This window comes from Varanus komodoensis, unplaced genomic scaffold (assembly GCF_004798865.1).
Source record: "Varanus komodoensis strain SLA01 unplaced genomic scaffold, ASM479886v1 scaffold63, whole genome shotgun sequence".
In the NCBI taxonomy this organism is placed as follows: domain Eukaryota; kingdom Metazoa; phylum Chordata; class Lepidosauria; order Squamata; family Varanidae; genus Varanus; species Varanus komodoensis.
This window is the reverse complement of record NW_025336259.1, coordinates 298,784-441,210: the sequence shown is the minus strand read 5'-3', so window position 1 is coordinate 441,210 and position 142,427 is coordinate 298,784. Positions and strand designations below refer to the sequence as shown.

Below are 142,427 nucleotides of genomic sequence, written 5' to 3'. Positions count from 1 at the left end.
ACATTTAAGTCGCCCACCCAGAGGTCAGCCAGGCCTGATCCTTCCAGGGTCGCTGCTCGGCTTCCAAGACTAGGCAGGATCCGGCACTTCAGGCTCCATGGAAGCTGGAGGGGATGCATTTATTTAACGCTCTCCTACACCGCCCTTCCCTAAACAGTCCCAGCAGGCAGGGCGCTGGCTTGGGCACCGCTGCGCCACGATCACCCCCCCGGGGACTTTCTGGCAAGGCGGGCGTCCGTCCAAAGGCTGCCCAAAGGCTGCCGGCCGCAGCGAAATGGCTCGGCGGGGGCAGCCGGAGCAGGCGGAGGAAGCCACCGAGGCAGGGCCGCACGAGGGGCCCCGGGCAAAGCAGTGTCGGGGCCCCGACGGCAACCACCACTGCGGTTCATTTGGGAAGTGTTCCCATGGGCCAAGGGCTGACGTGCACAGGGCAGCACGGGGCCCGCGGGCAAGTGCGCATCGGGCCCGCGCGTGAAGACGGCCCTGCACCGGCGCGCTCCTTCCAAGCGGGCGGGCGGCCCCCCTCGGGGCCGGCTGCGCCCGTCGCGGGCACCCCCGCGCCCTGAAGCCTCTCGCGGGCCGCGCAGGGCCCGCCCCGCGCCCTTCGCCTGCCGCCTCTCCGAGCAGCCCCCGGGCGCCGCCGACGCGCCGGGCAGCCCAGAAGGGCCGGGCAGCGCGTGCGAGCACCGCCCCGCCCCGCCCCGCCCCGCCCCTGCATGCTGGGAGCTGCAGTCCGCGCCGGGCGGCCCTGCGTCGGCGGACTACAGGGGCCGACTACAGCTCCCAGAGTGCTGCGCGCCGGAGGGCCGGCGGGGGAGGAGGGCGCCTCCTCGCCGGGCTCCAGCCGCCCGGGGTTTGCGCGGGCGGAGGCGGCGGGGCGCCGCAGGTACCGTCTGGCTGGGGGCGGCTCGGCTCGGCTCGGCTCGGCTCCGGGCGCGGTGATCGGGGCGGCTCCGGGCGGACGGGCAGCCGCGCAGCAGCCTTTGCCTGCCGAGGCCGGAGGCAGGTAAGCGGCGGGAGGCGAGGCGAGGCGAGGCGCGACGCCGGAGGCGCGGAGCCCTCGCTGCTGCCCGGAGGCGCCGAGGCGTCCGTGGCGCGGCGCATCCTCGGGAGCGCTGCCCGGGCCCCGCATTCGCAGGCGCCGCGTGGCCTCGGGCTCAAGGAAGGGATGGGGTGGCGGCGACCCGCCCGGGCGCAGCTGCCCCTTCCAGGCGAGTCCAGACCCTTCGTTCCGGGGGAAGGAAGCGCGGGGGGGGGGGGGGCCTCCCGTCCACGGCAGCCCAGATCCTGAAACGTGCGGGGAAAGGATTGGTCCCCGTGGCGCGAGAGCTTCAGGGCGCCGAGGACGAGCGGGCCGGAGGGCTGCCTGGCGCCTGCTTGGTTACCTGGCTGCTGAGCCGAAGGAGACCCACCTGAAACGCTTCCACCCCGCGGTGTCCTGCGCGCATGCAGAATCCAGGGAGAAACTTTGGTGGAACGTTTGCAGGGGCTTTCCCGTAAGTCCATCCCCGAGTTGTTGGTTTCCCCTTCTCCAAATTTCTCGCTCCCTTGCGAGCATCCCTGGCCAGGAGACCTGCTCCTTTTCCTCCTGGAAATAAGCTCCGCCGAGGGTCGTGGGACTGCTTTGTCCGAGAAGGGAGCGAGCCCGAGTGTTACTTTTCTCCAGCTCCTCTTGCATTTTGCCTTTGGGATGGTTCCCTTTGGTGTTAAGATGCCGGCTCTAAAATGAGCCGAAACGTGAAGCAGGCGGTTGTTGAGTCAGGCTTCCCTGAGCCTCGGACCCGTGCAGGGCCTGATCCGGCCCCCCACTCAGCCCTGCAGGGTGACCCACTTCCCTTGGTGACACCTGGCCGTGCCGCATCTTGTGCTCCCTGCCCGGGACCGCGCCTGCTGCCTGCCTGCCTGCGAAGAGGACTCATGCTGAGTCGGTGCCTGTGCAAATTAGCAAAATGATATGTTTCCAAACACTTCGGTTTATTTACGCAGCAGAGCTGTTCCTGAATGGGAAGTGGTGGGTGGGTGTTGATTCCCCTTGCCGAGCTTCTCTTGTGGAATCTGACTGTCTGTGCAGGGAGGGCCTGGGCTTGTGGCACATGGGTATCTGCAGTCATTTGCTACAGGAGATGAGCGGGGAAGCTTTGAAAGTAGCCTTTGCTTCAGGTATGTTCCAGAGAGCCCCAGTTAAACATAGTATCCGAATGCTAATCTTTAAATCCCGCCGAAGAAAGCCACCCCTCCCTCCCCGTCACCATGTAATTTACATAACAGAGATAATTCGAGAGGAGCATTTAAAAAAATCTTGTTAGTGTAGACTTGCGTCTATATTTAGAAGTCCAATGACCCGAATTTCCACTCTTGCTTTCTGATGGAGGGCTGCATGTGCCTGGAAAATTCCCAGTAGCCAAAACAAGTTGTTTGGGGAGAGAGCGGATGAGTGGCGGTGTGGAGACGGGAACCCCATGAGGATGGCTTAGTATTTTGAACTCCTGGTTTTTTATTTCTTAAATTCTTCTGCCCAGATAAGGAAGACTTGGTGGAGATCCTCTGCAGACATGGCCATATTGAAGTGCGGCTGGCTCTGGAGACAAAGTAAGCTGGCTTGGGGATGGCTGCGGGGGTGGTACGGGGACCCCTTTCTTTGGGGGCTGCTAGGCGGCCGGCTGGCTCTTTTCCCGTGTTTGCTTTGCTCGCGATGGCATTTGGAGACAGCTGCATCTTCTGTCTCCGTGTATTTGGGGCAGCTGGGGGGGGGGAGTTCTCGTCACAGTCTGGATTTGGGGGCTTAGCAGTCTGTACTTGCTTGGACACAAGTCCCTGAATGTGGCCAGAACTGTGAACTCAAGAGATGTTTGGCCAGATCCTCTGAGAAGGAGGCCAGAGATGGGCTGGAATGTCTTTGCGTCTCCGAGGCATCCGTTTCACCTCACCGAGAAGCAGGATGTAGGACTGGGCCAGGGGGACCCATCTGGTGTCTGATGACCTTCCAATACCTGAGGTAGAAAATGCACATGGATACCGCCCCCCCGCCCCGCCATTGCCAAAGTGTTAAAATGCAGTAGGTTTCTTAGCTGCCACTTTGCTTCCCTCTAAAGATGCCCCCAAACCCGTTACTTCCATTGCCCTCTGGATGTTTCAGACTGTGCTTTCCATCATCCCCAGCCTGCAGGGCTGTGACAGCTGGGGATGATGGGGGTTCTGGTTCTGGTTGCCAAGTTGAGGAAGGCTACTCCAAGGAATCATCTGTGTTGGTTGACGGGCATGGATGCTTTGGAATGGGCCGACTGACTCGATAGCAGAAATATTTTATTCATCCTCTGAGCAGATAAAAATGTGTCCTGCATATTAAAGAAGCTTTTTGAGTGCATCTTCCTCCGGGCTGAAGGTGTTCCTTTTTTGCTTCTGTGTGTATTTGTCATGTCTGCAGATAAGGGTAGGGCAGGGCCGAGTGGCGCCAGCAGCCGCTCGCTCGCTCGCTCGCTCCTGGGCTCTGTAGCTGTAGGGCCGGCCCTGAAGACGGGGGAAGCACTCCCTTTCCTCCTCGCTCTTGGGAAATGGTGAGCAGGCAGCCCAGGGGGAAAGGGCACTCCGGAAGCTTCGGTGTGTGCGCAGGATCCTGTCCCCACCCCTTGCACTTTTCACGGGCCAGGCTTTGTCGTGAGGGCATTTCAGGAGGGGAGGGGAGGAAACCACTTCTGGGTTTCTTTCATCTCCACCTCTTCTTGCTCCCGTCCCTCAGTTTCCTGATCTTGGAGGCCAGCTGTTGTGGCAGAACACTGGATGTCCAGTGTCCCACTCAGAGGTCAGAGCATTTTTCGCATTAGGGAATCAAATCTTTCCTATAGTTCGGGTTGCTCTCTCAGTCCCATGGGATTGCTTCCTTAGATGGTTATGAAATAAACAAGCTTTCTGTAATGGCCTGTCTAAAGGCAGGAAGAGAAGGGGCTGAGCAGATCTCACTCGGGAAGGCTTTCTGGTACTGCAGTGCTACCAGCGAGAAGGCTCTGTTCCTGGTACCCATCAAAGGTACTTCCACCAGGGATGGGCCACAGAACAGAGCCTTGAAATAGGATCCCAGGGCTTGGGCAGGAGCACGTAGGCAAAAGCACTCCTTCCAAGCCCTTAATGGCTTGGAAAGTCGATGCCAGCATCTTTAATTGGGCCTGGAAACGGACCAGCATTCTGTGGCTGTAAAATCAATGTAAAGCACTCGGATTGCAGAGCATCAGCTGACACGCAGCCGGTCGCATTCTGCTTCCATGGCAGTTTCTTAGCCACCCTTAAAGGTAGCCCAACACAGAGAATCGCAATTGTGCCTTTCCTTATTTGCCGCAGTAACCTCGCGGCCTTTCGGCCGAGGCCTGCCAGGGCTTTCTAAAATACCAGAATGGGAAAAGAGAAAGAAAAGTTACACGAGGCAAAGCCAGGATGCTTCCAACTCGCCTTGGGCCATCAGAGGTCGCTGCAGAAGGCAAGCCCTTCTGTGCCCTGACCGGGCAGCGTATCTCCCTCTATTTGCATGGGAGGAAACCCACCGATTCCGGGAGCATTTGGCAAGGGGCGCAGCTGGAAGCACAGGCAACCAGGCACCAGCCTGTGACGGGGGCTGTTGACCAAAAGTGCCCAGATCTGGCTGAATATCAGAAAGGGGGAGCCAAACCAGGAAGGAAAAAAAGTAGGTGGTTCCTGTAGGAATGGACTGGACAATACGGGCGGAATTGGGGCCCCCGGTTAGGCAGGCCCTCCTAGCTCTGCAAAAAGCCAACAGCTGCAGGGAATGACTGCTTTGGCCGGCAGCAGGATCCACGGCCCTCGGCGCTCGCCCCAGGCCAGCTCCAAAATGGCGGCTGCGTCGTTGGCAGCGCCAGGTAGGGCTGGGGCGGGTTGGCACTGCGAGCAAAGCTTTTGCGGCATTTGAACACCTGGGGGATTTTCAGGGTCCCAAGGGAAGGCTCGGGGGGGGGGTGGCAGACCACTGAGGGGCCACCCGAGCTGGGCCTACTGAGGCAGTGGCCCCTTCTCCCCACGCCGCTCCTGCAGGACACCTTCTCCTGGAAGCCGCACAGGCGAGAAGAGCAAGCTGCTGCCCGTCCACACGGTGCCTCCCGCTTAGTGCTTTTGCCTCTCCTCGGGTGTCAAGGACACGATCCTGCGCAAGGTGGAAAACAGGGACCTTGAATATATGTCCCTGCTCTTTGCACGAAGTGGTGCCAAGGGGGCTGACCTCCTTCTGCAGAGAACGGTCCGTTTCTGGTCCAAGGACAGAGATGCGAAGCCGCACACACCTGCATTCAGCTGAAATGCACTGTACTTGCACCCAAATTCTAATAAGTATTTTGAACTGTAAATATAAATGAACATATGCAAAGTTCACGTGAATGTTTTCCTTTCTTTTCATCCTTTTTTGAGATGCCTTGCCCCCCCTTTTTTTGCAATTAAAGCGCGCGCGCGCGCGCGCTCACACACACACACACACAGGAGACCCAGTGTGGTACAGCATTTAGCACGTGGGACTGGGATTCAGGCGATCTGGGTTCTAGTCCCCACTCGGTCATGAAGCCCCTGGTGACTTGAGAGGTCACAGGCTCTCAGCCTAAGCTGCCTCCCAGGGCTGTGCCGAGGATAAAAAGAGGAGGGGGCCCTTCTAAATTGCCCAGGGTTCCTTGCAAGAGGAAGACAGGTGGGGTATAAATGCGAGGAAAGTGGAAGCCCAAATAAGCAGCACCCGACCAGTTAAAACCCAGTTCTTCAACAAGCCAGCCAACATGCGGAAGCCTTTCTGGGAATACTTGAGTGAAAACTTTTGAGACTTGTACGCGTGGCGTGCCTGGTCCCTGCCCACCAGAGTTTCCCGGTTAATTTTTATTTATTTTTCAATTTATATCCTGCCTTTTTCCTACAAAGGACTCAAGGCAGCTTACATCATTCTCCTCCTCCATCTTATCCCCACAACAACCCTGTGAGGTAGGTTGGGCTCAGAGTCTGTGACTGGCCCAAAGTCACCCGGTTTCTTTCACACCTCGGGTGGCTGTGGCACAGAAGCACAGCCTTCCCAACTTGGTGCCCTCAAGATATGCCAAATGACACCTCCCAGCATTCCCCCACCAACGTAGTGGGGAATGCTGGGAGGCATACTCCAACACATCCGGAAGGTGCCAGTTTGGAGAAGACAGAATAGGACAGACGGTTTCCATTCCATCCGTCTCAGCCAGGCTTCTTTGACCTGATGCCCTGCAGTTGTGCTGGGCCTTCTCGGATGGTGGCTGGGGCTGATGGGAGCTGAAGCCAACAGTGTTGAGATGGCACCAGTCTGGGGCGGCTGGCCTAGCTCGTGAGAAGATGAGAGCTGTCATGGCCGTTCTAGACCAGCGTTCTAGAGCGGCTGAGGCTGCAGCATCACACCCCCACTCATGTTTCCATGCCACCGCCCCCCAGGTGCATGCTGGGCCCTGGTACTGGGCAGCGTGGCAGAACCTGTTGCTCCGTCGACAGCAACTGATAGCTCCGTAGTGACTATCTAGGCCTCTGCCTGGAGTTCGCGAGAGCTGAGCAGGGCTGTGAAGGACAGGTCCTTGCGGAGGCGTCCATTCATAGGGTTGCCCTTTTCCAGAGTCACACAGCATTGCTGGGTGCTTGCTCTCCAGGGCTTCAGACTAGGGTTTTTCTCAGCCCCGTCTGAGGATGCCAGGGACCGAATCGGGGCCCTTTTCGTGCAAAGCAGCTGCCCAGGCACTGAGCTGCTTCCCTCCACGGCCGGCAAAAATCTTCCTTTGCCTGGTGTTCCCAACACGCCGTTGATGCATGTGTTACCTAGGGTCCAGCCCCTGATTAAATAACACATTAAGCAATTCTTGTAGCCTTGTGTGGTTGTCATACACCACAGGGCATCTCCGTGGAAAAACTGGAGCACATTCCAAGTACCATATGGAGCACAATCAAAAAAAAAAGTGAATAGTTCATCCAAATCCAACCGATAAGGGCCACATGGTCTGGGGTGCGTATTTAGGCAGCAAAACCCCCAGAAGTCCCAGCGTATTCCAGGCAGCATCCTGGCGCTTTCGCTCCGTGCTTGCAGCGCCTCCCTCTGCTGTGAGCTGAGCCGCTCACGGGCCTCTTTTTTAGCCGCTCATGAAATTTGCGCAAATGAGCCCCTGCAGAACTCCAGGCTGTGCCACGATGGGTGCAGATTTGCGCAAATTGCACTTTGAGCAGATTGCACTAGAAAAAAGCACCCTCTGTGGGCCCTCTTAGAGCTGGAAATTCATACAAACGCCAAGTTGGAGCCGGAGGTCTGTTGAGTCCAAAGGAGCCGGATTTCCTCGTTTGGGCTGATCTCTTGTCCAGCATTCTTACCAAACAGTGGCCAACTGGCTCCCCACAGAAAACCACAAGCAGGACAGGGCAGGAGAGCGACTACACCTCCCACCCATGTTCCCCAGCAACCCGTCTACATGGACACATGTCTCTGATCCCGGAGGCAGCATAAAGCCTTCAGGTCCAGTGGCGTGGAGTGGCTGATCCTGCCTCATCTTGGAAGCTAAGCAGGGTCAGGCCTGGTTCGAATCCAGATGGGCAACTTGAGTGTAGGGTCCTGTTATTGCTGTGAGGGCTTTGACTTCAGGTAGTCTAGAGGAGATGGTGATGATGATGATGGTATAATAACATCGCTTGCTTCATCTAACCCGCTTGGGCTTCTCAGCATGTGTTCCTGTGTATTTTAACTAGTGATGCTGAGATTAAGCTGGGAGGCTTCGTCATGTGAAGCAGTGGCTCTTTCCCACTGATGTTCAGAAGAGCGCGTGAGCTGCCTCCCTCCACCCTCGAGGCCCCAGAGGTGGCTGCCCCCCCTCCCTCTGCAGCTCCCGAGAGCAGGGGAGCAGTCCTCGTTTGAAGGCCACACGTGCACGTCTTCCTTTCACAGGACAGCAGAGTTGGAAAGAGGCCGGAGGGCCCTCGGGCACGACCCCCTGCCCAGTGCAGGACTCCCAGTTAAACCATTCCTCCCAGTTGGCTGCCTGGGTGCCTCCAGTGTGGGAGAGCCCCACACCTCCCGAGGTTCCTGGTTCCATTCTCACACCCTCTAACAGGACATTTTTCCTGGGGTCTGCCTTGAACTGGGCTTCCTGCAATCTGAGCCCGTGATTCCGTGTCCTGCGCTCTGGGATGAGGGAGAAGAGCTCCTGGCCTTCCTCTGTGTGAGAGCCCTCCAAGCGCTAGTCGACGGCTTTCCTATCCCCCCACAGACTTCTCTCCTCGAGGCTAAGCTTGCCCAGTTCTCTCCATCTCTCCTCTCCTCCAGATCCTTCCTCTGAACCCTTTCCAGCTTGTCTGCCCCTTTCTTCGACGGTGGGGCCCCGTGTCCTTTTCCCGCCCCTTCCTTGTGATTCAGCAAACTGCTCTGGCATCAGGCATGCCGTCATGTCAAAGGAGCGGTTGGCTGGGGATACTTGATACTGGAGTCCGTCTCCTTAAGAAGTGCATCTGGCAGACAAGGCAGAATGAGAGAGCGGACCATGGAGCCGTGGAAGCAGCAAGGCCGAGACCCACGGGTGGCGTTGGTGCTCCAGTCCCGCTGAAATGAATGGCCGCGCAGGCCAGGCCCGTCCCCATTCACTGCAGCGGGGCTTGTGCAGCTGAGGGATCGTGCCCCCGCTTTGAATGCAAGAACCTTCCTGCTGCAGGCTTGGGTCAGCATTATCGAGCAGGGCGAGGAACGTGCAAATAAGCGTTCCCAGCCCAGCCAGGAATAAGCCGATGCGGCGACCGCCAAGGTCTGCAGAAGGGCTGGCAAAGCGTCTGGCGTCAGCACGCCGCGTCCCCGACTAATCCACCCCCTCTTTTCACCCCCGTGCCTTCCTGGCCCGCCCAGGCTCCATTCTGCGACGCTGGAAGAGGAGTTGGTTCGTTCTGTGGGTGGACGGCAGCCTCGTGTACTACCACGACGACTCCGGCCGCGACGTGGACGGCCGGATCAACGTCAAATTCAACTGCAGGGATGTCCGGACCGGGCGGGAGTGTCGCGGTGAGTGCGCGCACATGGCTCGGGCAGCTTGGAGCGCTGGGACATGCTGTGAGCTCGTCATGGCGGTCCCCGTAGACGTGCCTAGGAGGAGTGCAGAGCCGGGCAGCAAGGCTGTTCACACATGCCGCTGGGGGTTAATACGCCTGCCAAATTGCACAACTTTTGCAAGACGAGTCACGCAAGCCAAACCTGCAGCCTTCAGACAGGCCACGGTTTGTGGAAGGGTTGTTCGCCACACCAATAACCCACCCTGGCTGGGTTCAGATGACACCACAAACAGTCGCGCAGCTTGCATGTGCAGGCTGGCACCATGGGTGACCGGATCCTGGGGGCTGCCTGTTCCCATGTGAACCAGGCGAGCGGGTTGGCCCACGCAGGAAAAACGATTCCCTCTTTTTCCGAAGCAGATCTCTTCTAAAGGAAGTGGGCCTTGTATTGGCCAGGCAAGCCCCAGAAGACTTTTGCTGAAACTGGAAACAGGAAACTGTGGGTGGGAGAATTAATTGCCCCAGGTTGCAGCTTCCGTGAGGGGGAAAGCAAAGTTCAGAGGGAATGGGGACGTCTCAGTGGGCTGGCAGGTGATGATCAAGACCCTGCTGATCAAGAAATGCTTATGCAGTAGCCGTGTGTGTGTGTGTGTGTGAGAGAGAGAGAGAGAGCGAGCGAGCGAGCGAACGAGCAATCTTGAACAGCCTTGTTCAAACATATCTTTTGACATGGGGTTAAATCATGATGTCGGGGCAATCCACGGTTTCTTTTGGGAAATCTCAGCTTTTTCTTAAAGTAAATTCTTAAGCTGCATCTTACGTAAGGCTGTGAAGATCGGTTGCAGGACGGGGCTGAATGGAACCTGGCCAATCCAGTTCTTGCTAGTCCTCCGGCCCAGAGGACCGGAAGCTGAGCAAGGCACCTCCTCAACTAGGAAAGCTCCCTGCTGCAGATGTTCCAGCTCCTGACTCTTCAGGAATTTCGACGGGATTATGGAAGTGGGGATGGGGACGGGGACGGGGTCCACCCTCTCTCTTTGCCTGATCTTCCTTTTGTGCAATGAATTGTGTGGGTGGGAGAACGCCTGATTAGGGCTTGTATTCCAGAGCCCTCCAGCTTTGCTCACCTGGCATGAGGACTAGGAGATTGGTGTGGCTCTCCCAGGTACCCAGCGGGCACTCTTGTCATCTGGGATGCTGCCACCTCTTGGTTAGAAGACTGGACCAATCGGAGTTTGCAAGGAGAGGTTTCTCACTCTGCCCCATCTGCCCTCTGTCCCGGACTGGCCCGTCGTATCAGTTGCTGGCCAGCTAGTTGCCGCCGTGTTTTTCCTGAGGATGCCGGATTGGGAAGAGGGGGTTTTGTGGCTGGTAGGGTTGGGAATGAAAGAGGCTGCTGTCCTTGGCGCATGTTTCAAGGCTGGGGAGGCGCCGACTCCTCAGAGGGGGAGGCCCCCGGGAAGCAGGGCCTCCAGAAGTTGAGATGGAAGAGGCAGGAGGGGAGGGCTCACCTCAAAGCGTCCCTCCCCAGGTATTCAGGACGCCCCTGAGAATAGCCCCAGGCAGCTATTCCCCTGCCGGAGGCGTCCCAGGACCCAGACGACCCTTGACCTCATGACGCGGCATCGGGGCAGAAGGGCCAGCCCACCAGAGGTAGTTTCTAGCGGGGGTTCAGCAAACTGCTCTGTGCATGCTCAGAGGCTCTTTCTTTGCTGATGATGCTTTACTGGATGCGCACTGGAGAATAAGGGGCGTTTACCGAAAAATAGTCTGTGGATTTGATAGTCCGAAGGGGGGAACTTGGCTCCCGACAGGTGGAGATTCCCTGTCCCTTGCAGAGTCCCTTCCCTTCCCTTCCCTTCCCTTCCCTTCCCTTCCCTTCCCTTCCCTTCCCTTCCCTTGCAGGAAAAACCCATCAGAGAGATCGCAGAGGTCATCTAACCCAACCCCCAGCTGATGCAGGGAATAATCCATCACTCCAGGACTCGCACAAGCGCCCTGCACGAGGGCAAAGGTCAAAAATGTTCTGGTTGAGAGACAGAGAAAACTTGGTACAAAGCCTCACACCCATTGTGGCCGAGAGCAGTTTTAGGGTTCAGGGGAGCCGCTGAACTCAAGTTCTCCCCACTCCTTGTTTTCCCGTCCGCCAGTAGCAACGTCCTCCTGCTCCCTCCGTCACCCGTGCGGCTCCGATTGTCCTTCTGGTGCCCTGGTCCCTCCTGGTACCGCCAGCTGAGTCAGCCGGAGGCGTCCTCTGGCCAACAATCGATGGAAAGCAACAGTCCAAACAGAGGCCGGTTCATAAAGCACAGGGCTCGTTTCTGAGCCTTCCGGCGGCGTCCGTGCGACTCCGGGCTGTTGCGCGGCCGCCTGCCAGGCTCCGGCCGAGTCGCTGCGGGGCGAGACGCAGGGATGCCGATGCACACGGCCGGGCGCACCTGCACGCCACGGCCCGTCTCATTCTGTGCGCCTTGGCGGCATCGAGGAGGGGTGTGAAGGTGTGGAAAATGTGCGGGAGATCATGATCTGAGGCTGAATTTTGATGCAGAAATCTAGTTTATGTTTGCTAGCACTACTGCTTTAAATGTTTGAGCAGGTGCTAATGAGGGAGGGAGAGGGGGGATTCCTGAAAATCTGGCAGAAGCAGAAAGTGGTGGAGCCTCTGAACCCCTGTCTCCGACCCGGGCAGCCCCTGCATCTGCCAGAGCATCGGCCGCCCCTCCACCTCGCCACCCCACAGCCCAGCCTGGGCGAGAGGAAGGGGAACTCGGGCTGCGGCGATGACGAGCGGCTTGCTGTGCTTTCCGCTGCAGAACATGCTCGGTGGGAGCGGGCCGGGGGGCGGGGGCTTCTCAGTGGCTGCCCCAGGCCTCTGGAATATGCTTCCTGGGGAACTAGGTGGCCACCTTTCCCGTCAGGCTTCTGCAAGCGGGCCAAACCTTATTTTTCCAGCAGGCGTTTGGGAATGAGGTCGGCGAGGCTGGGAGTCCATGACTGGCCCAAAGTCGCCCCGCGAGCTTCATGGCCGGGGGGGGGGGGCTGAGCCTGGATCTGCCACGTCCGAGTTCAGCGCTCCACCTGCTGCACCTCACCGGGTTGCCCACAGTTAAGCCGCGTACTTTCGTGGCGTTGGCCTCACTTGTAGCTAATGCTTATTTCAAAGCAGGGAGTGAAATGATGCTTTTTAATTAGGGTTCTTTTCTTCCCCCCTCACTCCCACCCCCAACTTCGCTTTATAGCATCTTGCCTGAAGAAGAGGTTTGTGTGTGTGTGTGTGTGTGCGCGCGCGCGTGCATTAAATTTATATGCTGCCAAGCAGCCCAAAGAGCTCTCTAGGTTGCATACATCAGTCAGCAAAGCCAAAATACAAAACTTTAACCATTTAGAGTACTAAAATTTATTCTGTCCTTATTTATTTATTATTGTGAGCCGCCCCGAGGCTTCAGAGAATGGGGCAGCATAGAAGCCTTCTAAATAAATAAATAAATAAATAAAATCAATAGAAGTGCTAAAAGCCATCAATAAAAATATAAACAAATACTAATACTAATAATGGTACTATAATAATAATATAATAATAATATAATAATAGTACTATAATACTAATACTAATAGTATTATTAATACTAATAGTATTACTAATATTTTCACAGTGACCATTCTAAATCATGTCCAAGTGAGACAGACAACCCTTAACGATCTACTAAATCTTTTAAAAACTGATACAATCATCTCGGAAATTAGTTGCTAAAACGGGTGGAGAAAAGTTTTTGCCTGGTGCCGAAACGAGAGCAGAGTAGGTTCCAGGCGAGTTTCTCTGGGGAGCCTATTCCCAAAATAGGGGGCAACCACCGAGAAGGCCCTCCTTTTTTTTCCATCCGTCTTACCTCCTTGAGGGGCAGCTCTGTCAGAAGAGCCTCTTGCCCAGATCTTGATGGGTGGGTAGGTCTATATGGGAGAAGGTGCTTCTTAGAAGTGCACACACTTTTTGTATAAATCTTTATTTATAAATCGGACCAACCCAAATAAATCTTTGGGTTGGTCCGAACAGGAGGCAGATGGCATCCTCAAACGAGGCTACAGACTTGGGCTTACAAGAGCTGGGCAGCACAGGGCTGAACAGTCTGGAGGACTTTCAGGCACACGGTGGCCAAAACTCAGAGGTGCCTTGATGGCCGTGTCCCAGCTGTGCAACGGAGCATCATGGGCTTCGGAAATGCTCCATAGAATGGTCCCAGTTCCAGGTCAGGGAGAAATGGAGATAGTTCTAGCTTTTGGTTCCCCTTTGCGAAGTGAAAATCCACACTTATTGGTAAGTAGCCTTTGCAGTTGTAACGGTGCGGACGTGGAGTCCCGACCGATGAGTGTCCCAGCTCATTCGGAATGAAACGACCCCACTTCTTCCTCTCTCCTCCGTTCTGAGCACGCGGAACTTTAAAATGGAGCCTTCCGCTGTGGCCGCAGGATGGAGGCTCAGCACGGATCCGTGGCAGCCCCGCCAAACCAGCGCGGTCTGAGCACAAAGGGCGCCTGTCCCAAACCCGGCTAAGGTCAAGGGAGCACTGGATGAATTTATTTTCTGCATTCCAGCATTCATGTGGGTAACCGAGAATTCCTCTTGGCCACAAAATGTGCTTTTACAAATGGGCAGCAGCAAAGCGGAGAACCTACGCCTCTCACTGTATTCATTTCAAAAGCACAGGAGACTTAAGTGGGTAGTCCATAAGAATTTATGAAAAATGCAGCAAAGAAATGCCTTGTTTTGTTTTAAATTTTGGGGGTTTTTTTTCTTGTAAGTCATCCCGAGATGCTTGTAGTGGATGGCCTATAAAAGCTTTTGATTAATAAATAACTATATAATATAGAAAGAGATTGGCTCCTTGAGGCTGCTGAGAGCAACTCGGGTATCTGTTCTTGGAGGTTAGTGTCCAGCAGGGCCAAAAATGGTGAACAGAGACAACTTCTTTATGCAGCCTAGTCTGAAGAGACTGAGAGTTTGCAAGCCCCTGACGTATTTCAGTTCATTGCACGAATATCCCATCTTTTCCTTTTTTGCGAGGAATCCAAGGTGGCTTACGTTGTCCTCCTTTTATCCTCACAACAACCCTGTGAGGTAGGTTAGGCTGAGAGTCAGTGATGGACCATTGCCACCCAGGGAGCGTCAAGGCTGAGGCAAGACTAGAACCCGGATCTCCACCACCTCTGCTTTGCTCTAGTCCCCCAGCACACGTGCGTGCGCGCGTGCGTGTGTGCGCGCACACACACACACACACAATCACACACAATGTTTGCCTTGGCCGCTTCCCTTTCTGGCCCTGTTCTGGCATTCCAAGGGTTGACCTGTAGACTGCGGATGAGTCTGGGGGCAGGTGAGGCTGGCGCTCCTCACGAGGAGTCGTGTTGTTGATGGCTTTCTATGGCAAAGCAACTGCAGACCCCATGAGGAATGCTTCTGAGCGATCGATCGATCGATCGATCGATCATTTTTGCATGCCCCTCGTAAGACATGGCTCGCTGGACGGGTTTGCCTCAAGCCACCCTCCAGACAGGTTTGGCTACAACCCCCATAATCCCCAGCCAGCCGTGGGCAGCAGCCATGCGGCTGTCCTCCTCGTGGATCTTATATTCCTAAATTCTCTAAATCATGCGAGGCACGTGATTATGTGGTGTGGGCGGAGTGCTGCGGCGACTGAGAGCCAGCCTGGGCGTGGGAGTCCAGCTGGAACTGGGAAGGCCTCGGTCGGTCGGTCGGTCGGTCTGTCTGTCTGTCTGTCTTTCACTCATTTCCGTACCGCCCGCTAGCCAAAGCTTCTGAGTGGCTCTCAACTATTAATCAAATGTAAAAGACGCAGTAGGAATGCAAGCCGAGGAAAGCAGCCGTGGTGCTCCTGGGCCGCCCGGGGCAGCGCCTGCCCTCACACGTCGTCAGGTGGAGGGCGAGCGCTGCAGAGGGGCCGCCGGGCTGCCTTCAGCTCCTCGGGAGGAAACGCATGTTGCACAGTGTGATTTTGAAGATGTCCTCCCAGGCTTTTTATCTGCCAGTCAATCGCATTGTATTATACCTTTCTCTTGCAAGGAACCCGAGGCAGCTCATAATCCTCCTCCCCTTACCTTTATCCTCACAACAACCCTGTGAGGTTGGCCCAGCTGAGCCTGGCTCGGAGTCACTGGGACTGCACAAGGGGCTTCCCAGACTGGTTAGTGGCTAGGCTGGGATAGCCTTTCCCAACCTGGCGCCCTCCAGAGGCTTTGGACTGCCACTCCCATCAGCCCTGGCCAGGATGGGCAGTGGTCAGGCAGTGCAGGCTGCAGTGCAGAGCAGCTGGAGGGCGCCAGGTTGGGGAAGACCGGGCGAGGAAGGGGGGGTCTCCCAGCCCTGGGCCTCTGGTGACGGGCCTGTCGCATGTCAGTCTCTGGGAATCGGCACTCTCCGCTCGCTTGCGCTTGTTCGCCAGAGTCCGGATCCACGAGTCTTTAACTTTGGGTGGCACAGAAGATTCGTGGGGCAGCCCAGCTCTGCCCCGTGGCGAATTCGAAGTGCAGGTGCAGTCGAACTGCGCAGGTACGGGCAAAGCCGCCAGGACGAGGCTGGCGCAGCAGATCCGCCTGGCCGTTCACCACGTGGTCAGTGCGGGGAAGGGCTGCCCCTGGGACCCCCCCCCCCCCCCCCGGATGTGGAAGATTCCCCAAGCGCTCCCGCTCACCTGCAGGGCTCCCGTTTCAGCAGCAGCACAGCTAGGCTGACTTTTGACATGCAGCTGTGATGTGCCCCAAATTTCTTTTCCCCACTGCTTGGTGCTGCTTGCCTCGGTCTTTCCAAGCGTGGCCCTTCGGCCCTTCAGCCTTTGGGGACCGCTTCTGCCCCTGGTAGCTTGAGCCTCAAAATGGCCGTTTCCTGGATTACAGTTTTCCATTTTAGAGTCTAACCTTGAGGACTAGAGGCAGAATTTCTGAGTGAGTTTGAAGAGAATTCGGATCTGCTGGGGCCCAGCTGTGCCTGGCAGCATCTCCACTGCTCTACCTATCTGAACCCTTCCCCGAATCCAAGCAGATGTGTTGGAGAGCAACTGCACCCACCGTGCTGGCTAGGGATGATGGGAAGTGCAGTCCAGCACATCTGGGGGCCACCAGGCAGGTGAACGCTAATCTCTGCCTGTCTGTTTCAAAAGCGGATGTCCGAGCAGTGCTCACGTGTTGGTCCCTTCTCTGCCCTGCTGGTCGTTTCTAAAATTCACCCCCTCCGTGGTTCCTCCGGGATCCGTGCCAGGTCACATGCTGTTGTTCTGTTGTGGCTGACGCAGGTGCCGCTGCGTCAGCAACTTCTTCCCGGGGGTCCAATTAGTTCAGTGCTCGCTTGGTTCGCAGCAGCGGCTGCAGCTGGCCTGAAATGCGGCGGCATTTCGCTACCTTTCCAGCTCTGGGTCGGTTCTTGCATCGCCCCAGGCTTTTTCCGGCCGGGGCCCGTGTGGCGGCCAAACCTTTTGCGTCTTGAGCATGGAAGTGTCCCTGTTGCCCCATGGGAGATGAAGTGTGAAAGTACTTTTGTGCCAAGAATTTGGGCATTCCTGTTTTCATTGGTCAGAACCAAGTTTCTAGACCTCAGCATTCTGAAAGCATTGCGGGGTGCATGCTCTCTGCAGCCGTGAACCTTGCCTGCAGCTCTCACATTTCCAAATTCCATGTAGTGAGTGTCTTCGGCGAATGGGGCGGCATAGAAGTTCAATCAATCAATCAATAAAATAAAATAAAATAAAATAAAATAAAATAAAATAAAATAAAATAAAAGGGACAGGCAGGGTAACAAGCCCTTGATGGATCCAGCACTGACAGCATCCCAGGCAAACCCTGCCTGACCAAAAGTCCTCCCAACCAGATGTCTCCATCCAGATTTTCAGCACCCTCCGATTGATCCCGTCCCATTTATTTTTGGTCCCAGGGAGACATTTCGCTGGCCACTGGTCCCTTGCGGCTCTTTCCAGAGGTGGGAACGTGAAGCCAGCTTGCCAAAGGAGCTTTGTCCCCTTCGCTATTTCACAGAATCAGAGAAGAGTCGAGTCGGAAGGGGCCAAGGAGTCCCTGGGGTCCAACCCCCGGCTGCTGCGGGGCACCAGTTTAAAGCGTGTGGGGCTCCCAGCCTCCAGCTGGAATAAGCGCTTTCGGCATCTCTCCTCCACGCGTCGGGTGTTCCCCGGGCATGGTGCTTCACAGGGCGCCGAACGCCTGGCTCGCCGCTCGCTTCTGAAAGGAGCTGCGGAGCCGTTTGCACAAATCCCTTCTTAGAGGTTTATACCTTGGACTCGGGTCTGTGTGCCACTCATCCTCTCTGGCCGGGAAATCCAAGCTGTGCTGTGAGAAAGCGGCCTTTGCAGTCCGTGCGGTTATGGGAAGCGACGCGAGCGGTGCCTATTATTTATTTATTTATTTATTTAGAATATTTAGAATTTATTTAGACTATTTCTATGCCATCCGGTCACGAAGGCCTCGGCGAAGGCCACGGGCTGTTGCCCGTGTCCCTCCGCCTGTTCTTGTCTTGTCTTTTTCTGCCCAATCCTGTGGCGCTTTCTGGGTTAGACGGAGGGGGGTCCTCCCAGCCCCATAGGTGGCATGTGTCCCTGGGAGGGGGCCTGCTGCAGAAGGCTGCCGCCGCTCCCCTGTTTCCCAGTTTGGGGGTTCTCAGGAACCCCACTCGGCAGGAAAGCAGTTCCCTTTTTTGCTAACCACAACAGGCCTCGGCAACTTCTTCCTTCTCTTTTCTCCTCCTATATTCTTTATTTACTTATTTTATACTGTTAATTTTAATTTTATATTATTGTATCTCAGTGTATTTTTTGTATTTTTGTATTTAGTGGTAATTTATTATGTTCTATTGTATTTCAATGTATCTTAGTGTGTTGTAAGCCGCCCTGAGGCTTCGGCAAGGGGCGGCATAGAAATGTTATAATAATAACAACAACAACAACAACAACAACAACCGCCAGACTGGAATCTGAGACACCAGCAGGCATTACTGGCACACTTCCAGGTTCAGCTTCTCGGCCATGAGTGCTAGAAACTTGCTTATTCGAAACACTGCAGCAGGGAGCGTCCTTAGACCAGGCCAGCTTATCAGCCTGCCTAGAGCATCACGGTCTGCTCTGACTGGCAGGGCCCCCCGGAGCAACAGGGGCTGCCGCGCCGCTCGGGCGCCTTCCAACGGGGTGCCAAAGGCTGCAAGGGCAACCCAGCCGCTCTCTGACCCTCTGCGCGCGCCTCTGTTTCCCCTTCTCTTCCAGACATTCAGCCTCCGGAAGGGAAAACCCGCGAGTGCCTGATGTGCATCGTGCAGCGGGACGGGGGCAAAACCACGCTGTGTGCGGAGAGCGAAGACGACGCTGTGTAAGTTGCTGCGAGGTCCCGCTCGCGCTCGGCAGGTCCCCGCCGTGCCCCGAAGCTCCGGGTAACGCGTCACGCCTTTCAGGGCATAGCACGAAGCCCATTTTGCAGAAGGACGACTGAGGCTAAAGCCACGGGCGAAGCGGAGCCCTTTCCCCTTCTCCTCTCTGCCCTTGGCTTCCTTGGTTGTCCTCGGGGCCTTGCTGGCTCTCGAAGCGTCGCCCGGGCCCTGGGAGGGCTTCCCCACGGACCAGGGGTCCTCCAGGTGTCTTGGGCTGCAGCCGCTGGCTTCCGGGTGCTTCTGCCCCCGTCCTCAGGCCACCATCTTAAAACGGGGGCTGCCCGGGCCCTGACCCTTGACCTTCTCCCCTCCTCCCCATGGCACAAAGGAGGGGCAGCTTTGGGGCCCACCAAAGGAGACAGAAGAGCCGGTGGGTAGTGGGGGAACGGGACTGGAAAGGAGGCTGCATCAGCCTTACAGCTTGGCACCCTTCCGTTGTGTTGGAGGTGCTGGCTGGGGATGATGGGAGGCGTAGTCCAAGCCATCTAGAGGGTGCCTGGCTGGGGTGCGGCCATTTTCAGAGTGTCTCCCCTCACATCTTTTAGTCTGCCTCTAATCCACTTGGCCAAAGGTTTTGTTGGCTCTTGTGCGGCTTTCCCTCGCTGCCGGTGCTCTGAGTCGGGTGCCCCGGGGAGCTGCCGTTGGGCCCCAAGCTCCGTCCTTCAGGGACGTGGTAACTCCTGGAAAATTTCCACCTACCTGTGTTGGGGCTTTGTGTTCGCAAGCTGGTGTTTTGGGACATTTTCCCACCCTTGGCAACGGCCCGATCTGAAATAGTCCGCCTGGAAGATTATTTACTGGTTCCCTTTCTGTACGCCGTTCTTCCACCGTGGAAGTCAAGGTGGTGACGTGGCATGCCTTTCCCAGGTGGTCTCCCCGCCGAGCCTTGACCAGGGCTGGACCTGCTTAGCTTCCCCAGCTGGGCCACCTCCGCCTTCAAACTGGTGCATCAGGTGCAGGGGCAGGCAGTGCTCTCCAGACGCAGATAACCCTGGATGGCGGCGTGAGCGCAGCTGCTAACAGTGGCTGGGGTACCGGGTGGGGGCGTGGCGGCAAGAAACGGGCCAGGCACGGTGGTGCCGTGACAAATGTCGCCATGCAGACCCTCATCCCTGCAGCGACACCCCCAAGGAACACCCCCAAATCCAAGCAGGTGTGCCAGGCCCGGTCAGCAATCCCATTCTGGCAGCTTTCCGCTCCACCCAGAGCAGACCTTTGGTCAAGCTGCCGCATCTTGGTTGTCCAACCCGGACCCCGAGGCTTGGCGTTGCGTCAAAAGCGTCACAATATCTGGTTGATTTCCTACACACACACACACACACACACACACACACACTTATTTATTTATTATTTATAAATGAATATAAATAAAATTTATTCATTTATATAAATAATTTATATATTTTATTTATTTATATATTTTATTCATTTATATAAATAATTTATATATTTTATTTATTTTATGTATAGTTTTATATATATATATATATATATATATATATATAACTATTTATTTATTTATTTATTTATTTATTTATTTATTTATTTATTTATTTATTTATTTATTTATTTATTTATTTATGGGACTTCTATGCTGCCCCATTTGCCGAAGCCTTGGGGCAGCTCACAAACCATAAATAAATAGAATTCAATTAAACAATATAAATTAGCAATATAAATTAAGTCACCCTGGCCAAAGAATAAAATGAATAAATAGTATTAACAATTACGTTTGAATAAAAAGGTCTTCGCCTGGCGCTGAAAAACAAATAACGACGGCACCAGGCGGGCCTCTCTGGGGAGCGCATTCCATAGATGGGGCGCCACCACAGAGAAGGCCCTCCTCCGAGTACCTATCCTCCTAATTTCCTTCACGGAGGGTTCCCGGAGAAGGGCCTCTCCCGCAGATCTCAAGGGGCGGGTGGGCGTATATGGACGCAAGCGCTCCTTCAGGTAACCAGCCGGAAGTCTTGCAGCCACGCTCAGAGGGAAAAGAGCAACCGGAGGGGGTGGCAGATCCAGTCCTCATCCCCGCTAAGCGGGAAGTCTTGTGGCTTCCACCCCGCAAGCCCCGGTTCCACTACACCACGCCAGCCCTGTGCATGGACTGCCCTTCCGGTCTAAGCAGTGGGCAACTGAAGAAGGTTCTCTGGCCAGGCGTGTCCTGGGAATGCCCAGCCTGCTCCGCTGCTGGAATTCGGAGCTCAGGAGGAACCTGAGCTTTTTCTGCCCAAAGTGGCTGATCCGCTGCGTGGGGCAGAGCCCACAGGCGTCGTGGCACCCCAGCACCCGCGCCCCCCAGCAGCCGGGCCTGCACGGCGAGCACAAACCCAAGTCTCCATCACCCAGCCCTTCCCGCCCTGAGTCCCCAGTGTGGACAGAGCCGGAGCAGATCCGTGGATGACCGGGGGATTCCCAGGATCCCTTGAGCAGGGCTGCCTGCAGCGAGCGGCTTTGGAGGAATTTGTGGTGTGGGGCTGCCCGGCCCTCCCTCCCGGTCCCAGCGCTAGGCCAAGCCGCAGGTCCAAGCCTCTTTCCGTCCCAAGTGTGGAATTCTGTGCTGGAGACGCTTCCGGGGCCACGATCCCATGGTGGGCACGAGGAGCAGGAGGAGCGGAAGGGGCAGCCCCCAAATACCGGCGCCACTAGCCTCTCTCAAGCCTCTTCTTGGAGAGCATTTCAGCCTTTTGGAATGGGAGAAAGACTCCGCTCAAGAGCTGCAAAGCCACCCAGGAATCAGCAGATGGAGGAAAGGTTGGGGTGGCGAGGGGGCTTGGCCACCTGGGGACCCCCGGAGGCCTGGATCCAGTGCCTGGGTCTGAGCTTCACCCAGCCCAGTGCTTGCAAGGCGGGGCCAGTGGGACTGGGAACGAAGATGGGCCAGTCCCCCTCAGCCCACGCCAGACCGGACTGGTCTGGTCTCCAAGCGCTTGAGGTCTCTAGCTCTAGTTAGGAGGAGGCACCTGTTCGAGAGAAACTCACGGTCTGCAAGCAGCCAGGTGAGCTGACTGAATGGTGTGCAGCAGCCGTGAAGGCTGGGGGTGATGGGAGTTGAAGTCCAGCACATCGGGAGGGTTGCTGCACCACAGGACCAGATGTGGCAGAGCTTGGGAGGGTTTCTGACGTCGTCTCTAAGCCGCGACCGAAGGCGGCAGGTCTGTTCTCGGCTGCGCCAGCCAAGCAGCTCAGACAGATAATCAAAGCTCACTCGATCGCGTCAAGCGGCACAGAGGTCGCCGTGGGAACGGCACACTTGGCTAAGCCGGTTGCCGTGACACCTGTTGGTGCCTCGGCGATCCCCCCCCCCGCCCCCCGGAATCCTATTAGGGAAATCCGTGATCGGGCACTGCATCTTCCGGGACGCTTCGTTCACGCCTGCTGGGCAGGCCGTCCGGGTGTGGAGAAGCTTCGGTGGCGCACGCCGGAAGGGCGCGCTTGTCATCCGCGGTGTCGCAAAACTCTGCCCGCCCCCCACCCCCGGCGTTCCCATACTGGCCCCGTTTGCCACGTCCTCCAGACGTTCCCCCGGGCTTGAGCCGAGCAGCGCCTTCCCTTCCTTCTCCTGCACGCAGCTTTGGAGGGGCACCGGCGGCCCCCGGGCGGCTGCGGGGCCACGTGGCAATGCCCGTCCTTGGGCAGGGGGGGCATCGGGAAGTTTGCCACTCGCCTCCTGCCCCCGGCCGCCTGCATGGCCCAGAAGGGGGGGACGGGGGGAGGGAGGGCTGGAGATGCCCCGGCTGGCTGGCTTCCGGCTCGGCGTCTCTCCAGCTCACCCGTGGGAGGCAGGAGGAGTGGCAGCAGTCGGTGGCCGTGGCGGGGAGAGGGTCCACTTGCCAACGAGGGCCTCCCGGGTGGTGCCCTGCCCAAAGAGACCACGCAGCCAGGAGCCAGGGCCGGACACGGGGAGGTTTGCACACCCCAGAGGCTTAAATTCCAGCTTGGCATCTTTCATCTCTCCTCCTGAGCTTCCTCTGGTCCTCGGTCCCAGAGGCTTTATGCTGCGTGGAAGTGTCGCTTCCGGAAGCCGTGTGTCAAGACTCATCCGTCGCTCCCAAGAAACCTCCCTGCCTGCCTCTCCCTTCCATCTGGATGGAAGGGCACAGCATGCCCTTTACTCCTCCCAACCCAGACTGGACTTCATCTCCTATCATCCCCAAACAGCACGGTCTCTGTGAGCTCAGTTCCCTCCTGCTCAGCTCCTGCTCCGCCACCCGGGCTTCTGCCAGCCATTGCCCATGGCCGCTTGGGCCTTTCCTTGCTTTCCCCAAAAGAAACTTCCAGAAACGTGTTTGCAGAGCAAACAGATATTCCCAGAGTTCCCGAATCGGATCTCAGTACCAAAATTCCCAGGTTGCTTCTCGCGACAGTGAAATATAAGTAGCTTGTCTTAGAGGCACTTCTGCAGGCTGCGGAGGAAAACGAGCCCAAATGGAGAGCCGCCGCTGGCCCAGCACCCCCTTGGCCACGTCCCTGCGAATTTGCCCGCTCAGCACCCTCCTCGTCAGCCCCGTGGGCCACGCTGCTGCCGCTGCAGTTCTGGAGCGGAGACTTCGCTTTGTCCTGCCACTGGGCCCGGGACCAAACGGACGGCCGCCCCACACTCGCTGGGGCGGGACTCACAAAGGGACCTTGTTCCTTCCACCCGCGCTGATGAAAAGGCCAAGCTGCCCGCCAGAGAAGAGCCGTTCTGTTCAGGAGCATCCGCACACCCAAGCCAGGACCCTCCAGCTGGGCCGGACTACACCTCCCATCATTCGCAGCCAGCATGGCCTCTGGCTGTGATAGTCTGGCACGAGTTTGGCAAAGGCTGGACGAGGGGGCCTCTGAGGTGCCTTGTGATGCTCTCACCCAGTACGGCCTGATGAACCCTGCCCTGCCTGGCCTTCGCTGTCCAAGGGCCACACAGTGAAATTGAGCTCTTTCCTTTTCTGCTTCTTGAATATCTCCAGGGAAGCACCACGGATATCTCTGGGGAACTGCGCACTCTGGGGACGCGGATGCTGGGGAATCTGGTTTCAGGCATTCACTGTGGGGCTAGGAACCTACCCCTGCGGAAATTGGATCCTGCCATGCAGAGATGTCAGGGCTACCTTCGTTGACCTCCACACATAACACTCCCCAGGAACTGCAATATATTTTGCGATGTATAGAATATATAGGAATGCAGGGTATATATTTATGCATTGCAACAGACTCACTCAAATTTCATGTAAGGAAACTAGCCTTATGCTTTTTATTTTGGCTTATGGCTTTGTTTTGATTTTTGAAACTCATGCTAGAATATCAAATAGAAAAATCCAGATTCAAACCCAGGAGTAGAACTGCAGGGGAAGCACATTTTTTCCTCCATTTGCTGATGGGAGAGGATTTTGGGGTGGGAGGGTTTGGAAAGGTCTCTCTCTGTTGGCTCCATTTGCTCAACTGCCGCCGCCTCTGTTTTGTTCCCAGTGCTTGGAAGATGGCGATCCTGGAGGCAAAGGCAACCCAGGTGAGTCCTGCTGGCTTCCGTGGTGCTGATCTCAGTGTGGACTCCTCCAACCCCTGGACATGGTCCTTATGACCTAAGCTTCTAGTCCTCTCTGTGGTCAAGGCAATAGGCGAACCAGAGAGCGGTGCAAAACTTCCCACGCTTCAGGGAGAGTTCAGTGAGCTGCAAAGGAGATGCAAAGCAAACGCCTTGGACAAGGACAGCTTCAGAGCCACAGGTTAAGAGTGCAGGACGGAGACTCAGGAGATCTGGGTTCTAGTCTCTGCTCAGCTAGGGAGCAAGCTGGTGACAGACTCTCTGCCCAGCCTAGCGCACCAGCTGCCTTGAGTTCCTGGGAAGGAAAAAGGAAGAATACGAATATAATGAATGACCGAATGACTCACACACTCACTCAGTCATACTAGATCCAGGGTTTACCATTCCTTATTCAGGGGTTTGGTAGGGAAATGGCAGGCCTGGTCGAAATTGCAGGCAGAAATAACAGGAAGGATCCTCTTTGGCTGTCCAGAAGGAAAGGTAAGAGGAAGGGAGAGGGCCGTGCACAGCACCAAGCCTTTCCCACTGGGTTCAGCATCAGGTGTGCACAGAAGGGAGGCGGACAGGCCGCCGACCCAGGCGGTAGGCAGGAGGGAGATCTGCAGGGGCTTCAGAGTTCAGTGCCTGGACGCCTCTGCCAGCGGCTCCGGCTCGCTGGGCAGTGGATGCCCCAAGCACCTGGAAAGAGACATCCTGCCTCCCGTGAGGAAGGTTTTCTGTCTCCATCGTTCACCTGCAAAGGGTAATGCTGAATCCAGCGGGAAGGGGCACTGCTGTGGCAGTTCGCAGACCCCGATGGCATTCAGGGTGGCACTTCGCGGAGGCGGAGGGCCAGCCCCGTTTGTCTGCCCTTGCCTTCTGCCCATGCAAAGAGGGTGCTTGGTGCCGTGTTGTTTCCGCCTGCAGAGCTGGACCGGGCCGCTCCTCGCCTGTCTGCCTGGTGTGCGCAGAGGTGTCCCGCACGGGCGAGGCCGCCCATGGCTCTAAAATGTGCTCTAAGCAGATGCAAGCCGCCCCACCCCGCCTCCACTGATGCAAAAGATGGAGTTGCTCTCCCGGCTCCCGGGAATCCTTGTTATTCCTGCTCTGTCCTCCAAAAGCCCCACCTCCTGATGGAACATTAAAATCTACCGGTGAGGAAGCAGGGTTGCGGCTCGCGGACGGGGCCATGTGCGCCGTTCAGGGCACCCCGGCTTGAGTAGCCAAGCCGTGGGGCGCAGAGGCAGGGCCTGCGGGGGCTCACCCCACTTCTTCATGAGCCGGGCCAGCGGCTTTCCCTGCCAGTCCCCTCCAAACCACCCCCCTGCTCTTAGCTGGAAGCCTCACGGTCCTGGGCCGAATGAGCTTTCCCAGCTACAATATTCTTGTTTCTTGTTTCATTTTGTTGTCGTTCTCTGCTGCTTTTTCCCGCAAGGGAACTAAGTCGACATGCACACGCTGGCTGGGAAATAAGGGGGTCCTGAGAAGTGTGGGCCTTTTCTGGCTAAACACGCATAGGATCCCACTCTTGAAGGCAAGCACATTCAGGATGAGATAAGCCAGTCCTGCCTCAGTCCTTCCGAAGTGAGATTTTCAGTGGAGCAAATTTGCCCCAGGCGTGAGAGTGAGTTAATTAGGGCTGAGTGTGTGGGAGGGGAGGGGCCCTGCCTAAAGAGCCCCTTTCTGGGAACCCAGGGCTCCAGGACCTCGGCTGCAAGGGGCGCATTCGGGCGAAGTCTCCTGCATCCTCCATGCAGCCGGCAATGGGGTGGGGGGGGGTCACACTTGCTGTGCACGCCGGGTTTCGTCAGGAACCAGTTGGCGCCTCTCCCCATCGCTGCTCTCGACACCGACTCTACTCTGTTTTGAACGGAGCCCCTTTCCATTTCCTGGCCTGCCTAGTTACAGATCTATAAATGCAATCAGGCCAGCGATCGATGGATTGCTTCCACGTCTCCGGCGTGCTGCTTCAGGCCCTTGAGACTGACAAAAAGCCAGTGTGTTTCGGGGCCAAAGCCCGGCTGTCTCGCACCAGAACGGGAAATTCGGCGGCCCTCTATTTTCGGCTCCGCTTCCCATCAAAAGCACGTGCTTTTCTTGTCTTCCGGCTCTGCAAGGTCCTTCCCTCTCTCTCTGACTTACCTTCTGGGCAGCCGTGCTTGTATCTTGTACGCGGTTCCCCCATCCCTGCAACTCACTTGGGTTCTCGATTACTAGCCATTGATTTGTCAAAAGGCGGCAATGTCAGGGTGTCGGGCTGCTGGTGGGGATGGTGGAAATCCACTCCCTTCTTTCTGTGCTGTGAAGGCAGCATGGCATAGTGGTTAGAGTGCTGGACAGGACACCTCATCATTTCTGCCCATTCTAAGCACATTGCAACTATCAGAATATACCAGGACCCCTCATTTTTGGAACCCTAACCCTACCCTGCTGCACAGCCCTAATTGTAATATAGGGCTAAACAAGCTGCTACGATGGTGGCCCGATTGCAGGGGATGATGGGGTATGAGGCGAGTCTGAGGGAGCTGGGTCTCTTCAGCCGGGAGTGGAGGGGACTCAGAGGGGACCCGTTAGTGATGTGCAGGTATGTGAGGGGGCGTCACACAGAGGTGGGGAGAGACCTGTTCTCCCCTGCAGAGGAAGACAGAATGCGCTCCAACAGAGCAAAGCTCAGGGAGCCAAGGTCCAATTTGGATGCCAGGAAGCACTTCCTGACAGTCAGGACCCCGAGGGGGTGGAATGGGCTTCCACGGGAGGTGGTTGAAGCCCCATCGGTGTGGGTGTTCAAGGACAGGCTGGACGTCCACATGGTGGGCATGTCGTGAGCGGAGCTGGGGGTCAGACTAGATGGCCCGGGAGACCCCTTCTGACTTGCTCTGTTCCTGTGGCGAAACCTATGAAAGGAGAAGCATTGGCCACGTGGCACTGCCACGGGGGAAGTGAATCGCGCCACCTGTGCGTGAGCAGGTGGATGTGGGGATTGGCCCTGATCCCCCCAGCCTAGGACTGTAAGCGCTTGCCGCTGGCGCACGGTCACAGCCTGTCTTGCCCTTCCAGGTTCACCTGTACGACCCTTACGATGACTATTACCAGGCGGTGCCCCTGGACTCGCACCAGGCGATGTACGTCAGCTCTGAGTACTATGGCAACCTGTATGGAGGTAAATGCCCTTTGCCGCGATGGGGGGGGGGGGGCCCGCGCGAGGGGGTGGGGGGATGCATGCACCCTTGGGGTGCAGTCCTGCAACTCCCACGCTGGCTGGGGGACGATGGGCATTGTGGGACACTCTCCTGTCCGCCCAGGCCTTGAGGGGCACCCTCGCACGGCGAGCTTTCCCTGTGGAACCGTCCACAGCCCCCGGGATACATTACCCGCCCGAAAGGACTTGCTGCCTCCATGCAAGATCCAAGTCGAGGTCACCTCACCCTGCCCGGCATTTTCCAGAGCCATTAACCAGGCGCACCTAAGCATAATAGCACTGGGTCAGAAAATGCAAAAGGAGCGAGAAGTCGGGCTCCTGGGAAGAACGGTTGCGGCGGCGGGGACTGTTTCGCTTAGGAAAAGGGCGAGGAAGGGAAGCCGGGTGGAGGGCTCAGAATTCCCCCTGTTGTGATGACGGAGCAGTTTCCCCCTTTCCCCTAATACGAGACCCCAAAGGGGTCGCCTGTGGAGCGGGTGGGTGGGAGACTCAGGGCAGATCAGAGGAAGACCTTCTTCACAGAGCGGCTCATTTACTTCCACAAGACGCCATGATGTCCCCTAAACTGGATGGCATTAACATTCGTGGATCAGGAGGAGGCGGAGGCCATCGATGGTTGCTAGTCCTCATGGCTTCGTGCGAGGTCCAGTATCAGAGAGAGTGTGCCACGCACACGGCGGCCGGGGAGCATGGGCGGGAGAGTGGCTCCTGCCCGTGGGTTTCCTGTAAGTGGCTGAACAGGTTGCTGGACTAGTGAACGCACTGATGTGATCTGTCCTGGCCCTGTATCTTCGCGGGCTGGACTGGAAGATCTCCAGGTAGCCCTTCAGCTCTGCAGGTCTCAGCCCACGGACGGGTCATGGAAGCGCTGGGTTTCCTCTTTTGCTTCGCCTCAGCATCATGATGGCTGCCAGAGGTTTCCCGTGGCTATCATGGCCACTGGATCTCTCCGTGATAACCTCTCCTTAACTCGCTTAATCCCCTCTTTGAAGCCGTCCGTGCCAATGGGCATCACCCAACAAGCCCTTCTGCATTCTGCAAAGAGCTACCGCAACGTCCTGGAGCCGGCTGGAGCTGGGGGTCAGACTAGATGGCCCGAGAGAGCCCTCTGACTCGCTCTGTTTCTATGTCCTTTTGGTAGAAGTTGCAATTTTCCCAGATGTTGCGTGAAGCTGACCTTTCCGTGTAAGCCATATGGGAAAGTTCTGCCTGCCTGGAGGGGCCAGAGGGTCGTGCCCTGTCCTGAGCAGTGGGAACCCAGTAAACCTCTGATCATCCTCCACAAACTTCCAGACAAAAGGATGTCTCGCAATTGTGGCTTTACTGCCACTGGAAAGGACTCCTCTCCGCCCCGTGGCATTTGAACGTGGCACTCTGGTGAAGGAGGCAGGCCTCTGTGCCTGCCCAGCAGGCCCAGAGGCGAGGAGGCCCTGAACACCCTTCCATAAACAGATGAGCTGGAAGGCAGGACCCAAAACCGACGATTCGGGATTCGAGGAGCAACCTGAGTCTAGGGCGACACCTGCTGGTGAATTTCAGCAGAAGCACGGAGGAGAGGCAAGAGCCATGCAGGTGCAGAGCGGCCCAGCCGTCAGACGACGGCGTTGCGCTCGTCTCCCTTGAGCTGCTTGAGTTCTGCAGAACTTTTCTGACTGCTTCCCCTGGGAAGGGTTCTGGTAAACACCACATTTGCTCGCTAATCGCTGCTCTCACTGGGGAGTTCTGGATTGTGCTGCTGGCTCCAGCGGGGAGGAAACACCACGGCTTTCTCATGCTGGCCCGTGGCTCTGTGGCTCAGCCGCAGCTTGGCTGCCTGGTTGCCTGCGTCTCCGGCCTTCTGCCCTCACGGAGAGGCAGGCCTGCTTGCGGACCCAGTTGTGCTCCGATTCCGTTTCGGGGCTTCCCTGCAAGCCCTCCGTTGCAGCACTTGAAACAAGGATCTGGCCTAAACGAGCTCCAGGCTCCAAGGAATCAGGGTCCATCTAGTGCAGTTTCACGGCCACCGAGCAGCCAGCCAGCTGCCCACATGCGCCGGAGACATGAGAGCAACAGCCCCTCCCATGGGGCTATTTGGCTGTTCTACCTCTGATTCCGACGGCAGCACGGAACCATCCAGGCGCCTGTCCGTCGTTGTCGTGCAACCTGTCGAATCCGTCCGAGGTGGTGCCACCTCATCTTGTGGAACGGAACGCCATGGCTCAGTGAGGGGAGCCCCTCCTCGCACCTGTCCTGAATTTCCCACCACCCATTTCATGGGATGCTTCCTTTCGGTTCTAGCATTATGTGAGGGGGAATAAAACTGCCCCCTCCCCATCAAAATAAGCACACCGGGGTGGGGGAGGGCTGTTGCTTTCCCTGTGAGACAGGGCAGCACGCGCTCCTTTGCACCAGAGAGTCAATGAGGCGTCAGGGCTTTGCTGCATTTTTTGCAAACTGCCCGGGGATCTTTGGCTACGGGGCAGCATAGCCACATGCTAATATTTAAATAAATAAACGATACCTATGAGGTGTAAGAAGAACTCCGCTCCCGCACCACGTCACCCTGCAAAGCAGCCTTCGCCTCTCTCGGCACGGGGTGGCTGGGGGACGTGGCGGGGACGGTTTCGCCGGCCAGCGGGGCTGCTGCCTGTGTCACTCGCCGCGTTTTTCTGCCTCTCTCCCACAGCCCCCGGCATGACCCACGTCGTCATCCGCGAGGACCCGTACCGCGTGTCTGGGGACCAGATGGCGCTGGGCCTGCTGGCGGGGGCGGCCAGCGGGGCGGCCCTGGGATCGCTCATGTGGATGCCCTGCTGGTTCTAAGCCCTGCTCTCCTGCGACGTCCAGCCAAGCCCGGTTGCCCGGCCGAGGAGACGCGTCGCTTCCTGGTGGGCAGCGGGGGAGGCCCCGCCGGCCCCGTTGACCAGGCTGGGCGGGAGGGAGGGGGGCTGCCGGGAGGGCTCTGAGCGACTCGCTGTCGATCGGGGACGGTTGCTGACTCCTCGCTGCTTAACCGTATCCACACCAATGCCATGTTCCCCCCACCCCACTGAGTCAGGCCAGCAGCATTTCCGAGCCGTAGCAGCTGGGGCCCTGGCCGGCCGGGCTGCGGCTGATCGGACGCGACAGGCCGCACGCTCCGCCCGAGCCGCCGCTTGGCATCTGCCCCCGCCTCCTGCCAACCCCAGTGTGGGGTGGAAGCAGAGCAGGAGGAAGCCCACCCGCCTCAGGTCCACCCACCCCCCTTGTAGATTCTTGTAAGGGTCCCTTTGGGGCCCCCACACAGTCTGGCGGGGTCAGCCTGTGGATTCACAGTGCAACGGGGTGAGTGGCCGGTGTAATTTGGTTTGCGTGGGTCCCGAGAACAGCTTCGTCGTCTGCCCCCGGGGAACACGGCCTGAGCATCCGCGATCAGCCTTGCTTGAGGGAGACCCCGGCTGGCCCAAGCGTCTCCCCTTCAGCCCTGTCCTTGCCCCCCTGTCCGCCCTCCAGAAGCAGCTCTGAGGGGCGGAAGGCGGGGGAAGGATCAGGCCAGTCCACGGTTGCCGGCTCCTGGCTTCTGGTTTGGTCTGGCCAAGCCCATTCACCTCCTGCAGAACTTCCGGTTGCGCGCTCGTAGCCATCGGTGGCACTAACAAGTTACACTCTGCTGTAATGTTGCTGTAACATAACTTTGGCGTTCTATAGCGCGGTGCAGAACCTCAGACGGGAGCTTGGGGGGCTTTTCTGCCCCATCCTAAACGCATCTCCTCAGGCTTAGCAGTAGGAAGAGCTTGCAGCTGGTACTTTTCGACTCTCTTGACGCCACCCCGTTGGCCTTGGGCCCTGCCCAGCCATGGAGTGGCGTCCCTGGCTCCTCTGGGGTGGAGTGGCACCGAGCCTTCGGGGTGTGAGGGGCTACATGTGCCAACGACACCCTGCATGGGTTTTCTCTGTACGGCCCGTCCACATGGGTAACCTGTGCCCCTCCAAATATCTGGAGCCACAGTTCCCATCATGTGTCCCCGCTGACTAGGTTGGCTGGGGCTGATGGGAACTGGAGCTCAAAACACCTGGACGGCAGCCATTCGCTACCCTGATACACATTTACTTATTTATTTATTTATTTCCGGATAGCTGAAGCTTTCTGGACAGTTTAGAACAGCTCATAAAGTAGAATAAAATGCCATTTAAAACGCAAATTTAAACCACTTGAATAGAGAAGATGGTTAAAAGAATAAGACTGTCAGAACTGGCTGCTGCTCCCAGCATGAACTGCTCGGTGTTGTTAAATGTCCTGGCGCAGTGGGCAGCTTTAACTTGGCCCCAAGAGGATGGCAGAGCTGGTGCCTGGTGTGCCCCAGGGGGGAGCTTGTTCCATAACTGGGGCTGCCACCGAGAAGGACCCTCTTCTTGTGCACCTGGTTTGATCCCCCTCCAGAGGGGGCCATCAGGGGCAGGCCCAGATCCTGATCACCGTGCCTGGGTAGATGGCCCTGGGAAGAGGCGCTCCATCAAGACTGAGGTTGCTGGCCGTGACTGCAGAGGGTGAGGAAGAGCCGGCAGACCCTTTCCCTGGCCCCCTCGCTGTGGGTAAAACTGCAAATCCGTAAAAAAACCCAAAACCAGAGCTCCTCTCCTACAGCTCTTGCGAAGCAGCTTGACCAGCAGAGCTAGACTTGGGCTGAGCTCATGACCTAACCAGCTCAGCGGGGCCTCTCCGAGTGTTGCGGCTTGGCATGCCTGGTTTTTAAAACCACGGTCAGGAACAACGGTCTCTCCCATGGCTTCCACACCGCACCGTGGTTTCTGTGGTTGTCCAACCCGGCAGCGGGCTTTCCACAAGCCGGGGGTGCAGCTACCGGAGTCCCCCGGAAAGGAACGGCACCGGAGGGCCCTGCTCCTGCCACGCATTTCCTGAATTTCGAGTGGGGTGGCCGATGGCTATCTGAGCAGGGAGGGTGGAATCCATGCTAGCATGGAAACCACGGGATCGTCTGTCTGGCGCATCTGGGCCAAAACTGTGCGCCGTGGAACTGCTTGTTGTGACAAGTGAGCTCGGCCGTAGCTTTTCCAGGTCCGTGGTTGTCATTCATATTCCACGCAGGATTGTCTGGAATGGTTTAGTGGCCATTCTGTTACCCGGGCTGTGGTCCAGAGCTTGGCCGCTGATCGATCGATCGATCGATCGCATTTGTATGCCGTCCCATCGCCAAAGACTCTCTGCCAGGGAAACACTCCTGAGCATTCAAGCTCCACAGTAGAATAGGGTCATCTTACCACTGAGAGAGGTTTGCCATTCGGAGGTGATGCAAAGGCATACTTAAGTTTGCGGGGCGGGGGGGACCTTGAGAGTTTGCAAACCAGCCCAGCTAATGTGCCCCAGTACATAAAATCGTGCCCCCCGCCCCCCCGGTGGGCTGAAGGGAAGATATTTTTTTCTTTTTTTTGGAGGCAGGAGCGGGGAGCCTCCAAAGCAGGGAGTGTGGAAGGTGACCCCTGACGGGAGGGAATGTTCAGGAGAATCGCAACGCATCAGCTTCACACGGGCTCTGGCTTCCCTTGTCCGTGGTGCGTGTCCACCTGGGGAGGAATCTACCCTTGTAAGGCTGCCGTCGCGGTGGGAGAATGCAGTGGAGCACAGACTGGTCCGCCTGGCATTTCTGCCACTTACCCAGGGCCCCCGCTCTGCACCGAACAGAACCGGGAAGTGAGGCGGTGCGAGAGAAACACCCTCCCGGCACGGGCGCTTAGTCTGCCTGCCCCTCGCTTCCTCAGTTTGCATTGCATGGCTGGGAGGGAACTGTCGGGCTTAAAGTGCGGTGCCCCCCTGTTCCCCCCAAAGGGCAGGACCCTTGGCACCAAAAGGCTCTTCTCCCATATCTCACCATGAAGGTAGAGCTAATTTTCCAAGTTCTGCTGTTCCGAAGTGAATGCCGAGCAGGATGGGCGTCAGGGCACCCCAAGCACTGGATGCGAAAGGTTAGCTGTGGTTCCGTTAGGCTCCCCCGAAGGCCCCCCACATTAGGGGAGGACAGCTGCAGAAAGCGGCGGTGGTATTTGCCTGTGCATCACGTGTGTTCGCCCGACATCCAACGCAGGGATCTGAGACGCCAGTTTTCTGGAGGTGAGGGCTAAAAGGCAGGAGCCTCTCAGCTGTGGGGGAGAAGCCAGTAAACAGGAACTTCTTTAAAAGTCGTTGAAATAGCTTAAGACCTGTAACCGAATTGGGTGCACAAGCGTTACGGAAAGGTGCAAGGGGTCATGAGTGTCTGCTAGAAGAAAGAGCGGGAGTCGGGAAGCCCTGTGCCCACCCACGCCGAGGCAATAGATGGGAAGGAACAAGATGCCTTGGAGAGACCGGCTCGCTTGCTCGCTCACTTCTGGAGACGCTGAAGGCGTGCTGGCTGGCCAGTCCGGTCCTAAACGCGGCTCAACTAGGAGTCTGCCTTGCTAGGTGGGTTTAAGTGTGCGCTGTTGCAGCCTTTACGCAAGCAGTTCCTGACACCGGAGTCACTGCGGGCCTCTTGATGCAAGGCAAGATGATAAAAACGCTTTAAAGTTTAGCAAGAGGCGCTTTTCGGTGTAGGTTTGCGGGTTTGCCAGCAACAGGGCTGGCCCCGAGCAAATGCGACAGCGGGGAAGGGGGCCGTGGCACATGCAGGGAGCAGGTGATCCGGGACCAAATCTCCATGTAGCTTTGAACTATACTAACAAATATCTCTGCTTTATTTTTGTGCGTGGCTGGGGAGCAGTGAGAGTTTTAAGTCCCTGAGCCTGCCCACAGTCCCTGCCCAAAGCAGGGAAGAAAGAAAAGGCGGCCCCTCTTGTCTTTCGGCGTGGCTGCAGTTGGAGCAGGCCAGGAAAGAGCGCGAGCAGACGGGGCCAGGCCTCCGCTTGGGGGCAGCCCTCCCATCACGCAGGGTGGTGCGCCTGCCTCAGGCAGCAGCGTGGCAGGCGTGGAAAATGGTGCCACGTTCCCCCGAGCAGCTGCACCCACAGCTGGCTCCCTGTCACTGCCTGTGGACGCTCAGAGAGCCCTCCCAGCTGCCCTTCCGGGTGGCATTTGCCACAGCACCAGAGCAACCGGTGGGGCTCTCTGGAGTGACTGCTTGGGGCACCTCCAGGCATCGGACGTTGCCACCTGTTCCCCCAGGCCCCCTCTCTGCCCACCTGGCCCCCCCTCACTTGTTCGGCTGTCCTCTTGCTTGCTGCTTTTGCTTCTGCCTCCCCACCTGCTCCTGGCCGGAGCCCCAGGGAAAGGCTGGCCGGACTTTCGTGAGCGGGCAGTGCAGTCCTTCAGCTCTGGCAGGAGGCAGGCGCGGCCCAGCGGGCAGGGCTGAGCAGGCCATCGAGCGGTGGCCATCGGCTGGCCAGCCAGATGGGTCCGCCGGCCAAGGGAGTGGCCGAGCGAGTGGTGGAAGCGCCGTTGCGCTGCGTCTGCAAGCAGCCCTCCAGGTTCAGCACGGCTGCAGGTGGGAGCGGGAGTCGGATGCGTGGAGAAGGGCTGGCGTCCCCCTGCTCGCCTCCATACGCACAGGCGCCCAATCCTCTTCTCAGCCTTCCCCAGCAGGCTCCCTCCGGATGCACGGGCATTGCAACACCTATCATCCCCAGCCAGCATGGGAATGATGGGAGCTGTAGTCCCCACCCATCTGGAAGTGTTGGGGAGGCTGCGCTCACAGTGCACTTGCAGTTCCGGGCTCAAGGACAACTTTTAATTTCGCAGCATCTTGGCTCCAGACTGAGTTGGGCCGCTGTTCCATCTCGTTCTGAATTGTGAACAGAGATGGCGGCAGCAACACGGCTCCGTTTCAGGCGGGCATTTTTCCAGCCCTGCATGAAGATGCTCCTGGGATCGAGCCTGCGATCTTTTGCATGCCCAGCAAGAGCGCCGCTTCTGCCCTGCGGTCCCTCTGTGTGTGCTTGTGAATCTTGTAAGATCGCAGGGTACGGACTAGCTGTTTCCGTGTGCACGCTGCTTCAGTCCAAGGCTTTGTACTATCCGTCTGGGCCTTGTCTTGTAAGCTAACCGTCGCAAGATTAAAATATTTGCTGCTCTGGAGTGACCACCAAATACAAGCTGTTAATGTTTAAAAGAGAAATTCTCCAGAAGGTGTGCACTCTTTACCTGTAACACATCGTGGATGGATGTGGGAGCATATTACACCTGGGCTTGGAAGGTATCACTGCCATTAAGACGGTGCCTGCCCATGCAGGCGATCAGTTGACGAAGGTCAGAAGGGTGGCAGCCTTCTAAATATGATGGGCCATCATCAGTCCTTGTGGGGGGAAATAACACCGCCAGTACCTGGTTGATATCCACACCCGAACAGCTAAACAAGGCCTCGCTTTGGTATGCTTTGCTTGGCACATTTCAGTGTCTGGGTTGCACCTGTGTCTGTTTGCGAAGTTTGGTTCTATCAAACGTTGCTTAGAGCACTAACGATGATGTATATTTTGGAAGAAAAAAATGCTGTTTAATAATAATAATAATAAAACGTTGCTCTTTGCTCCTGTGTATGAATGTGGTCCTTCCAAACCTGCTTTCTTAAGCGGGGCCAATCCAGGAATGATCTGCAGGTAAGAACAGCAGGCTGGGAGGTTGTGGTGCCGAGTCTAGATGTGCAGGAATGGACCTCGTGGCAGGTGCAACAGCCAAGCCCATAAGGTGAGCCCCAAAATGCGGAAAACAAGAAACTGAGTCCAGTCGCGTTCATTTCCCCTGCGATTGTCCTTTGAATTGCCCATCCAAGAAAAAGCATATTGTGGCTGGGAAAAGCCACTTTCTCCCAGCTCCTGGGAGATCTGCATGTAAGCTCAGAGGAAACAGGGAATTCAGAGGGAGGGTGGGGGCACACGCCACATTCCAGCGAGCACCGGCTGAAGCTGGAGCATGCTTTGCTCTAACCACACTCCCAGGCCCTTGGCCACCGGGAGGGGATGCTAAGAGAAGCCGCATCTGTTGCAGCTGAGTAAGCCTGGCCCCGCTGCCTCGCCATGAGGGTAGTGCCCTCCAGGTGTGCACAGCACTTCCTCCCATAATCCCCCAGCTGTGGGCAGCTGCAGTAGCACCTCTCAACGCACAATGGAAACCCACCAGATTGCTTCTGCCTGCCTGCCAAGTTTTCTGATGTGTGTAGAAGACTAACCTGCCCTCGCAGAAGCCCCTGGCAGGAGGAATTCTGCCGTGATTCTAATCTGCACTCGTTGCTATGAGAACAGGAGAGATGCCGCTCATCCCCAGATGGGATGCTCCAAAATCAACAGCGCACGCTGCTCACTGGCGCAGGGTCTGTTTGCCTCCTGCCCTTGGTTCTAGCTCCACCTGGCAGCCAGTTGGCTGCCTCCTGGGCTTCCCCTTCACGTCATCCCGGCAGAATTGGCTCAAAAGCGATGGTCTAGCTTTGCTAACCCATGGTTTTTCCCATCTGCTGCAAGCATTTTAATTAGGGCGGTGAGCAAAAGTGAGCTTGGCATTCCCGAGGCCCACCCTCCAAGGAGAGTCCGGGAATTCAGGCAGCTGGGTGGGACTGCACAGTGGCCAACCGGGCCGAGCATTTTTCATCACCCTGGGGAGGGGGGCATTTCAAAAAGCAAAATGGCTTTCAGTGCCCATGCAAGGACAAGGCACCCCAAAATGCTTAGCCCTGGAACAGGGCTAGGTCGCATGCTCGAAGTGTGCGATGCTTCTGGGGAAACCCGTTCTCCAGCGAACCTCAAAGGGAACAGGGAAGCCTGAGCTCGCGGGTGGGTGGCAGCATCCCAGCTAACTGAAAGCCCTGGTGCTTCAGCCCTGCGGGCCCCAGCTCCACTGCGCCACCAGCTGCTCCCCGTGCCCAACACCAAGCGGTACTTCACGTTGCATCAGGAGAGTGAAGAGGTGTCGGGGGTGCTTGTTCATTATAGATACACTCCTTGGGTGGGGGGGGGGGGGTCAATGCAGCTGCCCCTGGCTTGGCACTTGATCCTGAGGATGCCTGCATCCCCTCTAGGCCCCAGGCAGTGCACAGAGGCCCCCCGTTCCCACAGTGATTCAAGCAACTGAGAGGGACAAGAGAGCTTCGCCAGCGCTTCTGTTGTCATTTTTACTCACGCTGAGAAGGCCGGAGGCGAAGGGGCCCTTTCCTGCAGCTATGAAATATTTTACGAAAAGCACACTGGGACCAATATAGGCAGCCCGTGGCAGACAGCTAGCTCTGAAGGGCTTCATGGACCTGACCCTGTCCTCCAGGTACCAGAGCTGCTTCCCAAGGCTGAGGGGTGCGTAATTGGTCCTAATATGCATAGGCTTGGTGTCCACAAAACTCAATAGGGCTTTCTTCTGAGTGCACATTCATAGGATTGCACCAAAACTCCAGCTGAATTGCGCTCCTGACTTTTGGGTGCAAGGTGGGGGAGTCCGCCCAGATTGTCTGTAACTCAAAAATAGCCCAGGGCAGCGTTTTAACACAAAGGAGAAGCCGCAGTATTCGTCCTCATTTTGAAGGATGACCCCCTTGAGCTGAATGATGGAACTAGGGCAGTTGCCGTTCCGTGGCCAGAGGGCCTTGAGGATGGTTGTGGGCCTTGAGGAGAGGCTTGCTGAAAACTTCGGTTCACTGTCCCACACGGAGGCTGCTGTGTGTGGGAGGCCTCGCCATCGCCCAGTATCACGTCCGAATTTTCTCCTTCATGTCCTTTACTGTGTTAGGATGTGGCATAAAAGCAGTGAGAAGCTGCAGCCACGCCACTCTAGCAGGCCAACCTAGCTAGCTGTGCTCTGCATTTCATTTCAGCCAGAAAACATGATTATTCTGTTCTGAATGGCAGTAACTGTGTGAGCCCTTCCTATTCAAGTAGAATCACTCTCTTCTCGGTACCCCACCTGGTAACTGAACCTTGTACTCCAGAGAACGATCGAACATACGGGACCACCAGCACACACTAGTATTTCCCCAAGAGCTCAGCTTTGCGAAGTGGAATTAAGTTGAAGCTCTCTGCCTCCCAGTAGAAACACAGAAACAGAGTGAGTCAGAAGGGGTCTCCTGGGCCATCTAGCTTGACCCCTGGCTTCAGCCGGCTCCTCTCAGGACATGCCCATCATGTGCATGTCCAGCCTGTCCTTGAACACCCGCACTGATGGGGCTTCAGCCTCCGCCCGTGGAAGCCCATTCCATACCGTAGGGGTCCTAACCATCAGGAAGTCCTTCCTGGCATCCACCCTAAATCTTATTCCCTGAGCTTTGCTCCACTGGAACGCAGCCTGCCTTCCTCTGCGGGGGAGAACAGGCCTCAGTATGGTAGATGGAACCATTTCCAGATATAAACTAGGATGTACGCAGCTTTTTTGTGCTCTGCACCAGCTGGGCTTCCAAAGCGGAGGCGTGGCAGTCGATTTGCGGCTGTGACCTCCCACCTTCAGATGCGGTTTCAACCCTCCTTGCTGCTCACATGCAAGCGCTGCAGCCACTCCAGCTGGGCTTCGTACCAATCCATCCTTGCTTTTTCACCCAGGTCACTCAGCTGTGAGAGTGATGCTGGAATGGGCTTCCACAGGAGGAGGTTGAAGCCGCAGCAGCGAGGGTTTTTAAGACTAAGCTGGACATCACATGGTGGGCATGTCATGAGTGGAGCTGGCGGGAGCCAGGGGTCAGACTAGATGGCCCGGGAGGACCCCCCTTCTGTTTTTCAAGCACATCTATCAGCCCAACACAAGCTGGTTGGGACACACTCCCAGGCAGCTAAGCTGCTGAGTGTCTAGCTGCATGATGCGCATCTCACCTTCCCGGCACATATTCCTATTTAACCATCCCTTTTTCTTTTGGGGGGGGGGGTTGTACCTTTTGACCTGCTGTTATGCGGCATTTAGCTAGCCCCTCCCTGCACCTGGCTGCACAGAATCGGACTGCCTTACCTACCCAGCCCCCACTTATTTCTGTGCCACGCCATTATCTTCGTAACTAAGAATAGCATTAACTTCATCTTGCAGCATTCTGGACTGTGCTTGTATCGACGGAAGTCATGTTTCCCACGGCCGCCATTTAAAGTGCAGTGGAGGCTTTTAAATCCCCACGTTGCTCATCATTCTGTCAAATCAGAGCTGACTGACTAGAAATGTGATCTCCGTTAAATTGGGCAACAGATTATTTTCAGCAGTTCCTATAAAAACCATGGAAAACAAGCAGTCGGTCAAGTCTTTCCCCCACAGGAAGAGTGCCTGTAGGACACTTTCCAGATGCAGCAGGAGCATTACCTGAAAAAGAACAGTTTCCTCCATTAGATTGATTATTTGCTGTTTGCATTAGTCTTCTCATCCTGGCATTAACACAAGCTGCACTTGCAAGAGGAAGATAAGAGGTGGTTCAATGCATGTCTAGGGTACTTCGAAATGCATTGCCCGGGCCGGCCTCCGGATGAGCGGCCCCCCACCACCGTGGCGGTGGGATACTTGATGCGGCCCCGCCTCACCCAGGCTCTACTTCCAGCGGCCCCCAGGCCAGTTGAGTTTGAGACCCCTGACTTGGAGAGTTGGCAGGGGTCCTCTCACGCCCACTGGCCTCCGTTTTTGAGGCCTCGTGGAGAACGGGTGAAGTTCCAGAGGACTGGAGGGTGGCGTCAGTGGTTCCAGTTCTCAAAAAGGGTAGTAGAAGGGACATGGGGAATTACAGACTGGTTAGCCTTACGTCCATTGTAGGAAAAACAATGGAAAGGCTCATAAGAGAGAGATATCTAGTGATGCTAGATAGGGAAGGGAGGCTGGCAGCCACACAACACGGCTTCCGCAAAAACAGGTCCTGCCAGACAAACCTGGTGGAATTCCATGACAAGGTTTCGAGATGGCTAGATGGAGGGGATGCAGTGGATGTGGGTTACCTGGATTTCAGCAAGGCCTTTGACAAAGTGCCCCATAATATCCTGGTGGAGAAACTGAGGAGTTTTGGGATACACCAAAGCACTGTCCGGTGGATTAGGGCAAGGTTAACTGACCGAAAGCAGAGGGTAACCATTAACGGGGAATCATCGGGATGGCAGCCAGTGACAAGCGGGGCCCCCCAGGGCTCTGTCCTGGGGCAGATCCTGTTTAATCTTTTCATTAACGACATGGAAGAAGGGGTGAACAGTCTGCTGATCAAATTTGCAGACGATACTAAAACGGGAGAAGTGGCCACAACTGAGCAGGTACTCCAGATCCAAAAGGATCTGGACAGACTATGGAAGTGGGCAGGAGACAACAGGATGACGTTCAATGCAGATAAGTGCAAGGTCTTGCACTTGGGGCATAGGAATAGCTGTCATAAGTACAGGTTAGGGGACAAGTGGCTGGAGAGCAGCGCTTGTGAAAGGGACCTCGGGGTGCTGGTTGACTGCAGGCTGAACATGAGCCAGCCATGTGACACGGTGGTCAAGAGGGCGAACGCCACCCTTGGTTGCATAGCCATAAGTGTGGCTTCTAGATCAAGAGAGGTATTACTACCACTCTACACAACTCTGGTGCGCCCGCAACTGGAGTATTGTGCTCAATTTTGGGCCCCTCATTACAGAAGGGATATAGTCAGGTTGGAGTCAGTGCAGCGTCGGACCACAAGGTTGATGGCCGGTTTGCAGGGGATGCCGTATGAGGCGAGACTGAGGGAACTGGGTCTCTTCAGCGTGGAGGAGACTCAGGGGATCTGTTGGCGACATGCAGGTATGTGAGGGGGTGTCACACAGAGATGGGCAGAGGCCTGTTCTCCCCTGCAGAGGAAGGCAGGAAGTGCTCCAACGGAGCAAAGCTCAGGGAGCCAAGGTTCAAGTTGGATGCCAGGAAGCACTTCCTGACAGTCAGGACCCCGAGGGCGTGGAATGGGCTTCCCCGGGGGGTCGTTGAGGCCCCATCGGTGCAGGTGTTCAAGGATAGGCTGGATGCGCACGTGGTGGGCATGTCGTGAGCGGAGCCGGTTGGTGCCAGAGGTCAGACTAGATGGCCCGGGAGGCCCCTTCTGACTCGCTCTGCTTCTATGTTTCTATGTCCAACCAGAGACCAGAAGGGGTTGCACAGCAGGTTCCAGCTAAGGCCGGCACAGGGGAAGGACTCCGTTTACAGTATGGTGCCTCCTTTTAGCTTGGTTTTACGCTGGCCCAGATCAGCTTGTGTTGCTTTGTCAAGTATCACCACCTGCGAATCACTCGGGCTCATTTCTGAGCTCTGTACAAGGCAGGATAATCAGAGGCCCAAACTGGGTGACTTTAGCTAATCAGAGGTTGCACAGCAAGAGCCAGGGGCCAGTACTCCTTACCAATGACAGCAGGTGAGCACCTCTGACAGCGGGAATGCCGCCATGTTGCTGTCCTGAGCGGACCTGCCGAGAGAGAATTCATTCTAGCAGCAGCCAGCAGATGGCACTACGGAGATGTCCAGCGGCACAGGGCTCCCGCAATACGCAGACTCGGTGATCGGGAAGGGCAGAACAGGTACAAGTGAATCGGACAGTCCCTGACACGCACAGAGAGGACTCAAGCGTCTGAAGGCCCAGAATGAGCGATGACGAGTCTGCCTCCATGAACAGTACAAACGGTATGCAGGAACCTTAAGTTGTAAGGAGATCTGAATAGGCTTGAGTTCTCTCAGTTTTGTCACCAAGAGCAGAGGGGAGGAGGAAAGGATTATTAATTAATTAATTAATTAATTAGACCGTCGGAGGGAGCAGCAGAGGCCACCCCTTCTCACCAGCCCAAAGGGAGCGGCTTCTTTTTTTTAGAGAAGGGGAAGCACCTCTGTGGGGCCAGCAGGAATAATCCCAATCCTCCCATCCTTTCAGCCCTATTTGCACATTTAGCAACAGTACACCTCACTGTAAGCGTGTATGAAGACGGCTATGCTGAGACAAAGGTTCCATTTAGATGTCAGGAAGCACTTCCTGACAGTCGGGACCCCGAGGGTGTGGAATGGGCTCCCATGAGAGGTCGTTGAGGCCCCATCGGTGCGGGTGTTCAAGGACAGGCTGGACGTGCACATGGTGGGCACGTTGTGAGCGGAGCTGGCTGGAGCCGGGGGTCAGACTAGATGGCCCAGGAGACTCCTTCTGACTCGCTCTGTTCCTATGTTTCTATGAGCTGAGCATTCTTGGGACCAAGAATGAAGGCAGGCAGGCAGGCAGGCGCTGCAACGAGGAGGTCTGGCTACTCCGCTCAGATTTCTACCTTTCCACCACAGCTCCCATCCTCGCGAACAGAAGAGGCGAGCCTACGAATGGGGACTGGGCCACATCCCATTCCAAGTGTAGAAGCGGAGCAAAATGAATGGAGAGGAAAGCTGTCTGTTCTTAGTGTTTTGATTAGATACTTTATTGGAAGCAAAAAATTCTGTGCATGTTTAAAAAATCCAACCCGTGTACACGTTTCATTGCTTAATAACCCAAGACACGGAAAACTCAATATTAAAAAGCAGCAAGATGGATCACTTTCTCATTTTTGCACACGTAGAATACAACAATACAGGAGAAGTAGCTTGGTCTCCTTTAGTTTCTTTTCAGGGTAAGATCATCATCTGTTGCCATACTTAAAACACTTATTTCTAGACATGCTAATTCCAAAAGAAAAAAGGAAAAAGGAAAAGGAAAAGAAAAAGCCACCTCTTCAATATTGCATTAAAGCATTTGTATGTCTTAGTCTGCCCTTTAACATGACATTACTGGTATATGCAAAGTTATTGGAAACTCAGGTTAAAGTAATGCATTTTGCTATTCCAATTGCACAATGCAGGGAAAGAGAGACCTCACATGTACACATCCAAAGCTGGGATGAATGGGGAGGAGCCGTTCCCCCAAAATGGAGGGGGGTGCGTAGGTAAGCACTCCCCCACCCCTCCATTTTAAACTATCGCTTGGACAGGGGAGACGCATGAAGGCTTTCCCGTGTTGTACCCCTCCCCAGCTGCAAATGCTCTTCCTGCAAACAATGTATTTACAGTTGCATTAACTGACACAGCAACTTCACAATGACTAGTACAGATTTAGAGAGTGCACCTTCTAGAGTACGTGTGTGAATGGGTGTGCCCCTGTCTCAGCCTGTTCCTTGGATAGCTACACCTTGTGACATCACTGGAACTCTAAATGGATTAACAGAATTCCTCAAAAGATACAAATAAAAACCCAACACAGTAAAAAAAAATAACAAAGCAAAGAAATAAATATCGAAAGAAACCATAGTTAATTGTAGTTCAGTTAAACGTAATACTAAACAACCAGTACACAGAACTCATGAAGACCCAACATAAAAAATGCTGAAAAGAAAGGCAAAAATCTGCATAATTTTAAGTTTTGTTTCCATCTTATGTTCCCTTCCTTCATCATCTCCAGGACTTTTAAAATCTACTTTTACAAGTAAACGCCTCCTTCCTCAATTCAACTGAAATTCAAGAATAGCTTCTTCTGCTCTGTCCCTTCTTCCTCCTAATTACTGGATTTTTAAAAGTTTGCTAGCTTGTGAACCTCCTTCTGGAAAGTGGCTCAGCTTAAGTAAATAGTCTTTAATGCCAGAGGCCACTTAGAGTTTCCCAACAGCAACTGCCAAAAGGTGCACTGAGGGAGAGCTTGTTTGTTCTACAGGGCTACTGCATGGAAGAAAAGGAGGTTTCCTCACTCTGCAGAATGGATGAGCGCAACTCTTCCCTGCCACAGAAAGCATCTTATTAACAGGTGCCCAGAAGCTGTTTGGCCATACCATAAACGACTGGAAATAAACAATTAAAATGCAATAGCCAACTTTGCATTTCTAAAATGCCGTTTAGAAAATCGGTCAGAGGATCTTGGCTGAAAAGGCAAAGCGGGCTTTTTTGGTTTTGCAAAAGGACAGGCGGAAGTCTCACGGCCATCCCGCACCACTTGGCCTTCGGCACTGGCGATTTCTACCCTGCACATCCCTTTCTATCAAATCCAAACATTTTCACCCCCATTTCCAATATTTCAAAAAGTGCAATATTGTAGTATTTTTAAAAAGCAAATATGTACCTCTCTTTCTGGTTGTTTCTTTAAGAATGATTGGAACATGCTAGGATTGTTTTGGCTCTTTTTAAAATTTCCTTATAAATAACGAAGACACCGACTTTCTTTTGTGCTTGTGAAGCTAACAGATCATCTTCACGAAACAGGCAGCCATGATGAACCGTGCTACGTTACGGACGGGGTGGGAAGAGGAACAAGCCGATAAGTTACACTGCTGTCAATGAGTCAGGGAGGGAAGGGGAGGGAGGGAGGTCGGAAGAAGCGGTGACGGTCTGGAGAAAGGGAAGAGGAAAGCCACGCGCTATTAGCACGAACAGCCCCCTTCGCTGACTGGCTGCTCTTGAGGCTTTTCAAGTTTGATGTCAATCACTGGAAAACAAGCGTCAAGGGAAATAAAAGCAGGAAGGAAAAGGAGGCCTGGCACTTAACTGCACGCGTCTCAGAAGCATGTGAGGTTTTTCGAAGGGACTCGGAAAGCGCATGTGGTACAGTCATCACAGGTCACTACCCAGTGATGCAGTGAGGAGATTTCGGATGACCCTGCACTCCTTTGGACGGCAATATGTACCACTCCACTCAAAGCAATTGGCCGGCGACCCCCTGGCCCCCTTCCACGCTCCTCAGCAGCCTCGTTCTTGATTAATCCAAGGGAAAGGAGAACGGCGGCCCTTCAGGAATACCATTCAGCCCATGAAGCCACGCATGCCACGTTTCACCACCGTTCTCACTGTTCCAAAGCCGAACAGTGGTGCTCCGTGCTGCCCCTCTGCTACTTGATGTCCGTCTTCATGCGCCACTGAAAGAGCTGACGTGGGGAGGGTCTGTGGGCCTCACGACACACGTGGCCAAGCTTTGGGAACAAACTGTGCTTGTTCTAAATGGCTCCCCGTCCATGCGGCTGGAGCAAATGCTTCACAGAGCCGTGAGTGGAGCTCTTATTTACAATTAAGGGCTTGATCTAAAACGAGGGGCCCCAGGCGAGCAGGGCAGGGCAGGGCAGGGCAGGGCAGGGCGAAGTGAACTGCCACAGCGAAAGGGCCTTTTGAGTCCACTGATTCATTAGGGGAGAGCTCAGGATGCAGAAACCCTTTGCCGCAAGCAGCTTTGGAAGTCGTCTCGCATCTGGAGGCTGAGCTCACGTCCCTGAAGCTGGCTTTCGATGGCATGCTAAACATTTCTGTGCATCATCCTGCCCTCCCTGAGCTGGGACCGGCTGCAGCTAAGAGGAGGCATCACTTAATGGATGGTATTGACACCTTCTCCGACAGCAGTGGGGAGTGGGGCTCCGTACTCTCTCTACGCATCAATCTCCTTCCGACAGCTCGCCGGAGAGAGGTTGCTTGATGTCGCTCTTCGTGCAGGGCATCAAGGAGTTTCCCTCTGGGCTAAACAGGCCAGTGAGCACTTCGGCGGGGCGGGGGGGGGCTGCCCCTGCTTGAACCAGCCGGGAACTTTATTCACACCGCAAGTCCTTCCTGCCATGTGTTCATGCGCGTCCACACACTGGGTCCTTCACCTTGAGCGCAGCTGCTCACCCCAAGCCCTGACGGCCACCTGGAGCCCCCTTGCAAGAACCGCCCCTTCTTGCGCTGGTCTCCTTTCTGAGTAATCCGTGTTCTGTCTGTGTTTGGTGCCAGCTCTTTACCTCCCTTCCCTCCCGCACCCCAATTCAAAAGGAGCAACTTCAACTGGGCCATATGCTGCAAAAGGATACTGTCTTCTCTGCTTTTGTCCTGTGTGCTTTCCATGCCAGGCAAGGCAGCAGCCACACGTCGGAAAAGCTGGAGGGGGGGGGGAGAGAAACCAGGTAAAGCACATCAGAGATGAAGTAACCAATTCAGGGAGGGAGGAAAACATCACACTGCAATCAACTGCTCCGGTCTGGGGACGGGGCGCCGTGCTTTAGGAATAGCCGGCAGCACTCCCAGCCAACACAGGAAGAAAAAACCCTGTACGTTCTTTCCAAGCATCTGGACATGTTTGCCTGCATCCAAAGGGAGGGAACAGACACATGCCATCTAAATGAAATTACACTCGCCTTTAATGAAGGTGCGAGGCTGAGCATCTGTCTTGGTTTTACATTCAACACACACACGACAAAACGATTCCCCTCAAAAATTCACAAAGTTTGGAAAGTCTCCCTCTCTCTAGAAACGTCCAGACACCTGCTGGCCAGCATCCTCCTCCACTCAGCCCACTTCCGCCGCATCGGTTGCCACCCCGACTCCAAACGCCCTCGGTGTGTTTGGGGGCTGCGCGCTCACTGGCCCCTTGGACCAGCTGCCGGCACCTTTGCTGCTTCCTCCAGTACATGAAAGTATCCCAGTTAAATGTGAAGCGTTTCTCTAAAAAGTTACAGTCACTTGACGGGAACCAATTGGATTGCTGCATTTAAATCCAGTGGAGGGAAACTGACATTTAAAAACGCAGTAATCGCTTCTTTACGTTTAAGCCGGGAACCCAATTATGCCCTGGGCCAGGTTCTGCTCCAAAGCGGCGATACTAAAGAGGGGGGATTTGAGAAGCAAGTCAAGATAAAGTAGATTTACCATTCAGAGCAAGTGGGACTAAATCCAATTAGGGAGACATTACAAAAAGCTGGAAAGCTGTATGGGGAATTTACGGCATCCGCACTCCAGCGCTCCCTCCCTCCCTGCCAGTGCCCGCTTCACGCAGTCCCCCCGGACTGCAGATTCTCACCGAGCGCCGAGGCACACGGGGCCGGCCGACAACGCTGCGGCTTCGCCCCACAGCACACAATGCAACACTGTCTGGTACCGTCTTGTTCGCTGCTGACTGACCATTTGCCACTGCACAAAAAGCACAGACTTGGCTAAGCCTTACTGCCCCCCCCCAACACACCCCCTTTGTATTGCCGCTTCCCGACCACGCCTCCCGCCCGCCCAGCCCCCCTGAGGTCCAAGCCTCCTCGCAGAGAAGCGGAACGGGGTGTAAAGGAGAGATTCCTGCACGGGCAGATTCTGCACGGAGGGCTCACCACCCAGGCCTGCTGTCTGATCAATGCTCCCGGAGGAGGATGTATTCACCGAAGGCGGCCGGCCTGGAAGGGGGCCTTCACAGGGGGAGGTGGGCTCCACGCCCAGCGCGTTAGACCAAATTGGCTCCCCTAAGCTGGCAAATACCACAAGCGCTCAGTTGAAGCGTTGCAACAGGAACCGGCCGGTGCTGAGGGGACTGGCATTTGTCATGACTCTCCAGCACCCCAACTGGATGGCGCCTCCTCAGAAAGTGGCAACAGTCTCGCTTCAGGGCCTGCACCCGTCCTCGGAGACTCCACGGAGGATGAACTGCCTTCCTGCTTGGGGCCTGTGGCCACATACCTGCACGTGGCCTTCTAAAAGCATCTGGCCGTGGCACCTAGGAGCTCCTTTCATCCCCACAGAGCACGAGTCAAGCTCGCATTACTGCACTGCACGAGCGGCGAACACCGAGAGTCTGCCAGAACAGCACACTGCCTCCTTGGACTAGATGGCTTCCCCCAGGGTGGGAACAGGTGGTGGTGGGGAGTCAGGTTTGCCAGCGCTCCCCCCCCCCGAAATCTGACCATAAAGGGCAGTCATGGAAATGACACGGACAAATAAACCCAATCCCCGCCGTCTTCCCTGCTTTGCAGGCAATGCCATCTCCTACCACAGATAAAAAGAAAGAATTGGGCAGATCCTAGGTAATCATTTTCTTTTTACCCAGGCATTGTTTTAACAAGCACCCACCAATGGTTGGATCTTTGCTTCAGCAAAGGTATATTAAGATTTTTATTTTGGGGAAGCAGAAAGGATGGGAGTGGGAAGCAAGCTGCGCTGGCCCAGGAGGGAAGGAAAGCACAGGGCTTTGTCAGCTCTGCGAGGGCCTACATAGAAGCGCTAACAGAACACAAGCCATCCAAAGCCTCGTTCGGTGCTTTGACGCTTCTTTTCGTGGCATGTGGAAGGAGATCAGCAGCATCTCTGAGTTCCCACCTCCCATGTGCTGCAGCACCGGTCTTTGTGTTAGGTGGCTGATGCTCCTGGAGCACAGGAACCCTCCCAGGGACCTGCGTCTGATCCAGCTCCTTGTACAGACCCTCCGACGGGTAACGGCACCCTTCCCCTTTGCCTCAGCCTGGTGTTTTGGCAGCACAATGCACTGGAAATGGTTTGCACACACGGGCAGGAAGCTCACCCTACGGTCTGTATGGCCAGGAACCACTTGCAAGTTGTCAAATGAGAGACATTCTACTCCAGTGAAGCGGGCAGAGGACCCATCCTCATCATCAATAAAACTAAGTTAAAGCGTGACATCTCATCTTGCAAAACAAACTCTATTGTCACCAGTCTCCAGAGAGCCACAGTACTGCCCCCTGACACACACCCTGATGGCACCTGCCAGGAGAGACAGAGAAAGCAGCCACAAATCTCCTTTGGAGCATCGAAACTAGGCCAGCGCCTGCCCTGCAGGATCTCCGGGGCAGAATTCCTTTGAACAAAGGCACAAAGTGTTTCAACTTTCGCAAGGGTCACCCAGCGGGACACGCCTCGCTTGCACTCTGATCGCTGCTGCTTGTACCAAAGCAGCACAGGAAGCGCCGTGTCCGCCGCAAGCAGGTGAGGAGAGGCCAGAGTCCTCTGCACTGCTTTCTAGGGGGAAGTGCTCCATCTTGCTCTGGGGCAGCTCTTGAAGCGCTGATAGTCAGAAGGGCCCCGTGTTCGCTGCTCCTGGCCCTTCACCGCTTTATTCTTCGCGAGGGGCCGCTTCACGGCTTCTGTGGCAGGTGCATCTGCAGTGCGGTTGTGCACTGAGCACAGCTACTGGCTGCGACTCCTCGGGGTGTCTTCCATCCTCACCCCCCTTTTAAGGGGATGGTTCTGCAGTTGTCCTTCAAGCCCCACGGCACAAGCACACTAGACACACCTGCTGTGCTACGTGAAAGAGCAAGGAGGACGCGCACGACGTCAGTGTCGCTGCAGTCCTCTCTGGAACACCCTGAGTGAGCACTCCTGCTTCCCGTCAAGTGAAGGCGGGCAACAGCAGGGGGTGCGCAGCAAGGAAGGGAAGGTCTTTCTTTTTAAGGCGAAAGAATTCACACGCTATTCCTGAGAGAAAACATGTTTACGGATGTATACTAGCCTTTCATTATGAGCTGGGCCAACCTAGCTCTGCATTCTGTTGCCCACCTTGACCACCTGGTCCCACATCCTACCTGTTTCTGCTTCTTACACAGCAGGGGTGGATGTGGCTAGAGACACTAAAACGATGCAATCTTATATTCTCCAACACTGATCCCAGTCTACAGATTTAAGGGCCAGATTATAAGATGCGTTAAACTTTTTCAAGGATATGGGCTCACATGATCCCAATGTAGCACAGGTGAAAAGGACTATTTGATGGTATTATCATCGGTTAACTAGCCATTTCATGAACAAATTCTCCATGTGTCCAACTACACGGACACATAAGCAAAAAACAAAAAAACAAAACAAAAAACAAAACCAGAATGAATGAACCAACCCAAACCATTTGAGCTCAAACCAAAAGCGAGCACATCAATCCAACTTATTGTGCTGTGCCCAGATTTGGAAACACCTCATCTTGGAGATGCTAACTTGTCGTCTTTGACATCGATTACGCTTCTGTATTTCCCAGTGGCCAGAGATCTCTGGGCAGTTTACAGAGACCTACCTGTTTTACGTTGTACCCTGCCTTTGCGCTAGTTTCAATAAACATTACATTCAGCTCTTTGGCTTTCCTCTCGCCTTCCTCGATAGAGACTTGCCTGGAGAAAAAAGGAGCACGTTGAATAGGGTAGCATTTCAAGCACCTGCAATCTTGGCTGCCCCCCCCCCCCCCCGGTACCTGCCATCCCTGCTCCCACACACACACACACACACACACACACACTTCAGAAGCACTCCTAAAGGCCACGTTCTCATGGATGCCAGGCAGACTCTGTTTATTAGCAGGGGTTGGTATGTTTATAGCCCTACGGTGAATGGAGTGCTATACAAAGCAGTAAGCGAGGGAGACAGGGCCCTGAAATGCACACATTTTGTGGAGGAGGATACAGGTAACGAGTCGTGCATATTTCAGAAAGCGGTGCTATGCTAAAGGCTGCAATGAAGAGGGAGGTGCTGCACCAGCATTGGGAGTCAGGACCCAGGAGTATCATAGAGCTTTTCTACAAGAGGGTTCCAAGCATACAAGGTGGTGGGCAACCAAATACACTTCCAGAGACCAAGAACCTTTGGGGAGGCAGGGGAAAGGATATCATGCCAGTGAAGGAAGAACGGTGTAGATGAGGAGGTGAGCGAAGCCACTTTCTTGTTACTAAAAAGAAAAGTTCACAGGAAAGCTTCCTAATCCAACTCAAGGGCAAACTCTGTGGTTGCTGATTTTTATCCACAGTCTTGACTTTTTTTTACTCATGAATGAAGAGTAGTTATTTCTCTCCTAATACTCTGGAAGTGTCTCTTGAGATATGTCTCATAGCCTTCCACACAGATGGGTCTATAATGCCTTTCTACCACAATCAACTGGCCAATGAGCATGGTAGCTGGGGATGCTGGGAGCTCCAGCTCAGAAATCTGGAAGGTACCAGATGGAAAGGTTATGGTGCAATTGTAGATGGCACTGTAGCTGTGCCACATCTGGCTGGCAAAAAGAATCAGGGATGCAGCAAACGTGAACATCTGCTAAAGTGAGGGAACTGTCTGTGCACAAGGTGAAATTTTCTGCACATAACAAAAAATGTATTCCTAATAAAGTTAGAGGGGAAAGACATTTTTTCAAAGTAATTGTCATTCCAACATGCACATTTTGGCACACTAACATCCAAAGCAGGTGAGTAACATATGCAACCATGGCCTGGAAAATTTCTAGATTCTGACAGAAGTGGCGGGGTAGGGCTGCAAGCAGTCAGCCCATGGAACTCTGGGTGTGCCTATGTTGTACACTCAGAGGAAAGTCGCATACAGAAAAGTACGACACATCAAGTGAGCAAAGCTCACCAACGGAGCCAAGCTCAGGGAACCAAGGTTCCATTTAGATGCCAGGAAGCACTTCCTGACAGTCAGGACCCCGAGGGTGTGGAATGGGCTTCCACGGGAGATGGTTGAGGCCCCATCAGTGCGGGTGTTCAAGGATAGGCTGGATGTGCACATGGTGGGCATGTTGTGAGCGGAGCCGGCTGGAGCCGGGGGTCAGACTAGATGGCCCGGGAGGCCCCTTCTAGCTCGCTCTGTTTCTCCGTTTCTACGAACACTCCACGGCTCTGCTTGCAAGGCAGCAGATCAAACATGTTGATGTGGAAAGCACGCATTTCTCGTGCTAAAGAGCAAGTAAGTTTTAAAACCGCAGCTGTCACCGTCCTCTACATTATCCCCAGGGACTTAGGGAAGAGCAGGCTGGCTTGTTTACAAGAGGAACACTCTTCCTCAGGACCCCGGTGACTGGCCTCTTCTCACAGTAATGCGCACAGGCCACGGACCCCCTTGCACCATCCTCCTTTCCCCTCAGAAGCCAGGTCTTAGGCTCTGGAGCACAGAGTAGTCTTTCTAATAAAATATGCTTGGCATGGCCACAAAGGCAAGAAATGAATTGCATTACCTCTTATCTGCTAGATCTGTTTTGTTTCCAACTAGCATTATGATGACATCACTACCTCTTTCCGTTCTGACATCATCAATCCACTTTGTGGTTTGCTGGAATGAGTTTACATCTAGGAAGGAAAGGCAGACAAAAAGGAGAAGGTCAGCTTACAGAACGAGGCTTACAATATCCGCATTGTAGTCAGAGCATTTGTGCGAGTTGCTCCAAGTCTTCCGTGACAGTCATCTGTGCGGCAAGCTTAGCAAAGTTCTGGCTTGTCTTGGGAGGAGCTTCTCAGCAAAGGGGTGGGCCGCAGCCCTGGCAGGCAATCGTGAACTAGGCTGACATTGGTATGGAAACAGCACATATCCCCACAGGGAAACCCACCAGACTAAACAGCACAATCCCACCTTCCTTCCCCTTAATTGTTGCATAAGCTATGGCTCACTAAAATAGAAGGCTCTTCATGGAGCACAACAGTTTGAAAGAAATCTACTCTTCTTAAAGAGTATCTCTGTGGAATAACAGTGACACAATTACTAGAAAATGAAGCACGGCTGTGAGCAAAGCAAAAATATTTCAGTAACTGTTTTCCCTCAAGATTTAACTGAAATCTTCTCTACTCCCCCTGCCAAAAAAGTTTTCAGGGATTATTATTATTATTATTTTGGAGAGTGGGGTCAAGCATCATACTTGCACATAATGACAGGTGCACCTGAGTGGCAGTAAGGTAAAGGCTGAACTTGTGATGTGCACATGGGCTCAATCCCATCAGGTTTCACTGGGGATGGCACATTTGGCGTTTCCTTATCCCACTTTTCCACTAAGAAGTGGTGACCAAGGCAGCTTGAAGAAATAAAAAGCTTGCAAGCACCAATTAAAGTGCAAGAAAGAGCGATGCTGGAAAGAGTGCATTCTCGGCAGGAGCAGCATCTCGGCAGAACGATTCTTGACAAGGTTTCAGGGCAGGTTGGCTGCGTGTGAAGTGCAAGAATTCAGTCCATCCCTACTTGTGAGCAAGACAGGCATGATCTGCTGAAGGGGTTTCTGCTACGAGTCAACAGTGGCGTGCCCCTGAAGCAGGTTGTCAGAGGCTAACTGTTTGCCTAAACTTTAGCAGATAAGTTCACCTGGCAGGTAAGTATTTATAAGATGTATGAGTCCCCTTCCACACTAAAAAAGGGCCCCGCAAGGCAACTTACAATTTAATTATTTAAAGAATATCACAAATAGATTCAGTTCAGGGAAAATTAAAGTAAATTAGAAATAATTCAGAAGCCATGTTGATCTAAAAGATTTTAACCTTGGTAGGGAAAGCATTTCATGAGTAAGTGTGGCCACAGCAGAGAGGAATCGTGTTTCTCTTGGTGGTGCACACAGCTGCAGGGCAAGGTCATCTATGAGGAGGTGGTCTGTTAGATATCCTGCCACAAAACCATTCAGAGTTTTATAGGCAAAAGCCACCACCTCAAAGTACACCCAAAAAGAAACCGAAAGCCAGAGCAGCTGATCCAAGACCACGGCAGCCAAGTCAGAGCAAGTGCTGGAAACAATCTGGCCAACACATCTTGTGCCAGTTGTACCAACCTAGCACTCTTCAGGACAGGCTCATGTCACGGGTGTTGTGTACTCCGAGCAAGGGGTGATGAAGGCATGGATCTCTGCAGCCAGAGCTGACTTCTCCAAAGAGTGGGGGGACAATGGGCACACCCTTGTGGGACCAATGCTGGGTTCAGAAGCACCCGAGCTTTGGAATGGGTCCTCTAGAGCAGGGTGGCCCAACTTTTCGTACCACGAGGGACGCAGGAGAATTTCAACACAGAACCTGGGGGCCACACAATGAAATACATTCTCTGGCCACTCCCCCAGGGTGGCCCATCCCTCTCTTTCCTGCTCCTTCTGCCCAGAAACCCTCCCGTGTGACCCCTGGCCCCTCCCTCCTTCTTGGAATTGGCATGCTGAGCCTCTTGTGTTTAAGCTGACCGACTCTCGCCAGCACGCCCTGCCCAACCCTGCTGACAAGCGCAAAGGCTCTGGGGTGTCTTTGCATTGTCAGAGGGAGCAGCGTGGGCCAAGCTCTCACGAGTCCACCAGCTTGACCCGCTCTCTTCCTGAGCCTCAGAAAGAAAGTGGAACGGGACAGCAGCCTCAGGAGAGCTCAGCACAATCACGCCCATGCCATCACATGAATCCAGACTGGGGGGGCGGGGGGGCTCTGAGCAGCAAGAAGACCACAGAACAAGGCCTTGGGGGCTGCATGCAGCCCACAGGTCGCAAGCTGCACCACTCTTCTGCTCTAGAGGAAGAGCAACCCCACCTGGAAGAGGCTGCACCCCGAATCTCTAATTAGCTTTCTCCACTAACCAACAGTGCCCTCTCTCTCTTGCCTGAATTGAGTCTTGACTCGCTGGACTCCATCTTTCCCACTGCTGTCCACCTCCTCCCTGGCACTTGTCAAAGACAACACAAAGCTGGTGTAACATCAGCATAAGGTTGCACAAAAGCAGAAATGGGCTGGGTCTCGTGGCAAATGCGGAGCATGAAACATACATCTTCAATTTGAAAAGGACACACACAGACACAGTTCACTTGCCAGTCTCTTAATAAACAAAAGGTTTTATGTTCATGCCTCAGGACACTGAATTCATCAGAAAGTAAAGAACTTAAAGGTCATGTCCACTGAGGCTAAGCCAAACTGGTAAAAAAAATCTTCATTTTACAGGAAAGACCTTAATTTTTCAGGCCTTTATGCTTAAATAGCAACTCTTATGAATTTGCATGCAATCCTTTTCCTAATTCTTTTCAATTATGCAATACAAGGTGATTTGAAACGAAGGGGTTTTTTTAAAGTTTAACTTCCTTGCAACTGAAAAGTTAGGTTTTAAAATGCTTGCTAGTATTTTCAATTGTCTTTCAGAGGGAGATGAAGAATCTTAAGTTTATGTCTTAAAAATGTACATACCTTCACAGGAAATGAAAGAACAAAACTAATTAGGAGAAAAGATGTTCTTGTGACATATGAAAGAATAATGTTACAATTCTTGGAGCTCACGCCCAGCTCTTAGGCGCAAGAGGGAAAAGCAGCAGGTGACTTCAGCAAAGATGCTCACTTTGGGGATCCCCGTTTGCAGAAAAAGCCGAACACATGACAGCGACACCCACAGAACAGCAGATGAACTAAGACGGGTGGTGCGTTTTCAGGAGTTCTGAACACACACTTGTGAGAGAGGGGATGGGGAAGAAGTGAAAAATGCAAGAGAAAAAGCATAGAGATTTTGCTTCAAGGGAGCAAATCCAGGCACACCTCTGGGCAAAATCTTCGTGGCTTGCTCAAGAGGATACAGATGGCGCTTGAATTTAGGAAATCATAGATGCCAGGGATCAAACCTGCAAAACCTTAGCTTTCAACCTAGAGGTCGTCTTCCAAGTCCCCAGTGTGAAGCTGAATTTTGCCTAATCAGAGGTGAAGAAATGCTTTCTGCACACGATCTTAAGAAATGCTTTTCAGGTTGCAGGTGCAGCCCTGGCCAGCTCTAGGTTTCAGCTCTTGTGAAGCAAATTCAAAACATGTTTCTAGATGAAAGACATCTGAAACAAAGCAGCCTCCCACCTGGAGCACCCGACAAGGAACACTTTTCATGCCAGAATGAGGTACAAGCAGATGACTGTGGGTACAGCATGCACAGCTAGGCTTGAAGATGAAGAAGGGGCTGAGAGGGACAGAGGAAGGGGGGCAGAACAGAGTCCCAGGAAGGCAGAAGTTCCCCCCCACTCACTTGTGATATCATAAACAACAACTGCAACAGTGGAGTCACGAATGTAGCTAGGAATCAAGCTCCTGAATCGCTCTTGACCTGCTGTGTCCCATAATTGCAACCGTACCTAACGGAAATCAGTCAAAACAAGCAAGAAAAAAACAAAGCGTCAAAGGCAGAGCAAAATATACCTACTTGTGATATCGTAAACTACTACAGCGGCAGCAGAGTCACGGATGTAACTGGGAATGAGGCTACGGAAACGTTCCTGACCCGCAGTATCCCACAGCTGCAACCTGATCTGTGGGATGGGAGAACATTTAAAAAAAAAGCCGAACTGCCCCTGAAAATGAATCAAACTGATTGCTTTTTTAAAGTAAAAAAGCCAAGTAAAAATGATAAGACTCATGCATGGAGGGAACTGCTCTGAGGTTGCAAGCGGAAGCAGGCAGCTGGGGCTTTTCTGTGGCTGAAGGAGAGTCTGTGGAGGGCAGGACAAGGAATACTGAAGGCAGTGCCAACCTGGCTGTTTCTTTCACAGGCAGTATTTGGCACGCCCAGTTGCGGCTTGCTTGGGGAATTCAGAGGCATCCCTCCCTAGAAGGGCCCCACAGGCACAAAGGTGCAAGGGCTGAAAAATCAGAGTATACCTGATCTTTCCAGAGAAACCAGTGGCGGCTACAATGAGCAGACTGGAGACCAGTGTGCTTTATCCACAAAGCGAACTGGTAGCCGACAGCCATGGCCCAAAGAGAATTTCAATTTAAATGAACAAACAAAAAGGGAAAACCAAATCGGCACTCATGACAGGGTGGGGTGCAGTCACTCTTAATGTGAATTCAGAAATGGCAGTGATCAGACTAGACTCCCACCAGCGGCCACGTGAGGGCTGGGAGCAGAGAGAGAGTTACCACTGGCTCATCAGGGGCTAGGCACAGACCCTAGAAGGGCATCTTTCACTGGATTCCATGAACGTGGTTTCTGCTGATATGTGTATTAATATATAAGCCTGGTAAGGACGGGGACCACATTAGAGGGCAGAGAATATCTTGGAGTAAGTAGCTAACATGCTGGATTTTAACTTGGGAATGCCAGGTGAGTTCCTTTGGGTAACATCTGCCCTGGCTCCAACTGGAAAAGAGGATGGATTGAAGGCATACAGTGCAGCAGGCTTGCTGAAGCCCAGCAGCTCTGGATCTGGTCCCTGTCTGGGCCTAGATGGCCTGGGAACTCTGTCTGTCACCCTGAGCTCCAACACGGGAGAGGTGGAATGTGCAGCGATAAAAAAGGATAATATATCCTTCACTACTTAATGTGTTGTGCAATGAATGCATAGGCCAGAAACAGACAACCTTGGGAATTTGAAAGGAGGTTTTAACTGGACCAGCTTTTCTTAGTAAAAGAGCAGGACCAATGTGAGCTAAGGTGGGCCCCTGGATCCGGCGTGACATTTAACTGTTGTGCTATTGGCTCATGCTTTGGAAATTGTGGGGAGAGTTTGGGCTGAAAAGCCCTTTATGTATGGGAGATAAATAGAAGCAAAGCAGAGGATATGCTTTCCTTTCTGCCCACTGAATGATCTGCATCACACAAGTCTGCATTCTTCTAGCTTGGGAACATGCTGTACAATAAAAAGATATGACATTTTGCATCTCTGTTGTACTACAACATTGAGACAGCTTTCACTCACTCAGTAAATTGCTAGTTTAATTTAGTGTCTCTGCAGTGCTAGTAAAACCCCCAATTCAGTCAAAAATGTCTTCTCAGCACGTTCCATTAAGATCTGGGTTTCTGAATTCACAGAGTCTGCCATACAGTGTGTGCCGAATTCGATGTTTCTCAAGCCAGCGGTGGCAGGCCGCATGGCTCTGCGCAAAGGTTTGCACGGGCGATGTCAGAGAGGCAACCCCCTCCCCCCCACTACGGCTTGCTGGATACCTGGCGGCGGCAGCCTCAGCTGGTCTCACCTGGAGGCCGAGGCTGCTCTAGCAGTTGCATACTGTGTCCTACTTAAGACAGTGATCCACACTCTTCGTACGAGAGTACTAGCTAGTTACCACAAAATTCTTACTCACTGTGCGATCTTCCAAGTACATGGTTTTGGATAAGAAGTCAATGCCAATTGTTGCCTGCAAAACAAAGTTTCCACTGGTGAGTAAAAAAGGGAGTGCAGATCCCTTCTCCAGGTAGTTGTTTCCAGAACGAGAGAGCTGCTCTGCTGTAGGTTAACAATGAAAATAGCACAAAGCACCTCAGATACAGTGTTGGATCTACTTAAATGCAACATTAAATGTAACATTATAGTCATCAGCAAAACTCCTTTTAGATCTCAAGTATGTGATCAACAATGAATCTCTATGGACACAACCGTTAACATAAGCAGCAAAAGTTGACCTCTGCTAGGAGCTACTAGAACTTCATACAAAAAACCTGCTCTCCAAGAGATTTTCATACAGTGCACATGCGCGACAGAGAGAAAGCATAGAACAGCCGAAAAGGTTCAAAAAGTGGAGTGACCCTGAAGATTTTGCCCATTGCATTAGGCAAAATCAATCTTTCTTTCTTTCTTTCTTTCTTTCTTACTTACTTACTTACTTAGAAGACCATTTGGCAAAATCTTATTTATTTGTTTGTTTGACTTCTATGCCGCCCCATTCGCCGAAGCCTCGGGGCAGCTCACAATAATAAATAAATAAGAACAGTATAAAACAATATAATATGAGTTGACCTGGCCCGAAAAATAAAAAAATCATACCTGCCTTTTCACTTTCCAAGGCCTTGGCAAGCACATTGCTGTGCCTAGAGTTTCATCCTTACAGATGCATGAAACACACGTTTTGTGCGGTACTTAGAAAAACAGAAGCAAAGCGAGTCTGAAGGGGCCTCCCAGGCCATTTGGTCTAGCCCCCAGCTCCAGCCGGCTCCAATCATGCAATCCCCATCATGTGGTTGTCCTGTCTTTCCTTGAACACCCTCACTGATGGGGCCTCCACCACCTCCCATGGAAGCCCATTCCATATCCTAGGGGTCCTCACCGTTAGGAAGCACTTCCTGACATCCAAACTGAACCCTTTTTCCTCGAGCTTTGCCCCACTGTAACACGTCCTGCCCTCCACTGCAGGGAAGAACAGCTCACAGCGCTCACTTACCTAAAAGTTGTTAAAAGATCCCCTTGGATCTTTGGATTTTTCAGGCTGAAAATTTTATTTTTTTATTTTTATTTACTTAGGGAACTTCTATGCCACCCCATTCGCCGAAGCCTCGGGGCGGCTCACAACCATAAATAAATAGAATCCTATAAAACAATATAAATTAAGTTGCCCCGGCCAAAGAATAAAATAAATAAATAATATTAACAATTAAAATAACGTTTGAATAAAAAAGCCTTTGCCTGGCGTCGAAAAACAAATAACAACGGCGCCAGGCGGACCTCTCTGGGGAGCGCATTCCATAGCTTGGGCGCCACCGCAGAGAAAGCCCTCCTCCGGGTACTTACCCTCCTAATTTCCTTCAGTTCAGTTCCTTCAGTTCAGACCCAGTTCCTTTAATCTCTCCTCATATGTCATCCCTCCCAACCCGGCTACCATTCTTGTGACCCTGCACTGAACCAATTCTAATGTAGCCATGTCTCTCCTATCATGTGGAGCCCAGAGATGGACTTAATGCTCCAGCTGTGGGCACACCAGAGTCATGCAGAGCGGTATCAACATCTCCCTGGATCTGGAAGCCATGCTTCTGGACATAAATCCAAGGATGGTGTTTGCCTTCTTGACCACCACTTCACACTGCTGGCTCATGTTCAGCCTGCTGTTGGCAAATACCTGAGATCCCTTTCGTAAGTGCTCCTATTCCTGTGTCCCAGGTGCAAGAGCTTGCAGTTGTCCACACTGAATGTCATTCTGTTGCCCCCCACCCAATTCCAGAGCCTGCCCAGATCCTTCTGGAAGCAGATCCAACACAAAAGCCCACGGGGTATTCCAAGAAGCAGCAGACAACGCTAGAAAGGACTGGATATTTCCTTTGGAAGAGTCCTACACTGAGGGATCAGCTCAGCATCTTATCTGCATACAACCTGCTGTGTTATTGTGAGGGTTAGAGAAGAAGGAAAACTGCAAGCAGATTTGCCTTATGGTACAGCTGATGGGATAGCTGATTATTAGAAAGTTATTTAACACTTCCCATCTCCAGCAACAATGGGTGTTCCATTTAAGGATTTCAGGGTGGATCCTGCTTCCTGTATGCACGTCTGTTAAGCCAACGCAGAGGTCATTTCTAGCCAATGGTATGCTATCTTATGCTGAAAAGGATCCTGGTCACATGCAAAACTCGACTTCTTCACCAAATCTGTGCTATATGCAGCTGAGTAGCTGCTCCAGTCAACAACGTGGTTGCATCTAAACCACAAACTTAACAAGTCTCAAGGGTTTGCACTGGTCACCAGACAGTGTAGCGTCCCATTCTGTCCCTGTTCTGTGTGTTTGAAGTTAAGCAAGCAAAGAGGCAGCTTTACTCAAAGAGTGCAAGGTAGCCAAAATACTGTAACTCTGCATGCATTATCTTGCTTGCTAAACAGACACTACAATGCCTGCCAAAGCAGCAGAGTTTGGACTTTATTCTGGAATGAGCATGCTGTGATTCATACATAAAATGGAAAAATTAGAATATAAAATTACCTGCACTCCCTGAATGCTCATAGAACCCATTTTTACTCTGTGCTATGTGAGCAGCATATTTTTGCCAGGCATATAATTTCATCCCCTTCATTTTTTCTCAGAACCAGTAGGAAATGCTGCATGGATTTCCAAGTCTATCTCACTGCTACTCTCCTGAAAAAAGCTTATCGATAACTGACAGGCAACAGCTGAAGTCCTAAACAGCAGCTAGCAACTCCGTATTTTCCACAAACAGCAAATATAAGTGCTCTAATTCTTTTATAGTGATGGACAAGAAAAAACTGCTGTAGTTCAAGGAACTTCTGTGAACTCATGCGTATGGTCAACGATATCGCACAGAACATTCTAGATCTAAACACAGCATTAGGCGGGAGGTGTGCCTGCTCCAGACAGTGCCTGCTTGCCTCTCAGTTTTGAGTTTGCCACAGAAGAAATCAAAAAGAACAAAATATGAAAGCCTTTGAGAGTTCACAGATGACCACGCAAATAGCAGCAGTTACAGACAAACAACCTCTCTGTCCTTTCTGGTCTCTGCAGCTCACACCTGTGTGTAACTAAAAAGCAGAAAGTCTTACTGAGGAAGGGAGATGTCATGCTAGGATGGGAGAAAGGACAACTCTGCCAAATGAGGTTGTGCCTAATGAATGTAGGTGGCTGAGACTAATTATCCCAAAGTGGGCTAGCTCGGAAAGCTCAACATCCTGTCATTACTAGAGCCCCATCTGCCATTTCAAAGTTCAACCTGTATGGTTGGGAACATGTTGCATGTGGTGACGTCTCAGAACCAGGGGCCAGTGCAAAATCTACTACACTGTTTCTTAATTGCTTCCCAAGGCTGCCATTTTCCAACATCCTCAACACTAATGTTGGCCTGTTTCACCCTACACCCTTGACAAAGTAATTGCTACAAGACTTGCACCCGGAAGTGGCGCAAGCTTCTTCCAAACCATGCAAATTCCCAAACAATGCATATTCAGCAGACATTTGTGCAAATCATTCTGAGCATGCAAACGCAGTTCCCCTTGTACTGAGGTGGTTTGTTTCCCACTTGCCAAAAACCTTTGGTAGAAAGGAGACAAGGACTTACTTATTATATCTGCAAAGCACTTCAACCACGTTCATACAGGGTAATGTCAACAGCTGCACCAGACAAATAGGGAAAGCCAGCATGTGTCCCAGGTGGGAAAGGCCACGACTCCTGCTTGCCTCCCTTCCCTCCTCTTTCCCCACTTCTATTAAAGAAATGGGGCACAGAGGCAAAATAACCCTAATGTGTTTTTCCTGGCCATATACAGAGAAAGGAAGGGAGAGAGCCCTGCTAATGCAACATGGCATATAACTAGGGTACAGAAGAGGCAGGTGCAATTAGGGGACAAGTATTGTGAGAAATCACAACCTGAAGGACAGAATAGGTCTGTCCAGTCCACCCCCACTCCGACCCCCATCCCACAAAAGGCGTTTCACTGCTCAGAGAGTTTAGTTGCTTGCTCTGAAACTGCTTAGCTCATTCCATTAGGCTTCCTACCCATGGACACATCCATATGATTATAAAGCACTTTGAGGGCCAAAGTTCCAGGAAAAAACTAGGGCACACATTCCACAGAGAAAAAGAGGACCATGAGAAAGACAGATGATTACATAAAAGAACTGCTCTAACAATTCTGTAATTGCAACAGGTGGAACCAGAATGGTCGTTTGTTCCGCTGGGAGGCTTAAGGCTTATTTGGGCCATCCTGCTTCACAAAAGTTTCGCTGATTCTGCTGACGCAACAGGAATTTCTATCTGGCTATTGGATCAAGCACTGCTCAGGTGGTGGAAGGGCCACATTCTTAACTGGAGGGAAATAGGCAGACAATCCTTTTAGATGATTCGAAGCAGGAAACCTATTCCAGCATTCCTTTAATGAAGAGTGCAATGTAGTCTCTCTCTCTGAGAATTATGCAGACTGCCCCTGACTGCCTGGAAGTCTCTGGAGAAGTAGCTAGCAGGAACACTTAACTTCAGGATGTGTGGCTACTTTGCCAGTGCCTTCCCAACTCACACTCCTAGGTGCCAGATTTACCTAAAGAGCTTCAGTCTTAGCGGGCACAATATAACCTCACTCTATAAAGTGCACTCAGTCCCAAGAGCAAAAATATGCCAGTGAAAAAGCAACCCTAGAGACTTCCCTGTAACTCTGGAAAATCCCCCACCCCCCACCCCGCAATTACTATACAATATAGTAAAAGAAAACAGCTAGACATCCATCCATCCATCCATGCATTACATCCCCCTCACCCCACAAAGCTTTCTGAAAGGAAAGCTTCAAGTCCATGCATAGTTTTTTCATCAAAGGAGCTGGACTACCAAGGAACTGAAGTTTTTGATAGCATACAGTGATAAGCCAGAACATAGAAACAGAGCGAGTCAGAAGGGGCCTCACAGGCCATCTAGTCTGACCTCCAGCTCCAGCCGGCCGGAGGAAGAAACCTCAAAAGGAAGGACACCCCCCGCCCCCAGTCAAGCGCAGTGCAATCGAATGCTGCTGGAATCACCTGGTTCCACCTCAAGACTACAGCAGGTCATCACTTGCACCTCAGTAATGCACTGACGGGCTGATGCTTCTCATAAACGGGTGACCTGGGCCCGATGGCCTTCTTGGCCCCTTCCAATGCTGCTATCTATGATTCTACGGCACTCTGTTCTTTCCAAGTTTAGCTCACAATTAACAAAGGACATCCCTTTACATTGCGGAACAACCTACTATACATTTCTGATTAGCAAAATGGCACATGCTCATTACTTTCAAGGAGAGGATGGCAATGAACTTCCATTTCTATACAGCCCAAATGCTTAGCAAACTGGCCACACATCCTGAAGTTATGTGTTCTGTGCTGCTTATCACAGCGAAACTAGGGAGGCAGAAGCTCCTGAGAAAAAAATACGCAAGGGGAATCGTCTCTCACTTTATATGGTAGTCAGTACAGCAGCTAATGCATTTTGAATTTTTGGGTGCTTTCAAGAGATGTCTGATACTTTAATTTTACTTTTACAACTAAGGGAAGAGCCACAGTCCCCTGGCTCTGCAACGTTAAAACGATCAGGTCTCTCTGGAAGGCCATTTGGCAGAATGTCTGCACCATATGAGTGAACATTTGGAGCTCATGAAATGTATAGCATCTTACCTGGTAGGTGTTGTCAAAGCTGTCATACATAAATCTGGTGATCAAAGAAGTCTTCCCCACTGGAAGAAAAAGTCAGGCAATATTGAGAGAATGTTAGACAGATCTAAAACTGTGATTCCAGGTGTTATACTTTTGTTAAAACAGTTTAATTCACATATAATCAAAGCAACAAAAAGGGGAGACATTTGACATAAATGGCACTTTGACAGTGAAGATGCTTTAGAGCTAGCAATTAACTAAGCAAAATATACCAAACTATGTTCACATTTGAAGGAGTTTAACTTGGGTGTGCAAAGAGACACAGATGGCTATTGCCATGGCTGGGTCCAATCGCTGTGCAGTCTGCAACACGTATTGTTTACTGGCATCTCACTTCCTTGGCACAGGGAAGCTCCATCCCACACTGGATGGGGTGGCCCATTTCACAGGTCTCAAGGCTATTTCTTGCGTTATATTTTAAATAATGGCCTCCATTCTTACATTTGAAAATTCAAATAACCATAACCCAACAGCAGCTCTGGAATTCATTGTTTGACCTCTGCTTGCTGTGGCCCTCAGTTTTTTTTTTTTTTTTGGGGGGGGGGGGAAGGACCAAATGCAAAGAGGTCTCTGCACACTTTGCGAATACGAGAAAGCTAAGAACAGCCGTGCTAGATCAGACCCAGGGGTCAAGTTGTGTCTTCACTGCAGACAGGCGTGCAACAGTGCCCCTGTGCCCAGATTCCTCAGCAACTGCCTCTGATACGAGGAGCCAGCACATATCCACCAGGTCCAGCTCAAGTGCTGGGGCAGAGGAATGCCAAACGGGAACCCTCCACCTGCACCACAGCTGCTTTTCCGTCTTACTGTTTCCCGCATATAACCAGAAACCACAACCAGCACCGATCGGCACGGGGCAAGGACCCAGGGGCACCAGTGGCTGCAGTCTTCACCCAGGCCATGCCAGCCAGCGCGACGCACCAGCTTACAGGTCGGCCACCCAAGAATACAAGCTATCTGGGTTATGCATGAAGGTTCGCCACTGACCGTCTCTCCCTGCTCCCAACACTCTTCCCTCAGTGAACAGGATTCACTCCTGTCCAGGTCTTTCACTACGGTCGGAACAATCGCCCTCGCACAGTGAAACAGAGAGTTGCGCCATCCTAAGCTAAGTCCACTCCATGCCCCATTGCGTGCGCACTTTTAAGTTACTCATTTTAAAAAAGTGACTGAAAGGAGTGAATACTGGGTAGTTCAACACTGTTTTTGACCACTTTTCTGGTCACCGCAGGCAACACAAAAGTGTGCGTAGATGAGTAGGCTGTCACAGCAATGACGTAAGTTTTCCGTCCCTCCAGCAACCCACATTTCTACACTGGGCATGGCGGGGGAGGGCAGATGGGGTGCCATCCCACCTGTTCCTACGCCAAGCTGGAAGGAGGCAAAGAGCCCTCGCTATACTCCGCATGGAAAGCAAAGGAGCCTCCACCCCCGAGGCACCCCATCCCCCTTTTCTCTGCCACCCAATTCTCTCCCCTTCTTTACCCACACAGCGTCTTTGGGATCACAAATCACTGCCTCAGCCTTTGCAATGGTTACAGACGTGGTCCATACTGGACGTGTTTTCCAATGAGGAGACTAGGGACACAAAAGGTTCTCTTTCATAATCATCTCAGGGAAATGGCCTCAGATCTGGGATCCCACCATTTTTATTCAGTGGTGTGACGTAGTGGTGAAGAGCATGGAACCGGGACCTGAGTGATCTGGGTTCGAGTTCCCCCTCAGCCATGGAGCCAACTGGATGACTTCCGGTCAGTCACAGACTCTCAGTCCAACCTACCTCACAGGGTTGTTGTTGTGGCAGTAAGACTGAGAGCACCAGGAAGAGAATGAGGTAAGCCACTCTGAGCTTGTAAGAAAAAAGCGGGATATAAAGCAAATAATCAAACAAATATCAGATTGCTAGAGTGAAAGCACATTTAAGAAAGAATGTTTCGGATTACAACTGCCAGCATTCCTGAACATTGGCCACTCAAGTCCCAAACATCTGGAGTACAGCTGCCCTATGTGAAGAATTCGCATGCAGAAGAGCCCTGGAGCAAACTCCAGGATCTTCAGGGAGGGCTTGGAAAGATCTCTATCTGATACCTGGAGAACTGTTCCCACCAATGTAGGCAATGTCCTGACAAATACTTGGCCCAAATTCCTTTGCACTGTAATTTAAACATCCTGCAATGTTGATGTAGGAACCCACAGAATTCGTACTAAAGCTATTGGTATCTACACCTCCCTCGTGTAAAATATTAACATATTTTCATGTGACAGAAGAATCATGTGATTTAGCAGAAGCAGTCATACTGACATGCTGTAACTTCTCACTGACCTATGGACCTGCTATTGTTAACTTGAGACACACAGCATCACTGAACCTGAGAATATTGGAAGGGTCCATGAAGGCCATCAGGCCCAACCCCTGCTGTTGCAGGACACCAGTTTACACCATCCCACTCAGGTGGCTGCCCAGTTTTGCCTTGAATGTCTCTAAGTGTGGGAGAGCCCACCATCTTTCTAGGCAACTGGTTCCACTGTTGTATTGTTCTGAGAGTGAGGAAACTTTTCCTGATATCTACCCTGAATCTCAGTTGTTGCAGCTTGAATTGATTATTCTGTGTCCGACAGAGATCATGACCTTCCTCTTTGTGACAGGCTTTGAGGTACTTATAGAGAGATATTATGTCCCCCGCTCAGTCTTCTCAAAGCTGAACATGCCAGTTCCCTCAGTCTCTCCTCACAGGGCAGCGTTTTCCAACCCTGAATCATTTTTGTTTGCCCTCATTTGGGCCCCTTCTCATTTTTCTGCATCCTTCTTAAATCTTGGTGCCTAGAATTGGACACAATATTCTAGATGAGGTCTAACTAGTGAAAAACATAGGGGAACTACTACTTCTCATGTTTTGGAAGTAATACTTCTGTTAATACATCTCAAAACAGCATTTGTCTTTTTTGCAGCCGCATTGCATTGTTAGCTCATATTTAGACTGCTGTTCACCTAATCTTAGGAAAAACCAAGAGATAAGATGTTTAGAAGAAGGATGACTCCTTGAGTGTAGCACTGTTCATATGCGCTGCTTAAGAGGCATGAAAATTAGGAAAAATATCATGAAATGTTTGGAGAAATGACTAGAGCTGAAAAACTCTTCAAGGCTGAAACAATCTAAAACAATAATCTGTGGAAGAGAGAAAAGATGGGGCTTAGAATCCTTTTTCAGAAATGTAAGGAAATGTGTTGCTCAGCGGTGCTGACAAGGATATGAAATGGATATATCACTCCTAAATTATAGGTTTATAATTAGGAAAAGCAGAAAAAATGAGAGCCAGTGTGGTGTAGTGGTTAAGAGTATGGGACTGAGACTCAGTTGATCTGGGTTCGAGTCCCCACTCAGCCATGGAGCCCACTGGGTGACTTTATTTATTTATAGATAGATAGATAGATAGATAGATAGATAGATAGATAGATAGAGAGCCAGTGTGGTGCAGTGGTTAAGAGCATGGGAATGGGACTCAGAGGATCTGGGTTCTAGTCCCCGCTCAGCCATGGAGCCAACTGGGTGACTCTGGGCCAGTCACAGACACTCAGCCCAACCTACCTCACTGGGTTGTTGTTGTGGAGATAAGATGGAGGAGGAGAATGATGTAAGCTGCCTTGAGCCCTTTGTAGGAAAAAGGCAGGATATAAATTGAAAAACAAATAAAAAATTAAATTAAAAAAAAGTAACTGTTAATCTGCTTTTGATTTCTGTTCTTTGCAAAACATCACATAAGCCTCTCATTAGAAATCATGTAAATATGTCAAAGAGAGCTGAACAAAGACAGGACAAAGACACCTGTTCCCCATCTTGATTTCATACACTACAGCTCAGAAATGTTCTGTGAGAAAAACATCATCCTCCCCCCACATTTTTAAGAAAGATGTACACCCACATCAACTCTTGGAAAGCTTCTGAAATGTGTTTTGCTTGTAACAACTTTGCATTTTTTATATGCAGTCAATGCTCTATCATATTTTGGAATCTTGTTGAGATTGCTTAAAATTTAGAGAAGAAAGTACATGCCTAATTTCAAAGGCCTACATTACTAATTTCTGTCTGCTGATACCAGAAATTCTGTGAATTTATGTTTTCTTAGGAAATGGAATGAAATACACAGCTGAGCCACGATCAAGCTACACCAAATTCCAGTTTCATTAAATCCCTAGGCAAGGAAAACATTTTCACAATATTGAGGTAGATGGGCCAATAGTCTGACACTTCCTATGATCCTGGAAAGTTACATTAGATTTGGGGCAAAGACTGTTTTGGTCTATGCCCTCTCACAAACAGCCCAGATTGATCAAATGCTATCACAGGGGTCAGATACCCCAACCCAGACTCAGAGCTAATCCCCTCTTCTGAACTCCTTGCATAATCCAGTTCCTACTCTTGCGTGCGCACGCACACACATATACGTGCACAGACGATGTGCCAGCACCTTCATTTCAGCTTGCCACATCTCTCTTGAATTCACAAGGCTGTGTTTTTCTGTATTATATAAAATGGAAGCAAGAGAATAAAGGTGTCCAATTCCTCCTACAAGTGCAGCCCCCCTCCTTTGGTGCTTTCTGCCATTTATATGAATCTCAGATCCTGGGACCCTCACAGACTAGGGCTCAGCAACAAATTGCCAAGTAATACAGCATTGCTGAAATAGTATTCCCGACAGTGAGCTGCAAAACAGTTACCCTGCCTTCCAGATGTTTTAGATCACGATCCCCATAGCGCTCAGCCTGCATGGGCAATATCAAAATTGATGGCGGGCATCATGTTGTCCTTCCCTATATTGGCAAAACACAAAGGAAATGTTTCGGGTTTTTTCCCCATGAGAGTATTTGGAAATGTTAAGTGCAAGAAAACTTAACGGATCCCAAACTCTTGAATTCTACGTAACAATATTAGTTAAATCAGGGAGTGCTTTTATCATGTCTGCAGATGTACAAGGCAGCTAAGGCTGTCTCTTCTGTCAGAAGATATTTCTATGATTCACTGGGGAAAGCAAGTCTGAAGCTGAAATTCATGCATTTATGACATGGGGCTTCCGAGGGAGGTGGTGGGGGCCCCATGAGTGAGGGTCTTCAAGGGAAGATCGAACAGCCACACATCGGGGATTGCATGAGTGGAGCCAGCTGGAGCCGGGGGTCAGACTAGATGGCCCAGGAGGCCCCTTCTGACTCGCTCTGTTTCTATGTTTCTGTGACATTTATACCCCACCTTATTTTTATTTTAAAGAACTCAAATCAGCTTACATCATCCTCCCCCTCCTGCTCTCCATCTTATCCTCGCGACAACCCTGTGAGGCAGGTTGGGCTGAGAGTGTGTGCCAGGCACAAGGTCACCCAGCTGGCTCCATGGCTGAACAGCCATGACGAGCTACTACTAGCTTTCAGAATATTCTTTATATTTCTTTGGCAGTCCAACAACAAACTGAGGGCTTTCAGGTCCAGGATACTGCTTAATCTTCCTTATATTAAAATGTACTGCTGCTTAACAATAGCTTGCATCTTGCCATCCCTGCTGATTTCTGCCACTACTGCTTGTGATTTTTACTTAGTTCTATTTAATGGACGTTTGTTTGCAACAAGCAGATTAGGAACTAGAAAATAATTTAAGGGAATTTCAGAACTAAATCATTCAAATATAAAGTAATGCAACTTACAAACCCTGAAAGACTAAACGCAATGAATGATCAAGTATAGAAGATAGAATCTAGCGATGTGCAAGAGCCCTCAAAATTTAGTGACTGAGCATCTGGGAATTAGAAACTGGGAAAGGGCCAAGGGAAAAACTATGGCAGAAAGAATACAATTCCTGGCTCACTGTAAAATTCACTGTGTTGCATTTTTTAGATACGACCTCCTTTGCTGTACCCTTCTGAATTATAAGCTATCCCCTGCAAGCAGCATATCAATGCACAGAAGTGAGTCAGACCAGAGCATTCCATGAATTTAGTGACTGGGTAGACATATCCAAACATTTCACCAGCCAATGTTTATGCACCTCAATAGGAAAGCCAATGAAATGCCCATTAGTCCTTCAAGGAACTGAAGGGACTGTCCCGTTTTCTCTTAGCATTGTTCTAATATAGGTAAGGAGAATGACAAGGCTATTCAGAGAAAGTCACAGTAGCACCGAGATGCCAAGCCAGGTGCTCTCTCTGGTCCACATCCAACACTCTCTGCATAATATCACATTGGATCTTGGTGTGTAAGATTCCCACAGTTTAACCTGCTCAAAGAATTCAGGTTCCAACTCTGTAGTTCAAGGCAGAAACCTAAAGACGTTGTATTGAATTCCACGTTTTTAAGGCAGACCCTTAACTGTTGCACCTTCTGGAGAAAGTAAGTAATTTAACTACAAGGCTACACTGTAAAGCATATTAAGAACTGGCCACTCCGTATCTTGTGCTTGTGGAAGTGCTTAGCAAGAGAGGCTTGCAATTTCTCTTTGCCAGCCATCTTTACCTTGACTGCAAGAAGCATTTTTGCTGTAATGAGACACAAGGGAAAATGAATAAGGAGTTCAGACTGAAGGAACCTATTAAGCTGTGAGCAAAAACAAAATAAAATCTTGTTGTCTACAAAGGAGTAGAATTCACTCATGGCCCAGCAGTTTTATTCAAGGTGACAAGCTAGAAAGAATCATGCCAGGTCACTCAAACAAAAACTTGAGTTAGCCTTTTGCACTACCAAAATCTCACACATATCGCTAGACAGTAACCTAACTCTGAAAGCGGCAAACTAGACCAAAACATTTTTTTTCAGGACCCTAATGTCAATCAAAAATGTTTAAGCTGTAATGGAGGTATCAAATCAATAACTGGTATTCTGTATGCATTAAGTAAACATATTTCTGTGTAATACTATACTGGCAGTATATGCAGTCCTTTTTCATTGCATCTTTATTGCTTGGTGGTGTCAACTTTAGATTTCCCCCGACACCTGTCCCCAGGGATAAAACTGCTCACCTTTGAAAAACAGTGGACATTTCAGTCCTAATGAGAGCTCTCTAGTTCTCCAGGCATCAAGGAAGATACCAGGAATTAGGGTGTCCTTCCCAATCGGTTTGAGCAAGGTGAAGAGACATGGCAAGTTTTTCAGAATAGGGGTAGAAACAAACATATAGACATTAAGGCAATTCTTCAAAAGAAGTAGGATCTAGAGACGTGCTAAATACAGAAAACCAAAACTTGGTAGCCTGAACAAATAAGGAAGACATGTAATGCCAGTTTTGTCAGGAATGGTGATGAGAAGACAGCAAAGGGATGCACACAGACTGCCCCCCCCCCCCGCCAGTGGAAAAAGAGTAGATGAGATGGTGAAGGTGCTAAATTTGTCCAATTTCTTGTCTAGTCAATCTGGAGCAATCATGCCAGAAGGTGAAATGCTGGAAAATGGGAATGCCAGGTTTTCTGAAGGCTCAACTGCATGAGGCAACCCAAAGGTCAGGGCGGCAGGTCAAGATGGGCAGATGAACTGGCACTCTGAGCGCAGCTTGTTCTCCACTCAAGCGGCAAGCTGCTCATACTAACTAGGCCAAAGTCTAAGGATGGGAGCAGGTGGAGCTCCTCTGACTTCCCCTGACAGGCCTCGCCCGACAAATACTTGTGCTTGACATTACCGGCTGCACTGCTGCCTGCGGAAACCCGGAGAAAACAGGCTAACAGCTCCCCCTTCTGGCAAGTTCACATTGCGGCTGGGTCACACACTGGAGCGCTTGCGTCTGGCCCCCTTCAATCATTGGCTCGAAATTGCCTGTGGTACTTTAGAGCTTCAGCCCCAAACGGAAGACAAGGGTCCTTGTAAGAGAAGCAGAGCAGCTTTAAGACTGCTATACACCCTGCATGCAAGCCTCTATTTCAAGCCACAGTCTGCCTCATAAACTAGGCACGTGACATCCCATCTATTCGGAATGGAAAGCTCTGCGTTCAGTACCAAAAAACCAGAAATTTAGGAGCTTGTTTCTAAAAGTTATCATGGAAGTCTAAAAAGCTATTTCTAGAACAGAGCGGCTGCCCACACGATTCAAAGAGTCGGGAACATCTTGTGTAGCTCGCAGAGCCGCATGAAGCACGGCTGCTGCAGGCCGTGGCACGGTGGCTGGTGCCTCCAGTGACGAGCTTCTCAGCAAATGTTCTGACAAAATGACGATGGCTGAGAATTTCTCACTCCATCTGGGCTGCAATTTAAATGGACCTGGCACTAGCAGCCTGTGGAAAATAAAGATCCCGCATGAACGACGGGTTTGGCTGGATGGCTCCTCAAGCAACTCGGACAGAGAACAGCTGTTATGCAACAGCTCTAGTTTGGCTACGTGAAACGGCCCTTCATGCAAGTGTGGACTCTGTTGTCGTCAAAGGTCGCAAGTCCTAAGACTGTTCTAGATTTCACCTTCACTCGCCCTGTTCTCCAGCATCTCCGCTACTGTCTGATCGAGCGGCCAGAAGCCACTGCCTTTGTTGGAACGTTACATCCCATGTACCTTGCCATCATCCAGCCCCAGAAGAATTAGTGCAGAATGTAGCCAACCAGCTGTCCTGAGGAGCTACCTCTTTCCAGCACCCAATTCCCTTCCTTCAGCAAAAACGGAACTGTCTTCTGATTCACTGCAGGGTCTGATGTGAGGTTAGTGTATTACAAGGCCCTGAACAGCTTGGGACCAGGACACCTGAGAAAGCACCTTCTCCCATACCAACCTATCTGGTTACTGGGGTCATTGGAGGACATTCTCCCGCTGGTTCAACACAGAGTCACAGTCCAACAGGATCCACCAGGAGAACGGCCCCTCTGCTATGGAATTCCCTGCCTCAGGAGCTCAGGCAGGCACCAACCTGCTCTGCTAAGGACAATTTTAGAGAGCCAGTGCGGGGTAGCAGTTAAGAGCATGGAACTGGAACTGGGTTCTAGTCCCGCCTGGCCATGGAGCCAGCGGGGTGCCTGGGCAGCCACAGACCCGCAGGCCAACCTACCTCATAGGTTTGTTGTTGTGGGGATAAGCTTATGGGCAGGAACAGTGGGTTTGTAAGTTCTTTGTAAGAAAAAAGATGGGATATAAATCTAATAAATAATTTTATTCCAGGAAGCCTAGCATTCCTGACCAGCCATAAGCTTAATGTTATTTTGTTTTTAATGTATGATGTTAATACCTTTATTTGTTTTAACCTTTAAACTTGCCCACCACTCAGGAATTTGGATATATAATGGAACAGAAATACTAAAATAATAAATGCGTAATATCTACATAGACATATTTCTAAACCTTGAATTTGAAAGTATCGTATCAGTTGAAAATGTTCAGAGTTCTGGAAGCAGCCTTCGCATACAGTGAAAAACAAAAGAACACAATTTAGCAACAACTTGTATGGACTTCTTTCTGCTAGTGAAAGCCCACAAATAAGGGACTCCATCTACTCTCTCAGTGGGCTTAATTTGACTTCACCAATGATCAAACCTGCAATCTGTTCATAATACCAGGATGTGGTACACAAGCAAAAGTGTACCTCTGTGTATGTATGGAGTGCTTTTCCTCATCGCCAAGAGCCACCACCCTTTCTCATCTTAGATGTAATGCAGACTGCAGAGGTCTTCCAGCAAAGAAAGCGTCTGAGGCATGTAGCTTTGAACTGTAACATCTCCCATTTTAAAAATATGCTAGTTGATTCCTGAATGTAGCTTGCCTTCAAGTCTGCTACTCTATTTATAACCCGAAAAAGCCAGTTTTTGACAGTACCAGCATCTGGACACCAAGGAACTGAAAGGGAGACAACTTTCACAAGGTAGTGACTTTCTGCCCACAGCTATGTCACCTTAGCGAACTGAAGAAGGGCTGATGAGCATCCCCTCCATGATGCGGCAAAGAAGTGTAAGCAGGTATTAGGACTAACACGCAGCTTATCAGCATTGCGGATGGTTTGCACTATTCTTCCACATCCCAATGGAAATGAGATTTCAAAGGAATGGGACAGCTAATATGAGTAAAATTGAACAGCCTGAAATGCATATTCTGCTTCTTTCATTACTGGCTTGGCCACTTTCATTGTTGTTCATTCTCTCCTCTGACCTTTAGAATGCACTTTCTCCTCCCTTACGGGGCAAAATCCTACATATAGCATCTAATATTGTTTCTTCCTACTGGTCCATTTACGTGCCTTTTTCTTTGTTGCTCCTGTAGTTGCCTGGCAGCATGCTGCCTCCGATTTGAGGGAGGGAGGAACTGCCATTGTGACTGCAAGTAACTGCTCTGGGCAGTTAGGAATTTTAGGGGCTGGGAGAGAAGGAGAAGAGCAAGACAAACTAAAACGAGGTAGGGAGAGTTCAAATTTCTCTGCAATAATAGCATTGCTCTTTCCTCTCATTAACTTGTTCTTTGGCCAATTAATGTATTAAGATTTTGAAAACTGGCTTCTTAATCCCTTCCTTCAGAAAAGTAGCCCCATTTTAAGACAATCTGCTGCCTGCAAATAAAAGGAGCTATTTTGTTTAACAACCATAAGTAGCAGTTCCTCCAAGTTGGGTCTCCACAAATGCCTTTCATTATTTCAACCCCTTCACATTTAGTTAATGCCCCTTATTATGGATTCCAAACTTCTCCCCACTTCAGTGAAAGCTACATACAATCAAGGAGATCGTCTATGCAATTCATGGGCTACAGTTAGAAAACTAGCAGGTTTTTTTAATGGGAAAACAAAATGCTTTAGTCTTCAGAGTTCTGGAGTACATCTTGAGCACATGAAGGCAGAGCTATTAGTATTCTGCAGCTGCTTACTGAATGTTCCATCTCATAGTTTCCCAAAAATATTTGATACCAAGGGCAATTTCCTGGATTAAAATTTTAACCACACTGTACTCTCTGTTCAAAGGCGGCAATTTCCTTCCTTGATCAACTCCAAGATCCAACTGGTCTTTATAGGATCACAGAACAGCAGAATTGGAGGGGGCCAGAAGGTCATCAGGCCCAACCCCCTGCTCAGTGAAGGGCCTAAGTTAAACCATTCTTCTCAAACGACTGTCCAATTGCATCTTGAATGCTTCTAGTGTGGGAGAGCCCACCACCTCCCTTGGCCATGGGCTCCACTGCCATACTGCTCTAACAGTTAGGAAATTTTGCTGGCTTCCTGGGACCTGGGCCCTGCACTCTGGGATGATCAAAACGAGAGTCTTGCCTTCCTCTTTGCGGCAGCCTTTCACACACTTGTAGAGTGCTATCACATCACCCCTCAAGTCTTCTCTTCACGAGGCTAAAGACGCCCAGTTTTTTCACTCTCTCCTAGTAGGGCTTTGTTTCCAGCCCCAAGATCATCCTTGTTGCCCTCCTTTGAACCCTTTCCAGCCTGTCTGCATCTTTCTGAAGCTGTGGTGCCCAGAAATGGACACAGGATTCCTGATGAATGCTGAGTAAAGAGAAACTGGTACTTCATGGTATTTTCAAGTTACGCGTATACTTCTGTTAATACAACCCAAAATAGCATTTGCCCTTTTTGCAGAAACATCACATTGTTGGTTTATGTGACCTACAACAATTCCAAGATCCTTCTCACTTGCAGCATTGTTGCGTTAAATATTTCCCTTCTCGAAATGATGCATTTGGTTTCTTTTTCCGAGGGGCAGGACTTGGCATTTGACCCTACTGAATTTCATTCTGTTGTTTTCAGTCCAGCCCTCCAACCTGTCAAGATCACCATGAATCTTCTTTCTGTTCCAGGATATTAAGCTATCCCACCCAATTCTGTGTCATCTGCAAATCTGTTAATCCTTCCCTGCACTTCCTCATCCAAGTCATTAATTAAAATGTTGAACAACACTGGGCCCAGGAGGGAACCCTGGAATGAACCCATTTGTTACCTCTCTCCAGTCTGAGATGGTGCCATGGAGGTCCAGTTTGTAACCAACTGTGTATCCACCTGGTCTTTGTTCCTCCTTGCCCATTTTCAGCTTGTCTGCCCATCAGGATATCATGGGGCACTTTGCTGAAGTCAAGATGGATTATCTCCACAGCATTCCCACAGTCCATCAGGAAGGTTACCCAATCAAAACATGAAATCAGAGTAGTCTGGTGAGCTTTGTTCTTGAGAAATCCATGTTGGCTTCTAGTAATCACCACATTATTTTCAAGGTGTTTGCAGAGTGACTGCTACATAATCTGCTCCAGAATTTTTCCCGGGATTGAATCCAGACTGACTGGTCTGTAATTCCCAGCTCTCCTCTCCTTTCCCTCTCCTCTCCCCCTTTCTTGCAGATATGGATAGCATTTGCCCTTCTGCGGTCATCTGGCACTTCCCGTCCTCCATGATTTCTCAAAGATAATAGACAGTGGTTCTGAGAATTCTTCCACCAGCTCCTTTTTGACTGTAGGATGGAGTTCACTGGGCCTTGGAGATTTGAATTCATTCAACCCAATTAGATGATCCAGGACCATTTACCTATCAAACTTGAGCTGCCATCCTGTTCCAGCAGCTTGTACTTCCCCTTCACGAGAAAGGTCATAGCTCTTCTTTTAGGAACAAACGTGCCAGAGTAGGCATTGAGCACTTCTGCCTTTTCTTTGTCATCTATTATCATCTTGCCATCCACACTGAGCAGCTGAACCCCCATTTCTTCCCTCTTCTTTTATTCTACCTATCTAGAAGTGGTGACCGATCTTCTGAGTGTCACAAAGCCTTTTTCAGATGTAGTGCAGAATGGACCAGAGAAACTCAATGCCTCATTACACCACCAGTCACCGGGAGGGATGTCATTTCCCATATCTTAGGCAAGTGGAAGTATGAAGCCTCCAACATCTGAGAATTGTTGTACTATGTCCTGTGGTATTTAGGTTTAATTTTTTTTCAAGTGTGCAGATATACAAAATGAGTTCTCCTTAGCAATGAAAACACAGGGGGAGTGGGGACTGGGCAGGCATTCTCCAGATCTCATGATAGAAACAGAAACATAGAAACAGAGCGAGTCAGAAGGGGCCTCCCGGGCCGTCCAGTCTGACCCCCGGCTCCAGCCGACTCCGCTCACGACATGCCCACCACATGCACGTCCAGCCTGTCCTTGAACACCCGCACCGATGGGGCCTCAACCACCTCCCGTGGAAGCCCATTCCACACCCTCGGGGTCCCAACTGACAGGAAGTGCTTCCTGGCATCCAAATTGAACCTCAGTTCCTTGTCTTCATTGGAGCACGTCCTGCCTTCCTCTGCAGGGAGGTCTCTCCCCACCTCCGTGTGACACCCCCTCACGTACCTGCATGTTGCCAACAGATCCCCTTGGAGTCTCCTCTTCTCCAGACTGAAGAGACCCTCAGTCTCGCCTCATGATCATCATGTGGATACCAAAGAAATTCATTTCTAAAGAAAGCCTCAAAAAACATTTCCCTACCCTACACCTGAATCAGTGGTGAGGATTAGAATGTTTGGATATTCAATCAAACTTCCACATGTAATAAAGAAAAGGCCAACTCTGGTCCAAGCACAAGTTAAGGACTTCATACCAGGTACACTTATGCAGTTTGCTGTCACACTGTGATAATTGCAGCTTATCACAACATCTTAGAAAGTAAATCAATCAAAAGATGTTTACTGCAAAACTGATTGTGTGAAATGACCTATAATAAAGATTTTAATAGAACAATTAGGATTCAGAATATGATTTAAAGGTACAATAAATCAATTATGTCCAGGAAATTTTGTGACTGTGTTAGTAAATGATGGCATAATGGAACAATTATCCCTGGGCCAAGGTACCAGACAAAGAGTGTCCTCTTTCCCCAGTACTGTTTGCTCTAGCTATATAATTATGAGCAAACAATATTAGGAATGGTAATATAATAAGAGGTATGGGTTTTGAGAAAATTAAGATTAGTCTGTTGATGATACTTTATTAACAATAAAGAATCCATTTGAAGGTATAGATCAGGTTAAAATACATTTAGAAGAACTTGAAAAGATAACAGGTTTACAGGGATAAATCAGAGATGATGTTATTTAACAAGGATAAAAAGGAAAAGATTAGGAGAAAATCTGAAGTTGGACAAAAGAAAAAAGCTGGATGTAGAAATTATACTAAATTTGAAGATATGAGAGTGGAAAAGGAAAAACAAGACAATAAATGGATGAAAGCGATAATAAGCAAAATTCATAGGATGAGGATTAATATGATCCTCTTAAAGCTACATGGGAAATGGATTTAAGAAGGAATATTAATAATGAAGATGAGAAAATGTGGAATAAGAGAATATTAAAATGTGTATCAGCAAGAATAAGGGATTTTTTAATAAACTGAAATGGAAATGGTACCTAATCCTGGTAAAATTGAATCATATGGATAGTAAATATTCTAATTCATATTGAAGATGCAGCCAGGGAATGGGTACATATTTCCATATGTGGTGGGAATGTGAATATATAATGAAGTTTTGGAAAGAGGTTTTTAAAGAAAGTAGTAAAATATTGAGTTTAAATATTGAAGGAAGCCATGGAATCACATTATTGCTAGTATTTGATACAGAAGAATGAAGATGAAATATTATAGTATTAATAACAAACTTATTAACAGCTGTGAGATTAATTATAGCAAAGAATTGGAAAGTAAAGCATGATATTAGTTGAGCAATTGGTGCAGAGAAGTTTGGAATATAGCTGTTAATGATAATAGCTATTAAGTTAACTTCAGATATTAAAATGGTTTCTAATTGGTAATGGCATTCTAAATATATGAATAAATTTGATATTTGGGGACCATTTATTGGGTATGTGTTTATCCAAAAGGGAATCTTCACAAGATTCACTGCAATTTTGCAAAAGAGATGGAGCCCCTTGAAAGACTAAATGATACAGCATGTATCCAGTGGTCCCAGTGGTGGGATGCACAGTATTTCTTATGTTTTAATTGTATGTTTTTATTTTAGTTGTACTGTATATTTAAAAATACTTAAAATGTAAATCCATCAAAGATCATGGGGACTAGGTCTAACAGCTACTGCTTATTATATCTAAAATTATTTCTAGGCCAACTTTAGGCACAGAATGTAAATCCTCCAAGTTCAAAGGCAGCACAGGCCACAATTGCCTACAGACTCTGTTGGTAGGGCTTTCCTGAAACTCCTTGGGACAATGATAGAAAATTGATGCAGGATTAGATGGTGCTTCCATGATCCAAGATGCGTCTTACGTCCTGAATTCTTTTCCAGTGATTACAGCCGAACCCTCTGGAGGTTAACACACTGTGGACTTAGTGCAGTGTCTGTAGCATACAAGACTTGTTAATTGCCCAATACTGTAATTTTACAGAAAATCAGCTCTATATTAAGTACTGTTATTACAGAGCCTTTTGAAAAGATGAAAGGAGAACCAGTGTGGTGTCGTGGTTAAGAGCCTGGGACTGGGACTCAGACGATCTGGGTTCTAGTCCCCGCTCAGCCATGGAGCCAACTGGGTGACTTTGGGCCAGTCACAGGCTCTCAGCCCAACCTACCTCAAAGGGTTATTGTTGTGGGGATAAGATGGAGGAGGAGATGTAAGCTGCCTTGAAGGCAGGATATAAATCGAAAATAAATAAATAAATAAATAAATAAATATTAAGTGGCATTTAAAGGGCTATCAGTTTTGGTTACTTTACTTTGTAAGTGCTAATATTACAAATTACATCAACATATATTATAAACATAAACCATCATTCAAAACTGAAAAATGTTATAAAGCACATGATAGATTATTAAACTTCTAGATGTTGTTGGACTGCAAGCTGCATCCCTCACTGTCGGCTACACTAACTAGGTTTGATGGCAGCTGCAGTCTACCGTTTGAAGGGTCATATATTCCCACTCCTCGATCATTTTATGCAAAATTCCCACAAACATGCATGCTGTACAGGACATACTTATATTTAGAACTCAAACATATAATCACTTAAGTATTGCATCAAAACTACCATATATAATCCAAAAGTAGTTCATGAAAACACCACAGATCATATCACATCAACATCTAGTATAGAGGACAAACAGCATTGTCAGCCTGGAATGGGGGTGTAACTAGAGCCGACAGAGAATCATGAAGTCTCCCAAGCCAAGGTATAGACTGTTCTTAAATTCAGATATATGCCAAGTGGTAAGGAATTGCTTTAATGTTCTTGATAGCTTTACGAGGGAGGAGACTGGGAACAAAACCAGCACTAGCTGGTTCTACCTGCCATTGTTCCTGGCTCCACCTTTTGGTGACCATCCAGTGTTCTGCCCAACCAAGAAACTACCAGCACCGGCTGCTCCTGCACCCTCTCGTACTATCTGAAATGTAAGTGAAGCAAGCAGCAGCGCTCAGAGGGATTCTGCAAACATCAGAGGAACAAGGGAAACATTCATGAGAAAGACGAGGATGATCTGGCGGAGCAGACACTTCCCACAGTCACCAAACTGCATTGTATCCAGCATCTTCCAAAGACACATTTTTGTGAGAAGTCTTCCTTGACTGACCAGCTGCTGTTCTGATTGATATTCTGTTTTAACACAATGTCTTCTTTTTCACTTTTATTGTTCACTGCTCTGACATCTGTTTAGATGTGGAGCAGTATATAAACACTGCAAAAAAATAATTGCTCCTGCTCTACATACACAAAAGCATACTCATTTCAACCACAGTCCAACCCTTACAGGTATTAAGGCTTAGCAGTACCGACCTGAGCATTCTGAAAGTTATGTTTTTCCCCCAGTTCCTCAGAATTTAAATTTTTCTGTTCTTCACTACTACCTCATCCACATTTGACTTTGCATGTTAAAGGTTTGTCTTTTGCCTTTTGCATTCTCTGTACTTTTGTAATCTTGGTATTCCTGCAACTCCAGCCAATGTGTTACTTGGAACAAGGTATAAGTACCCCTCCCCTGCTTGAAACAAAAGGCAGAATCTGTGATGCTCTCAAGGCCAAGACATGGGAGCGTATGCTCCTGCTAAACAGCTTTCAAAAGCCAGAACATAACAGGACAGAGTCTAAGCAAGAGAAGACCTGAATATTTAAGAGTTCAGAGTACACTGTGGTTTGCATGGTAAGAAAGGGGGAAGGGGAATTTGGACACTTATAATAAAAACCAGCTAACTGCAAAGAAAAGTATTTTTTCAAAATGGGGCAATCATCCACATGCAGCAAAAGATGGTTACAGTTTAGAATATATTCCTCTAAAGGGCAGCCGTGTTCCCAAGGACAGCCAAATTTACAGTCTCAGGCTTTTCCTCACCAGCAGCCCTCTGCACTGGCTTGCTAAGACAAAGCCCTTTTAAAAAATAGGCCATCAGCTAAGTATACAAGACTAAAGGATGAAGGAAGCCTACATGAATATTTATGACTGTCTGCTGCAAAGAAGCCATGAAAGGAAACTATAGAGTGGAGTGAAATGGCATGAAATAATGAGAAGTGACATTCACCTAGTAGATGAGCATCTCCCAATGCAGCACTCACAGTCACTACTACAGGGGGACTAAAATCAACCCAACTGACTCCAGAAGAGTACACAAATATGAAAAGAGAACACCCTCCATTTTAGCCACAAGGGGAGCCTTCATTCTGCAGGCCTTCAGGAAGCAGTTAGCCCGTTTCAGATAGTGCTCTGGCAGACTATGGTAGTCTAATGACTTGTATATAGGTTTTGGTTTCAATATATGCTGGCTAAATATTTCAGAGAGTAGTTTGGATTTTGAAATCTTTATTCATCAAATTATAACTAAAACAGGAAGAGTGACCCGAATTAGGAGTTCATTGTTACAACTGAAAGGAAAGCTGTATTTTAAAAATTAGAATGTTTAAGGTCTCCACCTGGAGCCCTCATGCAAGTCCCTCTCCTCAAGGGGGTGAAGGGGGAGGGTGCGAGGAGGAGGGCCTTTTCGGTGGTGGCCTCCCAACTGTGGAACACTCTACCGCTGGAGGTTCACCAGATGCTTCCCTTATTGAGTTCCTGGTGTCTGACAAGAGCTTTCCTTTTCCAGTGTACCTATAGCATCATCTAGACTATTTACATTGGTATAATTTAAACTTGTGCAATGATCTATGTTTTATTTAATTTAGTTTATTGTGACATTATTTTGTTTATTATGAGATTTTAATTGTATTATTGTTATTTGTTGATTTTATATAGTAATGGCCACCCAGAGAGTATGTTGCTAACAGGTGGGTTTAAAACAAATTTAATAAACAAATACATAAAAACTAATTTACACAGATTCATATGCTTTTGATCAACTGACATGCTGTACTCTATACCAAATAATAGTTTTAATTATTTAGGTTAATCTTCTCGTTCTTCACAAAGAGTGCTGCAGCAGGAAAGATGCCTCATTTATACGTGATAGACTGCAAGACAACCTACAGAGCTAGGCTGGGCATAGAAACCATCTTACTCTAAGGCCTAACCAAGCACTTGTCAACTGCTGCTTATATTACTTCTTCCAATAGTGGATGCAAACAGTGAGTGTTGACAGTACGAGAGCAAAACAAGGCCACTGGGAAATGAGAGGAAATACAGGATGCTCAGGTGAATCCTAAGATTTGCAGAAGCAAACTTTTTTTAAGCAGTGGAACAAAAAATGTAAGCGCTAATCAATGAAGACTGAACATACTCAATAGCCATGGAACAGTGAGTGTCAGAAAGAAACAAAAACATGAGAGCAAGAGAGTGTATATAGAATTAAATGGATGGTAAGGGATGCAGATGGTGCAGTGGTTTTAACCGCTGTGCTGCTGGGCTGGTTGATCGAAAGGTCGCCGGTTCAAATCTGCACAACGGGGTGAGTTCCCGTTGCTCCGTCCCGGCTCCTGCCAACCTTGCAGTTCGAAAGCCTGCAAATGCGAGTAGATGAAAAGGTGCCACATCGGTGGGCAGGTAACAGCGTTCCGTGCACTTCAGTTTAGTCATGCCGGCCACATGGCCACAGAGACTGTCTGCGGACAAACGCTGGTTCTCTCGGCCAGGAAACGGAGATGAGCACCGCCCCCGAGAGTCAGGCATGACTGGACTTTAATGTCAAGGGGAAACCTTGACCTTTAACCTTTACCTTTAAAGGAAGATATTGTTGGCTAAAAGTCTGAGCATGAGTTAGGCAGTGAGGCAGACCAGGAAGGGTGTCCACTTTAGTCTGGACCAGAGGACTAAGGGGTCCTGGGAGGCTACACCCCTTCCCACCCAGAAAGATCATCATGGAACGTGGAAGTCCACCCAGTTAACATCTATCAATCAGAGAAGGAACCGCTATAGGGAGCTTGCATAATTCTTTCCTGCCACAATGAACTGCCAGTTCCGACTGCTAGTTGGTGTGAAACTGCAGAAGCACTTTCTGGCAAACACATTCTGGCTCCAGTCTTCCGCCAGCTGATAAAGGGCTGCTAGGTCTACTGCATGTATACATGCAGGTAAAGCGGGGGGGGGGGTGGGCGGGGGGAGTGCTGCAGAAGCTGCTGCTGGCAAGCCTGAGAGTTGTAATGTGTAGTATATATCTTCAAAAGATAGGAAGATACATTTTGTTGCAGCCAATACTTGCTGGCCTAAACTGCCATCACAATCCTAGAGGCAAAAAGTTTAATTTGGAAAATGAAAGCAGAGACTCACCCACTTATGCATATTATATTTTGTGTCACCTAAGGGGGCCACCCCCACGCACATCAGAATCGTAACTTTCATCTCTTCTTGAGACACTTTCCCAGTTTTGTGGCTGGAATTTTCAAAATGTTTTCTACAGTAACCAAGCAAGGTGCCTATTTTTTACGACGGGAAGAATGCACACAGCACGTAGGAAGGTTATACGGTACAGGGTGCCCTACATAGTGCAATACATTTGCATGTGCCGCCGAGGCCGTGCCAAACTGCATCAGGAGCCGGGGCAGGTAATCATTCTTCTCTGTGAAAACAAAAATATGGCAGGAAAAAAACGGGATCACATCAGTCCAAGACAGGCACTCCTGAAGTCTAGAAGGGGCAGGTCATTGCCTTCTTTCAATTTTATTACAGAATACAACAGACTTAGTCTGACAGAACTCAGCTGACTGAGAACAGAACCTGTTCAAATGAACCTGTTCATTCCTAGACCCAAAGTGTGATGGGAATCCAGACACCTGTTTTCGATTCAAAGAATTCCGGTTCATGCTTTTAATGGAATTTGCCTAACCCTAATTTCCTACATTCTAGGAAGAAGTGACAGTTTTAAAAACTGTCATCTGATCTGATGTACACAGTTATTCCTAGATAGAAAGAGGAAGGACATTTCCACTGCTTCAAAAGAATGCTAAAATATTTCGTCCCTGGCTTAACATACATCGACTCCCTATGCAAGTCCCCAGGTAACTGAAGGCTTATTGCAAGGCAGATAAATTTGAAGAGGCATCTGATCCTATTCTCCCAGCATTATCTACCTGCCCTGAAGTGCAGGTTGCAGGACTTAGTTCCAGTCAATCCATCAGGCAACAGCTAATGTCAATAAGCTCTTTCATGTTTGCTGGTGCAGGAGCATCGCTCTAGCTTAAGAAGACCAGCGAGTTTATCATCTCAGCATTGGTCAGAAGTCAAGTCATTAGTAAACAGCTCACACCTTACAGAACAGATGACTGGGAGAGGATGCAGAGTGAATTTGAAAGATGCTACTATTGTGTTATGGTCCTTTGGCATCTTTTTTATTGTCCTAATATAGGGGTGCATGTTTTCTGGGGATGCAGAAAGTGAAACGCTGCCCTGAAGCTTCCTTGGATAGAAAAGGAGGGTTCAAATAAAAAGTAGAATCTGTATGCAAAATCAGTCAGACTTGGCTTTAATGTTTTTAGTTTATCTTGTTCTCATTTCAGTTTTGGAATGTATTGTTTTTTGTAAACTATCCCAGGAATACAATTGTTGGGCAACATAAAAAAACTAACATACTAATCTATTTAATTTCACTGAACCATACAGTTTACATTTAAAGAACACAGAATCTTTTCCAAACAGCATTATGTATAAAGAGCAAGAAAGTGTGTAAACATGTTCTTAAAAGGAGTCCAAGAAGTTCTAGGCTCAGGTAAATCGGTAAAAAGTAGTAATTTTATAAAGATAAAATCATCAAGCATGCAGAAAAAAAGCCTTACTAAAGAAAGATCAGCAAGATTAATTCTGTCTCACTAACTTTTAATTGTTGACTTACAACTCCACGTGCAATTCTAACAGGATTCCGGAACATTGAACTCTTCTAAAAATCAGAACCAAAATACAGAATTGAAATGCTTCAACTCAAGATAAAAACTGTAACAATTTGGTTTACTGCACTGTAATAAAACTGTAACAAGCTGTAACAAAGCTGCTCAACTGGGGAAGATCTTTTTAAATAAAGGTATCTTCAACAGGCACTGAAAACAAAAAGTCAGCGCCGTCTGACACCCACAGACAGCGAATTCCACAGAGAGAGGGGAGTTACACTTAAGTTTCCGCTCCAAGTGGACTCCAAACAGATCACAAGTCCCTGCGGAACCACCAGGACTGCCTCATCTGAGGAGCCCAGTGACTGGCAGTCTGGAAAAGCAGAAGATACTCTCAAACGTCTGTGTCCCAAGAGCTTTACACATCAGGAATAAAACCCGGACCTTGGTCTGGGGGGGTGCAGGCAGGCAGCCAGCCAGTGCAGTTCCCACAGCAAAGCAGTACATGCTGAAAGAGCCTGACAAGAACCAAGCTGCAGCAGCTAAATCTTCTGGAGCAGCCTTAAAGGAAGTCCCAGGGCAGCACGTTGCGGTCATGTAACAAAATTCAAGAGGGACAAATGCCAAGTTCTGCTTCTAGGGAAAAGGAAGCAAATGCCCAGTTACAAGATGGGAGAGACCTGGCTCAACAATGCTACAAGTGAAAAGAAATTAGAATTGTCAAAGATTACAGGCGGATGATGGATGAGTCAGTAGTGTGATGTGCTGCAAAAATACTTAATGCTGTATTGGACTGCCTTTGGGAGTATGGATTCCAAATCACGTGATTTGGTCACGTGATACTGGCCCCCTCTAGTAATCAATAATTAGGCCCAATCTCGAGCACGGTGTCCAATTCTGGACTTCAAGAACAATGAAGACAACTGGAAAAGACTCAGAGGAGGGCAACAAAGATGATCGGGGAAGTGGAAACAAACCCCTGTGAGGAGAGATTGAAATAGCTGGGCTTGTTGGTCCTCGAGAAGATCAGACTGAAGGGAGCTATGATCACATTTTTCAAATTCATGAGAGGCTGTCACAAAGAGGAGGGCCAGGATCTCTTCTTAAACATCCTAGAGTACAGAGCATGGGATAACGGGCTTAATTTACAGGAAGCCAGATTCCAGCTGAACATCGGGGAAACTTTCCTGTTAGAGCAGCATGACAATGCAGTGAAGGTCGTGGGCTCTCCCACACTGCAGGCATTCAAGAGGCATTTGGACAGCCGTCTGTCAGCAATGCTTTAACCTGCATTGAGCAAAGAATTGGACTTGATGGCCTTATAGGCCTTTTCCAACTCCACTATTCTATGATACCAGGGTGGATAAAAATAAATGATTTTTAAAATAAAAAATCAGATTTCTTTTATTTAAATCAGATTGTATTTAAATTTGATTAAAAAAAATAACATGCTTTTTGAGGAAAATATATCTAAAGATAGTTTCCTATTTAAGATACATTGTAGTACAAATTCATCATGAAATAAGGATTAGTTTTTAATTATGTAGCATGAAACTGTATGTTCATGCATTGTTTAAAATGTTTGGTAAATGAATTCCATTAATCCAGTCACAATGTCATGCTCTTCCAGAGGTTTCTGTAAGATTATTGGGCACTTTTTTTTCTAGAAGATTTTTTTTAATCTAGAAGATATTATCAAAGATGCTTGGTTTTACAGTTCTCAAAACTGTGAATGAGTGTCTGCAGATATCGCATGCCTCTTCTTCACAGCAAAAATGCTATAAAAGAAATACCGTATTTTTCGCTCTGTAAGACGCACTTTTCCCCCCCTCAAAAGGGGAAATGTCTGTGTGTCTTATAGAGCGAATGTGTGTGTGTCCGACGCCCGGGACGCTGCCGGCCCCCTGCACCACGTGGCACCACCTGGCCGGCATGCACTCGGGGCGCCCCTCCCCCCCCCCCCCCCCCGCTCTGGCACAGGTGAGAGCTGTGCCGCTCAGGGGGAGGCGTGCGGAGGAGCAGCAGCCGCGGCCTTTAACCTGCCAGTCGCACGGAGAGCACGGAGAGATGGCTGCTCCCCCCCACCGCCCGGGAAGACCTGCCGCTGTGCCGCCCGGAAGACCACCGCCAGCACGCTGCCGGCCCCACGTGGCACCACCTGGCCAGCACACGCTCGGCACGCCCTGCTCCACCCTCCTGCTCCGGCGCAGGTGAGAGCTGTTAATCACAGGTCGGTGTGTGTTTTCAAATGGCAACCCGTCTTTTAATGAAGCCCATGGGGAAGTGATGGGGAATGTGCCTGTGATTATCAGGAAGCTTTCCATGGATCAGTTATCTGTTAGTTGATCAGACACATTTTTTTTAGGATCAGTGGATATTTGAACAGCATTACCTTCGTGTATGAAGTTTATTCTTCAAAGGCTACTTAGTCCGCTGTGTGTTTGATTTACCGTACAATATCTCATTTTTTGTCAGAAGTTTTTTTCTATTATTTACTAGTAGGGCAGCATGGACATTACTGGCTTTTTTAGATTTGTTATTGAATTGTCTGCAGCAGCTCTTGTGTAACTGGTGTAGATTGTGGATTCCTTCAATAATTCCACTACTGACTAAGAAAGTGATGTCAGTTATTGTGAGCAACAGAGCTTCATAAATTCTGACTCTAGTGATGATGAGTTCTATGGGTTCAACGAAAACTAGAAGAGCACTCGAACTTTAAAGTCTCTCTTTTGTTAATGATAGTGATGATGGTTCTTAATGCCACTGTTGACTGCTGTTCACTTTACAAGGTTGAAATACGGTATTACTGTATCCTGTTATAGTTTATTAAATAGTTTAGTAAACCATTTGATTCAGAATATTTTTTTCTTTTTTTCCTCTAAAAACTAGGTGCGTCTTATAGAGCGAAAAATACGGTATACAGGATTGAGAAAAAGACCTTAATCCCATTGTTCCTTTGCAAATCTATGAACACAGAATCAAGTCCTTACCTCTTAAATGCTAAGTGTCAAAAAATGCAATGACTAGAAGACTGCCGGAAGTGGACTAGATCTGTACAAGAAGGCAAGGGTGAGAGGGGAGCGGCAAGCAGTAAAAATCAAAGTGAAACCTTTAGAACAGAATACCCTACAAGTCTTTGGGTTCTTCATGCATAACCTGTGCTTTACCATGTTATTCTTTCCCTGGACAAGAAAACCTTTAATTGCAGCAGGCTGTAAAAGAGGCACAGTTTTGGGAATATTTTAATGACGTTCCTCTACCTATGTGTAATGCATGAATGCATGCAAATTATGTAGAAAACCATAATTTAATTCTAGTCTTACTAACTAGTGATTTAAATTGTGATTTAATTCCATATGTTATGGTCTCTAGAACTCAAAAGAAGCTGCAGAGCTGGAAAAAAGGACAACCAAATCAATCAGGGAGCTAGAGCAAGTATGAAGTGGGGGAGACATGATCTGGCAGTATACAATTATCCCTCTGGAATTAGGAGAGCCAGGAATACAAGGAAGCACTTCTTCACATAGTTATACTATAAAATTTACAAGATGTAGTGATTACCACCAACCTGGATGGCTTTAAAAAAGGGCATTAGACAAACTGATGGAGGAGGCTTATCAATGGCTACATGCCATGACGACCACATAATACCTAAAATATGATGGGCAGTACATGTAGGGATGGATCCAACATCTCTGCAGGTACACCCAAAGACAACATGAGAACTAATTTTGAGTCAGATAGAGAAGGGAAGGGTATTTTAGGATCAGGAAATGTGTCAGAACAACAAAACATGGGGGAAGATACCCTGTGACTAATCTTTTTGAAAGACTGGGCTTTCAGAATCTGTGGGAATGCAGGAGTCTTAACAGAGAGTAAGAGGAGAGAATACAAAACCCAAAGGTTAGGCTTCAAAAGAAAAGGGAAGAGCAATGCAGGATAACATTGCTTTCAAAGAGGCTTACAGTCCGGGAGATGATCCTATGAAAAGACCCACTTTGAGAAGCTAGCCTGCTCAGCTTGAGAAGATATGATGTATTAGATTGTATAAGTTTCATGACTATTTTCTTTCATATGCTCTTACAAACTGAACTAGCTGCAGCTTATTACACTCTTGATATGCAAAGCCTGTCTGGAACTTTTGTCTCTTTTGGCTGCCAGGGAATATTGTCTGTAGCCCAAGGCAACACTTGCTTGCATGTAGCTTACATAATAAAGCTAATTGACTAGAAATACAGCTTGACAGCCTGACTAGAAAGAGAGCCAGGGGCCAGGCACCAGACCCTATGCCTTTGAATGCTAGTTGCCAGAAATATGACTAGCAGTGGTGATTTGAGGTTGCACTATGTCCTATGTGCAAGTGTCCAATAGATATTTGGTTGCCTACTCTGCAAACAGTGGACTAGACAGACCTTTCTTCTGAGCCGTCATGGTTCTTCTTTTCTTGAATACTTCTTCACACAATTTGCTGTCACATATTGCCATAATCAGTGTGCGGGGGGACAGAACATTCTTCAGTGTTTCATATCTCTGTGGAAATCTTTCAGTAACATACATTCAATGTATGTAACAATCAGCGTATCCCAGTGGCAAGCACAGGATCAAGGAAGCATGGCATTTTCGACGTTATGTTTTTCAAGTAACCATCCTCAGCAAGTACAGGAGAGAAATGGAACTAATAGAGTGAAGCTGGAAATACTCCAACAACCTTGTTGGAAGACGGATGAATTCTTTTGACATGAATGCGGACCAGCATGTCCAATTTTCCCAGAAAATGTGCACCACAAGTCATGATGGCCACCAATTTGGACAGTTTTAAATATGAAGTAGACCCAGAGCATGTATTTAGTTGGTAATCCTTCCCACTCCACCTCACCAGCCAAGCTCACTGCTTCATCCAAGATAAGAGGTTTTGGTAGACGAAGCCATATTCCCGTTTCTCTCCTTATGACATACCATAACATGAATTTTCAGATAAAGAATGCTGTATCTTGACCAGGTAAATCAGGACACACTTTATTCCAAGTTGCCTCAAAGCACATCCAAGGTCTTAACCCATCACTACAGGTCCAGATTCAGCTGAAACTACTAATTCCAGATATTTGCTGAGAGTAGTTGCTACTTGTGCATAATTGTGCAGAGCCAGTACCTCCCCTTCTACCCAATCTTCTTCCTTTTCCCTTCCCAGCAAACCATGCCCAGAAGTTTCTAACTACAACCCTCATTACATTACAGGCTGTTAGCAAGAGACATCCGTCAAGACTCCTCTCACCTGGGGCACTGATTCCAAACTGAATTCCCCTCCTCTCCCTTACACACTATGGGAGGTCTGCGCTGATTGTGGGCTGGACACTGCCCTGAGAGGCTCATAGGGCCATTTAGAAATGCAATAAATAGGCAGGCGGGCAGGCAGAAGTTACTTAACTGGTCGACCCATCTGACTTGATGTTGAACCACAGGGCTGGGAAGCTACACTGCTCCCCCTCTGGCCTGCATTCTTTCACCATGTCTTCCGCTGAACCAGAGGTGGTATGGTTCTTACCAGCCACTTGGCTTATCTCAACATTTGTTTGCCTTGCCTTAACATTCTGACACTGCATCTTCTTCCAGTTCAGATTCTGAAGTACCCACCTTGGCATGCTGTACTTTGGGAGGAAATGCTCAGCCCCCACAATTATTTCATGTCTCAATAAGAAGCAAATATTCCTGGCTTTTCTTTGAAAACTAAACCCAGAAATCTTGTTTTCACTCCTTATTCTATTTTCAGTGACATACTCCAATTGCTCAAGCCAATCAAATTATGAATTCAAGCTGAGATCATTACAGAAGCAACAATACCCCCATTCCCTGCTGCCTCTTGATTGTACCTGATATTGCCCATTCTTATCAGTGGGCTTACTATAAGTAGGGCTAATACAGAGTTCAACCCACCACCTCTTCCATCTTCTTAGTACTTCAACTAAATAACTTGCTCATCTCTACCACTGATAATTCGTCTCTATCTTATAAAAATAAAAGGATTGAACAGGTATTAGGTTAAGTATTCAAATACTTGAAGCCTAAGTTTTACTGACTAAGAACATGGATAAACAGAGTGGCTAAGAAAAACATAATCATAACAAACTAAAACTCTGGGGTAAATGCAGTTAGAACTAGTTATCTTTTGAACCCATTCTCACCCGAGTAAGCCCTGTATGCTCTATGCCCTGGGGATGGGGATGGGAAAGTTCCTGATTGCCCAAATGTAGGAGGGAAGGAAACAGGCCATGAGAATGTGGGAAAACATGATAACCAGTCAAAGAAACCCAAGCATCAAAGCAGAATGTGCCAAATGCTAGAAGCCTCTCAGCCAAATCAGGAGAGCTGGAATGTCAGATTTTAAAGGATAACCTAGATGTACTGGTCATTACAGAATCCTGATGAAGGCAGAGAACTGAAGAGAACCAGTAGGATATTGCCATTTCAAGATATAACCTCTACAGAAAGAACAAGGAAGGGTTTTGATTTGTACAAAGAAGGCAAAGAATCCAAGAAACATCAACATCTAAAAGGTGCAGACCCCTCCACAGAAACACAGTTGATGGTAATACATGTCTCCAGAACTTAGTCCTAGAAATATACTGTTGTCCCCCCATACCATAATGCTCAGGTTAACTCTGAAATGGAAAATGAAATCAGGGAGGCCTCCAAAAAAGGAAGTTATAATTACGGGCAACTTCAATTACCCCTTCAATGACTGAATACATTTATGCTCCACTTCTGAAAAATGGGATTAGACTGCAATGTCCTAAACTAGAACAGTTGGTCATGGAACCAACTAAAGAGGAGGCAATCCTGGATTCAGTCCTGTGTGAATTGCCCAAGAGTTTGTACAAGATGTAAATGTTGCTAAGCCAACTGAAAACAAAGACTGCAGTGCAATCGGATTTAAGATGCATTTAAGTGGAAAATTACCAAAAAGGTCCAGTACAGTCACATTTGATTTCAAAGAAGGAAATGTCTCTAAATTGAGGGAACTGATGAAAAGAAAATTGAAAGCAGGAGCCAAGAGAGTTAAACCCCTACAAAACCATAAAAAGCCAAAAACCATAAAAAAACCACAAAAACCATAAAAAGCCAAGAGAGCCAGTGTGGTGTAGTGGTTAAGAACATGGGACTGGGACTCAGACGATCCGGGTTCGCATCCCCGCTCAGCCATGGAGCCAACTGGGTGACTTTGGGCCAGTCACAGACTCTCAGCCCAACCTACCTCACAGGGTTGTTGTTGTGGGGATAAGATGGAGGAGGAGATGTAAGCTGCCTTGAGCCCTTTGCAGGAAAAAGGCAGGATATAAATTGAAAATAAATAAATAAATAAAAAAGAAGCTTGGGTGATATGTATAAATAGGATGCATACCACAAGTTAAGAAAGGTAGCATCCAATTCCAGAGATTGCTGGCATGGTTAACAAACAGCTTCAAGGAAACTATTAGCAAAAAGAAGTTTTCCTTCAGAAAATGGAAGTCTTGCAGACATGAGGAAAACAAAAGGGAGCACAAGGGAGATGGAAGCTGGCAAGAGACTTAAAAATCATTTGGAGAAGCATGTTGCTAAAAACAGCAAGGCCAATAATAAGGAATTCTTTCAATATATCAGAAGCAAGAAACCAGCCAGAGAGGCAGCTGATCACTGGATAATGGAATTAAAGGAGCACTAGAGGAGGATAAGGAGACTGCAGAGAAGCTGGATGAATTCTTTTCACCTGTCTTCATGCAAAAGGAAACAGAACAGGTAACTGTTTCTGAATTTATGTATTCAGAAGGGAATCTGAGGATTTAAGGCAGATGGTGGTGACAAATATGAAATTCTCAACTTTAATGACTAACTGAAAGTCAACAAATCATCAGACCCTGATGATATCCATCCTAGAAGTCTTAAAAAGCTCAAGCATGAAACTGCCAGCCTCTTTACAAAAATATGCAACATGACTCTAAGATCAGCCTCTGTACCAGAGGACTGCCAAATGGTCAATGCAACATCAATTTTTAAAAACGGTCTGGGATCCAGACCGTTTTTATCCAGAACAAATATCAACCTAACTTACTTGTACATTGGTTACAAGCATTATTGAAGATAAAGTCAGAAAGTACATAGAGGGACAATTCCAGCTGAAAAAGCATCAGCACAGCTTCCACAAAGGCGAGTCCTGTCTCACTCACCTTTTAGAATTATTTCAGAGTGTTGATAAGCAAGTGGACAGGGTGATCCAGGAGACATTATTCCCTTGGACTTCCAAACAGCTTTTGACAAAGTCCCCTGCAAAAGGTCCCTAAGCAAACTCAGCACTCATGGAATAAAAGGGAGGATCCTCTTATGGATCACTAACTGAATAAAGAACAGAGAGCAGAAAGCGGGAATAAATGTTAATTTCTTTCAATGGAGGGAAGTAAATGGGGGGGGGGTCCCACAGGGTTCTGTAAGACCAATGCTTTTCAACAGATCTGGAATTAGGAGTAAGCAATGAAGCCGCCAAACTGTTCAGAGTGGTGAAAACCAAAACGGATTGTGAGACCTCTCCCGGCTGGGGAAGCAGGCATCAAAATGGCAGATGCCGTTCAATGTAAGCAAGTGTAGAGCAATGCATGCTGGCACAAAAGAATCCCAGCTTCAAGAATCAGTTGCCAGTACCTGAGTTGGCACTGACTGATTAAGAAAGGGCTTGTGCAGTTGTAATGGACAACGCAATGAAAATGCCAACGAACTGTGCAACTGTTGCAAAGATGGCAATCTCCATGTTAGGTATTTCTACTGCTACTACACTGCATTTATATCCCAACCTTTTCCTTCGTGCAAGAAACCTGCGCAGCTTACATAAAACTCCTCCACTCTGCTCTGCTCCTTCACTCCATTTTATCCTCACAGCAACAACCCTGTCAGTAGATTAGGCTGAGAGGGAGTAAGTCATTCAATGAGCTTCATGGCGAAGTATGGCTCTGAACCAGGTTCTCCTAGTTCTCTGAAATAGGAGGCAGGCCCAAGGTCCCAATCCAACATCCTCACCACTGCACCACAGTGGCTCTGTGGTGAAAACGCAGGCTCTGCCTGAAAACAAAGCTGCTAAGATCATATTCTCCTTATTAAAATCTATGCTGTTACCACATTCAGAACACTGGGGAGTTCTGGTTACTGCACCTGAAAAAGGATGTGTGGAGTTGCAAGAGCCACAGAAAGGAACAACTAAAATGAGCAAGAGGTTGAAGCAGCTCCCCCATGAAGAGAGGCTACAACAGCAGGGATTGTTTGCTTTAGAAAAAAGGCAAATAATGACAGGTGTGTTCAAAATTAGGCATTGTGTGGAGAGGAAGGTGTTTTCTCTCTCTTCCATAATACCTGAACCTGGGGAAATCCCATGCAACGGGTTGGCTGGAGATTCAAGACAGACGAAAGGACAGAGCACACAGTCAAGCTCTGGACTTCTCTGCCACAGTAAGTAGCGAAGGCCACCAGTCGGGTGGCTTTAAAAGGAGATTGGCCAAATTCACGGAGGAGAAGGCTATCCATGGCTACCAGTCTTGTTGGCTATAGGCAACCTCTGGTATCAAAAGCAAGACGCCTATGCACAGCAGTTGCAGGGAACCCCAGACAGGAAGGGGCAGTTGTACATCCATCCTGCCTGTGGGATCTTGTGGGCAGCTGGCTGAGCACTGTTTGAATAGAACGGGGGACCTAGATCAAGGGTCAGCAACCCGCGGCTCCGGAGCCACATGTGGCTCTTTCATCCCTCTGCTGCAGCTCCCTGTCGCTCAAAATACGCGTCACAACAGCAAATGTGCGACACCTGGTGGCATGCGATTTATTGAGCTTTCCGACCCCCAGTAGGCCAACCATGGATAAATCCAAGAAAAGAAAAGTTTCAGAAGAAAACAGAACATTTAATGGTACGTGGGCAGATTCACTTGCTTTCACTGCTGACGAGACTGGTTCACCGGAATGCTTAATATGTGGTGAGAAACTGGCAAACAACAAAAAGTTGAATGTTGCAAGACATTTCCAGAATAAACACACAGCTTTTGCTGAAAAATATCTGGATAGAGATGAGAGAAAAAAAGCCATTTCAAAACTGATGCGGAAGGTTGATCTGAGCAAAAATCATTTCAAGAAGTGGATTGTCTGCAAATCCAACTCCATATGCTAGTTCTGTGGCCGCTCAGGAAATAGTCAGGCACGGGAAGCCGCTCACAGATGGAGATTATATAGAAGAATCATCCATCGATTTCATAAATGCAACACACTATAGTTTTTTATACATAGCATAAAGGTAAAAAACGATATATGCTGTTAGCTTCCTTTTAGATGTCAAAAAGGTTTTGTGGCTCCCGGTGTTTTCTTTTCTGCGGGAAATGGGTCCAAATGGCTCTTTGAGTGTTTAAGGTTGCCGACCCCCTGACCTAGATGGACCACTAGTCTGGTCTAGAACGGTGTTCCACATGTTCTTAGCCTCTTCCCTTTCCTCAACTGTTAATCAAATTACTGTCATGCCCACATCTTTCCATGCTCCCTCCAACTCCAAGGGACCAACTCCTCCCTCATACTTATCGTTACATTCCATACTCCAAGCAATCTCTTCTCCACACAAGCATCACCTCAAACATAGTTCAGTACTCAGATATTCCTAATATCCTTTCAGATGTTAGCTACAGGGAGCCAGAAATGTCAGGAAACATTTGGATATTGTGAGTAAAGTGGAAAATATTTCAGGTAGCATGATTTTTCCAAAGCCTGAAGACCGCAGCTATTAAGTTTTCCCCGAAGAAAAGAAAAAGAGCCCACTGGCAATTAGAAGCAACACATGCCAGACGTAAAGGCTCCAGAGCACCCCTGAGCTGCACCTGCCACTGCACCGTTAAAGGTAACTTCTGTGCCTCACACCTCCTTCCTAAAAAAACAAAAACACACACCACAGAAGCCGGCCAGAAATAGCCACACCTTGTATCATTCCCCTCAAGAGATTCCCTTTGTAATACTCCTAGATGTGGGCACCACAATAGCAAGCACGAAAGGCTATCTTTAGAGATGGAGTCACAGATCTTGAAAATTACTTCAAGATCTCCTTTGTGATACTTCTCAGATCATACTGATATTACGCCTACACCATCAGGTAAGCTGCATTTAAAATCCCGTCACTGCAATTTCCAGACATGTTACTCGGTTGCAGAAACAGTTTTGGGAAACCTTAAAATGGATATATTAAGGCATAAGATTTTCTAGATTACAGTCCATGAAAGCTGATAACTGTGAGGCGTGCCAGCACTCTTAACCCCTCTTAAAGTGGTAAGAAGGCTGGAATCAGGAGCCCCCATTCAGTCATGAAACTCACTGGATAGCTTTGGACTATCAGAATAACCTTCCTCACAAGTTTGTTGTGTGAGGATAAAATAGAGAGGCGATTATCCTTGTAAGTTACCTTGAGCTCTTTGCAAGAGGAAGAAAGGTAGGATATTAATGCAATATAATATAATATCACCACCACCACCACCACCAGGCTTCTTGGGCACCATAAGCTTATGTTAATAACTGCAGCTATTTTAATAAGCCAATGACCTTTTTAAATATAAACACCAAACCTGGAGATAAATCCATAAATATACCAAATGCAACAGAAATAACTACATGCCAACCAAGTTGGATAACACTGGTACAATTGGTTTATTGACAGACTCACTTTCACAGTGAAACCTAATCATTAACGCTTCAGAGAAACCAAGGGGTAGCTGACCATGAACTGGGAGGAGCTGGGTGGCCTGCCCAATCACCGCAGTCCACTTTGGCATATTTGAGCATGACAGACTCCAGTCTATTCCGGCAACCTTTTGACTGCTCCAGCCACAGTGGAAAGAGACTGTGCTCACATGCCCTGCAAACTTACTGCAGCTGGTGACATGCTTCACAACTCACCACACTGGGCTGCAACAGCTGGGTGAACCTGTCCGTTGTGTAAGCAAGTATTCCACCACAGTAGCATGTCACCGGCCATTCCAGAAATATCTGTGCTCAAGTATGCAAGCAGGGTCTGGCTGGCCAAATGGAAACAGCTCTGGTGGTACGGGACTCCTATGCAAGGAACTATTCATGCCAGACTTTAGTATAAACTAGGGTAGCTCTGGTGAGCAGCGCCTGCTTTGAGAGTTTTTTGTAATTCCAGTAGTCCTAGTGGTACATCTGACAATAAAGAAGAATGCGATCTCCAACCGTCGACAAAGTAACATATGCCCCCATGTCCACCATATATAGTCCAGCAACTACTCATATTTCTTTAAGACGTCCAAGATGGCAAATAGGCCTTTCAAAGTCCTAATTCTGAAGTTATGTTAGTCGCGAAGTCGTGCCCGACCCATCACCACCCCATGGACGACATTCCTCCAGGATCTCCTGTCCTCCACCATCCTCCGGAGTGCCACTAAGCTCACACCGACTGCTTCAGTGACTCCATCTAGCCACTAATTCTGTTGTAGCCAGAACCAAAATCCATCTTTCCTGCATTCTATCTGTAACAGCTTAGCTATCCTCAGCATCAACATTCTCTTTCGATTACTGTTCAAACTTAAGAAATGAGGAGCGAGAGCACTGCGATGGGTTAACTGCAGAGAGCATTTGGTTCACCTTTCTCCATTTAGTCATGTGGATATGGATTATTTCACCCTGAACTATAGTGTGAGTCTACTATAGGTTTTAAAGCTCAAATCATAGATAGAGCTGAAGGCATACAACAAACCATGATTTAGAGAAGCCTGTATGTTAAGCTCCATTTTATTAGCAACACACTTTTCCAATCATCTTGACTTCAAACAGGCTTTAGTCATGAATTCAGATGATGCAAGCATAAACAAAGGAGCCTGCAGAAGATAACTGGATGCAGTGGAGTAAGGAATGGGGTTTACTAAAATGAAAGTTTAGATCTTTTCAGATCTGCTTGAAGCTGAAGAAACTGCTTCCAAAATGCCATTTTACTATGCACCAAACACATGGCAGGATTAGAACAGTGTTTTAATCCTATGTTTTATCTATGGGAGCACTGAAAAGGAGCTATGGAAGTGCTGGGATTGCCTAAGACGACAAAGTTTAGACTCAAGAGGGAAATTCACAGTACTGTTCCTAGCAGTTAAAGCTTAATTCTTCTTGCAGTGATGAATTAATCTATTTTATATATTTGTTATTCTGGTTGGTTATATATTAGATATACCTGGGAGAGTACTGAAAGTCACACAAGGTTGATTTATTTTATTATGTACCCAGAGTATAAGGAGGAATATATTTGCTCATTTGCATGGAGTTACCTGTTGTGTGGAATGGACATCCACTGTGTCCCAATCATTATGTTAACTTCTCCAATTGACAGGGACTGGATAGGTCAAAATGCATTTGCAATATTGCTAGTGCGCATTTATATAGCCCTGGATTTAGAAGTTAATATTGTGACTATGTGTAGCCTATGTAGGTGATGGATTGATGGGCATTTTGGTCTTCTGATCAACTGTATAAAGTCTGAGTGAAACATTAATATTTATATTAAAATGCTGTATTTTTAAATATGCATAATGTTCCTTCAACCAACTCCGTGTTTGTGTCTTTGCAACATAACTAATTCTTCTGAATACATCCAGCCATCATATGTCTCACAGATTTTAGTCAGGAGCTGCAAGTACAGGTCTGGTTCCAGCATGTCTAGCGTTTGCTGGCTGCATTTTCAAAGACAAGGGGCTGTGGTGGAAATGCATTTTAAGTCAAATAAGGCTGCCACTTCCCTTGAATATTTTAGTTACATAATTAAGATTGCATGAACAGATTCCTTATGAAGCAGAAGGCACTCTGCATTTCTTCCCCAATGCTATTTATGCTTTTTCCCATGCAAGTCTAAAAATGAATGCATTTTAAAGCACGCTTTAGACAACCAGTGTCCCAGCTTTACACCCTGTTTGTTTGATCAATATTTGAAAATACATACATACTTCAGAAGGTATCCATATTCAGGCACTAAAACTCAAAGCATAGGCACCTTTAGACATGAGCTAGTTCCATAATTTAAAGATCAGTTCATAATTTATCAAAAGATTTGTCCTTCCCACTCTTTCTCCCCATTCAATGACTATGTGCCACGTTTCCCACCTGGGCCTTACTTGTACAGTATCTAAAGCAAAATATACTCTTGCAGAATCTTAGAAGACTAGAGTTGGAAGGGGCCACTGTACCCAACCACCTGCTCCATGCAGGACTCCAAATTAAAGAATCCCAGCCAGATGACTATCCAACTGCCCCTTGCACGCCTCCAGTGTGGGAGAATCTGCAATCTCCCAAAGCAATTGGTTCCATTTCCGTACTGCTCTAACAGTCAGAAATTTTTTCCTGATTTCTAGCCAGAATCTGGCTTCCTGTAGCTTGAACCCATTATACTGTGTCCTGCACTCCAGGATGATCAAGAAGAGATCCTGTCCTTCCTCCAACATTCTTCAGCTAGCCACTCCCCCATGCTGACTGGGAAAAGTCAGGAAGTGGAGGATATTTTCTGGTAGACATGCAAGAACTGCTCATTTTAAAGTGATTATACTAGTTCAAGTTTCAACAGTATCTTTGTCTTATGTTAATTTTCCCGTTCTGTTGAAAATGCATGATATTTTTCTGATTTATGTAAAAAGTTTAAGTTTGGAAGAGTTTATGTGTAGTACAGGCAGCCAAGAGTGTTAATTCCTAATTGTGGAATGGACCCAAGAGTCTAAGATATAGGTTTTCCTCACCCCAGAAAAAGGAATTGCTCGAGGTACACTGAAAATTCTGTATGCTTAGGAACAGGAATTAAGAAAACATACCAAGGTTTGTTTAACTGTCTGTCAGACAAACATTAGGACAAGTGTAAATTAAATAGACCAAGAGTTACTGTTACGTGTGAATCAGGTCAGGGTCAACTGAAGAGGTAGTAATGGGCTTTTTTGGAGAGAGGGAAGGGATAGATTATTTTTACATTTCTTTTTGATTCACTTAAGAGCCTCGTGAGGCATTAAAGAAATCTGCCCTTCCTTAATTGTTTCCATCCTAGACATCTTGATTTGTTACCCTTAATACACTCAAGAAAGATATTTCAGGGGAAGCAGAAATGGAATTGACTAGACAATCCTGTCATACGAAGATGACAATCAAGTGCATTTCTTACTCTCCATGGGACTGTTGAGGGAAATGCTTTCAAATGCTGAAGAAACTGGAAATTTTACCAGATAGGTCAAAGCTTCCAAGCAGACACAAGACGATTTAACCTGTTGTTTGTATGACAAAATTGAACAGATAACATGTTGCTCAGTAAGAGCTTTGAAAGGCTATGACTGTTTTGCTGATCTATCTAGCAGTTTTCTTTAGAATGAGTGAGAAGTTATTCAACCTAAGCAACCAAATACCATAACATAACTTCCTGACATTTCTCTATTTTAGATTCTACTTTTCTAACAGTACACTGAATATAACCCCTTCTTCCAAATTAGTCTATTACATAAGAGAAAAAATTGACCTTATATTTAATTATCATCCTCTATTAAAATGTACTGTCATTTATCAGGGCCACAATCAAGATTGTTTTTGTGGAAATAATTCAGCAAGTCAGAAGAATGGAAAATGAAAATGCTTTAAGGCAGTATACAGCACACAAGGACCAAGTCCTTGAGTTCTGGTTAATCATTCATAGCCTAACATATTAAAATGGAGCATCTTCCCTTCTATTCCAGTAGGAAAAAATTAACTTCTGAAATTTGCAATGATGTAGCAAATTATGCAACAGTTCAAGGTTACAGAGCTATATATAAAATGTGCAACTGACAGAAGTGGAACAGCAGCATAACAATGCTTGCCAAAGAGCTTGGCCCCTGGCAACTCAGTTTGTCTCAAGATCTAGCACTTACAACTCTCCTGGCAGTGTGAATGTCCCTGGAGGCACAGTACGAACACACAAGAGGAGGGAACGAACGCTCTCCCCGACTGCTTGTACTACAACGCGGGGGAGCTGGGTCGGAGTTCAGATTGTGCAATGGAAGCAAGATGGCCACCAAACTAAAAATAAGACTCTCAGTTACAGAGGATGACTTGCAGGAGATCAACCCTCTACACTTATCAGTAAAAGGGCAGCCAAAACCATCTTGTGCTTTGGCTGTTTTTCTTCCAAGCAAGGTTAGCATATCACCAAATATGCTATCACACCTTTAATATAATGTGTGGAAGATTTATTGCAATCTCATAAGTCACAGTTTTAATAGAAAAAAATCAAATATGGACACGCAATTCCAGCCTTAAAGTCTCACACTTTTTATGCATCTGTGAAGAACCAAGGGTATAGCACCTTAACAAGAGTCACCGCTATATCAAGCTAATGGACTGATTAACCAAGGCATTCACACCAACAACCATGTCATCCTGGTACTCACGCAGCACGATTTGCTTGCTAACTAATGCAACGAGCCGACTGCAGTCATGGTCCTGCTGAACCTATTTCTATATGTAGGAATGCACCAAGTCCATCTGCATGCAATGTCAACAGCAGGCAGAGTTAACGTTCAACACCGAGGTATGTGATTTCAACTAAAATAGCATCGTAAATTCTACCGGAAGTGTGTCCGTATCGGAATCAACCGAGCCAGGAAGTTGCTAGCTCAAATTAACTCAGACATTCTCAACTTGGGGACAGCCTGTCGATAGAACAACTGCTGGGACGATAAAATTTGGCCTAGGCTCTCCAGTTGCCCCACGCACCAACTCCAACATTTAAGATGTCTTTGGGGACATACTGAAAGCATTTATGACACAACACAAAGAGCAGTGTGGCAGAGTGGTGAAAAGGCTGAACTGTGACTCAGAAGACTCGACTTCTATTCTCCAGCTGGTCATGAAGCTCACTGGGTGACTTTGGGCCAGTCACTGACTCTCAGCCTAGCCTACTTTGCAGGGTTGTTGTGAGGCTAAAATGAGGAAGATTGTGTTCCTGGCAGGAAAAAGGCTAGACTTAATGGAATAGATAAATAATAAACTGCTATCATTAGTCACCTAATGAGGTAGATAATGTTTACAGATCTCTTTCATCCACATTCACAATGCAATGATTTCCGGAACAAAGATCAAGCCAGCTTGAACTAGAAATGATATCACGTCACAGGTCATTTTGACCTGACAGGTCAGAGTTTAAAAACCAGTCAGCAACTGTGTGAACTTCCAACTCCCAGCTCAACAGGAAAATGAGAAGGCAGACTTATGAGAATAAACTTTTCTCACTTATGACCACAATAATCCCAGATTAAAATATACATAAAAACATAAACTGATCCTTAGATAAAAAATTCTCCCACTTCCACAGCCTCCCCTCCTTCCTATTCACTAGCAACTATGTCTAGTTGGTAAACAGATCCTTTTCTTCACTACATAGTTCCATGCAACATTTTTTTCAACCAAGTCCACCACAACCCTGGAAGATGCATTAATTATGAGAAACTGTGGGCACGTGTAACCAAGCAAAAGGATTCAGTTTAGATGTAGGAGGCTATAATCACCTATATGAATAAAGCAGCAGTAGCTGGAAATAATTAGAGTCCTAGCTATTCTTAGGAGGGCTGTGAATCTTTTTGTACGAACACGGTTATTGGTGGGCATGAGGCTTATTGCAGTGAAGCAACCAACCGCTTCACTACAATAAGCATATGCGCTGGAGCTAATCTTGTTCCCTACCACATGGAAGAAGTTAGGAACCCATGAACTGCAATGGGTCAGAAAGAACCATAAACCACAATTGGGGACTATATTTTATTATTTATATTTATTAATTTTTCTACCATTCAATAGCCAAAGCTCTCAACAACTCATAAAAAAACACAAAAATGATATTATATACATTTCAAAAAGAAAAGTGTGCCCACAGCTGGAGTCGTATGTTCAATTCTGGGCCCCTCATTACAAGAGGGATATAGCAAGGTTGGAATCCGTGCAGTGAAGCGCCACTAGGGTGGTGGCCGGTTTGCAGGGGAAGCCAGATGAGGCGAGACTGAGGGAGCTGGGTCTCTTCAGCCTCGAGAGGAGGAGACTCAGGGGGGACCTGTTAGCGACATGCAGGTACATGAACGGGTGCCATGCAGAGGTGGAGCATGACCTTTTTTCCCCTGCAGTGGAGGCCAGGACACGTTGCAATGGAGCAAAGCTCAGGGAACAAGATGTAGGGGGGATGCCAGGAAGCACTTCTTGATGGTTAGGGCCCCGAGGGTACGGAATGGGCTCCCATGGGAGGTGGTTGAAACCCCATCGGTGCGGGTGTTCAGGGATGGGCTGGACATGTGCATGGTGGGCATGTCATGAGTGGAGCTGGCTGGAGCCGGGGGGGGGGGGGTCAGGCTAGTGGCCCAGGAGGCCCCTTCTGACTCACTCTGTTGCTATGTTTCTACTGCAGTCTGGACCTCTTCTATTTGCCATTCTCTATTTATTAGAGCTTTTGTATATCCTTCACAATAGCCAAATGGCTCTCTGAATAGTTTACATTAAAAATTAACAAAAATCCAATGCAATAAAACAGTTCAACATAATATACATATTAAATATAAACCGTAGCGCTAATTGTTGGACTAATGCACAGCGCAGCACCAAAAGCTCAAAATAAAATGTGCAACATCGATGGCTAGAAAAAGAGCTCACACTTTTTCCTTGGTGATTGGTCCATAAGCAGTAAGAACCATCTGTTGTTGTTGTTGCTGTTGTTGTTGCTGTTTGAGGGGATATTTTGTTTGGAATTTATCACTAAACCACTTTTCCCTAACAGCCAGCAGGCTGACTTCACTTGTCTCTATGGTTATTTTCTTCTGCAATAGTCCTCTTTTACATTACAAAGCCAGCCAGCCTGGCCATACCTAACATAAAGACTTCAGTTAGAAAACCTTTTGTCTTGATCTGCTTGAAAGAAGGTGCGGGGAGGAAGACCCATCCACAAGATCTATTCCAGTAATAGCATAAAACCTGCCCATTTATTTCCAACATTCTTTGTCAATTCATATGCTGGATTTTCAACAAATATCTTGTCAATCCAACTGTTCCAGCATGCTTCAGACATTTTAAGCATCCATTTCCTGACATCTGGGAAGTGGCCTTCCAGTTTTCCTGATTATACTGTTATGGCTGCAATCAGACTCATTATTGATGGCTTCTCAGTGTTAGAAACAGATTTTACACCTGCCATTGCAATAATGCTAATAAAAAAGTAATGAAAGGCTTTAACTTGTATCTCATGAAATTATGTCCAATATTTGATTTCAACACTTTTTTTAACATGCTGGGTCTGTGTTCTCATTCCCATTTTCCAAGTTTCTGGCACTTTCAACAAGCCCTACAATAAGTCCAACACTGACTGAACTTAAAGGTGCATCAGCATTAGGCAGAATCAGCTGAAACAGATCCAGATTCTATGAGAAGGTGACCCATCTTTGCAGACCCGAAAGGGATGCAAGCTGCCGTACATTTGCTTTCTCTGGCAAAACTCATACTGCTCCTGGCAAAAAGGACAGAGACAAATGAAGCACCCTAGCTCTCCACCCCCAGCAGATGTCCTACTCAGCCCTCTTCCAGGCAGCCCTTCATATATTTTCCAAACTCTAAAATTCTCAGGATACCAAATCCTGCACCCTATAAGAACTATACATATGTAATGCCCTAACATAGGAAAGAAAACAGAAAAGCCTGAAAATCGTGGTTCTTGCTTTGTTGATAGTGCAGCAGGATCCAATCCTAGCTTTTTAAATTATTTTATGCAATTATTTATTTGGCAGCATCATGAAAATCATGTGTTTCTGAATATCACACTACATGGGCAAGCTTACGGTAAGGAAAGTATGACCCGCCAGACATTGCTGGATTCCTGCTCTCACTAATCTCAGCCAGCAGGCAATAGGCAGGGATAACAGGTATTGGAGTCTAACATCTGGAAGACTCAACCCTGGCTTGAGTTCATGTGGGCTGTTTCAGAAGCCCCAATGGAGCCAAGAAGAGATTTCTCTCCAGATCTGGGCTGCTCTGGGACTTCACCTGATGATCCGTATCAGAAGTTCACAGGATTAGTCCCAGGTCCTGCTGGAGTTTCCTGATGAGACCCAGGCAACAGCCTTGGAGGAAGAACTGGCCTCAGAATCACAGGTCTCTCTATTTGCCTCCGTGCCTGGTTCTTGCCTGATGTATATCCCGCCTCTGTCTCACCTCGCAAAATGAGCCTTCTTCCAGGCTGTGGTGCGGTTCAGCTCCTACACCTCACCAGGGCCTTGCCACAAGGTATCCGCACTTCTGTCTTCCTGTTCTTGACCTTGGCTTGCCCAAGACTGTGCCCAGGTCTTGCCTCCAATACATAACTCCTAGTTTCTGACTTCAGACTGTTCTGTATAACTTGGACTCGCCACTGAACTTCACTACTGGACTTCACACTTTGTTTCACCTCAGTTTCTGTTGCCTTGGCCTTGTCTCCTGCCTCCCAAGTCCCAACCCCGGCAAATCAAGTAATCTAATTATAGCTTCAATATATATTAATAAACTCCTACAGTTAGAAAAAGTTGCATAATTCTACCTAAATGTACTTAAATATGCTGATTTGCATAGGCAGCACTTCATGGAACGGAAGTGGTTGTAAGGGAGGAGCCATAGCTCAAGGAGTTAACGAACGTTTTGCGTATAGACAAACAAGAGTTTAAGCTATGATACCTTTAGGTTAAAGAATCTTTAGTGGCAGAAGTGGGGACAAATATTACCACTTTCCTAACTCCATACATGTTCTCGTGCTCTTTAATGGTGCTTCTGTAGATGTGTCAAGGCTCTGACACCAAATAATGTATGTTCCTGTAAGCCCTGAGGTATGGCAGAGCACACGCACTTGGCCACAACTGCTCAGCTCCCAAGCCAGCTGTAGGTATACAAAGATGGTAATTCCACTGAACTACATTTCTGGTCATGCGAAGAATGTGAGTACCAATTTCGAGAATGATTCCAAGGTATCAGCAAGCGACTGACAAAAAGCTAGCTTTCTGTTCCAAGTCGGGCTCCAGCAACTTTCATTAATATAATAAGGAGAGAAATGCAATTCCTATATCCAGCCATACATGCTGACTGCATCAGTGCTCAAATTTACATCAAGTAGGCCAGAGTTCTGAAGAATTCTGGCTTATACAAGCAGGCTGTACTGAGGAAAATGAAGATGTGAAGCAGGACCATTCCACCAGCCCTGATGAAATAATTTTGTTTCCCCTTCCCTCCTCACTCCATGCTCTTTGTATGCTCTTACAGTCTAAAGAGATTGTAAACCTGTTGGCAGGGGCTCTCATGCCTAACTTATAACTAAAAAATAAAAGTGACTCTGAGAACCTTCTGACTGAGGAGGGCCATAAAAATACTTCAAGTAACTAAATAGAACAGATCACGAGCAAAGCTTACCATTGCACTCAAACTCAACTTCTGGTTTGTCGATCAGAGAATAGTAGAAATGGATGGGGCAGAGGGCCATTGGGTCCAACCCCCCGGTTCAGTGCAGGACCCCCAGTTAAACCATCCCTCTCAGATGGTTCTCCAGTCGCCTCTCGAATGCCTCTAGTGTGGGAGGGCCCATCACTTCCCTAGGTCATGGGTTCCACTGCTATACTGCTCCAACAGCAGGAATTTCTTCCTGATGTTCAGCTAGAACCTGGCTTCCTGTAACCTGATCCCGTTATTCCATGTCCTGCACTCTGTGATGAGCAAGAAGAGATCCTGGCCTTCCTCTTTATGACAGCCTTTCAAATACTATCATATCTCCCCTCAGTCTTCTCAAGGCTAAATATGCCCAATTCTTCCGCTCCGTCTTCATCAGGGTTTGTTGCCAATTCCTGGACCATCGTTGCTTTCCTCTGAACCTTTTCCATTTGTATCTTTATTAAATTGTGATGCCCAGAACTGGACACAGGACTCCAGATGAGACCTAAGCAGTGCTCAGTAAAGGAGAACTAGTACTTCGTGTGATTTGGAAGTGACGGCCCTATTAATGCAGCCTAAAATAGCATTTGCCCTTTTTGCAGTCACATCACATTGTTGACTCATATTCAGCTTGTGATCTACAACAATTCCTAGACCTTCTTGCTTGCAGCATCATTGAGCCAGGTATTCCCCTTCTTATATCAATGCATTTGGTTTCTTTTTCCTAGGTGCAGAACTTAACATCTATACCCATTAAATTCCATTCTGTTGTTTTCAGCCAGTGAATTTATCAAGATCACCTTGAATGTGATTTCTATCAGATAGTAGGGTATTAGCTATTCCACCCAGTTTTGTGACATCTACAAATCTGATCATTCCTGACTCAAGTCAGGAATAAGACAACTTCACACCATGGCTTCAGATTCTGGCTTGTTAGCAGAGTGACAAGCAGGAGTCCCAGTTTCGGCATAATGCTAAGTTTTTCCTTTCTGGCAAGGAAAAGCTACTGAAGCTGTTCCTGCTGGTGGGAGACACCAAGCTGGGACATTGATGTGTGAGGAATCTGGTGTGTGTGTGGGGGTGGGGGGAATATCGAGATTTTCTTGGTTCTGCTCCCTAGACTCCAGCTCAGAGGCCTATCAGAGAGGGGGCCCTATCCTCACACATCACTGTCTGCTCAGATAATTTCTCCAATTCTGAGGAGACAGAAAAACAGAAGTGTGCAGATCACTTGGCAGTTTCAAGGTTACCTGAAGTGAAGTATCCAGGCACTGCAAGGTACCTAGTAAAGATTCTCAGGCAAAGTGTGAAAACCAACCTGCCTTGAAAAAGAAGGGAGACTTTTCAGAGCTGGGGGCAGATAGATAAGCACTTCTTTGACCCCATCAGGAGACGAGAGAGGAAGAGGGTGGAGCAGCTATGAAGTGCCTGGCATTCTTGCATGGCTGTCCAACAGGACGATGAGTCCAATTGTTGCACGGGTGGCATTAGGGGACTGCTATGCGCACCCACTGCCCACATGCCTGCTCGCAAGCCAAGTTCTGCTTCTACACACCTGGCATGCAGGCTTTACATATTTAGCAGAGAAATAATTAAATGCAAAGAAGAGACTTGCTAGCTTTCATTCATTCATTCATTCGATTTATATCCTGCCTTTTTCCCCAAAGGGCTCAAGGCAGCTTACATCATTCTCCTCCTCCATCTTATCCCCATAACAACAACCCTGTGAGGTAGGTTAGGCTGAGGGTCTGTGACTGGCCCAAAGACACCCAGTTGGCTCCATGGCTGAGCGGGGACTAGAACCCAGATCCTCTGAGTCCCAGTCCCATGCTCTTAACCACTACACCACCATGCACTGCTCATTTCCTAGGCTAGGGAGCATGGGAAAGAAGTCCAACAAGAACAAAAGAACCCAATTTCAGAAGGATCTTCACATCACTAAGCTGGAGTGATCAAGAAGCACGCACCGATCTAGTTTCTCTGGGACAGGCTACATTAAAGGAACCCTTAGATACGTGTTCCTTGTTGAAGAAAATGATGCCTTAAGAGAGATACGCACCAGATTTGAAGCACAGCAGCAAAACAAGGTTAGATGCATTCCTGAACAAACCTCTCTTCTTCCAAACTTGTTAGTTTGCCCCTGTACCTCTAAGCATTTCAGGTTCTTGATGTTTTGGGAATGCAACAACTAAATTAGCTCCAGCTTTTTTCTAAGCCTTGGAGTTGGTCAGTGGGAAAATGATCATTCTTGCAGTTGCTCTGGGCTTCTTATTGTCCTGAGAAAGCAGTGCAATTGCAAATGTGATCCTTGCCCTGTCTTCAGTTTCAGTGTTGACAGGAAATGTGTGGCACACTGTGTTTCTCACAGGGCAATGGCATGTTCACCATCATAAGCAAAATTGTGAAACCATTTGTTTCAGTTTTTACTGGTAACATAAGCCCTGCACATGACTGTGCTATAGTTACATCGCTCACAACCCAAATTTCAGAGTGGCCAATCTAAGCAGTGACATTGTGCAAGACTTCCGTAAGTACTCAGGTTTGCAACTGTAGGAAAATTCTAATGCTGGTGCAGCCACCAAGAACAGTTGCATGCCACTTTCCACCAGTAAAACGGGGTGGCTTCATAGGAGTGATCCAGAACAAACTATTTCTAGCATGACAAGAACTGAAGAGGAAGAGGTCTTCCTTTTATCTTTAGGGTCTTGTCAGCAAGGTCAATGACTGGGAGGGAGATCTGCTGTGCCCTTCCTGTAGTCCAATGCAGTTGGCCCGATTAATCCGCCTTAGTTTGTCACCCTCCCCCTATTTTAACCAAATCAAGCTCCATTCTTCCTTCAGAATACTAGAAATGGGACGTTAAAGACACGCCTTCACTGCAGGAACTGGACAAAGAGTGAACACAGAGCCAAGAGGTTACTTCTCACAACACGTGTATAACCACTTGGCAGAGCAATATGGTCCGTTGGCTTACCAAGAGGAAGGAGAAGTTCTGACTTGCTTCTGGGGAATGCAGAAGAGCAGCAAGCCCAAGTAAAGTGCTGCCAAGAAGTCAGTTCAGAGGTATATAAAACCTTGAATATATGGCAGCCTATATAGTCAGATATTGTAGTCTTCTAGCTTTTTCATTCTCAGAATTGCATATTAAACAGAAAACCACAACAAATTCGTGCAGTCGGTATTTTACAAGCTTGTATATTGATATGTAGTCATGGGCTACTACTGCCAATACTTTCAACTGGACCTATTTATCAATTCTTTTCCTTCCTGAGTCACACTTACCTTCACTGTAAAATACCTAAACAACTATCTGAAAATGACTACCTGTTCCACCTTCACCTGTCTTCAGGGTACCCAATTTATACTGCTTACTTTAAGACTGTACAAAAAAACCTAAGAAAATGACTGACAGAAGGCCATTCTCTTGGCAACAAGATAAGGAAGCTTTTGTAAAGCAGAAAATTAAATCTCTCCATAGACAGGACTGACAAGAAAACTGCTCAGGGACCAGACTGCTTGACTTTCATACAGTTTAAGTCTAGGCTTATGTCATTACAAACCACTGAGTGGTATCTTGTTGTTGTTAGTCACGAAGTCATGTCCAACCCATCGCGACCCCATGGACAACATTCCTCCAGGACAACATGTCCTCCACCATCCCCCAGAGTCCACTCAAGCTCACGCCGACTGCTTCAGTGACTCCATCTAGCCACCTCATTCTCTGTCATCCCCTTCTTCTATTTTTTACTATGTATGGGTATGAAAGCTGGACACGGGGAAAGATAATAGGAAGAAAATTGATGTATTTGAAACATGGTGCTAGATGAGAGCTTTGGACTGACAAGGGGCAAACAAGGTGCTCCTAGATCAAATCAAGTCAAGAGAATTCCCTAGAAGCAAAAACATCAAAACTGAGACTATCATACTTTGGATACAACACGAGAAGGCAAAGCTCCCTGGAGAAGACAGTCATGCTAGGCAAAGGCAGAAGAAAAGGAAGACCAAATACGAGATGGACTGACTCCTTAAAGGAAGCCACAATCTTGAATATACAAAAGATGAGCAGGGCTGTCATGGAATGAACATTTTGAAGGCCTTTCATTCGAAGGATCTCCATAAATCGGAGATACATGGCACCTAAAATAGAGCATTTGGGTCATACTTCCTATAGCCCTCATTTTCTACAAAATTTTCTAGAGTCCTCGTGGCACTGTGGCATTGGAACCACAATGCTTGTCAAAATAGTTCTGCCAGCAGCAATCCACCCAGACGCTACTATCAACACTCATGGCCTTCCTCTGACTGCCACATCCAGGGAGGCTTGGCAAGCAGCCTCAACGAGGACAGCCTTCTCAGCAACAGTCTCCAATGATGGGACCAGCTCCCCACTGAGGCCGACCTGGCACTTCTTCTAGCACCAGTTTAAAAGTATACTCCATGACAAGATATTTAATGGTTATGAACAGTATTCGGTGTCATGCGCTGGGGTCCTCCTCCTGAGTAAACATGCCACTCTGGCATGCCTTTTTCCAACAGACGTCACTGCGAGAAGCCTCTGAGTTCATCCAGAGTGAAACGATGAGCCTTCTGTAACATCAAGCGTTCCCTTGTGCTTCTACAACCCCTTCAGCGCCTTGGTCCAGAAAGTGGGGCACTGGGCAATCATGCTCGTCTGCATTCTTCCTGTCTTTCAACCAATGGAGCCTCCCGCCAGTGCTGGCACCTAGCAACTGGTGCCACCTTTTCAGGAGGAGGGACTTCTATGTCTGACAAACGACTGAGGTCTCTCTCCCCACTCCCCTGCTGTGGGACATGTCCAGCCTCTTGGCTCCACCGCCTCCCCATGGACTGTTCGACGGGGCTCCCACCAGCCCGAACTGTCATTCCCTCCTCTTCTCCTGTCTCGTCATTCCTGGGCCAATTGACACAGGCTTCCTCAGTCCCAGTTGCCAACTCCCCCCGCTCTGTCTTCCCAGACATTCCCTAGTCTTGGTCTCCCACAACAATCTCATCTTCACCATCTGAGCTTGAGCTCCCATCAAACTGGGCAGCTGCTCATGTTCCTCTGCCTGGCTGAGCAGTGGGGCTTTGTATCCCAGTCCCGGGGGGGGGGGCTGGGGGGGAGGCCCCTCCCCGCCCCAGAGGCAGGCGGCCAGCCCCGGGCATTATGTTGCTTCATCAATATAGCCACCCAGCTGGAAAGAATGCAGGTTTTTGTGATACATAAGCCTGCAAAAAAGATACTCAGATTATACTATGTACTTGTATAACCATACATACCTTAAAGCATCTTAAATACAGCATGATTATCAAATTCATACAGTGTATAAAAGCCAGATGGGAATTAAGACATCTCTGCATGTAATCTTTTACAAAAATGAAGCCAAAGAAAGGATAAACAACAATTTTACAGTTCCCATTATACCCCACTTTTCTACATAAAATATAATCAAAGGGGCATACAAACATGAGCATTAATACAACATAACCTGTGCAGTATAGTGGCTACCACATTAGAATAGAACCAATACAATTTGGATTCTAATTCCTCTTTAGACAAGTTTATTGCCTGTTGTTTTTCTGCAGTCCTAGCAATATGAACGAGTTTTAGCTGTAAAAAGTACTTACAATGTAATTATGTGCTTTATTGTCTTATTCTATACTACATATTATTGCATTTATCACTGTTGTTCACTCCCCAAAGAGCTTCGACTACTGGGAAGTATAGAAATTAAACAAACAAAAATAATTTGACTGGCTGAATTTGGACCCATTGCTCTCTCTCAACCTAACTATTTCACAGAGTTGATATAAGGATAACATGCCAGCATGAAATCACTGAAGGTAGGGTGAATTGTGTGTGCGTGCACACATGTATAAATAATGCTACAACAAATAACAGCAGCAAAAAAGATTATCTGTCCACTATCAGCATATCACAAAACTTGTGCTCATTCTGTGATTATGTTATTTGAGAAGATTTCTTCCACCTCAGAAATCAGTAGTTTAAAATTATGCAAAATTCAATTATCGTTTAGTTCAATACAGTGTAGATTCCCTTGGAATCTTTACAAAGAACTTACATGAAGTTGGATTAAGTCTGATCTAGGTCAGTAGTCTACATACCAACACCATGACAACTATACCATATAGTGTCATATATTCATTATATCACATACAAATATTAACACAATGCAGTATTACAAATATGAACATCACTGTACATTACTTAGAATATATTCAAAATTAAAATAAGCACATGGATGTAAAGAAATCCCAGGATTTAATAAGCAGGAAAAAGATCTACTACAAAGTCTTCCTCTGAGGCCTGTCTCAAAAGCATCATACAAACTAGAGAAAATCTGCATCCGATTAGAACAGGAAATTGAATAATAAAGGCAAAAAGCTAGTACTATGGTTTCATTTTATCAATACTTACTTGGTACAAACATCAGTCCTGAAAACCATGCAAGTAAATGGTTCACAGAAGAACTCACTGCAAGCTCAAACCAATGTATTATTTTATATGGTTATGCTTTTCACCCACAGTGGATAACTAAACAGAGTGGGTTCTTATGTCATTTGAATCACTTCCCACAGAGTAGCTTGTTCCCTCCACACACAACATGCAACCTTGAGAACATATGGGCTGTTCATGGGGTTGTTTTACCCACATTGGTTTGTTGTGTCATCCAAAGTCAGGTGACTGATCAACACTGCGGTGTCGATGACAAGTGAGGTACTCGGGCAGGAAAGGTACGAACAAGAAATCTCATTCACATCCTGAGAGAGAAGAACCTAGCTTCTCACGTGCTAGGTGGTGGGGACAACACTGGAGACCACTGGGGAAAGCCACTGTTTCTTTCCCAGGACAGCCGATCTTTCCTGCTCATTGCACTAAGCCCTATGCGCCTATGGAAGAGGCCCCACAGCCAAACCATTGCACTAACCCTTAACTGAAAATCAAGTCACCAAAACATGAACTGTCTTTAAAAGTACAAGAAAAGAACCTTCCACTGTACTTTCAATTAATGGCAATGTCTAACCTACTACTCTTTGATAATATTCTAGCCCTTGCAATGCCTTGAAATCCACAGACAACTTTGAACAGATTTTCCTTAGAGCCGGTAAAGTAGGGATCATGCTGAGAATCCAGAATTAAATCCCCTGGTATGCAGAAACAACCGAAGAAATACAGAAACTGAGTTCATTGAGAGAAACTACTATAGACAGAGAGATATTATCTGTAGGAGTACCATATCTGAATTATTTTTGGCCTAACCAAGAAGCATCATGTTTTGTTTTGTTATCTAGCCCCTGCAGGGTAAGAATGAAGTGTACAGAGAATGTAAGGAAATTAATGGGAGAATAAAAGTTATTAAATCTGAAATTAACCATTGTCAGCTCCCTGAAGAAACTGGGGAACTGAAAAAGCATTATATGCCAATGGGCTCCAAATGTTTACCCCGTGACAAGATTTTTGTCCTGTTCCTTCTTGGAGGTATATAGAATAGCAAAGACCCCCTTTATGCCAGGATCTGTGATGAAACTGGGCTTTCAGGAAAAGCAGCTCAATTCCAGGAGTGAGGATGGGAGTAAATGCTCGATAAAGGGGATGCAGAGATTAGAAAGGAACAGGTGGCTTGCCCACCTTTCTCTGGCAGCTTCGCCGCTCCTCTCTGCCCACCGGGGAGAACGCCTGGCCGGCTCTCCCAAGCCTCGAGACTGGAAAGAGCTTCCTACGTGGATTGGGAGGGGCTCGACATCCGCACCTTCCCCCCCCCCCCCCGGCACCAAGGCCATTTTTCCACCACAAGGAGGACGGAGCTGCCATGCAAGGGCCTCCGTGACACCCCCGCTTCATCTCATATGGGGGGGGGGCTGAAATAAGGGAGGCAGAGCAGCGGGGAGCAGCAGCCGCCTTCAACATGGGGTGCATTTGGGGGGGTTCTTGGCCGGGAAGGGAGGACGGCGTTGCCCCCCTTCCTTCCTCCCTCCCCCAGCAGCACATGCAGGTCAGGGCAAGGGAAGGGCCACGGCTGCGCCTTCGACGGGAGGGCACGGCGTCCGGAGGCCAGGGGCGCAACATGCCGCCTCCAGCGCCAGCGCCGCCCCCACCCACCGGGCTTCGCTGCCCCGCCATCGGCGCCGGCCACGGGCAGGAGGCACGGGGCAGGGCAGCGCACGAGCCGGGGCGGCGGGGGGCCAGCGAGGGCTCCGCCTGGACGGGGCCGGGGCGGCGGGGAGGCCGTGGCGCGTCCTTCCCTCGCCCCGCGGCCGGGCGCCGGGCCCCTCACTCACCGCTTTGCTCCCCGAGGAAGACCAGCTTGAATTTCCGCAGCGGGTTGCCGAAGTCGCCGCCCGCCGACATGATGAGCAGCAGGACCGGGTGGGCAGCAGGACAGGAGGGTCCGGCGCCGGCGCCGCCTCGGGGAGCTGCCGCTCGCCTCGCCCGCTCGCTCGCTCGCGGAGGGACGGGGCGCCGGCGGAGCGGAGCAGGCGCAGGGGCGCAGCAGGGCCGCCGGTGCTCCCCTCCTGCAGCGGGGCCGGTCCTTCCCCCTCACGGAGACAGGGAGGCGGCAGGCGCACGGCGCTCCCGACCGTGGCGAGGCGGCGCAAGGGCGGCGGGCGGCGGGCGAGCGGCGGCGGCTCGAGAGGCAGCCCGACCCAACCCCGCCTGCGCCGCGGAGGCGACTACTCAGCCCCGCCCCGACCGTCCGTCCGTCCGTCCGTCCGCCCGCCCGCGCGCGGCCCGCTCGCCTCTCCCTCAGGCCGGCGGCGGCTCCTCCCGCTCCTCCTCAGGTAGCCGCTGCGCGCGCGCTGCCAAGGCCCGCCCACAGCGCCCGAGCCCGGCGATTGGGGCGTCGGCGAGCGCGCGCCTGTCTGTCACTTCCCTTCTGCCAGGGACGCCGCGGCGGCGGCCGAGCCTACTGCGCAAGCGCGTACGGAGAAAGGCGTGCCCCGGCAGGCTCCGGGGGCGGGATTTGAGCTTTTCCGAGGTTTAATGCCGCGGCAGCTTCCGCCTTACGTGTGCGTGCCACTCGCTCGCCGTCCACCGGTAGGATTGGCTGATCCGCCCTCGGGAGGCGGGGCTTTTGTCCTCCTTTCGTTTCTTTCCTCCCACGTGACTCTTCCTCCAGCTTTACGTGGCGTTCATTCTGAAACCCGCTGGGAGCGCGGCGGATCTCGGGTCGGGGGGGGGGGGGGCGAGGCGGCTGTTCTGACAACAAGAAGAGCTCCAAAGTCCTTGCGTGAATTAAAAGCTCACAAAAATGTGCAAAACTGTTGAGATTCTCCGAGATCTTCATCAAGCAAGAGGGGACGTTTTGGAGATTATTATGGTTATTATTGCTTCGCATTTATATCCCGCTTTTTTTCCTTGTGGGGCATCCAAGGCGGCTTATTTAGCTCAGTTTTTTCCTCTCAACAACCCTGTAAGGGAGGATGAACTGAGAGGCTGAGACTGGCTGAAAGTCGCTGAATGAGCTTCATGGCCAGTGCTTTTTTTGTAAAAAAAGGTGCTGCAACTCACCGGAAGTAAGCTTGCGACCACACACACCAATCCCAAGCCGAGCAGCAGAGCAGCATCCCAAGCCGAGAGCAGCGCCCTCACTATCTCACTAAAAGCAGCCTGCAGGCACTATGTTAATAATGTTTGCTGCTGATCTGCTATGATTCAAAATCACTTCATAAAATCCATTGGGAAAAAAGGTGCCGGAATGCTGTTCCGGTGCGTTCTAGGACAAAAAAAGCGCTGCTCATGGCTAAGTGCAGACTAGGACCTCTAGTCTGACACTCTATGCACCGCACACCACTGGCTCCTGGCGTAGGGGCATGGTATGGCCGTGAGCAGGGAGGTTTTCCCCTTAAGTATGTCTAGCCCTGTAGCCTGAAGTGCCTCCTTCTGCCTGATCTTGGAAGCTGAGCAGGGTCTGGCCTGCTTGAAATCTGGATGGATGACTTAACATGTAGTGGTTAAGAGCGTGGGACGGGGACTCAGGCGATCCGGGTTCGAGTCCCCGCTCGGCCATGGAGCCCACTGGGTGACTTTGGGCCAGTCACAGACTCTCAGCCCAACCTACCTCACCGGGCTGTTGTGGGGATAAGATGGAGGAGGAGAATGATGTAAGCTGCCTTGAGCCCTTTGTCGGAAAAAGGCAGGATATACATCGGGGGGGAAAAAGAGCTTTGGTCATGGGTGGTATAAATGTGTAATGTACGTTTTGTCATGGGCAACCATTCAGTCATGTCTGACCCTTGGCCATTCCATGGCTCTCCATGCGTCTCTGTCTCCCACGGCTTCCTTCAAGACCACATGCCCATCCCAGTGTCTTTATGGTGTCCAGCCAACAGGTGCTGGGGCGGCCCCTTCTTTTCCTGCTGATCACTCCCAGCATGATTGACTTTTTGAGTGAGTCAGCTCTCATGTAGGAAAAACAATGGAAAGGCTCATAATAGAGAGAGATCTAGTGATGCCAGATAGGGAAGGGAGGCTGACAGCCACACAACACAGCTTCCGCAAAAACAGGTCCTGCCAGACAAACCTTGTGGGATTATATGACAAGGTTTCGAGGTGGCTGGATGGAGGGGATGCAGTGGATGTGGGTTACCTGGATTTCAGCAAGGCCTTGGACAAAGAGCCCCATGATATCCTGGTGGAGAAACTGAGGAGTTTTGGGTTACACCAAAGCACTGTCCAATGCATTAGGCGAGACTGAGGGAACTGGGTCTCTTCAGCCTGGAGAAGAGGAGACTCAGAGGGGATCTGTTGGCAACATGTAGGTATGTGAGGGGGTGTCGCATGGAGGTGGGGAGAGACCTGTTCTCCCCTGCAGAGGAAGGCAGGACGCACTCCAACGGAGCAAAGCTCAGGGAGCCAAGGTTCAATTGGATGCCAGGAAGCACTTCCTGGCAGTCGGGACCCCGAGGGTGTGGAATGGGCTTCCCCGGGAGATGGTTGAGGCCCCATCAGTGAGAGTGTTCAAGGACAGTCTGGACATGCACATGGTGGACATGTTGTGAGCGGAGCCGGCTGGAGCCGGGGGTCAGACTAGATGGCCCAGGAGGCCCCTTCTGACTCGCTCTGTTTCTATGACATGGCCAAAGTGTGACAGTCTTTGGTGATGTTGGCTTCGAGTAATATTTCTGGTGAAGCTCGGTCTAGGACTTCTTTGCATGTGATTTTGGCAGACCAAGGGATGCACAACGGTAATCTCCAGCACCACAGTTTGAAAGCATTTAAATTACATGTACATTTAAATTATTTCATTCATACACACACACACACTGGGATGCTGTCCACAAGGAGTTTTGCCTGGCACCTTCTTTACATTCTTTTCAGCGACGGGCAAAGACCTTCCTTTAAAAAAATAATAATAATTAATGCCATTTGACCTTTGTTTTGTATTTCTGCCTGCATTTTATTGATCTCCTATTTTCAATATGATATAATTGGTTTAATCTTGTGAATGTGAACCACCCAGAGGAGCTGTGGCACAATTGGGTGAGATAAAATGTTTTAAATAAATATAATCTAGAAGAAGTTAGTTTTAATTAGATATTTTATGCTTGAGTTCTGCAGTAAGCATATTAGACAGGCACTCCTAATCTGTGATGAACATAAGTTTTGCTTGATGGTTAAGACCAAAACTCCATTAAAAGCACAGTCCTCATGTTTACACAGAAAAAGGCCTGAACCTTGTTCCTTAAGACACAAACCTTCCTTTTTTAAAGAAAAAAATAGCTTAGGTGACCTCTAGAAGGTTTAGAGAAATTCATAGAGATTTATTTATTGGATTTTTATCCAGCCTCATTAGCCAGAAATACTCCCTGAGCAGGTTACAAGATTGTAAAATATACAATAAAAAGTGATATTAAAGTTAACAGGTGATACAACAATACATTCCACCAAATAACAAAGCAATGTTAAAAAACTTCAGAAAACCTCAGATTTTTGGTCAACAGAGACAAAATGAAAGGCACAAGGGCAAATTATAAAACAAGATGTAAGGTATTAAAAACCATTAAAATTATCCTAACCATTAAAATATAGTGAATGAAAAGGTCTTCTGGTATGAGAAAGAGTAAAGAGAAGGCACCAGGCGAATCTCTCAGGGAGCTGGTTCCAAAGTTGGGGTGCCACTGCTGAGAAGGCCCTGCTTGTAGCCACCCTGCTGATTTTCCGAGCTCAGGGGTTATAAATCCTTATGGCAATATGGAACTTCCATGCTTAGAGGCAGTGCTACCTTGAACATGCTTGATCTTGTCGGATGTAAGAAGCTAGGCAGGGCCAGGCCAGGTTAGCACCTGGATGGGAGACCACCCAGGAGTACCGGGTGCTGTAGGCTGTTGGTTGATCTCTGCAGAGGAGCTAGCGGGGTGTGGTGCTTCGCAGTACAGGACTGGGACTTGGGGGATCTGGGTTCTAGTCCCCATTGGACCATGGAGCCTCCTGGGTGACTTTGGGTCAATCACAGACTCCCAGTCCAGCTTGCATCACAGGGTTGTTATTGTGGGGATAAGAGGGAGAGGAGGAGAATGATGTAAGCAGCCCTGAGTTAGAAACATAGAAATAAAGTGAGTCAGAAGGGGCCTCTCGGGCCATCTAGTCTGACCCCTGGCTCCAGTCGGCTCCACTCATGCAATGCCCAACATGTGCTTGTCCAGCCTAACCTTGAACACCCGCACCGATGGGGCTTCCAACACCTCCCTTGGAAGGCCATTCCATATCCGAGGGGTTCTAACCATCAGGAAGTACTTCCTGACATCCAACCTGAATCCAGATCCCTTGAGCTTTGCCCCACTGGAACACGTCCTGCCCTCCACTGCAGGAAAGAACAGGTCATGGCCCTCCCCCCATTACACCCCCTCACATACCTACAAGTCGCTCAGTGACCACCTCCCAACCCAGCTACCATTCTTGTGACCCTGCACTGAACCAATTCTAACTGAGCCATGTCTTTCCTATAATGTGGAGTCCAGAGATGGACACAGAACTCCAGTTGTGGGCACACCAGAGTTGTGTAGAGCAGTATCAACACCTCCCTAGAGCTGGAAACCATGCTTCTGCCTATACATCCAAGGGTGGTGTTCGCCCTCTTGACCACCGCATCACACTGCTGGCTCATGTTCAGCCTGCAGTCAACCAGCACCCCGAGGTCCCTTTCACAAGTGCTGCTCTCCAGCCACTGGTCCCCCATCCTGTACCTGTGACACCCAATCCTGTGTCCTGAGGGCAAGACCTTGCACTTATCCACATTGAACGCCATCCTGCTGTCCCCTGCCCACTTCCACAGCCTATCCAGACCCTTCTGGATCTGGATCACCCGCTCTCCTTGAACAGAAAATAGGTTGGATAAAATATAGTAATAATAATACCCTAGTTACTGGGTAGCAACTGCAGAGGAGAACTGGGTGCGTTGGAGCTTTATCTTCCAGCGAGTCAGCACCTGGGCCATCTAGCCAGGTGCTCTCCAGAACCACAGGTGCCTTGAACCCATACACTGCGCTTTGGGAGTGACCCAGTGGGTGGAACTGACTCCTTCAATGCACAGCATACCGTGAGAAACTGGAGGTGGCCAACTGACCACTGAAAGGCCGTCTTTACCTGTGCTTCTTCCTTTATCAGCAGCTCAACCCGCAGAAATCAACAGATGACATTGGCACGGGAGAGATCGGCCTTATCATTCCGTTAAAACTGCACGTCAGCCTGACATTAAAAGTACCGCTCCAGTGGTCAGACGAAAAGCTGCTAACCCTAAGAAGGAATTGATTTATAAGAATGTGGACAGCATCCAAAGTAATTACCTTTCCTAATGCCTGCTGTAAATTAATAATAAATGGGTAATTTAAAGGAGGAGGATGACTTGCCCATAAATAAACACACTTGCGACACTATCTGGTTGCCACAGGGGCCTTCCTTTGAAAGGCCTGTGCTTTCAGCTTTGGTACAGTTCTCTTCACAAGCCGAGTCCCAGGTGGCTCCACTGGCAACAGGAAGTATTTAAATCATTTGTGACTAAGGTTTTCAAGTGCCTTCTTGGAACCGCTCTCATCATCAAGGGGCTGGGAACATGAATGAGCCGCAGTGAGCTGGAAAGGGTGGGAAATGCCACCTTTTGTATGTAAAAGGCAGAGGTTGGGAGCAGCTGGTATTGCCTTTTTTATTTTTAGCAAGCTGGGGAAAACTGGGCTCATTCATAATCATCCTTGCACCAATTTGAGTGTGGAGCGTGAGCTCAGAAATTTCTGCTCTCAGTGACACTCTCATGACAATTTATCCTGAAATGAATCGGAGCTGCCTGGCTTCCTACACAGAGAATGCATGTACGACGCCCGCTCACTCTTTCAGGGAGGTGTTTTGCACAGAAAAACTCCCGGATGGATTGTGCCCAATGGAGGTCGCCAGGCCCAAAAATACATCCACCCTACCACAGCATATGTCAGCTTGCTTCTCCCCCATCGGCTTCCCAAAATGCCAGTGCTTTCTGCCATCTGCCCATAATGCGGTGGCATTCCTTCGTACTGTTATTTTTATCACATGACTGAATCACGCTTGACCTGCATTTTTCATAGGGGGAAACACGCGGGAGCTGTATCCAAATGTTGCAGCGCAGAATGTCCCTGTAGGAATCCAGCCATTCCATCTCCCCCAATTTTCTGCTTCCTCCTCCCAGGTTAGTGCCACTGAGCACATTCTGGCCTCCTAGGACTTGGGGGAGCCCCCCCTTCTCCCAGTTGGGGTTTGTTTTCCTGAAAATAGTATTCCTGTGAAGTGTTGGACTTCCCCAGGCCTGCTGAATCCGCCTCCTGGGCACCGATGGTGCTAGTCCACATAAAGAATGGCTCGACCAGCCTAAACCTCAGAGCCCATTGGGCTCATCCAAAGGAGCTGATGAGGGGCAGACACAGAATCGATAAACAGCTCAGTAAAAAACCTAATTCTAAATATACAGTGTTTTGGTTTGGTCAGGGCTTTTTTTGTCATGGAACGCACTGGAATGGCGTTCCGGCGCCTTTTTTTGACGGATTTTTCCATGTGATTGTGAATCGCCCTGTCGGACGTAGCAGGTCGGCGGCAAAAAGCATCAAAATAGTGCCTGCGGGCTGCGTGTGTGTTGGCGCTACTTGTGAGGGCGCTGCTCGGCTTGGGGTGCTGCTTGGCTTGGGATCGGTCGTGTGGTCGCGCACTGAGTGCTTACTGCCGGCGGCGACATTATGTTTATGTGTGTGTAGAGTGACTGGCTACGTGCAAAAGGTAAATAAGTTCTTTATTTCCAAAAAAGTTGGTGAATTGAAAATCTTTTTTAGTGTAAAAGTGTGACCCCAAGAGGTGAGTTCCGGCACCTTTTTTTTTTTTTTTTTTACAGAAAAAGCACGGGGTTTGGTTTCCAACTGTCAAGATTTAAATGGTGGGCAAAGCGATCTGGTGGACATTGCCTGCCTGGACTTTTGACCTAGCCCTTCACCCAAGGCTCCGGAGCAAATTCAGAGATCATGGAATAACAGTGTGTGTGTGTGTGGGGGGGTCCCCTTATAGATCACTAACTGGTTAAACAACAGAAGGCAGGGGGTGAGAATAAATGGCAGTTTTTCCCAGTGAAGGGATTGGGAGTCCCACGAAGTCCCACAGAGCTCTGCATTAGGACCGATACTTTTCAACCCATGTACAAATGACCTGTCATTAGGAGTGAGCAATGGAGTGGCCCAGTTTGCTGATGATGCCAGCTATTAGAACCAAAAGGGATTGCGGGGATCTCCAAATAATCTCTCCAAATTAGGAGAAAGGGCATCAACATGGCAAACGCAGTTCAGGGTAAGCAAGTGCAGAGTAATGCATCTACATTTGGGGCAAAAGATCCCAAATTCAAGTATACACTGATGGGATCTGAGCTAGCGGTGAGTGAGGAAGAAAGGGATCTTGGAGTGGCAGTGGACAGCGCGAAGAAAATGTCAGCTCACTGAGCAGCTGCTGCCAAAAAGACCAAATCCATAATGAGGAAAGGAATGGAAAATAGAACTGCCAAGATCCTGCTTCCTTTGCACAAATCTTTGGTGTGAACAGTCCTGATTGCTTTATGTGAAAGGAGAAAGTACTGAGTTGGAAAAGGTGCAGAGAAGGGTTACTGAAATGATGGGGCTGGAGCAGCTCCCTTACAAAGGACAGCTACAACAGCTGGAATGGCTTAGCTTAGAAGAAAGGCGAGGAAGAGGAGGCACGCTACAGATGTTCAGAATGATGCTTGGTGTGGAGAATTTTTTCTCCCTCCCCCATAATAGTAGAACTGGTGTTAGCCCATGAAGCTGATGTATGGGAGGGGGATAAAAGAAGTCCTTCTTCTCACAGTGTATATTCACACTATGGGATCCGCTGCCACAGGAAGGAGTGAATGATTTTTAAAAGGGGACTAAATGGATTAATGAATGAGGAGGCTATCCATGGCTACTACCCTTGCTGGCTATGTCTGCACACACCAGTTGCCGTGGAACATGGGTCAAAGGAGGCCTTGCACCCATCCTTCTTGAGTTAAACCTTTGGGCAGCTGGTTAGCCGCATGAGTTCAAAGCGCTGCTCTAACAAGGCTTTTCTTATAATTTTATGGGTGGGTTCAGTATAAATCAAACTCAAGGACTTGGTGAACTTTCAAGGGCTGAAACATGGCTTATCATTGTCTGAAGCCAGTTGTGCTAACTGGTTCACCCCATAAAGAGAATGCATGCTTTGTTGTTGGATTGTGGAATGTGGGTTGTTCACCCTGGGTTGTTCTCTCAGCTGAATTTAGGCCACAGGGATGTCAACTGTCCATAGTTAATGGCAACCAACACTGAACTCTTGAGTGTAGGTTTTCATGTGTGCAAACCTAATCAGTGAGAAGCACAGCCATTCCTAAGTATATGAACAGTATTTTTGCTGTGCACCAACTGCAATAATTCCATGTTTCGGAGACAGTAAGCCCATGCTATTTCTTACACTACTATCTACCCGTGGAGTTCTAAAAGCCTTTAAACATGGGTCATAGGGAGCATTGCTTCCATGAGGTCCCAGTGGCATGATCCATGCTTTTAAGAACTTTTACATAATTCCCTATAAACAAGTGCATGCCACACATCTTTAATTTTTGAGACCCTGGCTTTGTGTTTTGCTGTGTTTCTGTGTATTATAATTTGTTATAATTATAGGTGTGTTTCCGAAAGCAGCTAGTACTAAATTAAATAAACTACTCCTGTATAATCAAGTAGCTGTGGAGAACACATTCTAGAAGCAGTAACAAATACTAAGCGTAATAACTAAATACCACAAGTTTTTATTTTATTTATTTTCTGGGTCATGTTATTTATCTATTCTAAGCCGCCTTCTACAATGTATCTCAGTGTATTTTTTTGTATTTTTGTATTTAATGGTAATTTATTATGTTCTATTGTATTTCAATGTATTTTATTGTGTTGTAAGCCGCCCCGAGGCTTCGGCAAGGGGCGGCATAGAAATATAATAATAACAACAACAACAACAATGGGAACTACTCCCCTCCCCGCAGGCCACACTCAATATGGCTGCCTCCCTGGGCTAAGATGTAGGGACTAATCAGAGAGCTAATTGGTGGGGTTCCTGCTGCCCCCCCCAGCTTTGATTGATGCTTCTGCAGCCCTATGAAAAAAGCAGCACGGAGGCCTCTCCCGGAGAGGGCGGGGAGCTTCTGCTGAGGTACACACAGCAGGGCCATCCTTAAGTTTGGTTGCACCGCGCAAGGTCTTGCCACGTGTGAGCGGTGCTGTTTGCGCGGCGCAGCGATTCCGGGCGGGACACAGCCTCGGTCCCGTTGCAAGGATCTCCGGACGCATTCCGACGTCTCCGCCCGTGAGGGCAAGCCCCACCGTGCCTGTGGAGAGGTTGTGTGCTAGCCTGCCCATAGGTAGAGTGGCCCGGACATGCCAGCCGCTGCAGCCGCTGAGTCACTGCATGAGTCTGTCTAGGGCGATGCATTCCGTGCATTCGTATTGCCACAGCTCAGCCTTCAGTGCCAGCGCAGATGCCGGTGCAAGGGAGTTTGGCGCCTCCCGCACTACTTTCCTTTTCCTGTTAGGTAATACAGGGCAAGGGATCCGTGGGCCTTGGCTGGGATTGGGCTGCTTTTTCTTCACCCTCTCTTTAAGAACTGGAAGGTATGCAGGTCTGTTCCTTCCCTACGAAGCTCCAGGCTTGGGTGCATCGAGGGAAGCGCCTCTTGCTCCAGATGGCTACCCAGACTATATACTGTTGCTTTTTCGTTGTGGGATTAAAGGCCTGCCTGAATAAAACATCTTTTGTCTGTCAGTGAAAGGACAATAGAAACCAAGCTAGACGCCCTCAGCGGGGAATTTCAGGCCTGGAAGCCTTTCTACGGGGACTGGGATGTGACTGCCAGTCTTTACCCATTTGCAGATTATTTGAGCTCCTTGGTTCTGGGTTGAATATATACAGGATGCGACGGCGTTGTGCTAATGTAGTGGCGGCTTCATATTCCCCTCCCAGAAAATTGGAATATAAGGTTCCTGTGTAACTATTGCACACACACAGCTATATTTTGCAACAATATAATAAAATATATTGCAATAATATCCCTAAATAGTCCCACCATTGCTATTATAGCAAAACAACCTGAACGCAACGCTACTTTAAAAAAATAGCCGATTAGCTATATGTTAAATTCAGGCACCAATTTTGTACACATCAGCCGCATCTACTAGAAACCGTCTTGTATAATTCTGTTCGATGAAAAAGAGCTCTCCGGCGCTGCTGAAAAAAAATGAATGGCTCAACCCCAGAGGGAAAGGGCTCCTCCCTCTCTTTTTCGTTCTCTGCTCTTCGTCCTTAACCAATCAGAGCTGTCGACGGGAGGGGTTATCAGTGATTGGCGGCTGCTCCCCTCAGCAGCCTTGCGCTGTAGCGGAACTGTGTGCCAACGTACCAGGAAGCGAGGGGGACACCTTTTGTCGTTGAACCCAAGCGGCTGGGGGACGGGTGTAGGCAGGGAGCCTATTCGGGCTCGTGCTTCTTCTGTTGTGTCGCCGTGGTTACTGCCTGAACGGTCGGCAGGGGCGGTCGGAGAGCATGACGGCGTCTCTCGCCAAAGTATGTACCCTTCGAGTGGAAGTGGGAGGAGGGGAGAGGCGGAGCGCTTCTGAGTGCTACTTATTTAGAAGAGGCCTTTTCCCATGATCCCTTGCTTGCTCCTAACATGGCCACAGCATGGCCCTTCCCAGAAGCCTCTGCAGGCCGCGGTGCTCGGTTAGGTTCATGTTGGGAGTTGAGCTGCCTTGGTCGTTGTATTTGGTTGGATGATGACACCAGATATTTTAGCTAAAGAATTTTAGGCTGTGGTTTTGTATGCCCCAGCTTTCCCCTACCTGGTTGGTGGGGAATGCTGCATTGTTTATTACATTTAAATTCTGCCAGATTTCCTTCCAAGGGACTCAAGACGGCTTACGTAATTCTCCGCCTCCCAGCTACTTATTCTCACAACAACCCTGTGAGGCAGGTTGGGCTGAGAGTGACTGTCCCAGAGTCACCGAGTGAGCTCTGGGGATGAGTGGGGCTGGAACTCCAATCTCCTGAGGCCCAGCCCCACATCCTTAACCACTATACCACACCTCCACTGAAGTCACTGGGAGTTACCTCTAAGTGGGTTGCATCATTAAAATTATGATTTTAATGATTACAACAACTAATACTTTAATAATTAATATTAAGTAATTAATGCCCCTGTAGACATTATGGATATTATTCTGAATGAATGCTCAACTTTATTTATTTATTTATTTATTAAAACATTTCTATGCCGCCCCTTGCCGAAGCCTCGGGGCGGCTTACAACACAATAAAATACAATAAAATACAAAAATAACAATATAAAATTAACAATATAAAATAAATAACAATGTAAAAGAAGTTGCCCTGGCCAAGAGGGACGGAGAGGTGGCTCCAAAACTATTGGAGAATATGAACAATATTGAATTGAAGTCGAGGGCCAAGGGCAGAGCTGACTCTTGAGTGCAGCTGGTGGCAACACATTGTAAACTATCCTGAGATTTTTGTATAATAGGACGGCATACAAAACTTTAATAAATTAATAAATGCAGCTCTGGTAGTCCTGTGCAAGAGGACTGCTGTCAGCATACAGGAGTATACTGGTGAATCAAAGGAAAGAAACTGGTCCAGTGTACCTTAGGCTGATGTTTGGTTTTTCATTCCCAACCAACATTCAGCTGTGGTGGCCAGTAACACACCAAGAAAGAGGACATGAATTTCCAGAAAAGGGTACAAGGTTGCACAAAAATTGCTAATTGATAGTCATAGATGAACATTTTGAAATAATTACTATAATTACATAGAAATTCCAATCATCTCACTGTAGTGGGTAAGACTGTGACCAGGTGATTTGTGTGTCTATATCAGGGGTCCTCAAACTTTTTCGACAGGGAGCCAGTTGAAAGGTGCTGACGATGGGTGTGGGCTGCCAAGGCGGTGCGGGAGCGGGCAGGCGTGTGGAAGTCACTTTCTCCGAACGACTCCAAAACGATCTCCGCACAAGCAAGCTGACACCTCGACATGCGTGTGCGTGCAGCGATTCCAAAACCTCTGTCATGTGCTGGATAAATGGGCATGGCATGCCAGATCCGGCCCGCGGGCCGTAGTTTGAGGACCCATGGCCTATATGGTCTTCTGTCCAGATGCTGCTAACTGTAGATGGATAGGTTAAGATATTATAAATAAAATAAGAAATATCACCCTATTTATTTGGGGAATAAATGGTAGGTTAAGACAGCCCTTTATTCCAAGGCCCTGAAAGACTTACTTGGTTATTAGGGGCTTAAGATGATTACCCATCCTGCTATTTTCCATTTTGCAGGGTAATTTGTTTACTGTATAATTTAGGTGTTTAAAATTTTTAATGCTGTTTTGACGTTATGGTGTTCACATAATATCTGAATATTTTGTTTTTATGTATTGTTGTAAACCACCCAGACAGCTTCAGCTATGGAGTGGTAGTGTTGTATTTATTTATATTCCACCTGTTTCAAATGATTGAGACTCTAGGCAGCTCACAATATTAACATTCACATAATTAAAAGAATTACATATTAAAAAGAAATTACCACCTCCCTTAAAAACTCTATAAACATATAAACATTAAAATTAATCCAGCTGAAACTCACAGGCCATTCCCAAATGCCTGCTGGAATAAAAAAGATTTTAGCCTGCTTACAGAACCATACAGAGAAGACACCAACCTTGTCTCCCTAAGAGGGGTGTTCCAGAGCCTGGGGGCAGCCACAGAGAAGGCCCTTTTCCGTGTTCTGCATAGAGTCTGTGCAGACTCGTGTGCACAAACAGGTCTTTCAGATAACCTGGACTGCAGCCGTGGAGGGCTTTGCAGGTTATCACCAGCACCTTGACTTGTGCCTGGAAACAGACTGGGAGCCAGTGAGGCTGTTACAGCAGAAGAGTCATGCGCTGCTCGCAGCCAGCCCCAGCCAGCAGCCTGGAGCAACTCCCTGAACCCGCGGAAGTTCCCAAACACTTCAGAGGCAGCCCCACGTAGGGGGCGTCACAATCATCCATAGGGGATGTAACCGAGCCGTGTGTCGTGTTAGCCAGATCTGACAGCGACAGCAATAGGCACAGCGGGTGCTCTGGTTTTAACTGTGCAAATGCACTCTTGGTCACTGCTAGAACCTGGGCATCCAAACTCAGGGTTGAATCCAGAAATACACCTGAGTTGCGAACCTGTATCTTTGGGGTGGGGGGCAGAACCCCATTCAGCACAGGCAGGATTCCTATTCCCTGCTTCACTGACCAGGAGCATTTCTGTCTCGTCTAGATTAAGCTTCAATCTGTTTGCCCTCATGCACAGAAATAAAATAAATAAATAAAACTACCTATTCAAATTCTTACTCAATTCTTGGGGTGACAGTATTTATGCGGCAAAAGCAGCACCATCCACACATGAGGGACATATTAACAGGCTTAAAAGAACTCCAAGTTGGCAGAAATATAAACATTTTTTTAGAAGAAAGCTTAAGCCCAAAACACCCCAATGAGGACTCAGCAAGATCAGTGTCCATGAGATGTTGGAGTGCAATGAAACAGGATATCCTAATTTTCTTGCTGCCACATAATTGTTGCAGACCTACTTGTCTTCCTCAAGGAACCGATCTAGTCCTTTAAAAAGCTACCTATGCTAGAAGACCTTCCAGGATGCTGCTGTAATAAATTGCACAAGGCTGTGTGTGAATGCTTCCTTTTGGTTGCCCAAACTATTTTATTTATTGATTTGTATTTTTATATACCAGTGTGAGAGAGCCAGTGTGGTGTAGTGGTTAAGAGGGTGGGACTGAGACGATCCGGGTTCGAGTCCCCGCTCAGCTATGGAGCCAACTGGGTGACTTTGGGCCAGTCACAACCTACCTCACAGGGTTGTTGTTGTGGGGATAAGATGGAGAAGGAGAATGAAGTAAGCTGCCTTGAGCCCTTTGTAGGAAAAAGGCAGGATAGAAATAAAAATACATACCTACATACATACCACCCCTGGCTCTGAGTGGTTTACAAGATAATTGGTTGCCATGTGTTTTAATGCATGACCCTCCGCCCCCTTCTGTTTTGGGATAATCTTTATGCAGTGGTGCTCCTTGTTTAATTTCATCTGTTCAGGATTTTATAAGCCTCTGTCATGCCCCCGTACAGGGCAATTCTTCCTAAGCTAACAAATGCCCATTGTGCAGCCCTTAAGGTGCTGCATTCTCTTAATAGCGAATGCCAGTTGCTTATCTTTAAACACTTTCTCCAGAACTCCTGTTTTCTTTGTAATGAATAGAATACAGTGGATGGGCTTCGTATACACTGACTTAAGGAAATGTGTAGCATTTTTAGCTGAAGACAAGGGTCTGGCACTGAGAAGAAATTCAGCCTGATGCATTTTCCATCTCCGTGAATATCATTTTGCTGTTGAAAGGCGCACATAGGAGTGACCGAGTACACAAGAAGAGAAATCGTACTCATCTGTGTTCTTGTCCACATAAAAACAGCCTTTGAGGCTTCTTATAATACTTCAGAGAGTTTTCTGATGGCTTGCAAACCTCCTACCCTCCGGTCTTTTGGGTAATGTAAACATAAAATGCAAAAGAACGACCCTGTTGCTTGGAAAGCTCTCTGCAGCCCTACTTTATTTCAGGGGATTTAACTCTTTTCTCCCATGCCCATCCTACCAGGTGCTGTACTGGGGAAAGGGACCCTTCTTAAAAGAGGCATCTGCAGTGCTCAGGTAAGATCACTGAAGTCTAGGCAGTGGTGACATTGTTTATCTCCCGTCTAGAGTAAATTTGTGCTTCATAGAATGGTCACACTAAAGTCAGGGTCTCCTGGCTGGTTTTCAGGTATGTCTGCGTCATAACCCTAGCTTGGTATTTTGACTCAACCAGTGTGGGATACAACCAGGGGAAAACAAGAAAAAACACCTGGTCCTCTCCTTGTTTACCTGGAATTCAATGCGCTTTGAAAATGTACTTAACCTCTAAGTCAGTCCTAGAGGAGATCAACCCTGACTGCTCTTTGGAAGGCCAGATACTGAAGATGAAACTCAAGTATTTTGGCCACCTAATGAGAGGGAAGGACTCCCTGGAGGAGAGCCTGATGCTGGGAATAATAGATGGCAAAAGAAGGAGGGGACGGCAGAGGATGAGGGGGCTGGATGGAGTCACTGAAGCAGTCGGTGTGAGCTTGGGTGGTCTCCGGGGGATGGTGGGGGACAGGAAGGCCTGGAGGAGTGTTGTCCATGGGATCGTGATGGGTCGGACACAACTTTACGGCGAGCAACAACAACAACATGGGATAGCAAGTATTGGTGTTCTGTTCTAAATCCTTTTGCATTGCAGCTACTGCTGCTTGTCTTGACTCCCAAACTCCCTGCACAGGCCGTTGGAGGAATCAGCCCAGGATCTTATCATTATCGCGACACTGGGATTGGAACACCTTGAGAAGCTGTTGCAAAATATCATGGGTGGGAGCATCAGTGCAGTGTAACGGTCTGCTTTCTTTTTCCTTTAGTCTTACCTCAAAATCATCCAGAAGGGATTCCATCTGCTCTGTAGGTAAGAATGTCTTTTTAATAGACAAGACAAGCATCACATGCATCCTGTTGGAAGGCAAACTTCGCCTCAGGTGCCCTGCAGTGCTGCATGAAAAAAGTGGTCCCTCTCTCTCGCTGGAAAGGGAGAGAGTGGGCCTTATCCTGATAACATTCATCATTATTTATAAGAGCTTTTAGAGGCTGCACAAAAATAGAAAACATCAATCCGTACCCTCGGTGTCAAAACCTAAAAAGGGTTCACATAAACAATTCAGACAGAGGAGCAGGTGCTATGCAGAGTTGTTTGTCATCGTCATAAGAGCCCTGCAGAATCGAACCAACAGCTTGGCTCATCCAGCATTCGGTTTTTGAGGGGTGGCCAGCCTGAGACCTGTAGAGACCCCCCAGCGGTATGCAAGGGCAGTAGCCCTCTTCTGCCACCGACCCCTTCCCTGCTTTGCCCCTCCTTTCAGTGACGGGGGCTAGAGCTGACGTGTGTTCATTGTCTGACCACCTGTGTGCAAACTTGCAAACAAGTCCTACTGAATCCTGTGGGTTTACTTCTGAGTGCATATATTTATTTTATATTTTGAATCTGTCCAGTGGCCCTGTTGTCTGGGCAGATTGCAAGCAAACACACTCGTTTGTGTGCAAAGGCTTGTTAAAGTGACACTCGGGTACATACACATCGCTGTATACATACAGGTCAGACAATGCATCAGGTCTGCTCTAATCGGCAGGCAAGAGCAGGGGATGCCAGGAATTGAATTGGGGACCGTCCACCTGCAAAGCGCACCGGTCTCCTGCACAGCCTGGTCCCACGCTTGATGGGGCCTCCGGGCAGCAGGTTTCAAAGGTCCTGCCTGGTCTTCATGAAGAGATTGCCGTGCTGAGGAGCCCCTGCTGAACTCCTACATGGTGCAGAGGACTCGGGGGCAAATTCTAGGGTGCACAGCAAGCTTAAAGTGTGTGCTGGGCAGGCCTGTTGTCACTGCCTGACAACAACCAAGAGTGAATCGCTGCATGTGGTGAGAGAAAGGCGGCTGGTAACAGTCAAGAGGCACTTCAGGAAATCTCACTTGCCGTTTCATTTATTACATTGCTGTCCAAGAGCCAAAGTTCCTCAGGTGGTTTACAGAGATTTGCCGTTACTGCTGTTTGTATTAAGGAACCTCTGATAAGCTTCCAAAGACCGACAGGGTTCACGGGGGTAGGCAGAAGGTAGGTCTCCGAAGCTTCCTGCATTTCTGACCACAGGCTAAGCCGACTGTGGCTTCTGAGAGCTGGAAGTCCCAGACAGCCAGAGGTCCACATCCTGCCCATCCTGACTTTGGAGCTTTGAAAAACACTGGATGAGCAGGTGAAAGATGCCTCAAGCAGCCTAGCCGTGGCCTTCTCTTCACACTAAGGCTTCCGTTGTGGTTGCTTCACAGGGGGAATTGCTGGGTCTTCAAATAGTTCTGTTTTGTTTCCTAAAGGCAGCTCACTGCTGAACTGCCACCGGCAGTACAGGTCCCAACCCACTCATCGAATCGGCCGGTATGGACATTTGCTCCCCTCAAAGGTACGTGTTTCAGATCTTAGACCTCACTGATTCTGCATCTTCTTTAAGATGGGGTTCCAAAGACTGATGGGGAAGCGCCGTCTTTCTCTGGTGTCAGTGCAAGAGATTCTCTGCATTGGAAGAAGCTGTTGTAATCCCTATGCAGTGCTATCAGCACAGAATACATGGTGGATCACTAACACTAACTGGATCACTAACAGTTGTCAGGTCTTTGCTGCTGAGGAGTTAACTGTGTGAAGTCCTTGTAACTGCTCTTTCCCCCTTCCCCACATTGTTCTGTGCTTAACTGACTATTTTCTGGAATCTTATCCATGCTGGAACTTAGACAGATGCAATAAGCATCATGATCACCATTACCTATTAAAGAAATGTCAGATGTGGAGGGAAAGGGGACAGAAATAACTTTCCCACAAAATAAAATGTTTGTGATTTCACTGAAAAAAATATTTCAATCACATAATTGTATCAGGTCCCGTTTTGACAGTAGCCATTTTCCTTCTTTCAGTCTCAGCACCTGCCTCTTTTTAAACTTCTTTTGCTCTGCAGAGCAGTGGACACTGTCCATCTGGGCGAACTGTGTTGGGTACCTGTTGCTGGCTGTGCTAAAGGAAAAGACTGCCTGAAACTTCTTGAAAGATGTAATATTTTGAAGGAGACCCTTGTAATTTGGAAAGATAATGACTCAATAATTCATCTGGGCAGGAAGCCTTGAAGGCAGAGAATGAAAGAGGGACTGTGCATCCTAGCTTGTCAAGAGTCTTCCAGGCAGGAAAGATTTGAACTGGGTGAAGAGACTGAGAATCTGCTGAACCTGGTCTTCTGGATGGAGGGAGGGGAGTAGAAGGGGAGATCTGAGCTGAGCCATGGCCTAGCAGAAGCAGCACAGAACTGCACAGGGGAAGCAGGACAGTGGTTGGTTTATTGATGAGGCAAAGGCCATGTTCACACATGTAGTACAGCGCTCCCCAGCTGGCACCCTGCAGATGTATTGGAGTGCACAGTTTCTGGTCAGTGTGTACTAGTGAAGAACTTGATCTCCACTTGGCACTGGTTAGGCCTCGTCTGGAGTACTTCATCCAGTTCTGGGCACCACAGTTTAAGAAAGACAAGCTGGAAAGGGTTCAGAGGAGGGCAGCAGGGATGATCTGGGGACTGGAAACAAAGCCCTGTAAGGAGAGATGGGAAGGACTGGGCATGCTTAGCCTCGAGAAGGGCACACGGAAGGGAGTGGGTGGGATAGCACTCTTCAAGAACTTGGAAGGCTGTTGCAAAGAGGAGGGCCAGGATCTCTTCTCAGTCATCCAAGAATGCGGGACATGGAATAACACACTCAAGCAGGAAGCCAGGTTCGAGCTGAACGTCAGGAAGAACGTCCTGACCGTTGGAGCAGCACGGGAATGGAACCCATGTGCGAGGGAGGTGGTGGGCTCTCCTACTAGTGGCACTCAGGATGAAACTGGACCACCATCTGAGAGGGATGGCTGGTGTCCTGCACTGAGCAGGGGGGTGGACCAGTGGCCCCCTGGCCCCCTGCAAGCCCTCCATTTTGTGGTTCTGTGAATGTGGCCTGGAGCAGGAAGAAGCTGCACCAGGTGTTGGGGGCCTGTACTTGGTTAGGAGGAGGATACCGGCAGCCCCTGCGCTCGCTTTCCGTGGCACTGCCTTGTGACGCATCTGGACCAGGGCTGCAGGTTGACGGGAGCAAGTGCCTGCTTCCGAACAAGCCCGACTAAGCCGTGAGTCATGAAGCTGCTCTGTGAGGACTGCTGTTGCTGCCAAACTGTGAGCCTGGCTCCGGGCAGACGAGCCCACTTCACGGCAGAGCTGCCAGACCGGACTCCTTGGCCATCTGGCGCGGGGAGCACGTAGCCCCAGGCTCGCTAGCCCCAGCACTCCCCTGCTTGGGCACATCTCTCTCCCGCAGGAGTGGATGCTACACACGCTGCATGCCGCCCACAGGAGCCGTGCGCAGCTGGTACGTGTCCCTCCCACTCCCCGGCTGCTGCCGCTGTGCGGCTGAAATCCCAGCAGTGCCTGATTTGGCACGAGGTACGTGGGCAGCACCTGCCTCATTTCCCCACAAAACTGGGCTTCTCGCAGCCCACCAAGGAGCCCTCAGGAGCCTGACCCTGCTGGGAGTGTGACTGCGTGGCAGCATGCGGCAGGGGAGGGGTGCAGTGCTTGCCCCATTCGGAGAGCTCCCCACGGGTGGCCCTCCTGAGTGCGGTTGCATCGTGAAAGCACAAACAGAGCTGCAGTCGACGGCCTGCCGAGATTCTCCGGTCACAAAAGAGGGTGCCTGAGCGACTTGCAACAGTCCTAAACTTCCTTCGCTCCCCCAGCAGCACCATCGTTGCTCCGTACATCCCCATGTCAGGAGAACCTCATTTTTAAGCTGTCCTCAGCCGCCCTTGCCCTGTCCCGGACTTCCACCCTGAGCTCCTTCTTCCGGGGCCGCCAGAAGACACGTGGCTCTGCTCAAGACCTTCAGCCCCTTCAGCCATGCAAGTCAGTCCTCTCCGGGGAGGGCGGGCCGGATGGGATTCCCTGCCAGCAGCCTGGGGAGTGCCAGTTGGCTCCTCAATACTTGGCTTTGTGGTCTTTAGCAGTGCCGTTTACTGGACGTGTTCCTGTCTCTTTGCGGTGCTCTGATATTCAGAAATTAAGCAGGCAGAATGTTGGCGGACATAAAATGAAGCAGTGGGCATGTTTTGCCTGCCTGTTTGCTGCCTGTTAGATTGCTAAGAAAGGCCTTGGAACGGCACAATCCATCAGACTTCAGTGAATTTCTCATGTTTCTCTTCAGAGACTCTTTCTCCTTCCCTTTCTCTTTTTAGCATGTTATTTTTCAAAAGCGATGTAGAGCCATCTACATTTCACAAAACCCGCTGTTCATCCAGTCAAATTCTTTCCTAACGTCAATATATCCTGTGGCTGTGGGATATATTAATGTTATTAAAAATGCAATAAATAAATAATTCTGGCATTATTCATTCCAGAATGCCAGACTCAATCAACTGTAACCATTGGGTTCCATTTTTGTCTTTCTCTTCCCGTTTGTGCTGGCCTGGCTGGCGCTTGCGCTGCCTGTGTCTCGCTCTCCAGTCTTGCTCTCTGGAATTTTGATGGCACCCCATGTTTTGCAGACACTGACCTGGCAGCTGTTATTGTGCAGCCAGCTAATTCATAAGAGCCAGTGTGGTGTCCTGGTTAAGAGCATGGGATCGGGACTCAGACAATCTGGGTTCGAGTCCCCGCTCAGCCATGGAGCCAACTGGGTGACTCTGGGCCAGTCACAGACTCTCAGTCCAACCTACCTCACAGGGTTGTTGTTGTGGGGATAAGATGGAGGAGGAGAATGATGTAAGCTGCCTTGAGCCCTTTGTAGGAAAAAGGCAGGATATAAATCGAAAAATTTTATTTTATTTTTTTACAACTGGGCATAACCACCACTTAGGATAAAAACCACCTTGACCTTTAAAACCGTTCCAAGAACTAGTACTCTGATCAATGCTGATGATTACAGTGACATCAACACACCACCCCATCCTAATTTCAAAACAATATTCTCTAGTATTCACATATATTTAGGGTGATACTCATTTTGCCCAAGGGCATCCGGTGCTGATCTTCATTCTGAGCAGCCTTTCCCGCCTGGCGCCCACCTGATGTGTAGGGTTGCCACCTCCAGTTAAGTTAGGGAGCTGCAGTCCGTTCCTTTGGATGGCAGCCGATTTGGAGATCAGGTGAGGTGAGCACCTGCAACGCTCCTCTCCTTGGCCCTTCCTCCCCATCCCTGGCTGCTCATCCTGTGACAGGAGAGCAAGGCACGTGCGGTCAGGCAATGGGCCACCCGTTTGCCAGCAGTCAGAGCGGAGAAGGATTGGCCCCGGGATCAGTCCCAGCTCCTGAATGGGAACTGGGTCAAGTGGGGGGGACCGTGTCGGAGTTGCTGGAGGTTGAGAGAGGTGCTCCGGCAGGGATTACAATCCCAGGCCGTGCACAAGCCAGTCATAAATGCATAAAAAAGCTGAATTCAAGTGGATGCGGCTTTTGCCTCCACAGGCTTCCAAGAAGAGGAGGGCCTCCGTACACATGAAGGAGATCGATCCCGGGACAGAGCACGAGTACGGCTCCTTGAGCATCGTGATGACTGGCTACGACATGACCCTCGTCGAGCACTATATGAAGTACATCCACAAGCTGTGCAATCGACTGTCCATCATCGTGCAGGAAAGGTGCGGGTCGGGGAGCTGCGTCTCCGCTCTGGGGCAGTCGGGAGAGCCTGGGCAGTGAGGCCCCTTCCCTCGTGCTGCATTTCTCAGGGCCGATCAGAATCGTGTGGCTCCTGGGCTGGAGACCGCATTCTGGGAGCTGGAGCAGTCAGCTGTGGTCCTTGAAACTGTCAGGATGGCCTGGTCAGATCTTGTAAACTGGAGAGGAGGGCTGAGCACGGCCAGAGTTTAGCTCAAGGACGGACAGCTTTGCGAGTTTGGGGCCCGCTTCCCACAGATTCTGCCCCTTTCCGGGCTGCACTTCTGCCATTGCCAGCCAGAAGAGTGGAAACAAGCTCGTGTGTCTTTTCTAAGGTACCGCGGCACCAGCCTTTCTTTGAATTACTGTGCAGCATGGCAAGAGCAGGGCGGGGTCCATGTGGCCCGTGGGCCGCATCGTGTGCTTGGCTTGTGCAGCCCCCCTCCCCTGCCCGCTGACGATGGGGTGGCCAGGGGCAAGGGAGGACTGCCTTCTTGCACCTTTCACAGTCATGCAGGAGGGCATTCCAGCTGGGATAGTTTGCACGGCAAGCTATACTTACTGATCTTCCCTCTTCCGCTCAAAAGTGCAGGAGGAGTTCCTGTCCCCCTTTTGCAGCTGGCCACCCTACGTGGTACTAGAAACCAAGGGGCGCGTCATTTGCAAAAGCGGCCACTTGTTTTGCCTGGCGGGCCCCTGATCGAAACCCTTGGGAAAATCCAGAGGAATCCTTATAGAAAAAAAGTTGTTTATATGCGCCTTTGTGTTATAAAGTCAGACCTGCAATATCCTGGCTTCTTCCTCAGAAAGAACCAGAATTCCAGACCAGGCTTCTGTTTAGCGCAAGCTTTCAGAGATTGGAAGGCTCATCTGAGAGTGGCTGCTACATTTACTTGCAAAGGTGTTTGCCTAAGGGGTGAGGCGCTCCCAAGGAAAGTTAGCCTTTGTCCATTCCTGTGCTTACAGCAACAAAGCTGATGGCCAGCTAGGTTTTCCTGGTGGTATTCTGGTGACCCCAATTTACACATTCAAACCCACAGCCAAGACTGCCAATAATTCCTCCATTCATGATTGAAACGACAATCTCCTGTAATCAGAGCTATTGTACCGAGTCCCCTCTGCAGACCTCTCACATCCTTCTGACCGTGTTTTCATTATTTCCTCCTCCTCTGCCCTGCTGCTGTGTGTGTGAGACACAGAACCTATGACGCACTCTGTATATGTTCTAAGATCTTGTAGCTGGCCATGAGGGCCGCTACCCAGGAGCATGCTGTTGTAAGTTACTGCAGGGGACTGGGTTGTCTCACTAGTAAAAATCTGAACTTCATTCCTCATGACTGGAATTCCAGGACTCCAGCAAAACACACCCAGCAAATGCCACGAGTAAGCAGGGATTTCAGGCCAGGTCTCCGGAAGCCACGCCCAGTCAGACCAGTTTTCCGTGTCCACTGCAGTCGGCTGGTTTATCGTCAAGATCAGTCTCTGAACTCTGTTGCTTTTCTTTCTTCCGCCCACTCTGAGCCTTTGGGACAAGGCCTGTAAATGAAATACACCTTGCTGATTTTTACAGAGTGCATCTTCGGGGCAAATTACACAGGCAGGTTGATGCAGAAGTACTGAGCAAAAAGACCTCATTAACACAGGCAGCCCATCTTGCATGGCTAATTAGGCACAAAGGCTCCCTGAAGAGCCTCATTTCCCCCAGGCCTAAAGTTCCTTTCTTTCTGCTGAGTATTGCAAGAATCCCCCATTCCCCCTGCCTCCCTCTTTATCTCTGCCTCTCAAATGTTGAGGCTGGTTTACCATTTCCACAGCTATGCCATGCCCACCAGGACCACGGAAGTAATGCTGACTCAGGAGCAGGGGTCCAAGATGAAGCTCGACGGCGTTCTTACAACCCACCAGCGAGTTGTACAGGTAGGCAGGAGAGCTGGTCTGCTCTTTCCTTTGGCTTTGCTTTCAAGTGGCACTTCGACATCCGCAGGCCTTCAGCGTCATCCCTGGAGCAGGCGGTTTCCCGGAGCACACTGCAAAAGGAGGGTCCACGCACTCTTAGAGAGCAAGCCCCTACTCTTTGTGGAGCTGCAGATCTGTGCACATTGACAGGAGAGCCGGCTGCCAGTGGAGATGTGGCGATTAGCCCATGTGTGATGAGAGCTCCTTCACATCACCATTGCAAGACCGACTTCCCGCCAGATTGTTGGCTATAAAATGAGCAGAAAAAGCAAAAGAGGATAGTTGTCCTCAGATGGGCAACCTTTACAGAACCACTAATAGAGCAAGGACGCCGCTGCCTCCTTCGGGGACAAAGAACAGCGACACTTGGGCCAGCGAGCTGCGTGCGATGCAAGATCGAGCCTCGAGCTCCTCGTCTTCACAGCTCTGCAGGCAGCATTTGACACAGTTGGGGCCTGGGGGCTTTGAATACAGTATTTCAACACTGCAGTTCCTCAGTCATTTAAGGGTGCGCTGCTACGCATGCTGAGATGGAGAAAAGGCCTGTGGCTCCCAGCATGCCCCAGCCATTTCTGGCTCGGCATATGTGGGAATGCAGCTTACCCAAATGAAGTTCTTCCCTTTCTGCCCAGTAGCATGTGTGTGTGGCCATATTGCTTCCCAGTTGCTTCTTCCAGCTGTAATCCCAAATACCAGATAGCCCCAGGCGGGAGGGGTCCTATGACTGAATTTCACGGAATAGTGGCCTGCCATTAGCTCCCCTGTTCCTCCCACGCCATGCCCTACCCTGCCCTACAGTGTGAGCTAGAACCAAGACAACATTTTGCAAGAATTTTGCATATTTTCCGTGTTTTGCGGTCTGTATTAGATAGCGCTAAACCATACAGAGAACTTTGACTGTAGGGCAGTATAGAAATGATGAAGATGATGATAATACATTGTCACAATTCAGCCTTCAGATTTCTGAATCAAAATGGAGTATCAACTGTGTTCACTAAAAAAATAACTGAATGACATTCGTTTCCTCAATTCTGTTGCCTGTTAGCAGTGAAAACAGCGTGATACAGGCGATGGGGTGCTGGATGTGAACAAGAGCGATGGGGCTAAATTGGGTAAACCCCATGGGAGCATTTTGGAGGAGAAGTGCAGTACAAATGTCATTTTGCCACTTTCCAAATCTGTGACAAAATGGTACAGAGTGCTGGTTTCACGCTGTGCCTTTTGCTCCTGGTAGAAAAGGATTCTTTATAATGTGGCGTGGCGTTGGACAGGGACTCAGGAGATCTGGGTTCTGGTCTGCATTCAGCCATAAAGTTCATTGGATGACTTGGGATGACTCACTGATAGTCTAACCTACCTTACAAAGTGATTGTGAGGCTAAAAGGGATTATGTAAGCCACCTTCGGTCTCTTGCAAGAGGGAAAAGCATGTGATGTAAATGTAATGCAGCGATAATAATGACGACGTGCTGGTAACATAATTGGTCTAGTTTTGCATCTTTGTTCTTTTGTCATCTGGTGATTTAATTCACTCCCCAACCCAGATCAAAGGTTTGACTGCCACATTTGCACCCATTCTCTTGGAAGTCCTTTGGAATAACCAGCCTGAAGGAGTCCATCTGTTAGTGAAAGAGGTACGTAGAGTCGGACTGGAAGCATTCACTGTTTCCTGTCAGGGCTTGTTCTGCCATGCAGCAGAGCGATTCGGTCATCTCGGGCAGCTGCTTTTGGATCTCTTGCTATGGCAGCAAATTGTTACTGAGTTTGTTTTTATTGTATTTCTTCCAGTGGATCACGTTTTGTCAGCGCTCTCTGCTATGGCCTGTCCGTCTTGGGTGGCCCTGCACGGCATAGCTCATAGCTTCATTGAGCTGCACAAGCCCCTTTGCCACGGCAAGGCAGTGATCCATGAAGAGAATTGTATTTCCACCCTAACCCTAACCCTTATGGGATTTGCTGTCTCATGGACCAAAGTAACTTGGCCATCTTTGGACACGATGCACCTTGGTTTGGGTGGTCGGGGCACCATTCGCTGCCGTACCTCAGGCAGCACCATCTTTTGGGCCAGCCCCGCTAAGCAGAAAGTGACGGAAAGTTCTCAGAGATGCATGGCTGAATGCCCTGCTCTACAGATAGTCCAGTAGTGTTGGGCATGTCTTCAAGCCGATGTCCTTCACTGACACGGTGGTGGTGTGATGTGTCTGCACTTAAGAGAGGAGAGAAATCTGCTTGGGGCTCAACCTGCTCATGCTCACATACCTTGGGTAGCTCCAGAGGCCGCTTCCCCCTGTCACGAAAATGTGGTCCCAGAAAGTAGTGGTGCTGAGCAACCTTCGCATGCACTGTCAGCAGGTGTAAATGGCGCATGCGCATGGAAGTGGCCAGGCTTCCCTGTGATAAGCACAGGATGGGGGTGGGGGGGGTGTTATTTTTATCAGTGTCGTGGCCACGCTGGCTGGGAAAGGTGGGAGTTGCCATGAGGCTCTTGGCCTTTTGATTTACTGTCCTCTGTTCAAGAAGTTGCAGTCTGAGGAATTATGCTTGCGTAATTTTTGTCTAGAAAGCCGTTTTTTCCCCTCCTCAGCTGCACCAGATGCTTAATGGCGTGTCTCCTCCTCTGCTTGCCCTTAATTTACGTGCCGCCAGGCACTCGTTAGCTAATAAACCGCAGGCAGCCCCATGAAGCAGAACCGTGGCTCAGGCATGTTGGCTCCAGAGCTGTATCTCCCTGCCTTTGGTGCATGGGCAGAAAAAGTTGGGGCATCTGCAGGAAACGTGACCTTGGGAGAAAACCTACTTTCAAAAAAACACATTTTGATCCTCCCATTTCCTAAACTTCACTGTGGCTTTTAAAAATGCTGACAACCGAGGTGCACTTTGCAAGGTTTGCTTTTAGCGAGTATTAAAAATGAATGTCCCCACTTCCCACCACCACAGTTCCAGCTTAAGCTGCCCACCGCTGCTTTGCACTGGATGCTGCTTTGCACTGGATGAGGGCTGGGCATCTGGTCACATCTAACAAGCGGATACCCGCAGCCCCGCTCCACAGAATCTCTGAAATGTTTGTGCGCTGAGAGGAGCTGCTCTGCCCTGGCCAAACCTGTTGTCTCTGGCTCCTCTCCTGCTGTTGGGAGCCTTGTGGGTTTGGCAAGGATGGGGAGATTCAAGCGTAAGATCTTTTTTGGAAGGGAAGGAGGGTGCACACCAGCCCTCCCCCCCGCTAATCTCTGCCTGATTCATAACCACCTGCTGTTTCTCTGAACCCCTCCACAGCATACAGAGGAAGACTTCAAAATCCGACTGAAGGACCGTCCAGAACTCGAACAGCTGCTTTCCCAGCTGAACTGAGTCAACCCGGCAGCTTCTTACAAGTGCCCGTAATACCTCGGTGTTTAGGTTAGTCCAACCGTCTTTCCGGCCGCTTTCCGTGATTCTGTGGAAATGGACTTCTGTATTTTCTGGGCATGCTCGCTCTGCCACTGTGGGCCTTTTCCCGTAATAAACAGCAAAAAACGTGGTGTGCTGTAGTGTGTAGCAGTGAGAGTCTTTGTTGGGATCATGCGTCCAGAGAACACTCCTTGTTTGGTTGAATTAAAAATGTCAGAATTAGAGTTTTTGCGCCTGCGAGTAGCACCAACATTCACAAGACCATCTGCACCCACTCAGACTTGCCCTTGTCAGGACCTGCCCGATTAAACTGAGAGCACTCTCCCCTGACCTGGTGCCCTCCAGATGCTCTGGGCTGTGACTCCCATCATCCTCAGTCAGCACATGATGCCATGCTGGGGATCGTGGGAACTGCGGTCCGAAATGTCTGTCCAGTGCTGAGTTGGTGAAAGCTGGACTGAAGCATGTGTCACCTCCAGAATGCTTCTTGACAACCAAGTGCCACCTGGCGGTTAGTCGGAGCAGCGCCAGTGAAGCAGGAAAGGCCAGGACTGCCAGATTCCACAAAACCATCTCTGCATTCCAGTAGGAACGACCACAAAAAGTCGCATTTCTGTCCCCATCCCTGTTTCTTTGCATGGTACAGAAAATGCCGCCAGTCCCTTAAGCAGCCCTGTAAGAAGGTCTGCCCCATTGGGTTTCAAGTCCATCTCATGCAGTAACCTTGCTCTCTCCTTAAGCCAGTGTTCCCCCACGTTTCTGGCAAGCTGAGTAGAAGTGTGTGAATTCCCTGCAGTCAGAGGATGCACCCCCCCCCCCCCCCCCCCCCCCCCGTCAGCATCCTGCATAAGTCACTGCTCCAGGCATGACTCTTCTGGGGGCAACTCATTTCATTTAATGAATTAAGGTAACATTTCTAGGCCCCCGTTAAGGGTAGAGCTGTGCCTACTGCACCGGGGCTGGTGAAACACGTCAGTCAAAGCTTCCATGCAGAATCCACACCGGCCCCCCCCCCCACGGCGCATTGCTCTTTCCTTCTTACATTCAGAGAGTTGGTGGGCAGCTACTGTGGGGAAGGGTCTTCAGGGCTCAAGGGAGCACTTAACCTTCAGGAACAAAAGGATCTAGGACGATTTCTAGTTATGCATCTTGTGTGCACGGAAAGCAGCGTGGGAACGGAGAACACAAGGGAAGCGCACGCTGGATTTTGCCATTGGCACAGGGCAACTGGGGGCTGTGCCCCCTGCTTCCCAGGCGCAATGTCAAGCCCAGGGGAGA

At 49.1% G+C, this 142,427-nt stretch overlaps 3 protein-coding genes across 5 annotated transcripts; 2 read left to right on the top strand and 1 right to left on the bottom strand.

The window, feature by feature from the left end:
• Positions 1–881: 881 nt before the first annotated feature.
• Positions 882–30,002, top strand: PLEKHB1 (pleckstrin homology domain containing B1). Its single transcript, XM_044450204.1, has 7 exons — positions 882–1,006; positions 2,520–2,589; positions 8,867–9,019; positions 18,279–18,381; positions 23,888–23,927; positions 27,000–27,102; positions 29,807–30,002. The coding sequence occupies exons 2-7, from the start codon at positions 2,553–2,555 to the stop codon at positions 29,941–29,943; spliced, it is 573 nt and encodes a 190-aa protein (XP_044306139.1). The 5' UTR covers positions 882–1,006; positions 2,520–2,552; the 3' UTR covers positions 29,944–30,002.
• A 12,381-nt stretch (positions 30,003–42,383) lies between these two features.
• On the bottom strand, positions 42,384–114,543 carry RAB6A (RAB6A, member RAS oncogene family). 2 transcript variants are annotated; one of them, XM_044450141.1, is made up of 8 exons: positions 114,191–114,543; positions 63,238–63,296; positions 57,475–57,528; positions 55,595–55,700; positions 51,663–51,774; positions 49,740–49,833; positions 45,778–45,844; positions 42,384–44,432 (listed from the first exon to the last, which is right to left on the bottom strand). In XM_044450141.1, exons 1-8 carry the CDS (start codon positions 114,258–114,260, stop codon positions 44,368–44,370), a joined length of 627 nt encoding a protein of 208 aa, XP_044306076.1. In that variant the 5' UTR covers positions 114,261–114,543; the 3' UTR covers positions 42,384–44,367. The 2 variants fall into 2 exon arrangements, with proteins under 2 accessions (XP_044306076.1, XP_044306075.1); XM_044450140.1 differs by lacking the exon at positions 55,595–55,700 and adding an exon at positions 55,421–55,526 and having other exon boundaries at positions 114,191–114,537.
• A 10,324-nt stretch (positions 114,544–124,867) lies between these two features.
• On the top strand, positions 124,868–141,289 carry MRPL48 (mitochondrial ribosomal protein L48). 2 transcript variants are annotated; one of them, XM_044450232.1, is made up of 9 exons: positions 124,875–124,997; positions 126,343–126,478; positions 129,133–129,185; positions 129,968–130,011; positions 131,468–131,553; positions 135,619–135,791; positions 137,622–137,724; positions 139,307–139,396; positions 141,036–141,289. In XM_044450232.1, exons 2-9 carry the CDS (start codon positions 126,473–126,475, stop codon positions 141,108–141,110), a joined length of 630 nt encoding a protein of 209 aa, XP_044306167.1. In that variant the 5' UTR covers positions 124,875–124,997; positions 126,343–126,472; the 3' UTR covers positions 141,111–141,289. The 2 variants fall into 2 exon arrangements, with proteins under 2 accessions (XP_044306166.1, XP_044306167.1); XM_044450231.1 differs by lacking the exon at positions 126,343–126,478 and having other exon boundaries at positions 124,868–124,997.
• The last annotated feature ends 1,138 nt before the right edge of the window (positions 141,290–142,427 follow it).

Coding starts and splice junctions, on each gene's coding strand:
- MRPL48 (XM_044450231.1), top strand. CDS start 124,977: ATGACGGCGTCTCTCGCCAAA. Junction 135,792..137,621: donor TCCATCATCGTGCAGGAAAG/GTGCGGGTCGGG, acceptor CCATTTCCACAG/CTATGCCATGCCCACCAGGA. Junction 137,725..139,306: donor CCCACCAGCGAGTTGTACAG/GTAGGCAGGAGA, acceptor TCCCCAACCCAG/ATCAAAGGTTTGACTGCCAC.
- RAB6A (XM_044450141.1), bottom strand. CDS start 114,260: ATGTCGGCGGGCGGCGACTTCGGCAACCCGCTGCGGAAATTCAAGCTG. Junction 51,775..55,594: donor AGTAGTTTACGATATCACAA/GTAGGTATATTT, acceptor TTTCCTTCCTAG/ATGTAAACTCATTCCAGCAA. Junction 49,834..51,662: donor ACAGATCTAGCAGATAAGAG/GTAATGCAATTC, acceptor TTTTTTCTCCAG/GCAAGTCTCTATCGAGGAAG.
- PLEKHB1 (XM_044450204.1), top strand. CDS start 2,553: ATGGCCATATTGAAGTGCGGCTGGCTCTGGAGACAAA. Junction 2,590..8,866: donor CGGCTGGCTCTGGAGACAAA/GTAAGCTGGCTT, acceptor TGGCCCGCCCAG/GCTCCATTCTGCGACGCTGG. Junction 23,928..26,999: donor TGGAGGCAAAGGCAACCCAG/GTGAGTCCTGCT, acceptor TTGCCCTTCCAG/GTTCACCTGTACGACCCTTA.